Source organism: Hemiscyllium ocellatum, chromosome 6, assembly GCF_020745735.1.
Source record: "Hemiscyllium ocellatum isolate sHemOce1 chromosome 6, sHemOce1.pat.X.cur, whole genome shotgun sequence".
Taxonomy (NCBI): domain Eukaryota; kingdom Metazoa; phylum Chordata; class Chondrichthyes; order Orectolobiformes; family Hemiscylliidae; genus Hemiscyllium; species Hemiscyllium ocellatum.
In genome coordinates, this window is record NC_083406.1 from 32,533,492 (window position 1) to 32,677,670 (window position 144,179).

Consider the following 144,179-nt stretch of genomic DNA (forward strand, 5'->3'; position numbering starts at 1 on the left):
CAATAGGAAGTAGACCAGAATTGCACACAATATTCCAACAGTGGCCTAAGCAATGTCCTGTACAGCTGCAACATGACCTCCCAACTCCTGTACTCAATACTCTGACCAATAAGGGAAAGCATACCAAACGTCTTCTTCACTATCCTATCTACCTGCGACTCCACTTTCAAGGAGCTATGAACCTGCACTCCAAGGTCTCTTTGTTCAGCAACACTCCCTAAGACCTTACCATTAAGTGTAAAGTCCAGCTAAGATTTGCTTTCCCAAAATGCAGCACCTCACATTTATCTGAATTAAACTCCATCTGCCACTTCTCAGCCCATTGGTCCATCTGATCCAGATCCTGTTGTAATCGGAGGTAACCCTCTTTGCTGTCCACTACACCTCCAATTTTGGTGTCATCTGCAAAATTACTAACTGTACCTCTTATGCTCACATCCAAACCATTTATGTAAATGACAAAAAGTAGAGGGTAGAGGATCCAGCATCGATCCTTGTGGCACTCCACTGGTCACAGGCCTCCAGTATGAAAAACAACCTTCTACCACCACCACCCTCTGTCTTCTACCTTTGAGCCAGTTCTGTATCCAAATGGCTAGTTCTCCCTGTATTCCATGAGATCTAACCTTGCTAATCAGTCTCCCATGGGGAACCTTGTCGAACGCCTTACTGAAATCCATAAAGATCACATCTACTGCTCTGCCCCCATCAATCTTCTTTGTTACTTCTTCAAAAAACTCAATCAAGTTTGTGAGACATGATTTCTCACGCACAAAGCCATGTTGACTATCCCTAATCAGTCATTACCTTTCCAAATACATGTGCATCCTGTCCCTCAGGATTCCCTCCAACAACTTGCCCATCACCAACCTTAGGCTCATTGGTCTATAGTTCCCTGGCTTGTCTTTACAGCCCTTCTTAAACAGTGGTACCACATTAGCCAACCTCCAGTCTTCTGGCACCTCACCTGTGACTATCGTTGATACAAATATCTCAGCAAGAGGCCCAGCAATCACTTCTCTAGCTTCCCACAGAGTTCTCGGGTACACCTGATCAGGTCCTGGGGATTTATCGAGTAAAAAATGAGGTCTGCAGATGCTGGAGATCACAGCTGCAAATGTGTTGCCTGGCCTGTTGTGCTTTGACCAGCAACACATTTGCACCTGGGGATTTATCCACCTTTATGCATTTCAAGGCATCCAGCACTTCCTTGATCAAGTAACCCTATTTAAGCTTACTTTGTTTACTCCCCATAAAAACAGCAAACACTCGCAATACTCAGCAGCTCATGGTAGCATCTGTGGAGAGAGAAAAATTGAGTTTGAAGTCACTTTAGAAATGTATAAGCTTTTCAGTAGGTGTAGAGTCAGGGAAAGGAGGTAGGGAAAGAATAAAAGGAAAAGTCTATGATAGTATGTTGGGTAGGTATGATTAAAAGTTAAAGTAGATAATGGTGTGAGAAAAAAAAAGAGGTGATAATGAGATGTGTAGAGAAGCAAAATTATTAAAAGTGGACTTGCGTGGTCAGAGAGAAACATTGAGAAAAACCAGCAGAAAGTAGAATTATGTGGCCAAAGAACCTTGTAGAAAAATGATAGGTGGATCCCAGATGTGTAGACTGTCCTACCACAGCATATTGGTAAAGGATCCCTACCCTTGGTATTTGTCACGTTATATCTCACAGCTAGTCTGCAATATACCTTTCTGAGGCATTTTCATGATAGAATCACAGTACTGCGGCATGTGACTCTGTTGAGTCCTTCAGTACTGCATTATCTATGTCCAGTTCTTCTGTAAAGTGATCTAACATTAGTATGGTCTCATCAGGTACAAATATCCTGCTGAAGTCCACACAAACCTTCTCCACAACAAGATAAAGAAACAGGTTTTAGCAAAATGAACACTTGAAACTCGTTTACAAGTATCATTCTCTTGCAGACTGCAGAATTTAAAAGCGACTTTTAACCACTATGTAATGTGGTAAGAATTATTTATATTGAAGTTTGCAGCTTTTAAGTCCAGTCACTTAAATAACAGATTAACAGCTTTAATTCTCGCCTTTGCAAAGGCTATCTGTTAGCTGCTTATCTATACAGGTCAGTTTAACAGCTCATTATTCACTGCCTACCAAAATTAACTCAGCAGAAAAGGAATACTAAATTCTTTTAATAGTATACTTACATTACAAAACACTCCTGATGTGATCATCTAGTGTCCATTCCTGATCCAAGCACTGTCATTTAAAAAAGTGACATGGTGATAACCTTAATATGTTGCAAGATGTTTGTCAGGCCATCAAGTATGTCTCCTGCATGATCAACTGAAAATTATTGCATTATTATATTATTATACTATTATTATACCCAACATTATTGCATTTCTCCTAAACCAAATTTGCAAAATGCACACTTGTAGAACTCACTCACATGAAAACAACATAAAAACATCAATATTAAGCAATACGTAGCACCTTCCATGACCTCAGGGCATCTGTAAGCACTTTACAGGTAATTTTGTATTTATGGAAGCAGATTGTATCTTGTAACATATGACACACAGCATCCATTTTTTGGAGAGTAAGCTCCTACAAATAACAATTAGATGTCATGTAGTTGATGTGTTGAGAGACAAGCTACAACCCACTGATGTGGCAATACACTGTGTTGTTTGAAGAATAAATGGTGCTGAGTACACTGTGGAGAACTCACCTCCTCTTCTTCAAAGTAATGCTGACAGAGCTGATGGGAACTTGATTGAGCCTTGCATCTGAGAGACACCAGCACTGATAGTGTAGGACACCCTCAGTAAAAACATTGGATTGTCACATAGGCAAGGATTGAACATTTTATCATAATGCTACCACAGCCATTTGAAACAATCTTGAAGTTGTATGCCACCACTCAGTACTGCACCACAACTGAGAGCAATTAAAGAGTAATCACCTGGACACTGCTGTTGTTATCCACAGGGAAATATCATGAGGACATTAAGAATTGGTCTGTCTTCATTTTGGCTTTTTTCTTGAAACATTTGCTGGTTGTAACATTAATGGAGATGGAAACAAAAAAGCGTTTTGACTGGATGCATAATCTCTAGGAAAACATTCAAGTCAGATTGGCAATGTTGGTGGACACTTGCCTTTCAGTTTCCTTTGTAAGATGATTTTTCGGACAGTGATATTTTCTCCTATGGGTGAGCAGAGTGTACTTAGGAGTGTGAACAGAACACAGAATACTGAGAATTGCCAACTCGTAGCAATTACTTGGCAAGTTCAACAAAGGTTTGGTAAATGTTTGAATTTCATAAAAATAAATTTGAACAAAACATTCCACACGTTTCAGCTCCTTACTTGTTCAGGAACATTTAAAATTCTTCAAATTTCTGGACACAGTTAAAAGAGCAATTTTACTTGAGAAAGGATGTACTGGCACTGTACAGGGTGCAGAGGAGTTTTACTAAGTTGATTCTGGAGTTAGGAGGGTTGGCTTATGAGGAGAGATTGAGTACACTCGGACTTTATTCATTGGAATTTAGAAGGATGAGGGGGAATCTTATAGAAACGTATAAAATTATGAAGGGAATAAATAGGATAGAAGCAGGGAGGCTGTTTCCACTGGTAGGTGAAAATAGAATTAGGAGTCATAGCCTCAAAGTAAGGGGGGAGCAAATATAGGACTGAGTTGAGAAAGAACCTCTTCACCCAAAGGGCTGTGAATTAATGGAATTCCTGCCCAGTGAAGCAGTTTAGGCCATTTCATTCAATGTTTTTAAGGCAAAGATAGGTCAATGTTTGAATAGTAATGGAATTAAGATTTATGGTGAGCAGGCTGAGTCCATGAAAAGATCAGCCATGATTTTACTGAATGGCAGAGCAGGCCTGATGGGCCAAGGGCCCTACTCCTGCTCCTATTGCTTATGTTTAATGTGGCTGTACTGTCACTCAGACCCTCAGTAAGTGCAGGCATGCTGCCAACAGTCTCTGAGAGTGGGGCCAACTGCCTGTTTGCCCACTCACTGAATGGCCTGTATGTTTCAGTCCCTAATCTCAGTTTTCATTGACCTGCAATGACCTCTGAGTAGCATTTCATCTTGGAAGACAGAGATTGGAAGGCAGAACGAATCCCAAGGTCACAAATTCACCTCCATTGCCAGGCTGCCAAGAAACAAGATTTTCCAACAGCTGTTACTTTACGTGGCCTGGAGATGAACCTGTCACCTCTGACTGCCAGCCCAAGGAGGGGATGAAAAAGATTGATCCCAGGCAAGGAAGGTTAAAGGCTTACACTTGTTACCAAAAAACATCAGCCCGATTTTTCCAAAATAATCCACGTGCCCCCACCCTTTCACCTTGCACACCATTTAGCCTTATCCCACCTTGCTAACCCTTGCTGCCAAACCTCACTCCACAGAACATTTTAACCCTTACACTTGCTTCCTCACCATCCTTAAACGTGGCCCATACTCCTCTCCAAATGAACAAACTAGTCTCAAAATTATTATCTCATCGATGTCTCAGGTGAAAGTATACATCCTGGAAAAAGGTTCAACATTTTTACATTGTTATCATGCTCAGCTGCCTTTCAATAGTGTGAAATGATGTATGTCTTTTGTTTTCATTGGATAACCTCATTCATAGACTTTTCCGCGTTTGCACTGATGATATTTTATTTGCAAACTTTCTAATTAGAAGAGCTAAGAATCTGGCAACACACTGTTGAATGGATAGTTACATCTTCCAATCGTCACACCATCATGGCTCACTTAAGAAACAAAGACACAATTCACGCAACAGTATTCAATGATGAGCCATTTTATTTGATGTAACAAATCCTTCCTGCCTCCAATCCATGGATTATGTCTATGTGAGCCAAATGTAAAACCTAACAACTGCCAAAACATGACTGCCTTCTTGAAAATGAAAAGGTTGGCTAGAGATGGGCTCTCAATGAATCCATAGCACTGTCACTTGCCTTTATTAATAGTAGCAGACAGGTTCTGGGGAATATTTTCCTTGCCTTTAGGAAAATGGCTAAGGGAAAAACTGAGAAGGATTCTCTCTGGGTGCAGTGCCATTTTGTCTTAAGCCTGACCTCTATTTGGTTCCAACTGTTCCCAGGAAAATTTGGCCCCTGGTCTCTCAGTGCCTCCAATTTACAATTTTCATCCTCATCCTTTTACTCATGGCCTCACCCATCTTGTTCTCTATTATCTTCTCTAGCCTTACAATCTCCACCAAAAATAATCTGCATTCCTCCCACTCTGGTTTCCTCTCTCCTTAGCTCATTGTCACTGGTCATAATTTTCAAGGCTCGTTAAAAAATTCTGCTCCCCTTTCCCCTTTTAAGACCTTTTCCAAAGCTCAAAATTGTGACCAACCTATTAGTCAATGTGCCTTATATTATCAGCTCTAGATCAATATATGTGTTTGTCTGACTGCACTTCAATGATGTATCTGGAGCCAATCTTCTATATTGTAGATGCTACACAAATGCAAGCTGTTTTACTCTATTATTTGACAATTTGAAGTGCCCAAACTTTAATTATATCTTTCATATGGCCCAGTTAACTAGCCCCAAACTGCACAGCTATGTGCAAATTAGCTGTGTTTTTTTTCCCCAATTTTGCATTATTTGTACACTGCAAAGAGTATTTCATTGACTGCAAAATACTCCAAGATGTCCAGTGATTGCTTGCCATATAAGTGCAAGTGATGTATTTTGCTCTCCCACCTTCATGTTAACCCTCTGCATCTGCTATCTCCTCTATAACCGGTTACTAAGAGGGACAGCCTGTTTTGACAGTCTCATGAGGAATATAGTTTTTCAGGCTGTGCAGTGAAGACTGCATAACAACTGCATGGATTGTTTTGTGTACAATTCTTCTTCCTGTTTATCTGTAGCGTATGAAATAACTTTACAAGGCCTGTTAGGACTATGTCTGCTTACATTAGTAAAGTTTCCAATGTAACTCAATCTTGTTTAATAACCCAGCTTGCACCATGAACTTCATGGATATAAATGCTGTGTTCATCTGAATCATTTTTGTTGTAGGCTTTCATGTGAATTGTTTCCTCAATTTAATTTTGACTTGTTAGATTATTTGAAAAGAAAGGTGTTGCTAGATATATACAAGAGTCTTGGGATGTCTGTCAAATTGTCTCCTGGCAAACAATGAGATTGACAAAACATTGGTACACGGCACATCGATCAACATGACTTTTAAAATTTTCCCATATTAATTTCAATTTCTCTGCATTGTTATTATTTGCTAGTATTCATCCCTGCATATTAAATCAACTGAGATCAATGTAGAACTATAAGCTACAATTATAATAAAGATATTTTGCTGATAATCTATACAACAAGGTCCAGTTATTCCCCTGATATAGTGAAATTTTGTCATTGCAAACAAGATTGCTTTAATAAAAGGAGTTCCAGGAAATTATTTATTTATGATATGTGTCTTAGAAGAGTGCAAACAACCAGGAGACCATTAGGAATGGATTATGAGGTTCACATGTTTTTACTCCAGGCCTATTGCTTGCATCCAAACATGAGGGACAGCAATTATGAAAATGAGTGGTATACAAATTTTGAGTTATGATTATTATTAATACACAGGTCCAGGGTTCTTGCATGTTTGCATGATATAAATTAAAACATCTCATGGGATTCTTGCTCTTGTCATGGGTCTCACACTTGAATAATCGTGTGAGGACTGACTGTAGGGAAGTTGTTTAATTAGTGAATAAAAGGAAATGGAAAATGAGAGGAAAGCAAAAGGTGATTGTAGCATCACTGCATGATAATGAGAGGGGGTGATTTAGGAAGCAGATTCTTTTACAATCTTAAAAGACACAAATATACTCTGCACCGAATGCAAAATAAATTTTTGGATGTGTTATGTTTTATTTTCGGAAAATACAAAGATCAGTTAGATGCCAGAAATAATCATGTCCAGAATAAATATTATTCCAGTGCTGGTCTTAGAATGAAAGCGAGTTAGTCCTGTGTAAATTATACTCTCCCTTATATTGAATTCCAACTGGAGATTGATCCAAAATTAGAATAAAACAGCATGTAAGATTTTTGGTTTGTTGCCAAACCAGTATTTGCAATCTTAGGGCAATTTAAATTGACTATGCGACTTTAAAACATTTATGTCAAAAAATTATTTCCAGAGATAGAGAGTTCCTGCGCATCATCTATTTTAAAGTCGAAAGTGGCAGGGTGGAGATGAGGCAGAAAGATTGTTGCAACAGCTATGAACCACAGCAAAGCTGTATCATACTATAAACATTTGAATTGTTTTTCTATCGTGTATTTTCCAACTAAAGTGGGCTATCACTGTACTATGTTCAAAAACCATGTTGCGTTGACAAATGTAAAAAAAGCAGTGTGCACATTGTCCAGAGGATTCTTCCTCATTAAAGTAAGGGTCTGTATTCAACACAAAGGGCCAGATTTGTCTTTCTTGAATCAGTGAAATGTACTGCTCCCTGCAATGCAGGCTGCCACCTCCATGCAGGACCTTGATGATCTTCCCAAACCGGGGTGGGGTTCATGGGTGAGCAAGTAAAGTACTCACCTCATTACATGGACATGTTGAGGACATTTGGGACTCATTAGAAGCTTTGCATCTGACTGCCCAAGATTTTCACCAGGAGAAATTACTCTCAGGAAAGCTCAGAAGCTGACCAGCTACAACCAGAGAGTAGCAGAACACTAGCATCAGTGCACTTCAATTCAAGCAAAATGGTGCAAATTTGGGCTAACAAATGTCCTGTGCAGTATAACATTTTCATAACCACACATTTCCTAATGTCCAATCTTTCCATTTACCCTGCATTTTGAAGATGAGGACCCTCCAGAATCTTAATACCAGGCACAGATTGCAATCATATAAATGGCTGCCAATTCAGATTAGATGTGGACCACTTCACTGGTGTCCCACCTTAATTCCAGCTCCCCACCATCCTAGGGTACTAATTGGGCAACAAACCTTCTCTAAGCTCATTAAAAACCGACATCATTGAAGCAGAAGATTGCCTTGCATGGCAGAGCAGGATTGAGGGGCTGAATGACTTACTCCTATTTCATATACCATAATGGATTGTCAAGTGATCTACAAAGAGTAGAACTTGGATTTTTAAATGGGAGCTTATCAACTTGCCAGGATGTACTAAAGATTATCATTAATTACTCTTGAAAAAATTTTACATTGTTGTGACCAGGCATGAACAGGTGAATCAGCTCACCATTTAACCTTCTCGAATGACTACAGCAAAAAGTATTTAATTCCATTTAGCACACTTCTACACCATGTTCAGTTAAAATGTACTCAAAATAAAGGAGCCAATAGCAAGATTTTTGTGAAGGGCATGTTATTACTTATTAATACTAAGAAAATAAATAAAATGCAATATCAAATGCTGCCAATTTGATACGAAATGGTCACCTGGGTCAGTGCATGATCTGGGAGAATGTGCAGCAATGCCACATGAACCTTAATGGGTTCTGCCTTCCAAAGGGTAAGTGTCATCAGCCTCTTCCTTCCACCTCTCACTCACTAACTCAGATATGGCACCCATCTCTCAGCAAGGTGAAGGTCTACCATTCCCAATATTGTCTACAGCGTCTTCTCTCTGTTGCTCACACTCACCCTATTCCCCCAAGCTACCACCCCTGCCTGTTTCTGTGCTTCCTACTTACTCACTCACAAATCCTCACCATCCTTCTGAGGATGGACCAGCACCCTGATTGCTCATCGTCCCCCTTGACTGGGTTAGCGATTATTCTCTTTAGAATTTCAAATGTGGTCACTTGGTTGAAGCAAAAACAGTGAGTTTGCCACATGATGTAGATGTGACATTGATGTAGCATGGTACTATACAGCAACATGTCCACCTATTTGACTAACCATTGCTGCCAAGCATGACAAGCTGCCTGTGCTCTCTGCCAGTGCCAAAAGGAAGGACAGGGCAGAACTACAATGAGCCTAAGTTCTGAACCAAATGGCACGCACTAAAAGGTAAACATGATGTTAGCATCCACGTAGGTGCAAAGCTAGGAAAACAAGCTAAGATGTACCCTGTTCCGACACATGACAAAGGTTCCTGGTCCTCTATTTAGACAGACTTGACAGTAGCATTGCAATGATAGCTTCAAAGCACAGTACTGAATTTCTAAACTACACAATTCAATCTGATGTGTGCCATTATAACATGGTGAAACTGTTACTTTCATGTCATGCAGGTAACAGCCTGCATGAACAGTTGGTACCAGTGGCTCCCTGTTAATGGAGCATACCACGTAATGTTGAGGAATGCTGGACAAGACACCTCAAGAAGACAACAAACACCAACTACCAGATTACCTTCAAGCCTTTGAAGTTGGGAATTTTCAACCATTTTCTCATCAGTACCTGAGAAATTAGCAACTGCATATAAATAAAGTGAGATTGGGTGATAATGAGATGATAATACTTGCAAATAGACCTTTCAAATCTTATTAGGGAAAGGAATCGGGCACTTTTTTGACAATGGGAATGCCCATTTTTTCGTCTGTGTCATATTATTCTACGTTTCCCATCATTGCACATGTTGTTCGAGGCTGGAAGAATTCTGCTCAGGGAGAAACAGGGAACAAGCCTTCTGAAAGTTGTGCTGTTGTGAATCCATCATTCTTCTCTCTGCTCCACTCCAAAACCTATTCACTGAAACTCCATTCCTTTGTGTAATCCCATGTCTGGCTTAATTATTTTGCCCAAGCTGGATGGTCTATAGGTGGCTTTTATTTCTATATATGATACTTTCAGAAAGTAGAAGTCAAATAGGAGATAAAAATCTGAATGGCTGTGCTTTGGTTATTTTGATGACATGTTAATTTAAATTTAGACTTGTTCTTCTTTATTGACAGTTTCATAAATTTTAGATCAAACTAGTCAGGTGATCATTTTAAATCGGTGTTTTCCCTTTTTAAAGCTATTTGAGTCAATGAAAGATACCAATTCTTTTTTTAAAATGATAGAAATCAAAAATTGATCATCTATTTTACCAACAACATAACAAAATGAGATAAGGAAACAGAAGATGGAATCATTCCTATAATAGGTTCTACAATATTAACAATATTATATTATTCCTGATGAAGGGCTTTTGCCCGAAATGTCGATTTTCCTGCTCCTCGGATGTTGCCTGAACTGCTGTGCTTTTCCAGCACCACTCTAATCTAGAATCTACCATATTAACAATGGTATTGCCAGTATTAATGTCTGCGTCGAAAATTAACAAATGGACAGAAAATAAACTAGAAATGCTTGTCACATGAATGGTGTTCCATTAATTTAAATTAAAAAGAAGAATTAGGATATCCTTTTTGTGGAAGTGAACTCAGAAGTTCCTCTGAAATGCCTCAGAAGTATGGTTGAAATTCCACTCTTAGTTTCAAAGCAGGAATGATTGAGGAGATTCCTGGGTGTTTTTACATTAATTCAGAGAAGTAAGCTTTTATGAAAAGATAAGCATTCATTGTGCATCCAAAAAAAGGTGGTGATGAACAGGCTTCTTAACAATGGGGAAACTTGTGAAATAATTTCAAAGAACACACTAGTGCCAAATGCAAATTGTTGTGGGTCTGGATTCACATGTGGGCCATAATAAGTAAGAATGGCAGATTTTTTTCCCCCCTGAAGTGACATTAGAAGGGCTTTTACAACAATCTGATAGTTCTTTGGTCGATATTATTTACTCAAAACCCAGCCATCTACAGAGTGATAAAATTTGGTCCTGTGCTTTTAATTCAGATTTATTTAATTGACTGAAATTAAATTCATTAAACATGACATGGGTTTTGAACTTATGTCTCTGAATCATTAGACTGTGCCCTTTTGTTTCCTGATCAAGTAGTCACTTTGCTGCCATTCCTTACTTAGTGCATAGAATAGCAAGCGTTCACATACATTCTGAATCACACTCATGGGATAGGTTGCTTCTGGACTTTTAAATAAATAGGTCACTTCACAGCCACTTGCGACATATTCTGTATCTATACTACTTAATCTTTGCAAGGTACTGTAAAGAATGCAATGAAGTACAATGAGATTTTATGCTGTGCAAACATTAAAATGTAGAAAAGTAAAAGAAACACTTGAAGAGTGTGTTTTCCCTTTCGACCTATAGTCCTCTATTGTAAGAAAAGACAAAAAGATTTTTTTTTAAACTGACCCACTTACAATATGCATGGAGTCAAAATATCAATGCATAATTTTTTTACATGAACTTATGTCTGTCTTCCAGCTTGAACATCCAGAACAGAATTTAGGAAGCATACTTGCTTTTGAATATTCAAATCTGGTTTCACTATTTAGAAAATCTGTAACCCTGAAAAATATTTTATCAAAATGCAAAGGTTGAAAAAGTGAGTTCATGTATATTTGAATTATCTATAAACATGGATATAAAATTAACTTTTAAAATGTAAACAAGGAGAATAACAACATTATATACATTTCTCATCGTGAGTGAATAGTACCTTTCATATTGTCAACTACGCATACAACTTATTACTGCTGTAAAGTTGTAAACTCTTTGAATATATTTGGCTTTTAGTTTTAATTTAAACTTAATCTTGTGCTCTATATATTGATTTCCTAATATATCAAAAAATATTTTTTGTTGAATCAAAATAACATGCTGTTTTCATCTTTCTCAAAAGAAAGACCCTATTCTGAATAATTTATTGTATCACGTTTGAAAAAAATGTAATTTCACAGAGAAATTGGCAAAGTGCTGATGAACGAATGTACACCAATAACATACACATCAGGTAAACAGGAAGTTTGAAATGCATAGAGCCGATTTGGCAGCAGATCAATAATACTAGGGTCAATATATTATAATTTTTATTTGGCTGACTTCTAACTGCAAATTTTGAATTCTATCATCTCTCATTTCATCACAGACAGTTTGCACTTCTTCATAGCTGATAAAAATGATTTAATGAAAGCCATAAACCTAAAGATTAGTTATAAAGTCCCTTGTAAAGAAAATTACACTTCTAGGATCTTCTGCACAGATGTGGTACTCATTTACAGAAATGGATATGGGATTTAACAAATTGTACTACAAATACGCAGTCGTCTGAATTATTGTCCATTTTGGTACTCTTAGGCAAATGATGGGACATTAGTGCTTCCAACTGTTCAGATTGCCTTGGCATATTACAGTATGAGACAGCTGGTTCATTGCTCTCTATAAATGCGACACTGAAGTTAACTGCAGCTGCATAGTACAAGATTCCCTGGTGGAATGCTAGCATTGCTGAGTCAGTACAGGATGACCAACATAAAATGCACAGTAAGGATCCACTGGAAGTCTTATGTATATGTGTGTATACACAGACACACACACACACATTAAACTATTCAATACAAATCCAGCTCATATTTTCCAATGATAAAGGGGTTTGGAGTAAGTCAATAAATCAGTTATTATTTCAATACAGAGAATAAAAACAGGTAGTTATGTGAGCTTTTGTAATTTAATCACTTTCTTTTTGTAAAGTTAATAGCATCCTAATTGTGGAAAATCCCACTAGCTTCATTACTGCATAGTAGCTCCATATACTACAAAGTCAACATTATCACTAATGGTGTAAATGTGGCCTTAGCTATTTGCTCACCTTGCAAGTTCAAATGCAGAAATAAAGCACAGCAAAGCTGTCTTGAAGAAGAACGATATCCTGATGAGACAGGATAGATTGCTGCGCATCATGAAAACCTTAGGCCTAAAAAGGCTTCTGCCTTCTTCAAACAATCCCAGAAAGGTGAAATATCTCACAACTTGACCAGGTTAAGCAATTTCACACTGTTACAACACAATGATGGTGTAAGATATTTTCCTTGGAAAGTAGTCATGATTTGGAGATGACGGTGTTGGACTGGGGTTTTCAAAGCTAAAAATCACACAACACCTGATGAAGGAGCGTCGCTCCGAAAGCTAGTGTGCTTCCAATTAAACCTGTTGGACTATAACCTGGTATTGTGTGATTTTTAACTTCCCTGGAAAGGATGTTGTCTTCACTTCAAAAGATTGTTCTGCCTCCATACAAGTGAGCAACGTTATTCATGCATTTCAGGATTGATATGATCCCAGGTGCATCAGCCATTCCTCTCAATGATCTAAGATTGAATCAAGCAGCATGTTCCTCTGGCTGTTGATAATAAACAGAGTGTAGACCATACTCAACTAGTTTGCATTTGCAAAAACCCAAAATAGCTACTGTAAAGTACAATTTTGTACTTGGGTAACACTGGCTGAACAATACTAGGTGCACTAATAGCTATACTAACAATTAATTTAAGATAATATGCAAAGCTCTGAAAACTGTTAACTTACACTTGCTAGAAGCAACTTGCATTCATACATAGGGATCCATTCTCTACAAATAAAATCATGGGGAGTTTATATTGCTTTTTCAATAGAAATGCCTTCAAAGTCAACTTGATAACCAATCTGCAGACCAACTGATAGAGGTATTCACCAACATCTTCAACCTCTCCCTCCTACAAGCCGAACTTCCAAAAGCTTCAAGAAGCCCACTATTATCCCCATATCAAAGAAAACACATGCAATGTGTCTTAATGACTATGACCCAGTGGCTCTGACCTCAATAATCATGAAGCGTTTCAAGAGGCTGGTTATGACCCACATTAACTCCAGTCTCCCAGCCTGCCTAGATCCCCAACAAAATTACCTAGCGACACAACAGGTTCATAGCGGATGCCATATCCCTGGCCCTGCACTCATCCTGGAATATCTGGACAACAAGGACACTTACATTAGACTCCTGCTCATTGACTACAGCTCCACCTTCAACACTATTATCCTCTCCAGACTTATCCCAAAACTCCAAGATGTTGGTCTCGACCCCACACTCTGCAACTATATCCTCAGCTTTCTGACTCACAGATCTCAAACAGTGATGATAGGTAACTGCACCTCCTTCACAATAACACTAAACTCTGGAGCCCCAAGGATGCATCCTCAGCCCCCTACTGTACTCCCTGTACACCTATGACTATGTTGCCAAATTCCAGATAAATGCCATCTGTAAGTTCACTGATGACACTACCATGGTAGGAAGGATATCTAACAACAAGAAGTCAAAATACAGAAGGGAGATAGAGGGCTTGGTGACATGGATCAATTAGAACAACCTCTCTCTCTCTCAATATTGGCAAAACTAAAGAACTGATCATTGACTTCAGAAAGAAAGGAAGAGAATACTTCCCTCTCTACATCAACAGAACTGAGGTTGAGAGGGTGGAGAGCACCATGTTCCTTGGAGTGATGATAACTGACAATCTGTCCTCAACTTCCCGCAGAGATACAACGCCTCTTCTTCAGCTGGCTTAGGAAATTTGGCACGAGAATAAGCACCCTCACCAACTTCAACAGCTGCACCATTGAAAACATACGATCTGGGTGGATAATGGCCTGGTATGCCAACTGCTCTGCCCAGGACTGTAAGAAACTACAGAAGGTGGTGTGCACAGAATCCCAAGAGCCAAACTTCTATCCATGGAGTCTACTTACACAGCTCAATGCCGCGGAAAGACTGCCAATATCAAAGACCCAGTAATGATTGCCTACAACCTTTTCCATTAGGCAGGACATACAGAAACCTGAACACAGGCACCAGCAGGATCAGGAACAGCTTCTTCCTGGCTGTTATTAGACTGATGAGTGGACTCTCTAGCCTTAAATAATGCTGATCTTGGTAACATTAATCTCACCTCGTGCATGCCCTATTCAATGTAACCTGTATCCCTCTATCTAAATCTGTTTGATCTGTACATCCTTGCTTACTATGATCTGCCTGTATTGTTCATAAACTAAGCTTTTCCATGTACGTCAATGCCTGTGAAATAAATAAATATTCTTCCTGCCATATAAATTGGTGCAACTGTTGGAAATTTGGCATTTTTGCAATTATCATGATAAATGGAGCATTAAAGTCTTTGGCTATATGTCTCTCTTTCAGCAGCATTTAAGATCTGAACTCTCAAATGACTATTACTATTTTAATCATGCTACTGTCGTATTTCTGGCCAGCAGATCAGATAAGAGCTCAGCTTGAAATATTGAAAATGCATTGGGAGTCTCCAAAACAGAAAAAAAGTATCCATAGCTGTTCAATTAGTTTTACTGAAGAACAACTTTGCAAAATTGTAGGTGAATTCTAGAGTCCACGATTTGATCTTATATCCCTTAATGATTCATCCTTCATCATTGTAGCAGAATAGATGTGTAATATTGCTGTAGGAGTTTGTTTCCCAGTGAAAACTAGGTTTCGGCAGAAAGTAAACCAGATAGCAAAATTTACAGTCCCTGTTCAACCAAGAATCAGGTCACTTCCACCTTCATTGGAGGTCTTGACGCAAATAGGTCAATTACTAGTGGATACAGGGAGTGGGAAAGGGACTCATTAGTCATGCAAATTATGTTTCAATTGCCCATGCACTTGCATTGAGTAGCCTCTAATGACTCTTGTAAGGTCTAGACATACATGGTTTAGCTTTTAGAACAACATTTGTGGAATCTCAAGGAGGTGCCTGTTAACTCGACTAAACATCGACTCTCATGAGCACCGATCCAATGCAACATCTCCTATTGATCCACAGCTCTACATCTCTCCCAACCTGCCCTTGTCATTAACAAGCGAATAGTTGGATTTTCAGTCCTCTCCAATCAGCAAATTGTTTGAAATATGGAACCAAGTCAATGAGATCCAGCTTGGCATTCATCAGGTCTCAGACTGATTCATTGGAGTTAGTGGCAGGACAGCACCATCTGCCTCCCACCTGATGGAATTGGTCCCAGAAATTCTATCCCAACGTTAAATATACAGAATAGCACTGGTGTGCAACTTAAATTGCTTTGTATATTACAAAATTATGGCATCCGTTAAATACAAGAGATAAAATTTAGCGCTTCTAGTTAGTAAGGAGTCTGGCTCCTAATCACCAATTTAGGCAGAATATGAAAATTTCATGCCCCAGATGGGGACTACACAATGCTTAGCCCTGCTACCAGACAGTGCCAGGAAACAGAGTTCGATTTCAATCTCGAGCCACTATTTGTGCGGAGTTTGTGCTTTCTCCCAGAGTCTGCGTGGGTTTCCTCCAGATGCTTTGGTTTCTTCCCACAGTCCAAAGGTGTGCAGATTAGACGGATTGGCCATGATAAATTTTGCATTGTATCTAGGGATGTGCAGGCTAGGTGGAATAGCCATGGGAAATACAGGGTTACAGTGAAAGGATAAAGGGTTGGGTCTGGGTGTGATGCTCTTCGGAGTGTTGCGTTAGACTTGATATGTCAAATGGGTGCTTCCACACTATGACGATTCTACAATCCTACTGATAATTCTATAGATGTATTCAATCTTATCATGTGAAAAGATATTTAATTTTCAACCATAATTTTGCCACCAAAGAATGAAGACTAAATTCTACAATGGCAACCAGCAAACAAAATAAAATCCAAAGCATGAACTTGGACAAACAGATGACATGTAGACCTTTATTGAGCCAGGCAGCATAGTCATTCAGGTCTCTTGGGACTCTTGTTTTACTCTTTGATCTGGATTTAATGTAACTAGATAATGGTAACCAAGTATCTCCTTTCAATGGCCAGGGCCTAGCTGGTGGTACTCTTGGAGTTAATAATATATTGACTCTATTCTAATGAAGACAGCTTTGGTCACCTGTCTAAATAGCAAACAAAATTTGACAACACTCCGACACACGCCTCGGGATACTTTAAATCTTGTATGGTCATTCATAAAGACAAGCTCTTATTGATGATATTAGGTGTCTTAGAGGTAGCAGCTACTACAAAAATCTGGCTGAGGGCAATTGATCACTTGCAAGATGGAAGGCTTGATTCTGTCAACATGTCCAGTAGCGTGGAACTGGATTAACATTTCAAGTATTTCGCATGTGATGCTTTATACAACCAGTCAAGATTTTGACTAAAATGTCACTATATCACAGTTAAGGTGTCAGTTTTAACTGGGCTTCCATTTTATAATCTATATATGGTCTATTTCGTTTACAGGAAGGAAAAACAATCATTGCACTGAGTCTGCTGGCAAGTAGACAAACAGGAGATGCCTGAGAAGTATGACTTGCTTGGCAAGGTGAGATATCTGACCGTAATGAAGCATGTCATGAGAATATTATGTGCTGTTTCTGTAACTGTTAATCATTTCACTAAGTGACAGGCATTTCTTATCTCCTTGCCTGGTCTTTCACAAGGATTTTGAATAGAAAGCAACAGAATCCTTCAGAGTAGCAGATCTAATTTTAAGCCATGTCTTCAGAATGAAATATATCCTTTAAGCAGGAGATACTGGCCTTGGGAGGGGTATAGTGTAGATTTACTGGAATGATACTAGAACTCCAAGGGTTAAATTACAAAGAGTAATTGCATACCTGTGAGTCCCACCTGCCAGCACCCGGCCCATATCCTCCCAAAACCCTTCCCATTCATATAACCATCCAGATGTCTTTTAAATGTTGCAATTGTACTTGCCTCCACCACTTCCTCTGGCAGCTCATTCCATACACGTACCACCCTCTGTGTGAAAAAGTTGCCCTTTAGGTCTCTTTTATATCTTTCCCCCTCATCCTAAGCCCTCTAGTTCTGGACTCCCCGACCCCAGGAAAGAGACTTTGTCTATTTATTCTATCTACGCCCCTCATGATTTTATAAACCTTTATAAGGTCACCCCTCAGCCTCCAATGCTCCACGGAAAACAGTCCAAGCCTATTCAACCTCTTCCTAGAGTTCAAATCCTCCAACCCTGACAACATCCTTGTAAATCTTTTCTGAACCCTTTCAAGTTTCAGAACGTTCTTCGAATATGATGGAGACCAGAACTGCATGCTATATTCCAAAAGTGGTCAAACCAATGTCTTGTACAGCTGCAACATGACCTCCCAACTCCTGTACTCAATATTCTGACCAATAAAGAAAAGCATACCAAATGCCTTCTTTATCATTCTATATACCTGCGGCTCCACTTTCAGGGAGCTATGAACCTGCACTCCAAGTTCTCTTTATTCAGCAACATTCCCTCAGAGCTTGCCATTAAGTGTATAAGTCCTGCTAAGATTTGCTTTCCCAAAATGCATCACCTCGCATTTATCTAAATTAAACTTCATCTGCCACTTCTCAGCCCATTAGCCCATCTGATCAAGATCCCATTGTAATCAGAGGTAACCTTCTTTGCTGTCCACTACATCTCCAATTTTGATGTCATCTGCAAACTTACTAACTGTACCTCTTATGCTCACATCCAAATCACTTATATAAATGACAAAAAGTGAGACCCAACACCAAACCTTGTGGCACTCCACTGGTCACAGGCCTCCAGTCTGAAAAACAACCCTCCACCACTACCGTCTGTCTTCCAACTTTGAGCCAGTTCTATATCTAAATGACTCATTCTCCCTGTATTCCATGATATCTAACTTTGCTGACCAATCTCCCATGCAGAACCTCGTCGACCATCTTACTGAAATCCATATAGATCACATTCACTGCTCTGCTCACAATCCTCTTTGTTACTTCTTCAAAAAACTTAATTATGTTTGAGAGACATGATTTCCCATGCAAAAAGCCATGTTGACTATCCCTAATTGGTCTTTGCCTTTCCAAATACATGTACATCCTGTCCCTCAGGATTCCCCCCAACAACTTGCCCACCACCGAAGTCAGGCTCACCGGTCTATAGTTCCCTGGCTTGTCCTTACCACCCTTCTTAAACAGTGGCACCACGTTAGCCAACCTCCAGTCTTCCGGCACTCACCTGTGACTATCAATGATACAAATATCTCAGCAAGGTGCCCAGCAATCACTTGCGCAGCTTCCCACAGATTCTCAGGTACACCTGATCAGGTCCTGGGGAATTATCCACCTTTATGCGTTGCAAGGCATCCAACACTTCCTCCTTGGACTTTAGAAAGCTTTGGGGTAATTTGATTGAAGTTTTGCCAAAATATTTAGGGATAATTGTCCTTCATTTGTCTAATGTCATTGCTTGGACACTCTTGAACTGAAAGACGTAAGATAAAACCAGAGCTTTCAAAACTAAAGTTAGAAAACATTTCCATGTGCAAAGTGTGAATGAAGTTTCATACTTTTTTCTTTAACTGACAATTGATGCTAGATCCATTGTAATTTTTACATCCAAAAATTGATGGATTTTTCTGAACAAATTAATTGGATTTGACACAAAGGCAGCTACAGTATATGTAACCCATCTGGATTTCGAAAAGATGCCACACAACAGACTACTAATGTGATCAGATACGATGTATCAGACGGTAAGAAGCAGAACAGTTAGAATGGGAACTATTTAAAATGACAGAGGTTAGACAGTGGAATCCTTACTAGTTTAAAAATTGAGGCCTCTATTCCTTACAGTCACAATTTAGACTTTGGAATCGTAAGCACAGGCCAGGTTTTTAATGGCCCATCGGAGATTGGACAAGCAGGAAAGTAGTGAGGGAAGGCCTTTGGAGGGGAGCCAGATTTGTTTACGTAGCCAGGGGATAACAGGAGCCAAACACAGGAAATAACAACAGGTAATGTGACCATTGGCAGGACCTCATTCCTGATGAAGGGCTTCTGCCCGAAACACCGATTTTTCTGCTCCTCGGATGCTGCCTGACCTGCTATGCTTTTCCAACACTCCTCTAATCTCCTAATCTCCATCATTTGCAGTACCCACTTTTGCCCAGGAGTAGGCAGCCAACTCACAAAACTGAAAAAAAACAATAAAAGGATTATTTTGCAGGGCCACTGGGATTCTGCTCCATGCACAGAAGAGGAAATCCCCAAAGACAATGGCTAACCTCACTCCCCCTGACACTGCCACTGGAGGGGCTTCACCTCCAACTTCTTCTCCTTGGCTGTAAAGGCACTTCAATATGAAGGAGACCTGTCTTTCCTGATGCAGTCTTAAAGGAGACCAACTCAAACTAGTGGCAGTGCTGAAGATTGAGATCTGTCGGGTGTCAAAGGCTGCTGATCCTTTGCTTATGTGGGAGCTAAGGAGGATAGCTTTGTCTGCCTCCCAGTTGCATACCGCTGGAAAGATTCTTACCATAGCCCTGCTGTCCTCACACCAGAACTTGGAAACCACATGAAGCCCCAACATTAGGACACACTGTGTGTTTGTAGATGACACGGAATTTGACAGATACAGTCAATACTGAAGGGTATTGCAATAAGGTAAATAAATCATTAATAAGATTGCAGATTGGGCATATAATTGACAAATGAATACAAATGCAAATGAATGTGGTCTCCATGATTTGGTTAAAAAAATGTATTGAGGCTTCAAAAAAAAACATTTAGATGTGGTGGAGCCACAAATGGATTAGGGAGTACAACTACACAAATCAATGAAAGCCGTGACAGATAATTAGTCAAAAAAAAAGCAAACCAAGGACTCGGATTCATATCTATAAGGCCATCAGAAACAGCAACAGAAGTAGGCCATTCAGCCCCTCAAGCCTACTCTTCAATTCAGTAGCATCATAGCTAACCCAAAACTTCTCACATTCAATTTCTAGTGTTTTCCCTGTAACCCTCGGTTCCCTACTGATCAAGAATCTATCTCTGCCTTAAACATACACAAGAATTCTGCCTCCACAGGTCTCTTAAGCAAAGACTTCCAAAGATTCATAACCACTTGAGAGAAGAAATTTCTCATTTCAGTCTTAAATCATTACCTCTTTATTCTGAGGCTATGCCCTCTGGTCCTGAACTAAACCAGGAGAGGAAATTTCTTCAGTATTTACACTGTCAAGTCCCTTAAGGGTCCTGTATGTTTCAATAAGATCACTTCTCACTCTTGTAAACTCCAAGGAATCCCAACCTGTTTGGCCTTTGCTAATAAGGCAATCCCTGCATATTGGGGCTCATCCTAGTGAACTGGTTCTGAACCACTTCCAATGCCAAAATTGCTCACAGTATTTCAAACATAGTCTTAACAGTACCTGGTACAGCTGCAATAAGAATTCCTTACTCTTATACTCCAACCCCTTGAAATAAGGGCCAACGCTCCTGGGAAAGGTAGAAAAATTATGCTAAACTTGTATTGGAGAAAGTGAGGATTGCAGGTGCTGGAGATTAGAGCTGAAAATGTGTTGCTGAAGAAGGGCTCACGCCCGAAATGTTGATTCTCCTGCTCCTTGGATGCTGCCTGACCTGCTGCACTTTTCCAGCAACACATTTTCAGCTCTAAACTTGTATTGGACCTTGGTTAGGTCACATGTGGATCCTAAGCAGAGTTCTGACCACCAGGCCTGCAGATGCTGGAGATCAGAAGATCTTCCTGATGAAAAGCTTATGCTTGAAACGTCGACTGTCCTGCACTTTGGAGGCTGCCTGACTGATTGTGCTTTTCCAGCATCACACTCTCCAACATTGGAGAGCATGCACAACAGATTAGCAAGGATGATACCATACATTTCAGCTGAAATGCTGGGTCTGTGTCCTTATTAAAACGTAAATCTGAAGGGTGACAGTAGAAATATTTAAAATTACAAATGGTTTTAATGGAAGAGACACAAAGAGAATGTTTTCATTTAGGGAGAAGAACAAAATGAGACGCCACCAACATAAGATAGTCACGAAGAAATAGCAAGTTCAGAAGAAATTTTTGAAAAGTGTTATATTGTGAACTTTGCTCCAATAGATGGATAGTTCGGACACGTTTAGATGGAGACCAGCTAAGTATGTGTCAGAGAAGGGACTAGAGAGTTTTGCTGAGAAACTGGTACAAGGAAGAATGTGAGGAGGCTCAAGTGGAGGATATATTCAATATAGACTGATTGAGCCAAACTGATCTGTTTCTGTTTCATATATTCTTTGTGATTCTATTAAGAAATACTGAACAAAGGTAGATGAGAGATTGGGTCACAGAGCAGCCATAATCACATTGAAATGCATAACAGGAACAATGATTAATTCCTGTTTCTATGTAAACTACGTTTCCTAAATAACATACACTGCAACATTCAGTAACTATGCGAATAAATCACTATATACTTCCATCTAGTTACAGTTGCTGATTTGACACTTGGTGTTCTCCTCATTTGCTCAAGTCTCATAGATTGCAATTGTAATGTTATGGTATAGGAACTGAAATCAACCCACTCAACTACATCAATGAGCACAGTTGAAAATGTGTTGCTGGTTAAAGCACAGCAGGTCAGGCAGCATCCAAGGAATAGGAAATTCGACGTTTCGGGCATAAGCCCTTCATGAGCACATTGACACTTTGCTTTGAAATTTCTTTGTTCACTATTTTGATTTGTTTAACGAATAGAATTAAATTTTCAGATGTGGGAATTTTATAAGAGCACATGAATGTATTTGCTACTAATGAGATACAAAGCCATTGAAGTCCCAATTGTTTTGCCATTCAGTTCCAGAATTTTATCCAACAAAAACTGGGAAGATTGATGCAATAATGTATAAGGATACACATTATCATGTACGTAATGTACATAGGAAGATTCTTATTCCAATATTATGTTTCTATCAGAACACAGCCAGACAGAGGCCGCTTAGTTAGTTTTGAAAGCTAATGATTTGTAAAATGAAAAAGTTGGAATTTGTATTATTCACCAAAAACAACATGAGGCAATAATAATGAGATAGATGTTAAAGGTTATAACTCCATCCCAAATTTGACTTTTGTGGCTTCTAATGTCATTTGAGCAACTTTATTGAGTTATAACCATGCCCCCTGCTTTCTGGCAATCCATTATTCCATATAATTGCAGCACATACAATGTACCAAATGTTGGTTGATTAATTAGTTAGTCAGTGTCTCTCTCGATCATTTTCAATGAAATTAAAAGCATTTAGTGCTACTGCTACTTCATTGTTCCTGCAGACTAAGAATGATGTAATCTATATTTTTATATTATTTTATATATTTTATATTTTATATATAATTCATATAATCTATAATGCTATACAACACCCGAATAATTTTATGCTGTACTGGATATTCAAAAGTTAGTAACATCAATAATATGTTGAAGTGTAACTTTAGGTCAGTTGGTAACATTTTTGTATTTGAGAATGAAGATTGCAGGCTTAATTTCCACATCAAGGCTTTGTGGTTTGGTGTGAAAAAATACAGAACGGAGTACATTATTCCAGGTTAACACCCCAGTAGCAGAATCAGGGGGCTGCTGTAAATGTGTCAGTACTACTAAGGCTCAGCACATGCTTTGAATGCTCATGAGTAGGTTCGGAAGAAGCATAGCAAGTGCTAATGTGTTAATTAGTGTTAAAATAAAGTCATTCGTTGATGCCTCCAGTATATGTTAAATGTTGAGTGGTTGCAGAACAGGTAAACTGCTGATTCAGCAGCCGATCATGAACGCAAAAGAGTTGGAGGTGATTTAATTTGCTTGCCCTTTATGATTAATCCCAATGACACAGTTTGAAAGGTGCTAAACTCTGAATAGTCAAAGTGGATGCCTGGTTTCAGGTGAAGGAAGTAGGGCTCTGAGCATCATTTTAAGTAAAGATGAATTGGTAGCTGAGTAGTGCAATAGAGGGAAAGAAGCAAATCAAAGAGAAATATTGAATTATCTTTGAGCAGCTGAAGAAGCAGAAGTACAATCGCAAGAACTACAAAGAGAATGTAGAGGATAAGCACTATCTTTGCTCCAACACACCTATTGCTCCCACCCTTTGGAGTATATCTCTCTGGCAACAACTCTGATCAGTTTTCCTTTGTCAAACTGAACAAGGGATGTCAAGATATCTATTTATCTCCCTACAGCTCCCCTTGCCAATGTGAATGAGATCAAAGTCTCAGATTCACAGGAGATTTCAGGTGGAGAGAAGTGGTTCTGGTGGGGATGGAGTGGGAGAGGATTGTTGGTTGAATGCACATCTGACCTCAAGTCAAAATATCTCCCCAATCTCAACTGATTGCCTCCAGAATTTACCACAGTGTAGTATTTTTAATGAACCTATAGATGCTTATGTAAAAAACAGTGTGCAGATCTGAGGATGGTCAGGTTTTCAATTTGAGAAAGTCAAAAAAAATTATGTTTAGATTTAATTCCTCATCGATACCCCAAAACTCCGAGGGTGACTCAATCTCCAGCCATAACCTCTGAGGGAGAACAAATTGCCATCAGTTAATTTTTATGATGTTTCTCCAGTGTTGCACTAGTCTTGAGCAAAAGTTATGATGGAAAACATAAGACTAAAGAGCAGGAGTAATTCCTTTGGTCCTTCAGGCCAGCTCCATGAAGCAGGGAGAACCGTAATGGAAACTCAATGTCAATAGATTTTAGGAAATTAATTTTTTTTAAAATGGTCTGTGACCTATTGGGCAGAATGTTTGAACCGTTACAAAGGTGGTTGCCAAAGGCAGATGGGTGAGTTTCCCAGCATCAGCCAGGTAGTGTCTGATTGTCTTGCGTTGACTTTAATGTTAGTCTGTTTACAATTAATGACCTGGTTCAGTTTGGGTCTAGTCTCAAAAAAGTAAACAAGAAGGTAGAAAGAGTTGGGAGCTGCAGCAGAAGCATGGAGTAGACATTTGTAAGAACTATGAATAAATCCTGTTACACACACTGACTAGTGTAATCTCTGCAGAGTTTTGATGTAGAAAATATATGATAAACGGGTTTGTTATACTGCTAGACTGAGCCATTCTGACCTCTCTATTATTCCCAATTATGCCAGTCCAGGAAGTTAATGGCTACTACCCTGCAAAAGACAAAGTTAAGCCCCTCAATTAAGGTGCAGGCAGTGAAAAAGCCAGTGTTTCAACTCAAGTTTTAACCCTCACCTTATTGATGTGAAGGCAAGATGGCCACAGCTGCACCCAGAGGTCCTCTCTCTCTCTCTCTCTGCACCTCTCCTTCCCTCAACGTGTCTCTCCTCTCTATCTCTCTCTCTCTCTCATCCCCATCTCTCCTCTTCATGATGGCATCTTTGCAGGTGTCCCACTTTTTGAACTGCTACAAAGTCCTTGAAAAGATGCCTCCACCTCGAGTGTCCTCTTGCATTCTCTCTTTCTCCTATTGACATGCAGCCCTGACAGTGCGTTGCTGATGTGCTGTTTCTGGAGAGCCTCCCATTGGCCTTGTGTCCAACATTACAGTTTGTTAAATCTTCAACAACTGTGAATTCAGCTGCTTAACCTGTTAGCACATCTTAAAATTAATTCTTATAGGTCATGCAGAATACACAGCAATCAAGCTTTCCTGCCACTTTGTATGCATATCGTGCAAATTTTAGAATGACCAGTCGCCTGCTCTTATTTTGTAAAGAATGGCAATGATGTAGGAGGCCTGCCACCTGTTGGCTGTGAAGCTAATTGCAGCCATATTTTTACAGTGTATTGGAAATGAAGCTGTAGCAAAGAAACATTTCAACAGATAATTAATATGAGAATTTCTTTTGATTTTGCTGACTGGGATGGGATGTCTTTCAGGGAGTCCTGGAAAGAGAATTGAAAAGAAAATCTGCGCTCTACCTGAGAAAGGGGAGTTGGTCTTCAGGCTGAGAAAACCATCCTCACTTTGTCAGACGGGGTAATAGGTCTCTGTGCATTCTGTTTCACAATAAAACAACAATAAAGGTTTGCATTTAAGTAGCTGTTCTCAGATAGTAAACTGTCCCAGAGCTCTTCAAAGAAGTTTTATCAAGTAAAATGCAATATTAAATCATTCAGAGATATTATGACAGATGACCAAGAGATTGGTCACATGTAGAATTTAAAAGGGCACTTCAAAAGTGAAGATAATGATGAGATTTACTGACAGAATTCTAGAGCATAGGATTGCGAATTCACAAAGCTGTTTCCTATATTGCAACGGACACGACTGTACTGATCCCAGATGGTACACGATGTCACATTTATTTAAAAGAAGTTTGTGAAGCTAAGTACACTATCAAAAGCTGTAAAAACCATGGCCCAAAAGTGGCCTTGCAAGCACGTTTCACATGTAAATCAGACACCAAAGCATATGGTAGGTGGGCTGCAGGTATGCAATCTGCCACTTGCCATATTGAGTTGGTCTACTTCACCGATATCTTAAACCAGGCTAATTGTCAATGATGCTTAAAAAGCAAATTGAAGTCCTCTGCTGCTTTAGATTTTTTTTTATCTATTGAACTGCCCAGCAGTAGAATCACTCAGGAACTCAAGATGTGAACAGGTCGGAAGGATCATGCAACAATGACATCTAAAAGGTCTTACCTACCATATATAGGTTAATTGTAAATTTTTAGGTGATTACTTAACCCCTGATTATGTTGAGCCAGTTTTCTTACTTGTAAAAAATCATCATGACTGCTGAGAAGGTTTTGGTGGACGTAGCACAAATGTTGGACAACTTCTGAACAGTTTTACAGCTTCCTTTATGGCTAAGGAATGACTGAAGTAGCAAATAAAACAGGAGAGAGCAGAGGGAGGAAAAGGACATCGCACAAGACATCATTCATAGAACTGGATCTTCAGTGAGTACCTATTCTACCTGAATGGCTTGGAGAAACCATGTTCCAGTTGTTTCCATTTAACAAAAGGCTTTTTCATTTTCTGCAACCATAATCCAAGCCCTCAACAAGGCATAGACAGTATTGTCTATGGTTCTTGTGCATCTGCCAGTTTGTTACATTTTGATAGAGCTGATTTACCAAAGGGCAATGCAGCAATAAATAGCCCTACACCTAATAAGGGTTTATTTACATTGCCTTAAATTATCTCTTCAATTACAAGATGCCTCTTCACATGTGCAAATATCTGACTTCACCCATCTTTCTAGGAGCTTGTTTGGTTTGGCTCTCATGGCTACACATAGGCTTAATCAATCAAGCACAGTGAACATAGATCAGTTAATAGAATAGTATAATCAATTACAGATCAATGAAGCCAATGAACTCTACAGTTGTTTACAACACAGTGCCCCTTAACTTTAATGCAACAGTTTCCTTCCAGGATTCAGCAGGTAATATCACCTGAGACATTCTGAGTTTACAGCCATCATTGCATTAGGGAAATCAGCAGAGTTGTTTACAGAAGCAGGAATACTTCCAAATCTTTCCCAAGATCATCAAACACAAAAGTTTACCAACATTGTCAACTTCTCAGGGTTCAAGCTGCTTTATTCAATGTTTGTAGTACCTGCAGCTCTTATAGTCATAGAGATATACAGCACAGAAACAGACCCTTCGGTCCAAGCCAACCATGCCGACCAGATATCCCAACCCAATCTAGTCCCACCTGCCAGCATCTGGCCCATATCCCTCCAAACCCTTCCTATTCATATATCCATCCATATGCCTTTTAAATGTTGCAATTGTACTAGTCTCCACCACTTCCTCTGACAGCTCATTCCATACACATACATGCATGAAAAAGCTGCCTCTTAGATCTCTTTTATATCTTTCCCCTCTCACCCTAAACCTATGCCTTCTCGTTCTGGACTCCCTCACCCCAGGGAAAAGACCTTGTCTTTTTCCTCACTAGCTTGGCATCTTTTTCAATGTAAACTAACTGCACTCTTTAACATCCAGCTAGTTTATAACTACAGGCAATGCAAAACCTGGATCTGTGCCTACTTTCACGGCACAAGTTCCTGGTTTATTTATTTCATGCCACTTTTATTCCAACCAGGATGTCAAGTTGCAGCTTGGCTACTGAGTGACATAACTCCCGTCTTGGTTCCTCTCAAGAACTAGGATGAAGCTGCCTATAAGGTATCATTGAACAGACAGCATGCTCAAGCAACACATCTCTATCCGAGAATATTCAGAAATGTTGTTACAGTATAGCCCCGCATTGGTATCCAATTTGCAGTCATTTGTTACATAACTTTATCAATAGAAGGGACTGCATGGGCTGTAAGTGTAGGCAGATGAAAAACAAGTCTGACATCAAGCTGCTTTCTCTCAGAGAGCAATTTGATGAAGAACAATTTACCAGGACGATCTCTGGTTTCTCAACACAGCAGAAGCTCTACAACCTAGATTTCCACCATCCTTTCTATCACCACTTTATTGCCTTTCTTAGGTCCAGCTTTTTGGGCCCCCTTCCCTTTCACTATGAGTCTGAGCATTCAGAAAGAAAAAAAAGTGCCAAGTTAAATTAATTGCCTTGGGCACCGTCAGCAGAGGTTTCATTCTGTTGGGTCCCACTGTTGTGTTTGTGGACCTGACCATTGACTTCACAGTTGAAGAAAAACATTTCTCTACTCTGCAGGAAGCCATGCTAAAAGTCAAAGTTTCAGAACCTTACCACCCTCTGTATTGTGGAGATGAGACTAGGGATAATGTGAAAGTGATTGGGTTCAGCAAATGGCCCATTTTACGTGCCCCTGCTGAAAGTGCATCTAGTGAGGATGTAGAATATCTAACCTCTTTCAACTGTTTAGCTTCTATTTCATTAGCCCTAATTGTGGCATGTGATTTTCTTTGTGTTCTAATGAGGGCTACCAGTTAGACTCTCATCCACTACTCTACTGTGTGCTGCGGCAGAACTTGAACTGCCCTTGTCTTCAGTTGAAAGCGCTCATTGACTAGTTTCATGTCAAGGAAAATCCTCAAGGCCAGAGAGAATCGAAGGGTAATTTCCATCCTCAACTTCATCAGCAAAGTCTATAAGATGATCCATAATTTTGTTAATGAGATAACATGACAATTTATTTCCTAGCATTTTCAGCAGCAGTGTCCTCTGTGCAGGTGAGCAATAGTCCAATAAAGTTAAGGATCAGCAAATTTCCAAAAACAACTTGAACTTATGTCCTTACATAGAGAAAGTTTATAAACAGGAATTAAGTATTTTATTCAGAAACCCATCAAGGGGAATACAAGAAGAGTCTTAGCTCTGGATCTGCTTTTTTTTAACACTCAAGCCAGCCTGTATAGAACATAGAACAGTATAGCACAGTAGAAGCCCTTTGGCCCTCAATGTTGTGCCGGTCTTTTATGCTACTCTAAGATCAGACCAACCGACCTACCCTTCATTGTACTATCTTCCATGTGCCTATCCAAGAATCACTTAAATGTCCCTCATGTATCTGCCTCTATTGCCACTGCTGACAGTGCATTCCAAGCACCCACCACTCTCTGTAAAGAACCTACCACTGACATCTTCCCTAAATCTTCCTCCAATTTCCGTGAAATTGCAACCCTAATGATAGACCTTTCCGCCATGGGAAAACATCCTGCCAATCCACTCTATCTATGCCTCTCAATATCTTGTACACCTTTTTCAAGTCACCTCTCATCCTTCTTCACTCCAATGAGAAAAGACCTAACTCCCTCAACCTTTCTTCATAAGACATGCCCTCCAGTCCAGGCAGTATCTTGGTAAATCGCCTCTGCACCACTCTAAAGCTTCCACATCTTTCTCTATAATGAGGTGACCAGAACTGAAAGCAATGTCCCAAGTGTGGTCTAAGCAGGGGTTTATAGAGCTGCAGCACAACCTTGTGGCTCTTAAACAAAATCCCTCTGCTAATGAAAGCCAACACACTGTATGCTTTCTCAACAACCCTATTGTCTTGGATGACAACTTTGAGGGATCCATGGATATGGATGCCAAAATCCTTTTGTTCCTCCACATTGCCAAGAATCCTGTCTTTGACCCTGTACTCCACATTCAAATTCGACTTTCCAAAGTGAATCATTTCATACCTTTCCATCTGCCATTTGCCAGCCCAGTTCTGCATCTTGTCAATGCCCTGTTGCAACCTACAACAGCCCTCCACACCATCCACAACTCCACCAACCTTTGTATCATCGGCAAACTTATGAACCCAACCTTCCACTTCCTCCTCTAAGTCATTTATAAAAATCACAGAGACAGAGGTCCCAGAACCGATCCCTACGGAACACCACTGGTCACCGAGCTCCACGCTGAATACTTTCCATCTACTACCACCCTCTGTCTTCTATGGGCCAGCCAATTCTGTATCCAAGCAGCCAATTCTGTATCCCATATTTCCTTACTTTCCGACCATGAGCCAACTATGGAGAACCTTATCAAACGCCTTGCTAAAATCCATGTCCACCACATCCACTGCTCTACCTTCCTCAACATGATTTGTCACATCTTCAAAGAATTCGCTAAGGTTTGTGAGATACATTGACTATCTGTAATCAAACTGTGGTTTTCCAAGTAATCATAAATCCTGTGTTTCAGAATCCTCTCCAATACTTTACCCACCACTGATGTAAGACTGACTGGTCTATAATTCCCAGGACTATCCCTATTCCCTTCCTTGAACAAGGGAATAACATTTGGCACCCTCCAATCATCTGGCACTTCTCCAGCGGACAGTGAGGATGCAAAGATCATCGCCAAAGGAGCAGCAACTTTTTCCCTTGCTTCCTGTAATAACTTAGGTATATCCCATCTTGCCCAGGGAATTTATCTATCCTTATGCTTTTCAAAATTTTCAGCAAATCCTCTTTTCTGACATCAACCTATTCCAGCATGTCAGTCTGTTTCATGCTATCCTCAGAAACGTCAAAGTCCGTCTCAGTAGTGAATACTGAAGCAAAGAATTCATTATGGACCTCTCCTACCTCCTCCAACTCCAGGCACAAGTTATGTCACTGTCCCTGATCCCTGATCGGTCCTACCCTCACTCTGGCCATCCTCTTGTTCCTCATACAAATCCAGAATGCCGTAGGGTATTTTTTAGTGCTACCTGCTAAAGCGTTTTCATGCCCCTTCTAGCTTTCCTAAGTCCATTCTTCAGTTCCTTCTTGTAACCCTCTAAGGCCCTGTCTGATCCTCGCCTCTTCAACTTTAAATAAGCTTCCTTCTTCCCTTTTACTAGATGTTCCACATCTCTTGTCACCCAAGGTTTTTTCAACCTATCATCCCTTCCTTGCCTCAGTGGGACAAACCTATAAGATCCAGTATCTTTCTGATACAGTTGGTCTAAAGTTTTGCTCAAGTTGTTGGTCTCTTTCCCTATCCATTGGAAATTTATGAACATTTGAATAATGTTTCTGAAGTAAAGTACCTGCTCCAACAAGGGAACAGAGCTAAAAGGCTCTGAGAGCTGACAACCTTCCAGTTCTAAGACAGAAGTCTTGTGCTCCAGATCCTAGCCAAGCTGTTCCAGCACAGCTACAATATTGACATCTACCTGGCAATGTGGAAATTGTCTATGTATATCCTGTACACAAAAAGTATGTGAAATCCAAAACAGCCAATTTCTATCCTATTGGTTGAATCTCAATTATTGCAAAATGAAGGAAGGTTTTGTTGACAGCATTTTGAAACAGCACTTGCTCAGGGGCAACCTGCTCACTTATACTCACTCTGGGTTCTGCCAGCTCAAATAAGCCTTGGGATCTCTTTTAGTCTTGGTCCAGATGTGGACATAGAAGATGTACAGCAGGATAGAGGTGGGATTGACAGCACTTAACATCAAGGTAGCATTTGATTGAGTGTCTCATTAAGGAGTGCTAGTCAAACCAGTGTCAATGGGAATATCTCTGCTGGTTGGAGTCATAGGTGGGAGAAAGGAAGATGATTGTGGTTATTGGAAGTCAAGCCATTATCAATCCCAGATATCTCTGCAGGAGTCCCTGGATATTTATTTTGTAATCAATTTGATCTGAGTATTATTACATTTTCCTGTAGCAAATGGGACTTGAACCTAGGTCTTCTGTCTCAGAGTTAAAGCTCTGAGCTTCTAAGAGCTTCTTTTCTTCCTCAGGATAGTTTCTTTGGCCGAACCATCTTCAGCTGTTTTGTCAATGATGTTTACTTTATTATTAGGTCAGAAGTGAGGATGTCCATTGTTTATTACTCAATATTTGACATTATTTGTACTTCCTCAGATACTAAAGCAGTCTTCGTCCATCTGCAGCAAGACTTGGACAATATACAGGTTAGAGCTGATTATTGGCATGTCATATTCGCACTATACACATACCAGGCAATGAGCATCTCCAACATGAGATATTCTAACCATTTCCCCTTGCTAATCAATAGCATCACAATGACAGAAACTCCCAACAGCAACATCCTGGAGGGGTAGGGGGGTGGTGGTGGTTGTGGGGGGTGGGGGGGGGAGTGGGGGGGAATGGGTGGTGGTGGGATTACTATTGAGTAGAAACTGAACTGGATTAGCCATTAAAGGCTAGCAATGCTGTGACAAGTAAGTCACTCCCTGACTCTCCAAAGACTGTCCATTATCGATAACGCGTAAGTCAGGAATGTGACAAGATACTCTACACTTGTCTGAATGACCGCAATTCCAAAATCACTCAAGAACCTTTACACCATCCAAGACAAAGCAGCCTGCTCAACTGGTACACCATTCACCACTTCAGCATGCAATCCCTCTGTCATAAATGCACAGGAGCAGCAGCTGTGTACCATCTTCGAGGTGCAATGCAGCAACTCTCTGAGGCTTCTTCAACAACACCTTCCAAATCTGTGTCCAGTACCATCTAGAAAGACAGGGTCAGCAAATATATGGAAATACCACAGTTCCACTCCAAGCCACCTACCATCAAGACCTGGAGATATATCAGCATTTCTTCAGCCTCACTGGGTGAAAATCCTGAATCTCTCTTCCATTGGGTGGCACGGTGGCACAGTGGTTAGCACTGCTGCCTCACAGCGCCAGAAACCTGGGTTCAATTCCCGCCTCAGGCGACTGACTGTGTGGAGTTTGCACATTCTCCCCGTGTCTGCGTGGGTTTCCTCCGGGCCCACAGTCCAAAGATGTGCAGGTCAGGTGAATTGGCCATGCTAAATTGCCCGTAGTATTAGGTTAGGGGTATGGGTGGGTTGCGCTTCAGTGTGGACTTGTTGGGCCGAAGGGCCTGTTTCCACACTGTAAGTAATCTAATCTAAAAAGTATTGTTAATGTAGTTTTGCCCCAAGAGCCAACCAATGATTTAAGAAGGCAGCTCATCACCATTTTCTCCAGGGTGGTACACTGGCACAGTGGTTAGCATCACAGCGCCAGGGATCCAGGTTCAATTTCAGCCTTGGATGACTGTCTGTATGGAGTTTTCATGTTTTCCTTATGTCTATGGGTGCTCTGGTTTCCTCTCACACTCCAAAGGTGTGCAGGTTAGATGGATTGACAATGCTAAAATTGTCCCATAGCGTCTAGGAATGTGCAAGATGGGTGGGGGGAACAGGGGATTCTTGGTGTGATACAGATGGAATGGGCTAAATGGCCTCCTTCTGTACTGTAGGGATTCTACAATTATTAGGGATGGGAAATGAATGCTACATAGCCAGCAATGCCCACATCCTCTGACTAAGTCTTAAACAGCCTGGAAGTTATTGGAGCATGTATATCAACTATGTTTTGAAAAGGAACGTGTAAATAAGTTGGTGACTCTGCTAAAATTAGCTAAAAATGCAGTTTTTCCTCAAATTCCCTCCAAACTTCCTGCCTTTCACTTTAAAATGATACTCCTTTGTTATTGACCATTCAGTTAAAGGGAACAACTGCTTTCTATCCAGTCTGACCATGCCCCTGATAATCTTACATATCTCTATCAGATCCCCCATGAACCTCCCCTGCTCCAAAGAAAACAACCTGAGCTTATCCAGCCACTCTCCATAGTGAAATGTTCCATTCCAGGCAACATCCTGGTGAAATTCCTTTGCACCCCTTCCAATGCAATCACATCCTTCCTCTAGTGTGGTCACCAGAAGTATAAACAGAACTCTAGCTGTGGCCTAACAAAAGTTCTGTATAGCTTCAACATAGTCTCCCTGCTCATAAAGTCTATGCCGTGGCTGCTAGAGGCAAACGTCCTATATACCTTTTTAATTATCCTATTAGCCTGTACTGCCGCCTTCAGGGATCTGTGGACAAGCACTCCAAGATCCACCTGTTCCTCTGAGCTTCCTAGTGTCCTGCCTTTCATTGAGTACTCCCTTTTCTTGATACTTTTTCCAAATTGCATCACCTCACATTTATAGTTTCCAGGATTTAGGTCAGAAAGAGGTAACGTCTTTATCCCCTAAGGATTCTTTTAATGACTCCATTCACAAATTTACAAATGATGCTGTCTTAGGAAAATAATTATAGGCCTTTTCAACAAATAAACTGCAGTGATGGAATATTTAATATGCAATAAAACTAAAAATAAATGTGTAATTTCCCTTCCAACCATTCTTATTTCCTGTTCAATAACTTGACTTAATACACAGAAACACCAGCACTACCAAAGTACTTTTAAGTCTATATTTAATAGCAAAATGGATAAGTCTATATTTAATAGCAAAATGAATCTGTGGTTCCTGCAGACTAAATTATGTTTTTGTTGACACAGCAACACCAACCGATCTCAGATTATGAGACAGCTCTGATTTTTTTCTTCCTGAGAGGTATTCTTTTTTCTTTCACATTTCCATTTTATTGTTTTTTTTCTTTGGACTAGATTTTGCTTCTTGCAGTTAATGTGTGGTGAGTTTCATCACATCCGTTCCACTATGGTCCTGTGTGAATTTTCTTGCACAGTCTTCCATTTTCACCTCATTACTTTTGCAGAGAAAACAGTCAGCATGTGTCTCAGTGAATCTAATGGTGAGAGAGATAGAGGTTCTCACTACTACTAGGCCCTTTGAGATTCCAGGCCTCTGGTGCCATAAAGCCCAGTTTTACAGCACATCAGATGCTGGGCAAGCTCTCACACTTTGCTGCTCAATCATAATCACTGAAAAGATGGTCCAGAAGAAAGAAAAACTCATTCTCCATTTCACAGTCAGGATCTGGAAGTGTTGTTGCTTGAGGCAGTGGAAAGGAGATCAGCCTCATTCCCAAAGGACTGACATGGGCAGCCATTGCCAGCAAATATTATCAGTCTGGAATTAAATAGCAGCATGGGTAAGTGCAGGGTCCTGTGTGAAGCAGTGTTCCCCAAAGTGCCACAAGACGTTTGGTGACCTTCTGTGTTTTGCAAGCATAAATAACGCCATTTTCTGTCTGCTGCCTCACATTCAAAAGACTAACAATCACTCTAACTCTGCTAAGCACATGCATCTCACCCAGGCTGATGAACTACAACCCTCAGTATTGCTTTTGCACCCCATGTCCACTTGAGGGCTGCGAACCACCTCATCCTGCCACACAGGGGCCCTTCATGACCCCTGCCATTCCTCCTCACTCACGAGTGGCATCTTTTCACCTCTCCTGCTCGAGCATCACCATTAACTGGACTTGCATCTGCAAACATCAAAATCAATCCTTCCTTTTGTCTCAATGCAGGAAATATTGGTTCAACCCTTAGACTGATGTCTCCACAGCACCCTGACTGACCCACCAATAATCATGGACTGCTTGCACTTGACTGGCAGGACTCATTGGCCACCCCTTTCGGTTGCTCACTATTGGAAGTTTGATGTGAATAGGGTACTAATGATTGGAAAATACATGGAAATTAACTGGCCACCACTCAAGCAAAATTCTGAGGTGGAAAATCATGTGAGACTTTCTCATGGCTAGAACATTCTTTTTGGATTCTCATCCTACTCACCAGTACTTTCATGAACTCAAGGAGGGGGAAATTCTGTACTTTGGTTTTCTGTCTTTCTTTAAGCCTCTTTTTTTTATACTCCTTTCTCCTTCGCCTTTTTCTATCTCTTCATTCTTTCTGCTCTTTCTTTAAATGTTTTCATCCTCTGCCTTATTTGTTCACAAATGTTTCCACCATTTCTCTCATCCACCTGTGTAGCCATTGGTTTCCTGCTGGATTATTAAATTGCATCATCTAAAACATTGCTCAAATGATCATCTTTCATGTCTGGAAAGCAGGCACAGTCAGCATATTGAATCTTAGGCATTAACTTGCCAGCCATCCATGTATGTAAACTAAGGGTTTTGGTTAATGATTTGTCCCTCTGCAGTTCAGGAATGTTGACACCAATTTCCATGTCCCCATTCACGCAGACCAGAGATTGAACCCCAACTTTTGTCCTGCTCTTTATAACCCAGATATATTTTTAAGCAAATTAGCCACTATATTTTTATTTGGACTGCCATGGAAGGGTTTGGAGGAGAAGAAACAAGTGTGTTGAACTGTATTCAGACATAATCAAAGAAACAAACTAGAAATACCCGCATTTATACAGCACTTTTCACTACCACAGATGTATCAAAGAATTTCACAGCCAATGGCACATTTCTGAAGTGTAGTCACTTTTGTACTTTAAGCAATATGGTAATTAATTTGCAAACAGCAATCTCCTGCATATGATAATCTGATAATGATCTCCTTCATCAGATTCCTTTCTCTTGTCAAGGGTTAGTACAATGTTCCACCAGTCACTTCTCCTGTTTGTATCAGCATTTGCATAACATAATTTCATTGCCATCGAAAATGATCGCATAATTTGTCCTGCATCATTGAGGATTAGAGTTTGGTCAACCGTTCCTCTTTAAAGTAATGCAAGGATATCGTTTATACCCACTTGCGCAAGCTGAGTTGAGCACCCTGTCTGAAGTATGGCCCTATCAGTAGTGCAGCACTCTCTCACCAACACATAGGAATTTCTTTTTAACTCAAGTCCTAATGTGGGACCTGAACATGGAGAGATAAAAGTGTTACCAATTGAGCCATTCAAGTAGTGCAATATAAGTTTTTTGTCCCCTGCTAAATGCAACAGACCAAAGACAGTCCAGAAACTGTCCTAGATTTTTCTCTGAGTGCCTTGGAGCTTTAAGGAAAAATGCTCAAACTGTAGTCATTGATCCCCAGATGTTAGAAAATGAATCATTTATAACATACACCTCTACCCCAGGGTAAGAGAACACAGTAGATTGATTTTTATCTCCTGAATGGAAGACATATATTTACGATACTGGCCATTTACAAGAGCAGATGAAAGAATATTTTCCATTTAGATCACAATTTTATATTTAACTGCTGGGCCCGAATCAATAATTCTTTAAAATGAATGTGCAACATTCAGTTCATTGAAAGCTTGGCCCTTGCGATGGATTTTAATTTAAATATCAGAGCATAATTAATTATATAACATTTCTTTGACTACAACCAAAAGGAAGCTTTGTTGCATCATTCAGCATATTGCTTTTATTACAATGGTAATAAAATTATATTTTATGATTCAGATACTGTTCAGTTTTTGAAGTGACGATGGTCAAATTTAAATACAAGCAAAGAGAAACAAGTGTAAGGTCTTGGTTTGCCATTTTTCAGGAGGGGTTGTAACTAATGTTTTCATGCTTTTTTAATCCGGCACAATTAAACAGCATCACAGCTGTCAAAATATCAGCATTCTGAACATCCATCTGGCTTCTTAAATATTATTGTACATCTTTGTTCTCAGGAATCTCTGATGAGGAGATATTTTCACTTAATTGCTGCACGGGATCACACATGATGGTTTATGGGTTTAGGCAAATTACAGGCTGCACTTTGTTAACAAATTGAAGAGCGCAAAGGCGTTTGATAATTATCCTATAGAGCTCAATTGGCCCTTAACAGCACCTGCATGTATAGCATCAGGGAGCCTTGTTTAAACACAAAAGCTCCTGTCTGTTAATTAACCTGAATGCACTTGTTATAAATGAAACCTATTTGTTTCCACTTAATATATTTTCAGCTAGTTTCAATATTCATTTGTTATGCTTGTTAAGTGGGGTGAAAGAGAAGGTTGAGTCACATTTTTCTATTTTGTGTGCATTAAACTACAGGTATTTGTACAGTGCACAGACACTGACTGAATGAACCCCAACTAATATTTCAACCTTTTTGTTCGTAATTCCGTAGACATGGTAAAAATAGAAAAAAAAGTTTGTATTTATGTAGCATCTTACACATCCTGAAAATTTCACAAACAATTTCACTGTTAATGCTTTACTTTTAAAGTACTGCTCTTTGACAACTAATTTACATACATCCAGATGCTACAAGGAACAATGAGGTAAATTTGTTACCTAAATGGTTATTTAATTTCATTCTGTGGCGTTGATTAAGAAGTATATGTTGGTCAAAATGCCAAGTGAGCTTTTGTGATGCTAATCTCGGAGCTGGAAGACTTAGACTGAAGTCCCACCTGCTCCAGAGGTGTATCATTATATCTATAAACAGGCTGATTTGACAATATCTGGTTAGCATTCCAACAGTATCCCACTGTTCTTTTTGCATATTGCTATAAGATCTTTTACATCCATTGGAATAACAACATACTGCTTTGTTTAATGGTCTCATTCAAAAGGCAGCTACTCTAACTATGCACCTCTTCCTGACTATGATGCTGAACTCTCAGTCAAGATGAGGTGCTCAAATCCTGGACAAGATTTTGAACCCACAAACCTTGGGCTCAAAATGCTGTTACAGAGCCAGCCTGGCAAACAACCAAAAAGCGTATAAATTCAACATAGAGATTTACACAAATTTGCAGCTAATCATCTCATTTAAATGTTTAACCTTGTGAAAGTGTTTTGTTTTTGACTCTCTGAAGCAGTATAATAGGAATAACCTGCAATTTTGTTAAAATGCTCGGGAATCTGTAATTGTTTCGAAGAAAGGGTGTTTAGAACTTTTAAGATGTTGCAACAATTGTAAATATATCAATTGTGGTTTTTTTGGAAAAATAAGGAGTATTGGTTCATGTGACCAGACAACCCTTGAGCAGGAAAATGTTCCAACAAGAGGGGAGGAAGTTGAAAGCGTCATTTGACCACATACACAGAGAGATGACAGAAAAAGAACCCGCTACTATATACTTGAAAGCAGCCAAATTGAATGCAATCAAGCTGTTAAAATGATTGCTGCAAATTCTTTGACTTTTTGGGGTTTGAGCGCTAAACAATATTTAATTATATATGGCCATTCACAGCTATATAGGAATTCATGTATCTCTTTGTCTAAGGATGGGCCAACACAAAAGCCTATGGAGTTACTACTTGAACTGTTTTCATGTTTCATTCTGGACAAGAAGGAAGATTAAAAATCCCTTTGTGACAGATGGAAGTGAATGCCTGCTATCAGCTTCCCTTTATAGCAAGATGACTACCCCCATCCAAACTAGACTGAACTGACTGTCGAAGTGTCAAACAACAATGTAGGATGTGGACTCAACATGAAAACACATGGGATTGGTTTCCCATTTTCGGGTCAGTTTTAGCATATTGCACCCATAGGTGTTAGCGAATTTTGAGAAGATTTGTAGCTCAGGTTGAGGTTCTGGGTGTAGGTTTGCTCGCTGAGCTGGAAACAAACCTTCCAGCTCAGTGAACAAACCTACATCCATAAAGACACATCTTATTTGGAAAGACCATGGACTTGTGAAAAGCAATGTTTTCTATTTATAAGATCAGGTACAAATTGTTTATAGGCTCATCCAATAAACTATCCCAACCATCAATTCAGCTGGTCTGTAAACCACATAACCTGTTATAATTCTAAAGATCATCTGAGAACCAACCTCTAAGTATTCAACTGCAAAACAATTACAGACTGCTATGAACCCTTCACCTTACAAAATCCTCAGGTCAACTTTAAAGTTTCAAATCCATTTAAGAAATCATAGGTCTAATACTCTGGAGACTGGAGATTATAAACCAGAGACTAGGTAAACTGTAGTCTGTAAAAGTGTAACTATTCCTTAGGCATGTGAGAATGAGTGTGTGAAATGTTGCAAACATTTTGTTTATATGTGTTTACGGGATTGGACTATTACCAGCTGCCAAACATTTAACCCTCATTATCTTTGAGAAGGTGGTGATGAGCTGCCTTCTCAAACCACTTTAGTCATTAGAGTTACCACCAGTTGAGGAGAGATGATCAGCTCCTCTCTCTTTACTACCCTCACACCCCCACCCCTCAGTCTCAGTCAGTCACAACTGATTTTAACTTTTTTAATACACAGCTATAACGATTCAATTTTTAAAAAAAAATTGGATGAAAATAAAGGAAGTCGATTATTTTGAAATTGTAATTGAAAGGAAGAGGAATCTTATTATCTGCTTTCAAACACCCATACACCACACAATAAGATTTGAACGAATAAAATTTGCATCTTCTATACAGCCAGGAAGGTAAAGACAATTGCAGTTTTAAATTCTGAAGAGTATTTGAGTTGTGAAAATTACCCATGGCAACAGACTTCTTCAGAAATGGCAAAATCTGCAGATATCTGAGATTTTCGTGAATGGTTGTTGCTTCAAATTGTTTCTTTCACTAGGTATTGATTTTTTTTAGAAGTACAGAGAGAGAATATCTTCAATACTTGCTTAAAAATCCATTTTTTCCTTGTCTCTTCCCTGTTGCTCAGAAACAACTGCTGCGATATAGTTCACTGCATATTCCAGAGTTTAATTCCATTTTTTTTAAATTGGATGATTTTCTAGATTTGTGCTTCTAGATGGTCACATGTTTGGAAGTTGCTGTTGAAGGAGCATTGGTGAGTTATTGTCATGTATCTTGCATATTGCTTCTGCTGGGTTTTAATGGTGAAGGGAGTAAATGTTAAAAATGATGGATGGGGTGTATATCAAATGGGTTGCTTTTTCTTGGATTGTGTTCAGTGTCTTGAGTGTTGTTGGATCTGCACTTATCCAGGCAAGAGGAAATTGCTCCATTACATTCCTAACATGTGTCCTGTGCTAGTCAGGAGAAAGTTACTCATCACAGAATTTCCAGCCTCTGACCTGCTTTTGTAAGCATCATATATGGCTGACTCATTTCAGCTTGTGGTCACTGGCAATCCCCAGGAAGTTGATATTGGGCTATTCAGTGATGGTAGTACCATTGAACATCAAGGGGCAATGGCTAGCTTCTCTTTGTTGGCAATGGTCTTTGCCTGCATTTGTGTGACATAAAATGTTATTTGTCACTTTTCAACCCAACTGGGATATTGTCCAGATCAAGATTAGATTGGTGCTGGAAAAACACAGCAGGTCAGGCAGCATCCGAGGAGCAGGAAAATCGATGTTTCGGGCTTTATCCTGAAACATTGATTTTCCTGCTCCTTGGATGCTGCCTGACCTACTGTGCTGTTCCAGTACCACTCTAAGCTTTATTCTGATCTCCAGTATCTGCAGTCCTCACTTTCGCCTATTGTCCAGATCAATTCATTTGAAGAAAGCATCAAATTCACAAGCTTAACATCAACATTTATGGAATCATAAAAAGCAAGAAAAAATGAACCTTTGGAACTTAATGCTCCTATTAAAATCAAATTGTAAGCAACAAAATGTCATTTTAGAATTGATAAGTTATTTTATGCATGTAATGTTATACCTCAGAAACTTGAACTTGGTTGAAAACTTCTTGGCCGTATGAATGTGCTGTTAACACCCGGCCTCTTGCTACGGGTTCAGCAAAATTACACTTGCTGATACAATTGTGAGAACTCCAGCATCATAGATGCTCTTTATGATGTCTTCTTTGCTATTTCTCCCCAATATCTTATTCTCATCTGTGTTGTATACCGAATACTACTATGTAGTCCAGAAGCATGAGCAAATTTGTACATCAGCTTCTATTTAATGCTTAATATTCAAAAAAAAGATAAAGGTGGGCCTGTGATCTAGTGTGTATAAGATTGTTCAGTGTTTGTAGGAGATTTAAGGTATCACCAAATTTTAATTCAATGTCCTATACTTAGTTTGTGACTTTGTTTAACTTTGTCACTGTGAGGGAATTGCTGCATTCTCGAGTAATGGCATTGTTCACATTTATATAAAATGTAAATTCATTACAAGTAGAAAATTAGTTTAAATAAATGGGGAAATCAAAGTCAATTTTAATATATGAGTCATAGAAAAATGTTTTATATTTTAGCTGGACTTTTAGCTAAACCACACACTGGTCGTTATATCAGGAATAGTTTAATATTGACAGATTTTAAGCACTACATATATCAAATGAAAGAAAAAACTATTCTATTTTGTAGGCTTATATTAGTCTTTTGTAAATACCCATTGTACATGAGTTATATGGCAGTTCTATCACAAAAGGATCATGTTTTAACTGGTCAATGGTAGATGGAGAAGTTCCATTAATGAGACAAGGCCACTAAATTGGAGAGATGAAATGCAGACTGGGTGACAGCTTTGCAGAGCAACTATGTTCTGTTCCTAAAATGATCCGAGCTTCCAGTTTCCTGCGTGTTCCCATGCCAATATTTCTGTTGTAGGCTTGCTACAGTGTTCCAGTAAGCCTCAGTACAAGTTCAAAGAACATCTAATTTTCCAGTTAGGGACTGTACAGCCTCAAGGACGTAACAGCGAGTTCAATAATTTTAAAGCCTAATTCTATCCTTCCATGTTTTTTTACCTACCCCACGCCCATTATCATATTATATGGGTTGCTTTCAGTAGGGCTTACCCATTCACTCCTTAGCTCTTCTTATCACTTATTCAGCTTTTCTTCTGCCCTGGCCTGCTATCCTTAACTTCCTTGTTACTACTCTTCATATCTCTGTCTGGTCTTCATCTCCACTTGTCTGCTCACCTCTCTCCCTTCCCCTTCCCATCTTCAGCATAAATACTAACTTTTCCAACTACTAACAGCTTTCAAGAAGAGCCACCAGGTTAGAAACGTAAACTCTAGTTTCTTCCCACAGATGTTCCCAGAACTGTTGAATTTCACCACCAATTTCTGTTTCCAGTGACCTAAATATGTTTTGTTTTTCACCATTCAATTTACAATTTTCAAGATTTGACCTCTGTGAATGAATTTCCTAAAGTTAAATATAAATATAAATTCTGCATGAGCATGAATCTTTTAAAATATGCACTGTGTCTTTTATTGAAATTCACAGTCCCGTTGCAAAGTCTGTCATGATGTTCCTTTAAAAATAAATCTTAAATTACATCAGATAATGAAATCTATCATTTTCTTAAATGATCAAAATTTTAATCTAGAATTTTGTTCCACTCAGCTGTATTTCACATTTGATTATATCAGACATGCATTGTTTGAAGATCAATTTCATTATTAACAAAGATGTTACCCATATATTTAAATCTTCTATTAGTTTTTATTCTTATTGAGTCAAAATAACTTTAATTAGACATTAACCACAATGAAGAACCTTCAGCCATCATTTACTTTGGTTCTTCTCATTGATTGCTTTGAAGAATATGTTGTTTCACCAATTTTTGAGACATAAGATTAAAGCAATTGATTGAAGCAACATTCGGCATCAATAATTGCTGATTAAACCTGGGAAGGAGAAGAAAACAGTACAAAAAGTCCTTTACATGTTATAGGAAGATAGGAGCAAAGGTAGATCATTCAGCCCCTAAAGCCTGCTCTGTGATTTTGGGTCATAGCTGATCATCTAACTTAATGCCAAGTTTGCACACTGTCCTTATATCCCTTGGAAATTATTTATTAATTTTTGGATGTTGCGTTACTGTCAGAGCTCACATTTATCGTTCATTCCTAATTGCCCTTGAGAAGGAGGTGTTTAGTTACCTTCTTGAACTGCTGCATTCCATTTGGTCTGGATGTATCCATAATTCTGCTGGGGAGGGAGCTCTAAGATTTTGACCCAGTGACGCTGAAGGAATATCAATATATTTTCAAGTTAAATTGTTGAGTTGTTTGGACAGAAACTTCCAGATGATGGTGAATCCATGTATCTGCTGTCCTTGCCCTTCTAGATGGTAGTGACCATGGGTTTAGAACATGCTGTCTAAGGAGTCTTTGTGAATTTCTGTAATGCATTTGTAGATAGTAGATACTGCTGCTACTGAGGGAATGAAGCACATTAGCTACGAAAAAATGAAAAATTCTATCAATATTCACTTAGTGGAGAACAGATACATAGGAACACCTCCACATGCAAATTCCCTCCAAGTCACTCATCATCCTGACTCGGATATATATTCAGTGTCATTGGATCAATACCTTGGATTTCTCTCCCTAATGATATTGTAATGTACCAACACCAAATGACTGCAGCAATCCAAGAATACAGTTCACCACAACTTTCTCAGAGGCAGTTAGGCATGGGCAATAAGTACTGGTTCAACCAGCAATGCTTACATCCCATCAATCAATAGAAAAAAATTCTAGAAATCCACGAAACCCTACCTTAAACATATACTTTGTACCAACAACCCCTCTGGGCACCATATTATTTTATCTTCATCCTTAGACACCATCCCTTCTGGAACCTTTCCAGCTGCCATGCTCTTAGGCCTCCCTTAGCACACTTTCCACTCTTGGCATCCTGCTGTGGGGCTCAACACCTCCCTCATGCTGACTCTCCTCAGGCCTTACTCATCCTCCTGTGGGGCACCACCCTCCTCAGTGCAGACTAAGTCAATTGATTGTCTACTAAATACAGCACATCTTCCTTCTCCCACTTAGTCCCTTTCATATTGCAACTTACAGCTGGGATTGATTATGGGATTTGCCCCAACCTAAAGACACAGTGCACAAATAAAAATAATAGGAAAACTGGCAATGGAAAATGTAGAAAGGAGCTGTGTCATTAGTATAAGGTCAATCTAAAAGGTATACTTACATTATTAACTGCTATTAAATCACTACTCACTGTGGTTGTAGAACAATGTATTGATTTGGGAACAAGTAGAAATGCTTCTGTGTTAGTCATTTAAACTGCTTACAAAGAATCATGTTGGGACAGTTTACAAGGATCAACTTCATGACTTGCACAGATTTAAGCAAATTAAAACAAGACATACAATCTAAATGCTTTTCAAATTCATTCCTTTAGTGTACATTCTGAGCTCTTTTATCATGTCAGCATTATCCACTGGAGAGTTACTGCTAAGGTTAATGCAGTCCAAAAACTCAATCAAAGCTGTAAAAAAAGACATGTAGCTCATCTAAAAAGAAGTCTGATAACTCAGCCAAGGTTACAAAAGGTTTGAGGAACACCAAATGCAAGAGGATACTGATGACACTCAAATCTCTTTCATAAGCAAATAGCTTTGCATAAGACTAATTACTGGAGACAAATAACCAATTTTACTTTCACAGCTTGCTTTGTCTTGTTATTATTTTGGTGGAAGGATTAATCAAAAAGCTTTCAGTTATGTTTAAATTCATTCAAAAATTAATAATAGATTAGTAGTTCCTGAAAACTTTTGTCATATAACCATTTGAGCTATTAAAAATGCCAGAAATTATATAAATTATGTAACTTGAAATTGTGCTCTGGTTGGAGACAGTATTACAATTTTTAAAACTAAGATTAAGTTAGAAGTCTGTCATTGATTGTAGTGTGAAATTGGCTCGGTTCTTCCAATGATTTCTTGCTTTCAATATGTTACGCAGGCTGGCTGAGGGAACTGAACATAACTTTGTGACTTAACATGAATAATCTATAGATGGAGAATTTGATAAGAAGTGAAAATAATCTCGAAATCAACGATCTATGTATCATTCATTTGTAATGAAATCCTTTTATATTTTCCTTCTAAGATTGTCAATATTGCTCTGCCAGTGTTTTTTTAAATGATAGTTTTACTAAATTCTCTCCTGTCACCGGCATGCATTAACATATGATGAAAAGTAGGTCTACAATTTCTTGATATGTGCTGGCAGTGGGTGTGTTATAATAAGTCATAAACATGTCATCGGTTATGTCTTGTGACTTGCATACGTTTGTTATAATTACATTCTTAGACACTGGAGCTTTCAAGGAGTGCATTTTTGCAAGATCTCCCTAAGTACTGGAGAATTATACATTACTGCTTGATTACACTGACTGTAGTTCCGCTTTGAGTGATGTGGCATTTTAGATATGCATGTTATATGTACATATGGCAATAAAGTACATTTAGGAATAAAATAATACAAAAGTATTTCACCTTATAGCTAGAATAAAGGCTTACAACCATAAGGGCTGCACCTAGAATTCACCAGCTTTCAAATCTCCCCATCCCCCACCTTATCCCAGGACCAGCCCTCCCTCTCCACCTCACCTCCTTAACCTGACCCTATCTGTCCATCTTCCTTCCCAACTATCCACTCCACCCTCCCAACAGACCAATTATAACCACCTCCTGAATCCACCCAATGCCATCCCACCCACCTTTTCCCCTGCCCCACCCCCTCATTTATGTTGCAGCCCCCATCCCCTCACCTATCTTGATGATAAGTTCCAACTTGAAACGTCGACTCCCCTCTTCCTCTGATGCTGCTTTTTCAGTCTCCACTCTTTATCCACTCCATGTGGAGTACTGCATTCACTTATCATCACCACACCTCAAGAACGATAAAAGCTTTGGAGAGGATAGTATACAGAAAACAGTCACCCCAGAGTGAAACTTAATAGCTCAGAAAGAGGCCATTCTAACCATTACATCTATGCTGGCTGAATAATTTAGTTGTCCACACCAGTTCTGTTTACCCACACATAGTCTTGACGGTTATAGTGTTTCAGCTGTTGATCCAGGTTCTTTCCAAATTAATTGAGGATTTCTGCCTCAACTATTGAATTGGGCAGGAATTCTTAACACCTATCAAGTTTTGGGTATCATTTGCAAATTTCCGAACCAGGTGTCCTACATTTAAGTCTAAAGCATTAATCAATAGCACAGGAGCAAGGAATCTAAGACTGAGCCAGTTTAACAGCCCTGGAAATGACTTTATATTTGCAAGAACACCCAGCAATCATTTCACATTGGTTCCTATCTTTAGATTCAACTTGCCACATTCTCCTGTGTCCCATTCCCTTTAGTTTTACTGACCAGTCTATGTGGTACCTTGTTAAATGTTTTATTATATATCTATTTCCTCCTATTTCAAGGACCACAATTTCCTCTCCCAAGTGATCAACAACACCCTCCATCACAGCTCCTCCACTTCCTGAACCTCTGCCCTTGAACCCCACGCCTTCAATCACAACAAAGGTAGAACCCTGTCCACACTTTACACCCCACGAGTCTCCAGATATAGCACATTATCCTCTGTCATTTTCACCATCTACAGTCAGATCCCACCACCAAAGATATATTTCCCTCCCAACCCCTATTTGCATTCCGTAGAGACAATTCCCTCCACAACTCCCTTGTTAGGTCCACTCCCCTGACCAACCCACCCCCACACTTGTCACCTTCCCCTGGCACCACATGAGATGCAAAAACTGCACCCACACCTCCCCCACTCACCTCTGTGCAAGGCCCTAAAGGATCATTTCAAATCTGACAGAGTTTTCCGGCATGTCCACCCACATCGTCTAATGCATCCGTTGCTCTTGATGTGGTCGCTTCTACATCCGGGAAACAGAATGCCAACTTGCGGAACAATTCAGAGAAATCTCTGGTTAGCACACACCAAACAACCCCACTGTCCTGTGGCCAATCACTTCAACTCCCCCTCACACTCACCCAAGGACACGCAAATCCTGGGCCTCTTCCACTGCCAAATCAAAGTCACCTGCCAACTGGAGAAAAAAATGCCTCATCTTTTGCCTCAGGACCAGACAACAATACGGCATCAATGTTGACTTTACCAGTTTTCAAATCTCCCCTCATCCTTCCTCAGCCCAGATCCAATCCTTCAACCTGTCCATCTTCCTTCCTACCTATCTGGTCCCCATTCCTCACTGACCCATCACAATTACCTCCCACTTACAGCCATCTATTGCCATCCCACCTACTTACTCCACAGCTCCAACCGCACTCCCCCACCCCCTCATTTATTTTTCACCCCAATTCTTCCTCCACATTCCTTATGGAGGGCCTATAACCGAAACATTGACTCTCCTGCTTCTCTGATGCTGTCTGACCTGTTGTGCCTTTCCAGCATCACACTAGTGTACATCTGTCCTATTCACTGTGCTACACTCAATTCTCCATTTTACTGTTGTAAAAAAAGTTAAATTTAAGTAAGACATAGTTTTCCTTTAACAAAACCACAGTGACTATCCATAATTATTCAATGCCTTTCTATGTAATAGTTACTCCTATCTCATAATGTTGACTCTAGTAATTTATGCACCACTGAGGTCAGAGATTGACCTATAATTATTGGCCTAACCCTTGCACACTTTTTGAATAATGGTACAATATTCAGAGACCTCCAATCTTCTCTTGTTCCTAACAAGGATTGAAAAGTGATTCTCAGAACATCCTCCCTGCCTTCCTTTAACAGCCTAGGATACAACTTATCCTGTCTTGGTGATTCATCCACCTTCATGGAGATCAGTCTCACCAGTACTTCCTTTCTCATTATATTCATTTGATCTAATATTACACACTTCTCCTCTATATCACCTTTCTCCTTTGTGGAAGCAGAGATAAAGTACTCATTAAGAACACTGCTGATGTCCTAAAGTATTAGAGATGGTTGCATAAACTTCATCTGTACTGCTTGAAGTTTACCAAGATGGATGATTATCCAATTGAAATGTTTGGAGTGATGAAGATATTCAATTGGGCAGATACAGAGAGATTATTTCTCCTACACTTCTGTGTGGCTGTCCAGAACATGGGAGCAGGATCTTGAAGTTAGAGGGAGGAGAGTTCAGAATAAAATCATTAAGCGTTTTCATGCAAAATGTAGCATATGATTCTTAAGATTATGAACCATAGATTTTGTTAGGTGAGTACATCAAGGTTTATGATGAACAAGGGCAAGTCACATTATACAGCAAAGTGACTTGATGGATCACATATTTTGTTTTGATTACTGTGGTGATCAGTTTTAAACATATTCACATGAGGCTGCAAATGCACATTTGATTTAAAAAGTCAATATATTGTGGCATGAAAGAAAATAAATACAAGGCAATTTTGAAAGATGAAAAGGCTCAACCCTTTACCCAAGTAATATCCTTTACAAGCCACTGAGGTATCACCCCTATCTTCACTTCAACTGATGACAACACAAGCATTTTCTTCCAGTAACATTTGATGTATATAATTCTTTCCATCTCTCCCCATAGAGATAGGCTAATTCATTGAGATTTCACTGCCCATGACTACTTTGAGGCTGCTAAAACAGCTTAAGATTTTTCTTTTGCTCTTAGATCTGATGACTTCTGCAAACTAAAAACTTCCCTTTTACTGGAATGGATACTTTCCTCTGAAATCAACTTACCACCTGTCTCTCTTTTTTTAAGTGATAAGAAAACCTACTGAGTAATTTTGCTTTAGTCACGTGATTTCTAGAAAACGTTATCCTTCGCACACTGTTCCAAATTAATTTCTGACTCTTTATTTAAAATAAACAGACTTTTGTAGGATGAAAACCCATACTTCATGTACTATTACTTTAGAAACAAATTCCGAAAATAAGACAAAACTTAAACTTTCATCATTCTGCACAATTTTACGTAAGACTGGAATATTATTCTATAAAGACAAGTAAACAAACAGATGCTCATACAACTCACTAAACAAATCATCATGGAAATAATGAACTGTCTCACAAATCACATTGGCTGAAAGTCATGAGGTTTCACCCATTGTCATGCAGGAAATGTTACTATTGATAAATTAACTTGTAATCATTATTAACATTTAGTTCAGTGAACATCAGTCAAAGAAAGGGAAGTATATCTTCTTCTAACTCTTAACAGAGTAGTAAGTGTCTTAAATTAGCAATTGTCACTGATTAATTGGTATATTTTACTAATATAAATCAATCTGAAATATTTCTACACAACATGTTTTCTTGGGAAATTGTTTATATAATCACAGGTCACAGACATCAAAGCACTTGCAGTCATCAGAGCTGACAACCTTTGATTCTGTGAAGAATGAGTGTTTTATACTCATAACAATAGCATTGTGCAAGTCTAACCTGGCCTTAATGGTGATTATTTGTAAAAATAGTTTATTGCTGTACAATTTAATGCATATAAAAAGTACAGTAGGAATATCTTGTAACTTGTCTTTGTTATTTGCCAACTCATTTCATTCCAGAAATGACTCTGCTATAATTCAAAATTGTAAATCATCTCTTTATAAAACTTGATGAGTATAATTGTTTTGCTACTGAGGTAAAATGATGAACTCATTATCTAAATTTGATTTTAATTTATATTTGCAATTGGGATGATTACTAAATAGATTTTAACTCAAAGATTACATTGCTTATTACTTGAGTGTTGTGTGCACTGTCAAAGTTAAATGTGTTTTTCTCATCACCACTGCTGCACAGTTTCTCGCTCAGAGATTTATTTTTTCAAGAAAGAGTTTTCTAGAAAGACAAACAGTTGAAATTGGGAAAATTCCTGACTGAACATTGTGGCATTAGGGGAAAACCCAACTTTCACTCCAGGGAACTGGGGGGAGAAGCCAGTTGGCCGAGGTAACCCTGGAAGCAGATCCTAGGTGGTCTTATGAAAGGGCCAGCGCTGAGGTGGGCTGGTTAGAAAACTCAGTTGTCTATGACTTTGCCCCAGTTATTTTACAAACTCTCAGTTCATTTAACCCTCTCCTGTCACAAACTTTACCCCAGACTGATTACCCTTATCCCTTCATGCTAAAATGTCAAAGAAAAGTACATTATTCTCGCAGTCTTGCAAAACAAGAACATAAAAACTCGGCGCAGGAGTAGACAGTTCAGTCTCTCAAGCTGCTCTGCCATTTAATATGATCATGGCTGATATCATCCTGGCCTCAACTCCACTTTCCTGACCACTCTCCATGACCCTTCAACCAATTACTAATTAAAAATTTATCTCCTCCTTAAATTTACTCAATGTGCAGGCATACACGAGGGTTACTGAACTCCACAGATTCACGACGCTTTGAGAGAAGTAATTTTTCCTCAACTCTGTTTTAAATCTGCAAACCTTTATCCTAAAACTACGACCTCTCATTTGCGATTGTATGACATGAAGAAATATCCTCCATAATTCTACTTTGTCAGTCCTCCTTAGCATCTTGTATACCTCAATTAGATCTCTACTCATTCTTCTAATTTCCACATTTTATAGACTTAAACTGCTCAATCTCTCCTCATAAGATACACGCCTCATATCTGGAATCAATCTAGTGAACCTGATTTGAAATGTCTCCAATGTAATTACATCACTCCTCAAGTAAGAGGTCCAAATGTTTACACAATATTCCAGGTGTGGTCTTGTTAGTGCTTTGTACAGTTGTAGCCACATTTCCTGACTTTTACACTCTATTCCTTTTGCAATAAATGACAAAATTCCATTTTCCTTCCTTATTATTTTATCGTTTTACTATGAATAGCAAATGACACCTTGGGCTTCAGAAACGGTCCTACTGCTGCCTTGTGTTGTCATTGATCGTGGCAAAGTTGATTAAACTGCCAACTCTAAACAAATACACCTGGGACTTGAACTTATGTTTCTTTGCATCAGTGTTTTACCTTATGATACATATACTTTATACCCAGTCACAACTGCATTCATAGCATGGCTGGGTCTGTTGGGTTTTGACACAGAAAGCATTGTTCTTAAAAGCTAATCAATGTTTGCTGGCAACTTAGCACTCTTGTGATTGTGTTCCTATGTCTAAACCGGAAGCCTGGGGTAAAGTCCCACTGGCTCCAGAGTCATGTAATAATAACTGAATGGGTTGATTTGAAAATATCAACATTGTTTGCAAGATAGACTTAGGGTGTAGTTTTGCGCGCAAGATAGACTGTTGGAGGACTGTATCATAACCTTTCTCTCACAGATTCCGGATAACATCAATGATGATGCACTCTAACAATTACTGCAATAGCTATTAGCCCTTCATACTAAAACAATCTGAAATGACCTTATTGTTTTATATTCAATTCATATTTATAGCAGTCACATATAGAACATTATATTCAAAGTAGGCTCCAACATATGGCAATACTCTGTGCTAGATACTCTTATATAAATAAAAATCCATAGAAATTGCAGCTCAGTTGTGCAAATAGTAGTCCTGTTGCCCAGTGTGAATCATCAACGTTAGATGCCTCTGGTACTGATGTTATTATTGTGCCCTGTCTAGAGTACATAGGAAGCAGAGGGGAATTTTAGCTTCGCAAAACAAAACAAAAAGTAAATGGTTAAATGCTTGCTTCTCTGAGAATGTAAGCCACATTAAAAACTATTGATGAAATTCAACAATACGCCTAACAGGTCTTTTAGATCCATTTCCTTATTTTCTTTAATAGCTAGATTTTCCTGATGATTATTTCATGTGAGTCTAGAGAATCGCACAGCTCAGACTGACACCTTGACACATCAAACTTGTGTCAGCTTTCTGAAAGAACTAACCAATTATGTCTGATCCCCCTCTCTTTCCCAATTTCTCTGTAAATTCTGCCCCTTTGTGTATTTATCAGGTTTCCTTTTAAAAAGTTAATGTTGAATTTGTGTTTGGTCAAACAATGCATGTCAAATAACAAAAACAATTCACTGCTTATTTTCCATATGACTGTTGCACACTTCTTTTCAATGTACCAATTTTCTGTTCATTCATCTGCATACTACCTGGTTAATCTCCATCTGTCTATTTGCTAAATAATCTCACTGTCACTACACCCTGGTTACTCTCCATGGGGACTGTTACTTCTTTATGGGAATGTTTTCCTGGTTCTCTCCATGTGATTGTTTCCTACCAGTACATTAAACATGCGCACCATCCAGTTGACTATGTCAACCGTGATTATTGAGAAGAAATATGGTTTCACGTTGTCATTTGAATGAAGGGGTAATTCAGCCATCTTCTACAAATGGTGTGACCTCAAATAGATCCAGTGTAACAGATTCCCACTCAGTTTTCTATCCAGAAATTGATTCAAAATTCAGATGGTAGGCAGTGGAAGATCCAAGCTGTTATGTCTAATAGTGTTGCATAGTCCCACACACTAGTTTAGAAAACTGTTTGGCTATTTATTAAATGAAATACAATGGAGAAGCATTATTCCTCACAATCATTTGTCTTCAAGGAATTTTTTTGCAATATCTGACAATTCAAGCATAAAGCTGCAGTGAGGGACCATCAGAAGTCAGTTGTGCTAAGGAGAAATATATGTCTTAAAGAGGCCTAACAGGGCAAGAGTGTTTGTATATCTTTTGAACCCTATTCTAAACTGATGTTAATGGTTTTACTAGATGTAGTGATCTTAGTACAGTCTGCATTGGAATCCTAATAAAATGGATAAATACTTCCCAACTATTCTCATTTTACTAAGGTTTGCTATGAAGTTGGCTACTTGAATCATAGTTATGTGTAGCCACTTCATTTACATATGTCTGAGCAGGAGGGACCGTTTCAAAAAAGAAATTGAACATTTTTTTGGTCCAATTGGCACAGAATAGCGTCCTCCTGCAATGAAGAGGAGTTTAGTGGATCACAGAGGTTTAAAATGGTCTGATTTACAGCTTACACATAGGATTACAAAATGTAGGGTTACCTTCCTTATAATTATTACATACTGATGTATGGGTCTCTGGTGATTTTTCTTCAGCTGAAGCAGTGACAAAAATAAAGCTATTGTAATTGAAGAAATAAAGTTTACTGGGAGGAGAAGCTGCCTGATTGCTTTACATGACAAAGTTAGGTAATTAGAGGTCCCTTTTAATGGTGAATCAGGTACAAATATTCAAACTATGACAAACGACTTTAATAATGCAGCTCATGATGCTTAACAGAGATAAATTTTCTTTCCTTAAACTTCTCTTTTTCTGCCTGTGAGATGGAATGGCTTAAGTGGCCCTTTTGCTCCATTTCTTGTTTCATAACATCAGCGATTACAGTGCTTTTTTTCAAAGGGCTCAATAGCTCGTAAATGAAAAAAAAATATGTGCAGCCATTATGATTTATTCTGGGCCTAATGCATGACAACTTTCCTGTAAAAATAACTAAGGCCAAGATGAATATTCTACTAGACTGTGTGCCAGGTTACTGTTTTAACAGTACTGAACCATTGAGGATATGTGGCTTTCACTCACAAATTTGAAGCTAATTTCAATGTTTGTTATGGGTTGGCTAAGACCTCATACTTGCTTTCTGTTTGAAAAATTTCATTATTTCTGCATACAGGGTCTTTCTAATTGGACAGTAAGGATGTTCTAAGACTAATTTAGGGAATTGTCCAATATTTTATGTGGAATTATGCAGGTTTATGGGTCCTCCAGGGACTGAGCTGGACACTTCATGAGAAACCATGTTTATCAGAAAACGATATTAGCAGCTTTCACCTAGCTTTTGTCTTCATTAAATTGCAGCGCTCTCGTATCCAGGGTCATATCAGCAGCTTGCGTTGATGATTTGTCATGATTGTGCTGTTTATTGAAGCATATGGTTGATACACTAGAGCTCTGTGAGACAATGCAAAAGCAGTTTGAGACAAAGAATCACAAACTATGCAGCAGGAGAAGATTGGAAATGTGGAAGTGACAACACTTTGGGGGCAAATTTTCATCCACTCATCATGGATGATAATCTGGGGTGTGGATTTTCGATACATTTGAGAACATATTCATTTTCAGTCCAGTGAATTCAGGCAGATTGTCCAAACCATTGGAATTCTCTCTCCCAGATTACTGCCATGGGGTGAAGATATAAATTTAACCCCTTATGTTGTGTCATATTATAGATATTTTGGTGTATTTGGTTGCTTTGTATGGGCCTTAAGATAACTTTAAAAGAACTTGACACTTGCCCAAAGCATTATCATTTTTTCATTGTATAACTGCTATGGACATGGAATAATAGCGTCAATTTTCCTGGGACCTTGTGGCAAAGGATTGCCAAAATTGTGCAAATTTCTGAGACTGATTTGTGAAAGTGATTTACACCATTAAGTTTGCAATTTGATAATTTTCCAAGACATTTTTGTCACTCCATCACTAACTACACCTAAAAGTGTTTGGAGATAATTTGAACTTGGAGGTTCCTCTTTTGAAATCAATAGTGATCCTCATTTGCCTCAATATTATAGTGGTGCTAGAATAGCACAGTACGTCAGGCAGCATCTGAGGAACAGGAAAATCAGGATGATGGGGTCCTGCCCAAAACGTCGATTTTCCTGCTCCTCGGATGCTGCCAGACCTGCTGTGCTTTTCCAGCACCACTGTAATCTTGACTCTAATCTCCAGCATTTGCAGTCCTCAGTTACTTGTATTAAAGCATGTTTTGAAAATGTTTGATTTGAAAATGGTCATCTAATTGGCCTAGAAACATCATGAAGATTGACTGCACTCATTCACTGAATCAGACTTATATATTTAAATAAGGCTGGAAATAAACTTCAAATCCCAAGGACTTTGTTCCCTTTGGTAAATAAACATAAATGATCTGAATCAAAGCCTGAGCAAAAATAGAGGCTTCAGCTGAAGCTTAAACAAAGAGATTGTGTTGCTTTGGGTAAAAATAAACATCAATAAAATACCAGTGAATCTATTTCACCAACTGTTTGGGCATTTATCAGCTCCTTAAGAGCTCAAACTAAACAAGCTTCAGCAAACCTCATTTCATTGCCTGATTAAACTCAGTGTTTTAACCATACATCTTGTAGCTTAAGAGGAAAGATTTAAAAGGGACCTAAGGGACAACTTTTTCATGCAGAGGGTGATGCGTATATGGAATGAGCTGCCAGAGGAAGTGGTGGAGGCTGGTACAATTACAACATTTAAAAGGCACCTGGATGGGTATATGAACAGGAAGGGCTAAGAGAGATATGTCTATGACTCTATGAATCTATAAATGAAATGTGCAATACCTCTCAATGATAATTGAATAAAATGAAGAAACTAACAGGTTTCAACATTCCAAATATGACAATGTAAAAATTGAAGCAACATAATGAAAATTAAAATCCAAAATAGCTTCTTTAAATAAGTAAATCTGACAACCAATTCACTCACCTGTCATTGTCAACCATAGATTCTAGTTCTGGAACAAAGGGTTGAGGTGTTTAGCTGTTGAATCCACAGAGTACAGTCCTGGCATCACCCACATGTCGGTGACTATCTTTTCCTGATGCTCAGTGTGGGTGACCATGTCCCTGTTCACTTTCTCCTGGAAAACATTCAACACAGATTTACCTAATGTCTACTGCACAAAAAATCCCGTAAAGACAACATCCTCAATGTTAGCAAAATTAAGGAGCTGGTCATCAACTTCAGGAAGGGACCAGTTCCACTACAGAACACACCAGAAGGCCTCCTTCTTTAAAGTCCATAATTTCCCTTCCCATGTGGTTGAAGATGTCCTCTAACGTATCTCATCCACATCCTGCAACTCCACCCTCAGACCCCACCCCTCCAACAGCAACAAGGACAGAAACCCCCTGGTCCTCACCTTCCACCCTACCAACCTCCGCATGAACCGCATCATCTGCTAACATTTCCGTCACCTACAAACTCACCCCACCACCAGGGATATATTTCCCTCCCCACCCCTATCCGCTTTCCACAAAGATTGTTCCCTCCGTGACTACCTGGTCAGGTCCACGCCCTCCGCCCCCCCCCCCCCAACAACCCACCCTCCCCTCCTGGCACCTTCCCTTGCCACCGCAGGAATTGCAAAACCTGAGCCCACACCTCCTCCCTCACTTCGATCCAAGGCCCTAAAGGAGCCTTCCACATCCATCAAAGTTTCACCTGCACATCCACCAATGTCATTTATTTTATCTGTTGCTTCCGATGCAGTCTCCTCGACACTGGAGAGACTGGATGCCTTCTTGCAGAGTGCTTTAGGGAACTTCTCTGGGACACCCGCACCAATCAATCACACCACCCCGTGGCCAAACATTTCAACATTTCCCCCCCACCACTCTGCCGAGGACATGCAGATCCTGGGCCTCCTCCACCACCACTCCTTCACCACCCGACACCTAGAGGAAGAATGCCTCATCTTCCACCTTGGAACACTTCAACCTCAGGGCATCAATGTGTACTTCACTAGCTTCCTCATTTCCCCTCCCCCCCCACCTTATTCCAGTTCCAACCTGCCAGCTCAGCATCATCCTCATGACCTGTCCTACCTGCCAATCTTCCTTCCCACCTATTCAGTCCACCCTCCTCTCTGACCTATCACCTTCATCCGCATCTCCATCCACCTATTGTACTCTTAGCTACCTTTTCCCCACCTCCACCCCTCTCCCATTTATCTCTCCACCCCAGAGGCTCCCTGCCTCATTCCTGATGAAGGGCTTTTGCCCGAATCGTCGATTGTCCTGCTCCTTGGATGCTGCCTCACCTGCTGTTCTAATATCAACTTCAGGAAGCAGAGTGGAAAAATGTTCCTGTCTGTAACAGTGGTGCTGAGGTGGAGATGGTTGAGATCCTCCTAGGAGTAAATAGCACTGATTATCTGTCCTGGTTCATCCATGTTGACACTACAGCCAAGGAAGCACACCAATGCCTCTGCTTTATCAGAAGGCTAAGGAAATTTGGCATGTCCAGAATGACTCTTACCAATTTCTACAGATGCACCATTGAAAGCATCTTATCTGGATGCATCACAACTTAATATGGCAACTGGTCTGCCCAAGACCATAAGAAATTACAGAGTGTTGTGAACACAGCCCAGTCCATCATGGAAACCAACCTTCCTTCTACTGACTTTGATAACATTTCCCTCTGGCTCAGGAAAACAGCCAATAAAATAAAAGACACCTCCTGCCTTGGTCATATTCTCTTCCACCCTCCTCCATTGGGCAGAAGATACACAAGTTTGAAAACATATACCAACAGATTCAAGAGCAGCTTCTTCCTTGCTGTTGTCAAACTTATGAACTCATAACTTCTAGTTGATCTTTCTCCGCACCTTCCCTCTAGCTGTAATATTATATTCTGCAGGCTGTTCTATTACCCTGATGCACTTACATAAGGTATGATTTATCTGGCTAGCACACAAAACAACACTTTTCAGTGACATGTGACAATGATAAATCAAATCAAATTAAATGAGGAAAGAGGTCATTTGACACATCATGTCTGCATCAGTTGTTCCCCATACCCTGCAGATTCTTCCTTTTCAAGCAACTGTCCAAATCCCTTTGAAAACCTTGATCGAACCTGCTTCCATCACACATTCAGGCAGTTCATTCCAGGCCTCAGCTACTTGTTGCATGAAAAGTATTTCCCTTCTGTCTCTTTTGTTTCTCCCACAAATGTCTTTAAATTTGTGCCTTCTTGTTCTTGAAGGTCTCACGAGTGACAACAATCTCTCTCTATATCCTCTGTCAAGACTCCTCATGTTTTTGAATATCCCTATCAAATCTTCTTTCAGCCATTTTCTTTCTCTGAGGAAATTCTCCAATTTATCTTCACACCTGAAAATCCTAATCCCTGGAAGTTTTCTCATGAATCTTTTCCACATTCTCTCTTTTACCTTCACATCCTTTCTACAATGCAGTACCCAGAGCTAGTTCTACTTTATTACAATTCAGCTTTTTTTTATTTTAAAGAGAAATCAGATTTATTTGAAGGAAAGCCAAGATACCCTTTGTCCATTCTTTCATATACTACCAAATTTCTTTATTGATCATTGGCTGCAAAGCTTCTGATTAAATGTTACACTCATTGTGATATATTCAAATTAGTTTACTGACTATTTCTTGTGGTCAGCGAGAATCAGAAGCTCAACAACCTTAATTATGGCATCAAATTCACCAATACAGATTAATCTTTGGAGCGATGAACCAGCTCAAGGATGCTACTAAGTGATAATACAAGCAACAAGGAAGAAGGTATTTTAAATATTATTCTTGGATATCTTATAAAATGAAGTTATTTTCTTACCTATCAAATCCTACTAAAAGATTGAAAGCTAAAAATTGACTTAGCTTGTACTTCAGGGAGGGAGATGTAAATCATAATCTGCCAGCATCACTCTTATTGAAGCAAGGGAACATTTAAATTTGCTGCTTCCATCTCATTACCATGATTGTTGTATAGTGCCAAACATCTGCCTCATTGTTGACCACTTCTCCATGGTGGGAGCTGGTCTGTGCTACCAAATATCATTGTGCTAATATTAGGTAGTTCATCCGGCCTGTCCTTCTTGAAGGGAATCTTCACTGAATAGCACTGCTGCAGTTTAAAATGCAGCAACAGAGGAATTTGGGCAGAGTGAGGGTTTTGGGATTTTCAGATCCAAGGATACAAGAACTATTAGGGGTAGTGGGCAGAAAGAAGGCTGAGATATTTCTGCAGGGTGTGGGACACCAGAAGATCACGAAGGCTACCTTCAGAACATTCTGGAAGCAGCTGGCCAGGAAGAGAAATTCCTGATAACTGGAGGCAATGCTACAAGCATGAAAATTGTGAATCTACAGTTTCTTTGTGTGTTCATGGAAGGTATACAGTCCCTAGGATTTACTGATACTGTGAGCTGCCTGATTCCCCAAGCTATATTCATTCATGAGTTGCATGCATTATTGGCAAACATACATATGAAGAGCAAGAGGAGGCCACACAGGCACTTGGGACTCTCCTCCATTTGATAAGATTGTGGCTCGTAACCTCAAATCCACATGCTTGCCTATGTTTCAGAACCTTTTACCTTCTTGCTTAACAAGAACATATCTACTTTCACTTTAACAATATTCACTTTCTCTGCTTTCACCATTTTTTCATAGAGTGTTCCTTATGATCCTCAGAGAACCATAAGGTTAAGGATAAATTATACAAGAGGGACAGGTTGCACCTTAATAGATGGGGGACCAGCATTCTGGCAAGCAGGTTTCCCGTTGCAACACAGGTGTGTTTAAACTAAGTAGTGACAGGGAGGGGTCAAACTGGAAATTCAAGAAGGAAGTTATAGGGAAAGTGAGAATAAGAGAAGTTAAGAAATACAACCGAATCAACAGAGCATAAAACTCAAGAAAGGATCATATAGTATAGTCAAGTGAAATAGGGATTGATAGGAAGGGTAAGGGGAGTAACAAATTTAAAAAATTATATATGAATGCATGAAGCATAAGAAATAAGGTGGATGATCTTGAGGGTCAGTTGGAAATTGGCAGGTATGATGTTGTGGGGGTAACTGAGACTGGCTTAAGTGGTAGGGCCAGGGAAATGAATATTCAAGGCTATACGTGCAATCGACAGGACAGACTGATGGGCAGAGGAGGTGGGGTGGCCCTGTTGGTGAGGAATAATATTCAGTCCCTTGCGAGGCGGGGACATAGAATCAGGAGATATAGAGTCAGTATGGATAGAGCTGAGAAATTCTAAGGATAAAAATACCCTAATGGGAGTTGTCTACAGGTCCCCCAAACAGTAGTCTGGATGTATGGTGTAAGTTGATTAAGGAGTTGAAATTGGCCTGTCACAAAGGTATTACTACAGTTTTTATTGGGGATTTCAACATGGGGTAGACTGGGAGAATCAGGATGGTACTGGACCACAAGAAAGGAAGTTTGTGGAGTGCCATTGAGATGGATTCTTAGAACAGCTTGTACTAGAGCGTACCAGGGAGAAGGCAATTCTGGATCTGGTATTGTGCAACGAACCAGATTTGATCAGGAACCTCGAAGTAAAGGAGCCTTTAGGAGATAGTGACCATAATATAATAAGGTTTAATCTGCAATTTGAGAGGGAGATGAGAGAATCTGAAGTGTTAGTATTGTAGTTGAACAAAGGGAACTATGGAGCTATGAGGCAGGAGCTGGCCAAAGTTCAGTAGTTCAATACCCTCGCAGGGATGGCAATATAACAATGGCAGGTATTTCTGGATATTATACAGAAAGTGCAGGATCAGTTCATTCCAAAGAGGAAGAAAGATCCTAAGGGAAGGCAGGGGCGGCCATGGCTGACGAGGGAAGTTAAGGACTATATAAAGAGAAAAGAGAAGAAGTACAACATATCAAAGATAAGTGGGAAGCTGGAGGACTGGGAAACATTTACCGAGCAACATAGGATAACTGAAAAGGCAATACATGGAGAAAAAAATGCAGTATGAAGGCAAACTGGCCCAAAATATAAAGGAGGATAGTGAAAGCTTTTTTAGGTATATGAAAAGAAAAATAGCGGTTAAGACTAAAATTGGGCCCTTGAAGACAGAAAAGGGAGAATTTATTATGGGGAACAAGGAAATGGCAGAATAGATACTTTGGATCTATCTTCACTGAGGAAGATATAAGCAATCTCCCAGATGTAATAGTGGCTGAAGGACTTAGGGTAATGGATGAACTGAAGGGAATTTATGTTAGGTAGGAAATGGTGTTGGATAGGCTGTTAGGTCTGAAGGTTGATAAGTCCCCGGGACCTGATGGTCTACATCCCAGGGTACTTAAGGAGGTGGCTCTAGAAATCGTGGACGCATTGGTAATCATTTTCCAATGTTCTATAGATTAAAGATCAGTTCCTGCAGATTGGAGGGTGGCTAATGTTGTCCCACTTCTCAAGAAAGGTGGAAGAGAGAAAACAGGGAATTATAGACCAGTTATCCTGATGTCATTGGTGGGAAAGGTGCTAGAGTCAACTATAAAAGATGAAATTACAACTCATTTGGATAGCAGTAACAGGATAGGTCAGAGTCAGCATGGATTTATGAAGGGAAAATTGTGCTTGAGTAATCTTCTGGAATTTTTTGAGGATGTAACTATGAAGATGGACAAGGGAGACCCAGTAGATATAGTGTACTTGGACTTTCAGAAAGCCTTTGATAAAGTCCCACATAGGAGATTAGTGACCAAAATTAGGGAACATTGTATTGGGGACAAAATACTGACTTGGATTGAAAATTGGCTAGCTGTCAGGAAGCAAAGAGTGTGATAAACCGGTCCCTTTTGGAATGGCAGGCCGTGACCAGTGGGATACCACAAGGTTCGGTGCTGGGACCGCAGCTGTTTACAGTATACATTATTGATATAGATTAAGGTATTAAAGTTATATTAGCAAATTTGCTAATGACACAAAGCTGGGTGGCAGGGTGAAATGTGAGGAAGATGTTATGAGAATACAGGGTGACTTGGACGGGCTAGATGAGTGGATGGATGCATGGCAGATGCAATTTAATATGGATAAATATGTGGTTATCCACTTTAGTGGCAAGAACAGGAAGGCAGATTACTATCAAAATGGAGTCAAGTTAGGTAAAGGGGAAGTACAATGAGATCTAGGTATTCTTGTACATCAGTCAATGAAAGCAAGCATGCAGGTACAGCAGGCAGTGAAGAAAGCTATTGGCATGCTGGCATTCATAACAGGAGGAAGTGAGTATAGGAGCAAAGAGGAATTCTGCAGCTGTACAGGACCCTGGTGAGACCACGCCTCGAATATTGTGTGCAGTTTTAGTCTCCAAATTTGAGGAAGGACATTCTGGCTATTGGGAGAGTGTAGCGTAGGTTCATGAGGTCAATTCTCAGAATGGCAGGACTATCATATGTTGAAAGATTGGAGCAACTGGCTTATATACACTTGAATTTAGAAGGATGAGAGGGGATCTAATTGAGACATATAAGATTATTACAGGATTGGACACTCTGGAGGCAGGAAGCATGTTTCTGCTGATGGGTGAGTCCAGAACCAGAGGACACAGTTTAAAAATAAGTGGTAGGCCATATAGAACAGAGTTGAGGAGAAGCTCCTTCACCCAGAGAGTGATGGATATATGGAATGGTCTGCCCCAGAAGGCAGTGGAGGCCGTGTCTCTGGATACTTTCAAGAAAGAGATGGATAGAGCTCTTAAAGATAGTGGAATCAAGGGTTATGGGGATAAGGTAGGAACAGGATACTGATTGTGGATGATCAGCCATGATCATAATGAATGGTGGTGCTGGCTTGCAGGGCTGAATGGCCTATTCCTGCACCTATTGTCTATTGTCTTTAAGAAAAAAATTGCCTACTTTCTGTTTTAAATTGACTAACCCTGCCTTTGAAACAGTGACCCCTGGTTCTAGATTCTTCCATTAGACATAACATCCTCTCCACATCGGTCCTCAGGATCTTATTTAAATCATCTTTTTCTCTTCTAAACACTAGAAGATTCAGACCAGCATGTAAAACCTTTCCTCAAAATATATCTCTTTCCAGCTATTAGCCTGGTAAATCTTTTTTGTACTGCTTCCAATGCATCTCCATCCTCACCAGTGCCTTGTATAACTGAAGCAAAATGTTTATACTTTTGTATTCAATTCTCCTCATAAGAAGTAATAATATTCTATTAGTTTTCCTATGTACTTGCTGTTCTTCATGCTAATAATTTGCAATTCATTCATGAGGACATCCATTACCCTCTGTTCTGCAATCACTGACCAGTTAGACAATATGCGTTTTTATTCTTCTTATCAAAAAGGGCAATTTCACATTTTCCCATGTTATACTCCATTTGCCATCTTTCCCACTTATTTAACTAATGTATGTCTATATGTACCCTCCTTATGTCCTTTTCACAATGTACTTTTCTACTTACCTTGTATTCTTAGCAAATTTGTCAACCATATCTTAATCAAGGTCAATTACATAAGTTATAGATATTGAGGTCCCAGCACCAATCCATGTGACACGACATTGATTACATCCCGCCAATTCAGAAAAGAACAATTTATGCCTAATCTTTGCTTCCTGTTATCCCGCTACCTTTGTATACAAGTTACTGTGCTGCCCTACACCATGAGCTTGTATTTTCCATAGTACTCTTTAATATGGCACCTTATCTTGTGCTTTCTGGAATTCTGCATACTGGCTCCCGTTTCTCAACAGCATGTATAACCCACCCAAAAAATTCCAGTAGATTAGTCAAACATGACTCCCCATTCACAAAGGGGTAAAAACAATGACTCCAGATGCTGGAAACCAGATTCTGGATTAGTGGTGCTGGAAAAGCACAGCAGCTGCTCCTTGGATGCTGCCTGAACTGCTGTGCTCTTCCAGCACCACTAATCCAGAATCCCCATTCACAAAGCCACTTTCATTTTGCATGATTATTTGAACTTTTCGAACTATCTACTAGAACATCTTTAAATAAACTTTGCGTATTTTCCCTATGACAGATGATAAGCTAACTGGTCTGCAGATGCTCATTTTTGACTCCCTCCCATTTGAATAAAGGAGTTATGTTTGCTATTTTCCTATCTAATGGGATCAGTTCCAATCAAGGAAGTTTTGGAAAATTAAAACTAATGCATCAACTATTTCATGGCTAATCTGTTTAAGGCTTAGAATGAAGTCCATCAGGACTTGGCTTCTTATCTGCTTGGAGCTGCAACCATTTTCTCAGTACCACTCCTGATTTTCCTGATTTATTGCTGCTACTGCAATGTTTCTTGCATCCTCAATTGGGATGGTTAATGCAAAATACTTATTCAATTTTTCTGCCATTTCCTTACTTTATTATTTTCATTAATAATTCTTCAGTCTTAACTTGCAAGCAGACCAATGCATATTTTATTAACTCTTTGCTTTTGAAAATATTTACAGAAAATCTTAATGTTTTCATATTTCTGGTTAATTTTCCTTTATACTAATTTTTCTTTCCTTATTAATTGTTAGTCACATCACTTTTTTTCTATTCTGTCCAACCATCTGACATTGCCTACATGCAACTCCAGACCCATAACAATGTGGTTGACTCTTAACTATGCTCTGAGTAACTACTGGCCTAGCCAGGAATGCACTCATTCTGTGAATTAATTTTTAAAAATTAGTAATAAATATTGTCTTTCCTGTGTTACCCACAAACGAAGAGCTAATAATCTAAAAACAGCTTAGCTGTACAAAAGGGCGATTGTTCTGTTTCAGTCAAGTGGAAGTGGGGATACTGTTACATGTTTCATACGACACAGTGGCTCAGTGATTAACACTGCTGTCTCGCAGCACCAGTGACCTGGGTTCAAGCCTCGAGTGATTGTCTGTGTGGAGTTTGTACATTCTGCCCATGCCTACATAGGTTTCATCTGGGTGTTCCAGTTTCCTCTCACAGACCAAAGGTGTTCAGGTTAGGTGAATTGATTATGCTAAATTGGTCAAAGTGTTCAGGGATGTGTAGGTTAGTTGTATTAATTAGGGGAAATATAGAGTAAAAAGTTTGAGAAATGGGTCTGAGTGGGTTACTCTTAAGAGGGTTAGTGTGGACTTGTTGGACCAAATGGCCTGTTTCCACACTGTAGGGATTCTATGAATCTATGATAATTTGGGCCACACTTGATCATATGATGGACTAAGGGGAGCCTTGTGATGCAGTGCTAGTGTTCCTTACTCCTGCCTTTCTAGAGATGTGTCATGACAAGCCTTATGTAATAAGAGGTATCTAAAAGATTCTGGTCCCACCCATCGCTCTATTTTTATATATATACAAGTATACTGTCTATTTTGCCAAAGAAAATTATAAACTTCTATAACCATTTAAACAATGATTCTGATGAAAGGTTATAAACTTAAGCATTAAATATTTCTCTCTCCACCATGATCCACCAGCTGAGTATTTCCAGCATGCTCTGTTTCTATTTAGAGAAAAGTTTATGGTTTACCTCAGCTGTTATCATAAAAATCCTTGTTTCATGCTCATTGTGAAATAAAGCTGATTTCAGTTTAGAACCACCTAGATTTTATTGAAGGTTAGCTCTGGCAAATTTAAGAAACTTCTATAAAGAAGTATAATTATCCAGTCGGGGCCACAAGAGAGTTTTGTTGGATTCCCTTGGGTGACTGCTATGTAAGTAAATCTAGTCCAGATGAGATAGTTTCTGTAAGATATATAGATTGCTTGTCAAGAGTGACTGATGTTACTGAATCTGAGAAGGAAGTCTTTAAAAAGACTAAATTTATCATGGATAGTATGCGGCTGTGCTGTCTCACCTGTTTCTATCTACCTCGATCCTAAATTTGTGTAAGTCAATTCTCTTTCTTCAGCCTAGCTCATAGCTCTGGGGAAGTGCCATAAACATCATAAGATCTGCACCTCCCTGCCATAAGCAACTGCCTCATTTGGTATTTTTTACTGGTCAGAGTGTCTCAGAAAGAATTGCTCCAACATTTCAAACCAAAGTCAATGTTACATTCCAGATGAAATTTGATGGTAGAAATGAAAAATAATTGAGAGAACATATATTTCTTCAAATGGTTTACATTGTCCAAAACTAATGGTGCTTTCATTTCAAGCCTCAAATAAATCATATCAGCTTTTGCTGTACATCACTATTTATCCCTATTGCTGTCCATATCAATAGTTTACCTCTGTAGTTGCACAAGATCTTAATCACAGCAAGTAAATTTAGTTGCATGACAGAGAGGCCCTTCAGCCCATCATGTCTGTATCAGTTCTCTGGCTAAGCAGTTACCTTAGTGCCATATTTACCAAGCTTTCTCACCAAAACGCTGTACATTGCCCTTTTTCAGATAACAGTCCAATTTTTTGACTGATTCAATTAAACCTGCTCCCCAAATCTTCTTCATTGGGTGCATAACAAAGCTTTGAGCATCCCACGGTCATTACATCACAGAGGAAGCCTTTTATTTTTATCTGATGAGTCTGTGCTACCTTTCTGTATAGCAATAAAATCAGTCCTATTCCCAAACTCTATAAAATTTGCCTTCGAGTGATGATCCAATTTCTTTTTTTAGTTAATTCATTGTCTCCACTTCTAGCTATTGCTTCCCTTTTCTTTGCCAGTTAACTGAAATCTAACACCACGTATCATTTGGGTTCTTGTGGTGCATAGATAACATCTCCACCTCTGGACCAGACGTTTAAGTCCCACATACTCTAGATATGTGTAATAACAACACTGAATAGGTTAAGTTAAAGAAATCGAGGGCGCTATCATTACTTGTAAGACAATGTTAAATTTGTGTCATATATTCCACTTTTCCTTGAGCTAATTTTATGTGGTACGCTTATATGGATCCTTGAACCTTAATTTCTGTGAAGTTGGAAAAACTCAAGTCACACCCATTTGTTGGCTACATTCAGCAAAATGAAAGTCTGCGTGCCTTGGACACTTTACTGCATTAAAGATAATACATATAGCTAAGTAGTTTATGTTCTTAGTTGAAGCACCCCTGAGAACACATGTTGAGTGCACTTCAATAGGTGAACCCTCAAACGAAAATGGCAATCATCAGACTGAGGACATGGAGTGGATTTTCCTTCTTACTGAATCCTATGTAATAACAATCAAAAATCTACCTATCGCTGTCTTAAACACACTCAATGACTTGGCTTCCACAGCTCTCCATGGCATTGGATTCCAAAGATTAACCACTGTTTGACTGAAGAAACTCCTCCTCATCCTATTTCTAAAGGGTCAAGCCTTCACTTTGAGGTTCTCCTATGAGTGAAAATACCTTCTCCATATCCACTGTATCCAGGCCTCTCAGCATTCTGGGAGTTTCAATGAGTTTCTTCAATTCCCGCCTCAGGCGACTCTCTGTGTGGAGTTTGCACATTCTCCCGTGTTTGTGTGGGTTTCCTCTGGGTGGTCCGGTTTCCTCTCACAATCCAAAGATGTGCAGTTTAGGTGAAATGACCATGAAATTGCCCATAGTGTTAGGTGCAGGGATAAAATGTAAGGGAATGGGTCTGGGTGGGTTACTCTTCGGAGGGTCAGTGTGGACCTGTTGGGCTGAAGAGCCTGTTTCCACACTGTAAGGAATCTAAGATTCCCCTCTATTGAGTACATACTCTTAGTTCTCAACCACTCTCCCTGTGAGAAGCCTTTCATCACTGGGATCATTCTTGTAAATCTCCTCTGGACCCCCACCAATGCCATCTTATCCTTTCTTAGATAAGGGACCCAAAACTGCTCACAATATTCCAAAAGTGATCTGACCAGATCCTTATACAGTACATCTCTGCTCTTGCATTCTAGCCCTCTTGGAATGCATCTGCTTTCCTAACTGCCAAGTGCTTTATTAATGGGAGCATATCAGTATGAGAGCAAGGGGATGATACTGAACTTTTGTAAGGCACTAGTTATACCTCAGGAAGAGTATTGTGTGCAGTTCTGGGTATCAGACTTCAGGAAGGATGTGAATGTATTTGAGTACAATAATAGGAGAATGACGCAGATGAACGTGTGCCAGGAAAGATGATGCAGGAAAGAGAGTTTTAATTTCTGGGACGGGTTCCGGGAGAGATAGTCTTGTCCAAGCCAAATGGATTATACCTGATTGATTTCAGAATCAGAGTTGGGACTGAGTTCTTTGAGGGACACATTGTTAGTGCAATTTGGGGGGGGTTAAATTAAATTGGCAAGGTCATAGTAACCAGGAGAGAATATCACAGACAAATACCAATCTGCTCAAAATACTGGGAGAGACAGATAATAATATACTAGGTAATAGTAACTTAATAGATGCAGTCAGATTAAGGGAGAAAATGAAACTTTTCAAGTTAATGTTGCAGTGCTATTTGGATGAAAAAGAAAAAGTAACTATGGTAAAGAAAGGAAATTGAATGTAGATTGCCCAGGAGTCAGCTGAAAAAGCAAAGATATTTTGAAAGTGGATTGGTAAACAGAAAGTAAAAAGTAATTCCATCCTCAGGTGACTGTGTGGAGTTTGTACATTGTCGCCGTGTCTTCATGGGTTTCGTCCGGGTGATCCAGTTTCTTCCAGCAATCCAAAGAGGTGCAGGTTAGGTGAATTGGCCATGATAATTGCCCATAGAGTCCAGGGATGTACAGGCTAGGTAGGTTAGCCATGGGAAATAAAGGTTTACAGGAATGGGGTAGGGGGGTAGGTCTGGGTAGGATGCTCTTTGGAGGATCGGTGTGGACTCGATGGGCTGAATGGTCGGCTTCCGTACTGTAGGGATTCTATGATTCTCTGATCTTCTATAAGCATGTTAAAAGTAAAAGTGTGGTAAAAGGAGGAGGAGAGTTGTTTGGGAATCTAAATGGATATACACAAGGAAGCATGGAGCATGGCTGAGGTATAAATTAATTTAAGGGAAGCAAATGCTGCCCAGACATGATTACCAAGAAAAAAATTCAGTCAGTCGACACATTCAGAATTAATCTGATTGGAGTATTTTTCTGTACTTAAAATTGTCGAGGCATTGGTACCAGATGCAATGCATCTAAGGATACTGTAGGAGATAAGAATGAAAATTGTAGGGCAGCATTGGCCATAATTTCTCAGTCTTCCCCAGGTTCAGGGGTGGTGCAAGAGGACTGGAGAATTGAAAGTATTGTGCTGTTGTTTAAGAAAAGGTTGTAAAGTTAAGCCCAGTAATTACAGACATGTCAGCTTAATTTTGGTAGTGGAGGAATAATTATTCAGGATAGAAATAATAGTCACATGGGAAACTTTCAAAGTTTGCAGATGACACAAAATTAGAAACTATGTAAAATGTAAGGAGGACAACATAGACCATCAGAAGATCATTGTCAGTTTGGTAGAGTGACAGACAAAGTTCAATGTGAACATGTGTGAGGTGATACATTTTAGTTTAAAAAGCATGGAGAGACAATGCAAATTAAAGGCTACTATTCAAAATAGTTTGCAGGGGAAGAGAGATTTGGTTGTACATGTACATAAGTCATTGAAGATGGATAATAAAGCATACAGTATTCTTAGACCATACAACTGTAAGAATTAAGCCACTTGGCCCACTGAATCTGCTCTACCAAGTGGTCATGGCTGATGTATTTCTCAAGCCTATTCTCCTGCCTTCTCCCCATAACCCTTAATCCCTTTAATCAATCAAGAACCTATTTATCTCTGTTTAAATCTTGTTAATGATTGGCCTCCACAGCCTTCTGTGGCATTGAGTTCAACAGATTAACCACCTTCTGGCTGAAGAAATTCATCCTCATCTCAGTTTTAAAGGGTCATGCCCTCACCTTGAGGCTCCCCTACCAATGGAAACATCTTCTTCATGTCCACTCTATCAAGGTCTCTCAGTATTCTGGAAGTTTCAATGAGATTTCCCCCCCATTCTTCCATATTCTATTGAGTACATACCCAGAGTCCTCAATCACTACTCCTGTGACAAGCATTTCAGCACTGGGATCATTGTTATAAATCTCCTCTGGACCCCCTCCAACACCAGTACATCCTTCCTTAGATATGGGGTCAAAAGCTGTTCACAAAATTCCAAATGCAGCCTGACCAAAGCCTAATCCAGACTACATTTCTACTCTTGTATTTTAGCCCTCTCAAAATGAATGCTGACATGGCATTTGCTTTCCTAAGTGCCAAATATGTTATTAATATGAGCATACAAGTACAAGAGCAAGGAGGTAATACTGAACTTCTAGCAGGCACTGGTAAGACCTCAGGGAGAATATTGTGTGCAGTTCTGGGTGTCACGGTTCAAGAAGGATATGAATGCATTTGAAATGGTGCTGTGGAAATTTACAAGAATAGACTTGTGGATGAGACTCTCTAATTTGGAAGTTACATTGGAGGAGTTGGGATTGTTTTCCTTCAAGAGGAGAAGGTGAAGGGAATATTTGTAAGAAGTGTTCAAAAACAAGTGAAAAGAGAGGGTCTAGAATGTACTGCCTGGAAGTGTGGTGGAGATGGGATCAATTGAGGCAAGAAGGAGGGTATTAAATGATTACTTAAATCAACATGCAAAGGAAGGACAAAGGAAAGTATTAAGTCGAAATACTCATTTGAAGATCCAAGGCAGGCACCATGGGATGAATGGCCTCCTTCTGAATCATAACAACTCAGAGATTCTATGAATATGTAACTCACAAATAAGGCATTCAGTAAAGCTGATCCATGTTCCACACTAACCTTTTCCCACTTTAATTTATTCCTAAGCTCAGAGCAAATAGTTGTTTTTTTACTGTAATTGAGACAAATGAATTGTGAATTTCTGGCATCTGTAGTCCCCTTAGTCTATTGGATCTTCTGGAGAAGGTAACTCCAGGTTGTTGCTGAGGTCTTTGCAACAGCAGATTGTAGTAACATACTCATTGTTTTTCTTAACAGTAGACTGTCAACTATATCAAAAAATGATTACCCTTTAAGTCTTCAAAGCATTCAAGTCATTTCCATGAATTTGAGGAGGGCCTATTTTTACCAACAAAATGAAGTACTGCCAAAAATATAGAGTCCCTTTAATGTACATGGTTGTAGAACACCCACCGGGGAGACCCCTGTGCATCAGCCCAACCTCTGTCTTTAAAGGGCATGTGGGACTTAATCATGGCCCTTTCTGCACACTCTCACCTAAACCAAAACTTTCTGATGAAAGATTACAGCCACAACAGAAACTTGCCAATTCACTTTATAGATTCTCAACATGTTATGCATTTTGTAGCTTTATTTTGAAAGGAGTCTCATTTAGCCCACATCAAAACCAAAATGTTCCTTTGAAATGAATGATTCTATCTCATGGAATTAAAACTGTGTAAGACAGATTTTCAATAAATATTTAAATATTTAAAATTATATTACTAGTTCTATGAGAAAAGAACCTATGACACAATTCATTTGAAGGAATAATTCTGTAGAAATGAAACCAGTGTCAGGCATGAATCCTGGGACTATCTTGCAAGAGAGAGGTCTTGTGGCATTATTGACAAATTATTGAAGCATTTCTAAAGAGAGACAACTGTCATTATCTAGGTAACCTGAGTATACATTGAAGGGTAACATTTGGCATGAATTCAGGACCTTCTGATTTCTGATTGGTAAGCCTTGGTTATCTGGGCTGGAGCCTTGTAAGTTGATTCAGGATTTGATGCATCAGACTGGAGAAATATTGAGCATTAATGTGAGCTCTACAGTGTCCGATGAAAGAAGTCCAGAGCACTGATCAAGGTCATGTAAAGAAGTCTGTAGCTGGAAAGGGGCATCAGCACATATTTTTCTTCTGTTATTGTTTTGAAGAGTTTTTGTCCATTTATCTTAAACAGGTAATTTATCTCTTTCAATATCCCCTATCACAAAGGTAAGTTGAGATTGACTGGCCATGACTGATTGTAACATCAAGAGCCTTAGCAAAAGAGGACCCAATGGGAATTGGACAGAAATTTCTTACTATTAACACCCTGGATGTTACCACTGGCCAGGAATTAATGTAAATCAACAGTATAAAAGCTGCGGTTATAAGAACAAGTCAGAGATTGGTTATTATGGGGCAAGTGACTGACCTCCTGACTCCACAAAATCAGTCCACAATCTACAAGGCACAAATCAAGAGTGTAATGGAGTAGTCCCCACTTGCCTGGGTGAATGCAGCTCCAACAACAACACAAGAAGCTTGACATCATACAAGCTTAAGCGAACTTGTTAACTAGCTCCCACTCACCAACTGCAATATTCACTCTTTGCACCATCAAAACAAGGTGACAACATCTACTTTGGGAAGTTCAGAGTCTTTGCATTGTGAACTCAGACTGCTTTGATTGCCTACAAAAGTGAAGACTTCGTGCGATAGCCCCATGAATAAAATCTTGGCTTTCCTTTGACCTTTTAATCACCCCAGATGTGTTGTCATTTTGCTCTAAACTAGTCATAGATTCATAACAAAACAATGTACAAATTGTAGTAGTTCTGTTCGCCGAGCTAGGAGTTTTTCTTGCAAACGTTTCTTCCCCTTTCTAGGTGACATCTTCAGTGCTTGGGAGCCTCCTGTGAAGTGCTTCTGTGCTGATTCCTCCGGCATTTATACTGGTTTGAATCTGCCACTTCCGGTTGTCAGTAGCTGTTCGCTGCAGTGGCCGGTATATAGGGTCTAGGTCAATGTGTCTGTTGATCGAATTCGTGGATGAGTGCCATGCTTCTAGGAATTCCCTGGCTGTTCTCTGTGTGGCCTGTCCTATAATGGTGGTGTTGTCCCAATCAAATTCATGTTGTTTGTCATCTGAGTGTATGGCTACTAGGGATAGCTGGTCGTGTCGTTTCGTGGCCAGTTGGTGTTCATGGATGCGGGTTGTTAGCTGTCTTCCTGTTTGTCCTATGTAGTGTTTTGTGCAGTCCTTGCATGGGATTTTGTAAACCACGTTGGTTTTGCTCATGCTGGGTATCGGGTCCTTTGTCCTGGTGAGTTGTTGTCTGAGAGTGGCTGTAGGTTTGTGTGCTGTTATGAGTCCTAGTGGTTGCAGCAGTCTGGCTGTCAGTTCAGAAATGCTCCTGATGTATGGGAGTGTGGCTAGTCCTTTGGGTTGTGGCATGTCCTCATTTTGTTGTCTTTCCCTGAGGGAAATGTACAAATTTCATAACTGTAACAATATCCATGAAATCTGTGAAGAACGTTTTTTTTTCTGAAAACTAGGAAAGTTATCATAAATGCAATAAAAAGATGACCTCTAATTGGTATTGCTAACAAAATTGTTATCTTCATAGATCACTTCCCCATTCTAACACTCCCCCAGCTTTCCATATCTTCCTGTTCTCCATCTGTTGCTCTTCCTTCATCTTTTTCCAGAGAGTGTTGAGTGTGTGGAATGAGCTGCCAGAGGAAGTGGTGGAGGCTGGTATAATTACAACATTTAAAAGGCATCTGGATGTGTATATAAACAGAAAGGGTTTAGGGGAATGTGGACCATGTGCTGGCAAATGGGGCTTGATTGGGTTAGGATCTCTTGTCAGCATGGACAAGTTGGACTGAAGGGTCTGTTTTCGTGTTGTACGTCTCTATGACTCTATGATTCTATCATCACGATTTCCTTCTTTCCACCAATTGTCCACTCATCCCTCCTATACTCCTCTACTCACCCCACTCCCTTAGTTCTTCTTCATTTCCCTTTCTCCACCTTTTAATTCCTCCTTATCCCTTTCACCTTCATGTCCTCTCTGTCTCCTCTCCTGATCTGCTTCTATGCAATATCACCAAAGATAAACTGGTATATTATAGGCAGCCAGGTGCATGTTTAAATGGCTGCACACTTTGTTTGTGAGTCCTTGACGTACTTGAACAAATTGTTGTACTTGTTCTTAAATTTCAGTTTTTAACAATCATCAGAAAGGAAAATGCAATTACGTTATGCTTTGAGCACTGGAACGGTTGACATGGCATTTAAGAAGAAGTAAAATATTCGTGACTTGAACAGATTTAGGCAGATTTGATTAGATTTGGGAATACAAGAAAAGCCCAGTAGTTTTAAACACTTGCAGGTTAGCATTCTAGATCTTTAAATAAAACATAAGTGAGACAATTCGTTTAATTTCTGTGACTTGGTTAAATTAAAAGTGAGAGAAATGGCTTGTAAAATTGCTCAAGAGGCTCTGGGGTTTGAAGATGATTCTCAAATTTGCTAAGAAAGTTTAGAAGGAAAGAAAAAGGCCATACCTTTAGAATTAGCAAAGAATTTAGATTTGGGTTTAACCAATGACAAAAGTAAAGCTGAAATTGTAAGGGAATTACTCAAACACTTAGGTGTGTCAGAGAAACAGACAAGAAACAGACAGCAGACAAACAGACAATAGTTAGAAAAACTTCAATTACAATTGAGGAAAATGGACTTAGAAGATAAACAAAGAGAAAGAGAAGAAAGAGAGAGAGTGAGAGCACGGAAAGAGCGCAAGAGAGGAAAAAGAAAGTGAGAGAAAGTTTTTAGCTGAGCAAAGAGAGAAAGAAGAAAGGGAGAGAGAAAGAGAGAGAGGAAAAAGGAAGAGAGAGGAGGTTCTTAGCTGAGCAAAAAGAGAAAGAATTTGAACTTGAGAAGTTGCAACTTAGTCAGCAAAATAACAGGATGGAGATTAAAAGAGAAGGTTGTGATATATAGAAATATTTCAAAACTCTGTCATATTTTGATGACAAAGATGTTGAAGCCTTCTTTATTTCACTTGAAAAATTGGCTAGGCAGATGGAGTGGTCTGAGGATTTAAGGATAATGTTAGTTCAGATTTAACTGATAGGCAGAGCTAGTGAGGTGTTTGCTGCGCTGTCAGATGAGGAGGTCAAGAGATTATGAAAAGGTCAAACAGGCTACTTAAGAGCTTATGAATTAGTATCAGAAGTGTACAGACAGCATTCAGAAACACAAAGAAGGAACCAGGTCAGAGGAATATTGACTTTGAAAGCATTAAACATAGTCATTTTGATAGATGGGGTGTGAGCTTTAAAGATAGATAAGACCTATGAGGCTCTAAGAGAGATTATTCTCCTGGAGGAGTTTAAAAAATCATTTCCAGAGATGGTAAGAATTCACATGAATGAACAAAAGGTTCAGCAAGTGAGAAGGGCAGCAGAATTAGCAAATGAATACATGTTGGCGTATAAGACAAGACTCCGGCCAGAATTTCGTCCTGTGAGGGATAGAGGTTGGGAGAGGGGAGATCCTACACTATGAAACAAAGAGTGGAGAACATTGGTAAGTGTTTACCACAGGTTAAAAATGAAGCCAAAGAGGGTGGAAAGGGGGTGAAAGGCCTCAGGTGTTTCTACTCTGGTAAAGTGAGAAACATAAAGTCATAGTGCTGGTCAATAAAGAAAAGCACTGTGGGAAAAGATATGGTAAAAGATGCTAAGCCAGTGTCATTAATGAAAGTAGTAAAGTCATTGGCCATTGGATAGACATATGGACGGAAATGGAATAGTGTAGGTTAGATGGGCTTCAGATTGATTTCACAGGTTGACGCAACATCGCGGGCCAAAGGACCTGCACTGCATTGTAATGTTCTGTGTTCTATGTTCTAATTTGAATGAATTATGTTATTGTCACTAGTATTTTATAGTGAGAAGAACAATAAAATACAGTGAAAAACTTTTCTACTATCAGCATAATCTGGTGCTATTTTGAATAGTTTTAAGAATAAGAGAAAGAAAATAGAAAGACATAGCTCAAAGAGAGTCCATCAGTCCTGAGCCAGCTCATCTTCAAAGATACCTGTGCTGCCATCTGTTATACATTGTCTTGCCACTGTGTACACCGGACCCAATCTATGTGTTGAAGTTGCCATTCTTCATGCATCATCTTCTACCACTGGGCTGATGCTTCTCTATCACCACCTCGGCACCAGCTGTGCCAGACCCATCAATGTCAAAATCTCATTTCTCACTGCTGGGCCCATGTCAATGTCACTGTGTTTCTCTTCCACCAACACTTTGCCACTATGAGCACCAGACGCAGCCAACCACAAAGTCGCCGTTCCTCAGGCGCAACCCTATACCGCTGGGCCTACCTCACTGATGTCACCTCCATTGCTGTAGCAGCCACTGATTCCAATGCCAGATCCTGTACTTACCTGGAAAAGTAAGTAAGGGCTCACAAGGTCCATGTTGGGCCCACACACCGCCATCACAAACTCTGTGCCGGACCCACTCGAGGCTGTGCTAGGGTTCCTCACTGCCACCAATGCTCCAAGCTCTGAACAAGAGGTAAGTGGAAAGGTAAATAAACAAAAGATAAGCAGTCGGAGCAGATGAGCCCGGCTAAGGAACCTACTCCACTGTCATCTTGATGTGATGTTTTTTGCATTTAAACAGCTCCACACAAACTTGCTTTACATCAATCTCTTGAAAATAATGGATATTTCAGATGAAGTGAAAACTAGTGAGCGTCAATCAATCAAATTTTGGTTGGTAATGCGGACACTTTGACTCGTCAGCACTTTTAACGCATTTATTTGACTTTGATTGGAAATAGAATAAACAGATGTTTGAAAAGGGGTTCGACTGTGCAAAAGCTGTAACAAACCATTGAAATCTTGCCAAGTGTCAAAAACACTCCACAAGCACAGTGTGTTTATTTGTATCTGCCATTCTCAGAAAATCAGTGGGGAATGCCTCAATGTATTCTGTTCTGTCTGATTAGTTACCACAACTGACACAGTTTTGAATTGCTTGAGCTTTTGTGATGCTACTCACAGGCTTTGTTTACGTCCTAAATAATTCACAGGGTCCTGCAGCAGTTCTACACATGCTGCTCTGGAACAAGTTTGAATGCGTTTTTACGATGAAAGGGAATGCGTAGTTATTTGAATGGCTCAATTGCATTTTTGTAACAATTGGGAGACACTATGTGGATACATGCTCCTGCCTGGCAAAACAAGATGACCTTGTATTATGTTCTTTACATGGTTGTTTGTGGGCCAAAAAATACCTGACACAAAACAAGATGGAAATCTATTCAAGATGGCAATAGAAATGGATTATTCAAATTTGAAGGAAAGCTACCAAAGTTTATGAAACAGAAGAAACTTTGATTTACTTCTGGCACTTCAGGTGTTATTCAGTATCTGCCTGCATAGCCAGTTCTTTTTTAAAATAATTTTATTGAAATAGATTTCTTTACAAAATTAGAAAGCTACAGAAAATATAGCATCATAACATCAAAAACAACAATAAACAATTAACCAACTACTATAATACTCTACAAAAGAAATCAAAACTACACTTATTACATATCAATAAATAAATAAATAATGCTGCTCAGTACACCAAGACATAGATCTCAACTGTTGAGAGCATCAATTATTATACAAACATTTGTTTGAATTTTTTCCTCTCATGGGTTTAGATTTATCAGACCAAGCCATCATGGCTAGACAAAATGGCAGAGAGGTCTGCTTCCAAGTAATTCAAAAAGGGCTGCCAGGTCTTGTAAAAGTTGTTTGCTTTCTGGTGCACCGTATTTGTAAGAAAGTCTTAAGGAATGTGTTCCATAATTAACTTACACCATCCCAACAGACCCAGAGGGTCTCAGACACCCGGCACATCAGAATGTTCTTCCTCACACAAAAAGTGAGAATGCTGAAAAGCTTTTTCCCATGTACATCTAAGTGAGCTAAATTCAGCAGATCCAGGAGCAAAGAGACTGGGTCCACCTTGACTTTGGTCCCCAAGACCCTCTCTATTACTCTTGCCACAGCATTCCAATACACACGGAGCCTGTGGCAGGACCACAAACAATGAGTGAGGGTACCTGTATTTATTTAACATTTGGGACACATTGAAGATGCACCCTGCTTAAATTTTGCAAGATGATCTGGGGCCAGATGAAGAATCTTTAACTGCATAGCATGGGTCCTTATACATATCAAAGTCCTCTTTGCATTCTCATAAATGTCCTCCCATGTTTCCGAAGTGATCTCAACTCCTAACTCCCTCTCTCAGCCCTCACATGGGTGCTCGATATTACCCGAAGAACCTCCCCCATTAATTGATAGACAGTACTTACTGAAAGTGTACTCTTAGCCTGATCTATAACACTCAGGCAAAAACATGATCTCCTTTCAGATAAAAGTTTTAATCTGATAGAAATGGAAGAGGTCTCCACTTGATGATCCATATTTCCGAGTTATTTGATCAAACGACATCAATGTTTCACCCTCAAACAGATCACCCAAACAAGAGACTCCCCTATCGGCCCAAAGTTTAAACCCAGAAACCCGGCATGCCAACTATGGGAGTAAGAAAAGATGTTTAGACATTTACCTTCCATCTGCCTCATTGTCCACCATGCTTTGACAGTGTTGGAAGCTATTGGATTATGGCAATGTTCCACAACTGTCTTCATTTTGTCTAAAAGCAACAGGTTGATAGGAGGACATTTCATCGGGAAGGCCTCAATGTCCAACCAACTCAATGCCGAGTTCCCACAGGCCCAGTCACTTACAAAAGATAGTAGGGAGCTTAGTTGATATTGTCTATTGGCGGGAGGTCCACTCTCCCCAATCCCTGGGGCAATTGCAGTTTGGCAAGCTTAAGGGGCCGCTTATAGCACCAAAAAAAAGAACTAAACCAGCCATTCAATTTCCAAAATGTTTGCCTAGGAAAGAGCAAAGGGAGCATCCACAAAGGGTACAATAAGCCAGCAAGAATATTCATTTGATAAGGGCGATTCAACCTAATCATGATATTAGAAAGGCCCAACATCTTTGAAGGTCTTGTTTAATCTTGTCAAGCAAATGAACAAACTTAGCCTTGAATAACTGCACAAAGCTAGGGGTAACAGAAATGCCCAAGTAAAGAAAACCTCCTTGTGTCCACTTAAAAGGGAACCCACCTTCCACATCAGGTATTCTCCTCAGATTCCCCCAATGCATCGCCTCCAACTTTGAAAAATTGATCTTATAACCTGGGAAAGAACATAATAAATTAATGCACTGTATCAAACAGGGCACCGAGACTGCCAGGTTCGAGAGAAAAATAAGAACATCTTTCACATATCATGTAATCTTATGTATCTTTGACCCCACCTTTGGGGCAGTGATGTTAGGGTCCCCAAAAATGGCCTCCACCTTTGGCTCAATCACCAATGTGAAAAGCAAAGGTGAAAAGTCTTGCTGACTGCCCCTACCAATGTTAAAACGATCAGATCTTATACCATTGGTGATAACCGCCGCCAGAGGTTCACTGTAAAGAACCCTTACCCATCTAGTAAACTCTTCATCCAGGCCAAACCGCTCCAGGGTATGCGGCCATTCCACCTAATCAAATGCTTTCTCCACATCAAAAGAGACCACCAACCCTTGAACCAATTGCTGCTGGCACACTTGAATCATGTTAAGCAACCTCCTAACATTGTTGGAGGAATTTTGACCCTTTATAAAGCCTGTCTGATCTTCTTTAACAGTAGAGGGCAACACCCCTCCCAACCTCAATGCCAAATTCTTAGATAAGATTTTAAAATCAGAATTTAAGAGCGAGATGGGTTTATAAGAAGCACAGTCCTCTGGATTCTTCCCTTTCTTGAGGATAAGAAATATATTAGCCTCTCTCAAAATGGCAGGAGGCAGTCTTGACTATATGAATAGTTATACATGTCTAGCATCGGTTCTGACAGTGTGTTTACAAATTTTTTATAAGACTCATTGGGAAGGCCATCAGGGCTGAGTGCCTTCCCACTTTGAAGTTGCCTCACCATCTCCTGTATCTCTTGTGCTGTTAATGGAGCGCTAAGGAGAGACGCCCACTCAGCAAACATTCCCGGAAGATCCAAGTTCCTAAAAAAAGACTCTATTTTATCTCATCTATCTTCACAACATTTAGACTGATACAGTTCAGAAAAGAACCTCCAAAATGCCACATTGATCTATTTAGCATTATGAGTAAGTGTCCCATTCCGTTCCCTAATAAAAGCAATAGATTGGAAGACATGCTTCTTCCTAATCAGATATGCCAAATATGTACCATGTTCAAACACTTTTGGCTTCGCAAAGGAAGGTTCCTTGCTGGCTGTATGTGTAATCATGGAGTTTAAGGCAGATCAAAGGGCTACGATCCGCTGGAGCTTAGCCACTGACTGTCTACTGTAATATGCCATCTCAGCTGCCTTCAGTCATGCCTCAAGCAGATGCAGCTGCTCTCCCTTCCATCTCTTCTGACTGGCTCAGTATGAGATAATTATCCCTCTAGCATAGCCCTTAGCAGTCTCCCAAAGAATGGATGGATTACTAGCTGTGCCCAAGTAGGTGGCCAAAAATGCTTCTAATTCCCTAAAAAGGTACTCAACCAACTTGTTGTCCTTGAGGATGAAGGGATCCATTCACCAGTATTTTGAGCTCATTGCATTACACTTAATCTCAATCACCAAGTATACTGCTGCGCGACCAGAGATGGCAATATTCCCAATTGAACAAGGTACCACTGAATCTAGAAGAGCTGTGGGAGTTAGGAAAAAACTCAATACTTGTATGGCACTTATGAGGATTGGAAAAGAATGCAGAGTTAGGTGGAGACGTCTCCTGTTAGGTGGAGACGTCTCCAGATGTCGACCAGCGCCATTTCCACACATGGATCACCCAACTGTTTAGGTTGTGGAGAAAGCTTTGGGGTGTGCCTTTGGGCATTCTATCCAGCACAGGATCTATAAGGCAATAAAAGATCCACCCCACCCCATCCCCAATAATACTATGCAGCAATGCAAAAGCCATCAGCTTATAGTGCATCAGTCAAAAATGTAAGAGGTTGGGCTAGAGGAAAATAGACATTCAAAATACTATATTTCTCACCATGTGCTAGGACCCTAAGGGTAACAAACCGGCCTTATTCATCTTTAACACAATCTATTAAATTAAATGGAAAATTCTTCCTGATGAGTATGGCCACCCCCAGTTCTTAGTTTTAAAGGACAAGAAAAACACCCGATCAAACCTGCCCTGCTGTAACTTCAAGTGTTCCTGTCATTAAGGTGACTCTCCTGCAACAGGGTAACACCCACCCTCTCCTTTTTGAGGCTCGACAACATCTTTTTCCTTTTAAAGGCGAATATTCCTCGGGGCATCATTCACAAACACTGCTAGCCATGATCCTTTACAACCATCTTTGATCTGCTGAGAGGATAAATTTGACTTACAGTACGCTGAGCATATACAAAAGAAGACTTGTGGAGTCTGTTTATGAAAACCAAAAAAACTAAACTAGCTACCAAATAAATCTGTTGGACTATAACCTGGTGTTAGTGATTTTTAACTTTGTACACCCCCCTCCAACACCGGCTCCTCCAAATCATACAAAACACAAAAGGCACTTAATGGAAGACTCAAACCCCTGCTCGTAGAGGGCGCTTACACCTCCCACACACATTTACATTACCCCCTCCCCCCCATCCAGCTTGAACCGCCTGTCTAGACTCCAGCTATAGAAGGAAACAGACCAAATAGTGACCAGTCCATCCACCCCCAAATATATATCAATGCCATTGCTAATCGGAGAAACAAAAACGCACCAACAGCAGCTTCCTTAATAAGAGGGTAACATTACAAGAAACATAACAAGAGAGAACAAGCCTAAACATTATTGCCCATGTCTATAAATCCATCCGAATTATTTTAAGGTGTCCGAGAAATTTTTCACTTGTTCCGAGAAGTCAAATGATCGCACCGTCTCCTCGTCAGCAATACGAAGCACCGCTGGGAATCTCATCAAATATTGAATACCAAGGTCCCTTAATTTTCTCTTGACCTCATCAAATGATTTCTTTTTATGGGTCACTGCCACAGAAAAGTCTTGGAAAAACACTATCTTAGTTCCCTGATAAGTCAGGGCCTCTGGATCTTTCTCCATCCTTCTAGAAGATTCCAAGACAATGTCCCTGTGGCATTGAAATCATACCAGGACAGGGCGGGGGCACTGATCCAGACGTTCACCCGGCCTGCCTTGGCATACCAGCCAAGAAACTGTAGCAACCAATCTTCAAAAAAAACCCTGCTAGCTGCCCACCTCCCACTCCCTCCGGCAGCCCAACATCCCGGATATTTTTCCTCGTACCTGGATTTTTCAGAACATCGACTTGTTCAGTCAAGGCCTGGACTGTTTTTTGAGGGAATGGATCTGCCCCACCAAGGACTCGACCTCAGTGTCCGATGCCGCGTTCCACCTCTCGACCTCTTCAACTCGCTTCCAAGCCCTTCCAACCCCTTCTCAAGCTTTTGTAGCAAGACCAAAATTGGCTCCAGACGAGTACGATTGTCTTCCATCAACTCTTTGATCTTCCCTTGGATCGCCACAAGTTCTTCAGTGACGTTCTGCTGCGCAGGTGCCTTTTTCTCGGCTGCTGAGAGAGATACAGCTGCATCCACGTCGCAGTCGCAAGCACGCCCAATGCCTTCAGCGAGTGTCCCGTGTGTCAGGGCTTGGCTGTATGCTTTCCTTTCATCATCCTCGCTCGCTCAAAAAGACTGTCCAAACCTCAAATATCCGAATTCCAGACCATCCAAACAAGATCTCAAGGCCCTGCAAACATGGCGGCACCAGCCAACCCAGCATTCAGTTATCAGTTAAATGGCCTCCAATCCTAGATAACGAAATGATGTTCAATAACCGGCAGCTCTTGGCGAACCAGCATTAAGGAGTGCATTGCTGGATGATCGAGAAATGCTTGAATAATGGGCAGTCATAGATTACCACTTGTTTCCGGCCAACTGAATGACCAATTGTCCGAACAAGATACTCCCCGCCCATCTCATTCGGACAATGGAGGCTCCTCCGCAAGTGAATTTAAACGGTTTCCCAACCATTGAACATCAATTTTCTCCAAAAAAAGGTAAGGTGGGGTGGGGTGGGGGTAGGGGAGGTAAAAATATCACTACTGCTGGGCTGAGGTGCAGAGCTCAGCAAGGCCGATCTGCTCAAATCACCGCCATTTTGGATCCCCCTGTATAGCTAATTCTTGAAATGGAAACAATACTGCAAATTTTTCTTTCAATAATTCATTCTTCAGATGTGGGAATTGCTGGCTAGGCTAGAATTTATTACCTGTCCTCTACTGACCTAGAGAAAATGTTGGAAAACTACCCTCTTGAACTGCTGCAGTCCTTGAGGTATCAGGATACCAATACTCTAGTAGGAAGGTTGTTTCAGGTTTGACTCAGCAACAGTGAAATAACAGCAGTACAGTTTCAAGTCAGGGTGTTGTGGGCTTGGATAGGAATGTGTAGATGGTGATAATCCCATGTATCCATACTTTTCTAGAAAGAAGTCTTGGGGTTGGAAAGTTATGTTGAAGGATCTTTGAACTTATGCAGTGCATCTTGTAGATGGTACACACTGCTACCATTGTATATCAGTCAGGAAGAGAGTGACCATTCGTGATGGATGTGGTGTCACACAATGATCTGCTTTATCCAGGATGGTGTTGAGTTATTTCATTATTATTGAGTTGAACCCTTTCAGACAAGCGAAGCATATTCCATCATGCACCCAACTTCAACCTTGTGGATGGTAGATAAGCTTTGAGGAGACAAAAGCTAAATTACTCACCACTGGATTTCTAAACTGAAACTTGTTCTTGTATTTGTATAACTGGTCCACATCTGTTTCTGGTCAATGGAAGCACACAAGATATTGATAATGGGGAGTTCAGTGATGATAGTGCCGTTGAATGCTAAAGAATGATGGCTAGGTTCTCTTCTGTTTGAGATAGTCTGTTCATTACCTGGCACTTGTGTGGTACACATGTTACTTCTCACCTATCAACCCACCACTGGAAGTTGTGCAGATTTAGCTGCATATAGATATGAAATGCTTTCAGTCTCTGGAAAGTCATAGATAGCATTGAACATAGTAAAATCATAGGCGAACATCCCCACTTCAGACCCTACGCTGGTTGGTCATTTAATGATGAAGCAGCTAAAGGTGGTAGGTCCAAGACCACTACCTTGAAGAACTCCTGCAGTGATGTCCTTGGACTGAGCTGATTGATCTCCAACAATGTCAACCATCTAACCTATGTGCTAGGTATAACTGGGGCAGCATGGTGGCTCAGTGGTTAGCACTGCTGTCTCACAGTACTAGGGACACAGGTTCGATTCCAGCCTTGGGCCACTGTCTGTGTGGACTTTGTATGTCCTCCTCGTGTCTGTGCGAATTTCTTCCGGGTGGTCTAGTTTCCTCTCACAATCCAAAGATGCACAGGCTAGGTGAATTGACTGTGCTGAATTACCCATAGTATTCAGAGATGTATAGGTTAGGTGCATGAGTTGGGGGAAATGGCTGTGGGTAGGATACTCTTCAGAGGGTCAGTGTGGACTTGTTGGGCTGAAGGGTCTGTATCCACTCAATAGGGATTCTAATTCTAATAACTCTGACCAGTGAAGAGTTATCCCTGATTCAATTTTGCTAGCTTCACTTATTTACACTTGGATCAATTATGACCTTGTTGTCCAGAACAATCACTTTCACCTCACCCTACACGCACAGTTGAAATATATATGAAACCATTCATCGACAGAAAATGTCCTCCCATTGCTTTAATAAACAACAGAATCAAGTTACAAGTTTTTCAATTGAAGTGTGACTTTCTCAAGACAAAATTGGTTCGTTAATAACGCTCTGATTTACATTCAAACCAATTTATGGAAGTTAAATAGATATAGTTGCGTGAAAATATATATATGTTGGTTCCTATTTTATTATTGCTATATGCTTGCATTTCAGGGGATGTTCATTCATTATTTTTAAGTGTCTCACCAATCTAATATTTTAAATTCTTATCACTTGTTGAAATTGTCAAAAGCATTTCATTTTAGTTAAACTTCTTTTGCATTATTTACTGCAATCTGTATTGAAATGATCTTGCCAGCCAGTTAATATTGTGTCCTCCGTCTTCTGTCACACAGTCAATTGTCTCATATGCAGCATGAGCATTCCTGGAAAAAAATGTTTTCCAAGGAATTTATTCAGCACTTCCAACATTTGCTCAAGCAATTTGTTTTTTTTAACAAATTTAGTCTCTAGTCTCAAGACTAGAAGTCCATTGATGCCCAATAATTTTGCACAGTCAAGTAACTTAAAGGTTAGCACAGATTGAGGAATTTCTGTAATCTTGTATATTGTGTTGAATTCCATTATCTCTTCTTCAATGGGACTATCTTCACTGTTTCTGAATTTGTCAAAATCTGACCACATTTCATAAGCAATTAGTAATTTTTTTTAATCCAGGAAAATAATTATATTATCCAAATCTTCATTTATGTTCAAATCACCAAACTCCAATTCAGAAAAAAAAACTTAGCTTGCTATTATATGGTAGCAAAAGTCTGAAGGCCTTTCCTTCTTCTGTAAAGCAGTAACTGATCTAAATAATTCATCCCCAGGTCATAAGGTTTATTGTCAGAAAATGGCAGTGGGTAATTATACTCAAATACTTTCCATCCACATTAAACCATCTTTTGGAGGTTTCTACCAAATTACTCTTTGGTTAGAATAATGTTTAGTTCTCAAACCTTGGCCTACAAATCACCAACCATCCTGTGCTATCAGTGTTAAACATCAGATGGTAAAATGCTGGTTACAGCTTCTAGTCAAAATTTTACACCTGGTTCTAAAACCATAAACTCCAATGACACTGATTACTTGTTTCCGTATGTAAACACCCAGTTTTAATGCAATTAATCCTAATTAATATATAACAATCACCTCTTCCCCTGCTACATTTGGTCTCCGTTTTGCCTACCAGACTCTACTAGATGATAACAAGGGGAGCAGGGGTTATGAACAGCAAGGCTGGCATGCTCTGTGAAAGTAGGCAAAAGTGAGGACTGCAGATGCTGGAAACCAGAGTTTAGATCAGATTGGTGCTGGAAAAGCACAGCAGGTCAGGCAGCATCCGAGGAACAGGGAAATCAACGTTTCGAGCAAATTCTGATACCTGATGAAGGGCTTTTGCCCAAAATGTCGATTTTCCTGCTCCTCGAATACTGCCTGACCTGCTGTCCGTTTCCAGCACCACTCTGATCTATGCTTTGTGAAAGTACCTGTCTTGCCATTGTATTTTTTAAATAGAGATTTGTAAGCACAGATGCAAGTTACAGAAATGAACCAATTGCTTTGGTTGTTCCTCTGCTCCCAAGTTATTTGTAACCACTTTCAGATTGTCCGTTCTTGATTAAAAGATTCTTGAAGTTAATAATTCATCTTCAATTTGGCAGTGTGATATGTTTCACAACTATTTCTGAGTGAAAAAGGGTCTCACATTTAAAATATTAGCTTGTCTTTACTTTTTGCAGTCTGACATTCTGTGTATTTCCAACATCTTAATTGTGTTTTCCCAATGTTATATGAATAAACAATTAGGTTCAATGTGACACGGTTTGCCTGATTAAAACTGTCTGAAATTGATGCCCGCCCAATGCTAGATGCAAAGCTTTCACATGATAAGTAAGGAGTCTTTTCATTTCATTCTTTTTCAACAAGGTGGATGTTAGTATGGCACAATGAGCATTTCTTTGAGTTTCCAACCAAATTAAAAAAAAATGTCCAGTCACATCAAGATACCTAAAGCTGCTTGAGCCTGCAAGAGCTGATCACTGCAAGAATTTCTGTTTGAATGAGGTAATTTATTTTAGAAAAAGATGCAGTAATATGAGAAATCTGATTTTGCAAAGGAAATTAACAAGCAACAACAATCTGCCTTTACACCCTGCCTTAAGTTCAGTTAAATGTGCCCTGGGTGCTTCATGGGAATACACTAAATCATGATTTGTAAACAATTTCCAAAGTGGTTGCCAGCTAAGAGATAACTGTTCCCAAATTCTGAGCAGCAACCCAGAATGCAGCTCCAGGCTCAAATTCCCCAATGAGAGTCCATTCCTTGCTCCAAGATCTGACCACGAAGGGCTTACAAGAGTTGCAGTCAACATGTTAAGCATGGTAACTAGATCAGTGACCAGTGAAAAAGCTGATGTGGTCATCCCTTCCTGCATTTCAATCTAACCATCTGAAATAATTGCTGTTCTTGGCAGTTCTGATGGGAGTTCTGACTGAATTGTTAAATTTGCTTGCAGATCTGTACACTACAGTCTCTCCCAGTATTTCTACTGCAAGTCAGATTGACCAACTTTTTAAGTCAAAACTGGACAGCACATGAAGCCACCAAGCCTAATCTAGCTTTAAAAGAATACAAGACATAACTTTTATTTATTCACTCATGGGACGTGGGCATCACTGGCTGGGCCAGCATTTACTGTTCGTCCCTAGCTGTCTTTGAGAAGGTGGCGGTGAGTTGTCTTCTTGATTCACTGCAATCCACATGCTGCAGGCTGACACACAATGCCCTGAGGGAGGGAATTCCATGATTTTGACCCAGCAACAGTGAAGGAATGGCAATATATTTCCAAATCAGGATGGTGTGTGGCTTGCAGTGGAACCTGCAGGTAATGGTGCTTACTTGATGAAGACTAACTTCAATGACCTGAGAAGGAAATTACCTTATGTCCACACCAACAAGGACAAGACACTGGTCCATGGACATCAGCCAGACAGAGTCTACAGCTCCGAACATATTCAGAACCCAATACAAACACCACAGTGGCTACATCATTATTCTGGATGCAACCAAGATAATTTCTCTCAAGGTCAGAGTTTGGAATCATCCAACCAGTCTAGAAAGAATTCCAAACTGGTTCAAGAAGGAGCAAAGTGATGTTACATTTTCTGTGAGAGAAAATAAAGCGTACTAATAAATATTATTTTCATAGGGCAGGGACTATATTTGCAAAACACCTGCAGCTCACAACTCCTCCGAGAATAGCAAAGTGAGCACCAGGAGGAAAGACAAAAGGACCCCAGCACTGTGACTGGAACCTCAAGGAGCAAGAGAGAGAGGACACAGTGACCAGCCCCTATATCAGCAGAAGAGAGCAGACATCAGATTTTTAAAAAGTGCAGGAAAGAGGAAACACCCAGGGAGTGACATTACAGGAAAATCACAAGTTGGTTGATTGTGAGCTGCTGCTGTTAAGGAATGTGTTGCAATTTGAGTATGTTGAACAATGGAAATTTCTAAATCCACACAAGGAAATAATTAATTTAGCTGCAGGAGAGGGAGCAGATTTGTGAGTTAAGGCAAGGAAATTCTACTTTCTATTTTTACTTAATAGCACAAGAGTAAGGTTAAAGTCAATCAAAATAACTAATGTTCCATCAAGTATTGTCAAAGTATACAATATGATCTGGTGGCGCAGTTCGGCCATGCAGAATACCATCCTGTGGCGTGTGGGAGTGGTTTACACTTGACTAGACCTAGAGGAGCTTTTGCGCAGGAAGTGTCACTGGCTCCACAATTTTGGGTTCTGGGCTTCAGAGATCGAGCAGCAGCTCGAGTCACTGATGTGCATCTGTAAGGCAGAGAACTATGTGGACGACATATTCATGAGTGGTCACGTTGCAATTTAGGAGCACACAAGCAGATGGGGAATGTGTGAGTGCCAAGCAGTTCAACCAAAACAGGCTGGTGGTGCAGAAGTGATAGAGGTCTCACTCACAAGTTGGTTATCAGTTCCAGATATTGGTGAAGTCAAAGGATTGCAACAAGCGCCAAGCCCATGGCACCACAGGTGGCCCAGCTTTACTGGAGAGGAGGAAGAAATGTGGAAAGGCAATGCAGATGGGGGGGGTTCTTTAGTTCGGAGAATAGACAGGCATTTCTACATGAGCCCAGGATGGTGTGTTGTCTACCTGGTGCTAGGTTCAAGGATAACACAGTACAACTGTGAGTCATTCTTCTTTTGGGGCAGTCTGAACAGCCAGATGTCATGATCCATCTTAGTTAAAATATCATAGATAGGAAGGGGAATGCGGTCCTGCAAGCAACATTAAGGGAGCTAGGTAGGACCTCTGAAGTAGTTATCTCCAGATTACATTAGAACACAAGGAGAAGAGCAGGAGTAGGAAATTCAGTCCTGCTGAGCCTGTTCCACCATCTGATGGACGTGAATGGGTATGTGTATACATCACTCAAGGTGACAAGACAGATTGAGACAGTTATGAAGAAAGCATGTAGTATTCTAGATCTCATTAATAGCAGCAAAGAGTGTAAGAGCAAGAAGGTTATACTGAACCACAGCTGGAGTAACTGTGTACAGTTCTGGGCTCCACACTTTAGGAAGGATGAGAATGCATCAGACAAATTGCAGAAGAGGTTTATGAGAATATTAACAGGGATGAGAAAAATCTTTTATGAGGATAGATTGGAGAAGTTGTCACTGTTGTCCTTGGAGAGATGAAGGCTGCGGGGACATTTGATCAACATTTGTTCAAGCGCGGTCTGTACAGAGTGGATAGGGAAAACACTGTCCCTGCTCACAAAACGTTTGAGAACCAAAGGACACAACTGTTTTGTGAAAGTGTTTTTGCAAAATACAAGATGAAAGAAAACATTTTTCACAGTAATTGGTTCAAGTCTGAAATGCCTGGAGGTGAGGTGGGAGCAAGTTCAATTGAAGCATTCAATATGCTTTTGGATGGTTATTTAAAAAGAAACAATGTGCAGAATAGCAGAGAAAAGGCAAGAGATTGGCACTAAATTAAAATGCTTGAAGAGACAGTGTAGATACAATTGACCAATTGACCTCCTTCTGCATTATAACAATATTGTGACTGTGAGATTCTGAAGTGCTCATTTTGAATAATAAGCAGATTCCCTTATAATTGGAGGATTTGAGGAAGGGTTTGAAACTGCAGAGAAAGAGATTGGTGAGTAGGAAAATTTAGAAAGAGAGTCCCAGAAGAGGACTGAGGGAGTAGTTGAATACAGATATTAGTTCATGATGCCAACACAAATACAACAGATGCAGAAGCTGAATGCTCATTTAGCTACCAATACTGAATCAAAGGAAAGGAGGCAGAATGACGTCCTCTACATTATATTTGTTCTAACATTTCTATTTGGGGCCTGCTGCAAGGAGCACAATCCAAATTTGAAGAACTATGCCTCATTTTCTGCTGAAACAATTTACAACCCTTAGGACTTAATATTGAGTCCCACAACTTCAGAACCTGACCATATGATGTCTATTCTTCAGTTTTCTTACATTCTTCACTATCACCCAATAGCTTTGTCTTGTTTGTGACTTGTTTGATTTGCTCTTCATAGATAAGACCAACTCTCTCCTTTTCACATTATTTTTCTCTTTTAGCATCAGTAATAGCCCTTTTCAGTTCTGAAGAAGAGTCATACAGGACTTGAAACATTAATTCCATTTCTATCTCCACAGACACAGCCAGACCTCCTGAGTTTCTCCAGCATTTCCTGTGCTTGTTCCAGATTTTCCTTTTAATTGGATTGTAGATTGATTAATCTCCTTAACCAGATAAGCTCCATCTCAAGGTGTTGAAAGACATTGCATAAAGTAATGGACATACTTGTGGCTGCCTTCAACATTTTTCTATTGATTTGGGAATGGTTTCTGTGAACTGCAAAGTAGCAAATTTAATGTTTCAGTTTATGAAAGGACAAAGAGGAAGAATTGAGATTTGTTAATTTCATATAGGTAGCAGAAAAATGTTAGAATCTATTGTAAAGGATGTGATAACAGGACATTGTGGTAAGAATGGTAAAATTGGACAGAGACTATAGGGAATTATGAAAAGGAAGCCATGTTTGAAAAATTTGTTGGAGATTTTCAGGATATTGCTTGTAACATTAATGAAGGAGAACAATAATTGTGAAGCATATGGCTTTTCAGAATCTTTTTGGAAAGGTCCTACACTGAAGATTTGTAAATACTGTTAGAGTGCTCAAAAGTGGGGAAGATTTACCGGGATGGCTTGAGAATTGGTGAACAGAAAGAAAGCAAAGCACAGAAATGAAGAAATAAACAGATCATTCTCAAAGTGGTAGGCTGTTCCTGGTATGTTATCATGAGGATCACTAGCTAAACACACAGTTGTTCACAATCTATTTCTAAATTTAGTGATAATGCTAAACTCGATGAGAATATTAAGTTGTAAGGAGGATGCAAGGAGGCTTGAAGAGGAATTGAACAGGCTAACTGAATGAGCTAGAACATGGCCGATAGAATATAATATGAATAAGCGACGTTATTCACTTTGGTGTAAAAGAAAGGCAGTGTATTTCTTAAAGGTGAGAAATGTAGGCATTCAAAGGGACCTGAGTGTCCTTGAGTCATTTAAATATAGCTTGCAGGTGCAGTAAGTACTTCGAAAGGCATGTGGTATTCGAAAGGTATCTTTCATTGCAAGGGGATTGGAGTACCAGAGTGACGATATCTTCCTGCAGTTAGAGCCATGGTGAGACCAAAGTAAAGTTTGGTTCTTTTATTGAAGGAGAACTACATTTACCAAAGGCAAATAACCCATGGATGTTGAGATTGTTTTATGAGGGAAGATTTAGGAGACCCAATCTATACTTCCCAGAAGTTCAAAGTTTAAGGAATGATCTCATTGAAATTTGCTAAATGTTTTCAGGACATGACAGTGGAAGGAGATAAGATGTTTCACCCTTGCTGGTGAATCTGACAACAGAAGACTAAATCTCAGGATAAAGGGTCAGCCATTCAAGAATGGGATTTGATGGAATTTTCTCACTCAGAAAGTGGTAATTTTGGAACCTAGTCAAGGGGACTGTGGAAGCTTAAACATTGAGAGCATTAAAACAGAAATTGATAGACTTTTGGTACTCATGGCATCAAGATTTATAAGGTTAGTGCAATAAAGTGCCATTGAAATAGATTAACAACAATGTTCTGATTGAATAGCAGAGCTGGTTCAATAGGATGAATGGCCTACTCCTATTCATATAGCCTTAAATTTATGAAAACTCAGTACCAAAAGTGTCAATTTTGGGGAGTTTTGTTGTGGATTGGCCTACATGAGCGCCACTGAGTTAGCTCACGCAATTCTCCATCCTCCAGCTCATTATGTATACACCACACTCTTATGCTGCTGCACTCACGCTGCCAGGATTTTCTAGGATACATACCAACAGTGCCATATCTAAGTCCCATTTAGGCACCAGGTCAAATGCTGCAAGCTAAGAACTGCTATTCTCAGAAAGTTGCTGCATAATTCTAAATGACATCGCTTTAAAGGGAAGTTGGCACCCTGCTCCATTGACAAGGACCAGGAGGTCCTGGTGAATGGGCTGATGGAGAGGAGGGCCTCTTCCTTCAGGACCACCAAAGGAAACCAAGGCACCAGACCTTGCCTCCCTAGTCTGAAGTTACCAAATGGCTAATGCGAAGTCCATGGTCCAAAGGAATGTCCAGCAGTGTAATAATAACCTTTTATGCTCCCATGATAATTTGTCTGCTACCTCACTCTCACTCCATTTCTGTTGTTTCTCCACCTCTCACCAAGGCTCACAGTCTACTACTCTCATTATTGCATGCAGCATCATCCCCTAGTCACGGTCATCCAACCCATCCCTAACCCTCAGACAATTAAACCCAAATGCCCTCCGCACATCTGACTCACTCATTCGACTGCCTCACGATACCTCACCATCTTCGGCCATCTGCACCAGTGCTAATAGCTGTGCCACCCACTTTCACTTCACTCAAACTTTCCTTTTGTCTCATTGCAAGTGAAAACAGCCCTCAAAAGGGCACAGAGATCCCCAACATATGATGGGATGCCCAACACCTGGCTCCATATGTCCTAAAAGGAAAGAATCCCTATTAGTAGGACAGAACCCAAACCACTTGTGGTAATGTAGGGAACTCCACGTCCCAACAACATTGTAAGATTAACAATCTTGTACCCACTCATTACTACCATGGTGAATGCATTGCTAGCATGACCAAGCTTTTACCCTCATTTTGCAAGTGGTTCTCTCTTATCTGCTGCTAGCATCAGTAGGATTCGCTCAATCTCTTCCCTGAAGAAAGCAGCCCCTCCAGCCAACATCTCCTCCTCCATCTCTGAGGAAGAAGACACAGATCCCTCAAAGGAAGCACTGCAAACCTGTTTCCTGAACCCTCCATCAGGTCCCTAGTATTTTAGCCAGATTAGAATTGAGAGCCCAAGATGGTGAGCAAATCACTGTCATATTTTTACAACTGACTGAGGAAGAAATGTCCCAGTTTGCTGCCATTCAGAGGACCGCTGGAGACTAGGTAACATCTTGTCTCCAGGAAATAGGGGATCTCATAGTATCAGCCATTAAAGTATCATTAAAATACACAGGTAGGCACAGAAGCAGCAGACAGGTTTATCGACAAAGACACTCAGGGAGCTGAATTGAATGTGAAAGGGCCCCACTTACCCTATCAGTGCTGTGTTGCCTCTAACCCGCTTGTGCCTGGCTGTCTCTGTAGACAGTTTAGTTGGTTTCCTTGGAGATTCAGGCCCAGCAAATTCAGTATCTGCACAAACCTGTCACTCATCACTGTAGTCATTGGTGATCAGCACCAATGTCAAGATCATAGAGGGACTAAGGGACCTTGACCTCATTCTGGGTGCCCCTTCCTCACATGAAAACAAGATGGTGTCATAGGGACACAGGAAGAGGAGAACCATATAAAGGCATCGGAAGTCTCTACTCAGGATACTGCACATGTATCCTAACACTTCATTTTCAACCTCCCGCAATCTTCTATCCTGTAGGAGTTCAAGCTGAGGAAGGTGAATCCAGACAGCTGGTTAGGACACCCTCAATATTTCTATGCCTTCAAGACACAAAACATCCTCAGAGTCATCCACCCAAAGATTGATAGCTAACAGGGTCCACTATAAGGCAGGCTCCCTCCAGTCCAATTGAACACCTGAGCTCCAGGTATACACCTTACTTTTCTCAAACATTGTTTTGCATGGTCCCCCATCAATGCCAGGTCAGCAGTGACCTTCGATGACACCTCCTCCTGCAGTATATCTTGCCCTCCTATGCTTCACCATTTCCCATTCTTATTCTTTGAGTTACCCTTCTTCACAATTATTGTCCTCTCTGCATCCCAGTATGCTGCTTCTGATCCCCACAATTTACTTCCCCAATTGTTATACCACAATCGTGACCCCTGATAACCTCCTTCTGATTTTCAGTGAACAGATCCCCTGGACTGACCATGGCCCACTTCCTGACCAACCTGGAAAGATAGCCTTGACTGATGAGTGACCAGACCCTTGATTGATGTCTATGCAGCTCCTGGTCAACTTGCCACTGTTACCAGACTGGTTGCATTGGAACTGATGGTGGCCCACTCCCCAGACTGTAATGATACAGACCAATTGACCCTAAATATCCCAAGCGCCCAGTGGACAATATCCAAAGCCACAGGCTGATAACAGGTGATGCCCTTGATTTACTGTAGCAAGGGTTCTCACTGACAAGAATTCCCCTGGACTCTACTGAAGGCTACTCCCCTCAGAGTCTCAGACATGGCCATTTGGCTGAAGCACATTCAGTGTGTTTGCTGCATAAGCTGCTGGCACATGGTGTAGGTGTGACATTGACATAGCATAGTGCTATACAGCAACATGTCCACTCCTTGAGTGATCACTGCTGACATCCATGACAGGCTGCCTGGCTTTATTCCTGTGCTAAAAGGAAAGGCCAGCCAGAATAGTATGAGGTTGTAGGTTGTGAATGAGGAGACAATGCACAAAAAAGCAAGGCAAGGCTGAGATGCTGAGAGAATCCAAATTGGCACAAGGTGAGAGAACATTAAGAAAGTAAGCTCAGAGCCCTGAGAATTACCCTATTGAGATGCATGAGATAGTTGCTGTCCCTGAGCGCAAAGTGACCTGGTAGTAACTTTGCAGTGAAAGAAGTTGGTGTGCTTTAAAGTGTGGTTTTGAAGTGGTGAGTGGTAATGTAAGTGAGTTGAAGGTATGCCATGATGATGTGGTGAGGCTGATGCATGTGCAAGGCCAACCTCATGGATAACAGATACAGTTGACTCACAGAGTGTACCCTGAATGGTTGGGGAATGCTGGTCAAATGGAGGAGCGAGTGACAAGCTGGAGCTGCCAGATATCCTCTCAGACTTTCATGTCAGGAATTGTCATCATGTAGCTTCTCTCCACTGCCTGGGAAAGTAGTAATCTGTATATAAAAGAGAGGAGATTAAGTAATAATGAGATGTTAATACATGCAAACAGGACTCTTGCCATTTACTAGTGAGATTGTTGGTTCACCCCTAAAATCTCTGGTGGAAAATTGGACTTTTTTATTTGACGCAAGAATCTAATCTAAATATTCCCAGTTGATTTGCTATTACTGCCTACATTCCTGCTTTTTGAACTAGTGAAATTATGAAAATGCCACGTGATGTCATGAAACATAGGACCATACAGAAAACAAATACTCAAAGATAAAAGAAATTATGAGCATGCTTACTCATTTATCCCAGTAGTCCACTGTCATAGTCTTTGAAAGGTTAAGAAAAATGTGAAAATTTCCTCAGGGCACGACATGGTTGGGTAGAGCTCAATATGGAGAGAATTGTACAAGAGCTGCGTACAAAATCAATTTGGTGGGCTGAAATAACTTTTGTCATTTTTTAATTAAGAACGAAATGTGATTTTTGAAGAAAATGGTTTTGGTTTTGCAGAATTTTCACTAAATTACTAATGTAGGAAATACATAATAATTAGGACATTTCTGTGTGTTTTTTTGAATGTGCTACATGGCAAGGTTCCTTCTGTTTGACTGTGTAATAGAATTGCATTTTCTTGTCACATCGTATAATGAAAGTAGATTATTTACATCAACAGATAAGTTAACGAGTAAGGCAATTGGTATAACATGGATGCACAAAAGTTGCCAAAGCCATTGAAATGAGCAATGGCAAAAGGAGGTCACTACTAGTAAGACATTTGTCAAATTTCATTGCTTCCACTATATTGCTTTATTATGCATGAACATGTTGAAAAGGTTCCTGCAATGATTGTCTTAACTCTCAACATGTTTATAGACAGCGGTGAACTTGTACACACATTCGGTCGAACAATGGACTTGATTGTACAGTCACATGCAGAATAGGTGTACACAGGAAAGAAAAACTAAGTTGCAGAGGATGGTTAAATATATGTTCCACAGGCCAATGAGAAAATCTTAGCAAATATCCTGTGCACCATTAAAAAGAATTCTGGTATATTTGAATAATTTCCTTGCCAACAGTGTTATTTTTCCAGGGTAATTATACCCAGTAAAATATTCATCACCAAAGGTGCATAATTATTTCTAGAATGTCAATTTGGTTATGAATAATGGTACTTATAAGTTTTTTAAGCTCAAACTTTATAATAAAGTGTAGATAAGGGTTTTTTCCCCTCATTTGTCGTGTAATAAAAGCAAAGTACCACAATGCTGATTGGGGGAGGCTGCCAGTGCTTCTTTTGAGGTTGTTGTAGTTGACATGTTGTTTAGAACAGAAACCTGAGGCCCAAAGATCAAATCAAATTCATGCACGAGTGAAAGGCAATATCTAAAAGATGTAAAAGCTCAAATTACGCACTAGAAGTAAGTTTATGTAACAAGTAATGCAGATAATTGGACAGGACACTGAATCCACAATGTAATCAGGAAGAATAGCAATCTTACTGCGCAGTGGACTGGAGAACTTTAATGAGACCTGACAATATATTTAGAGTTGTTGGTATCTGATTCCTAGAATGAAGGTTTGTGCTCTTTGCTTTTATCATGACCATAGCTCCATTGGCTGTTAGGGCTTGCCTGTTTGACACGCGCCACAGATTTCCTAGTTATAACTGCCCTACTTGGGAGGCTTTTGCTCACAAACCCAATTAGTAGTTAAGGCAAATGATGGCTCAGGGATCATTAAATCTCATATGAAATGGTGATGCCATTGTATCTATGGGTGCAATTATAAGGACACCTGCATCAGCGCAAAATAGTTTTAGGTGCAAAATGGCAGGATCAAGCCTAGTCTTATTAGGTTTCCGATGACTCAGGAATGAACTACAGGCATTTTGATTTGACTCTGTTGGACGTCCCAAGCTCTTTAAAAGCTTACTGCCACATTTTTTAATATTAAATGAAAAAATAAAGATTTTTGTCAGGGCATCAGAAATCTGAGAGTGTCTGTGGAGAGTCCTTTCTTGGAACGTAGTATATGATTTGCAGCTTGTAGTAAATATAATTGTATCCTTAAGTACAATTTGCAGCCTGCAGTAAACATAATTGCACCCTTAAATACAATGGTATCATAAGGAAAACAGTCAGTAAATGACTCACAGACTCTATGAGACCTAATGAGCCCAACACCGTAATTTACTTACCAAGGCAGGAACAGAGTTACTTTGCTGTAATGCTGAAGGAATAAAATTGAGTTTTGCGATAATTTGCTTCTAATAAAATAAAAGTTAAGTAAAGATCGGATGTTGAAGTAGCCAACATGATATTTTCCCTTGAGATCTTTAAAGAGTTCCAGCACTCTCTGTTTATTTAGCCTTTGCCCCTTGATAAGTTGCACTTGTCTGGTCCTATGATAAAAATTATTCATATTTTATTCCTGTCTTTATGTCCCGATCAGTGTTGCTGTCAGGATAGGGTATGGTGTTGATTTATTGTTTGCATGTAATTAAGAACAGCAGAAATATCTTTGTGCTTCTATTTCCTGCTATAGTGGCAAACCCTAGGAAACCAGTTGTTGTTACACCTAAATAAATTTCCAAATTAATTCCACACGTATTACATTTCTACAAAACTCTTTTTATATAACTGATTCCATCAGCAGTGGTTAAAAAGTGGATTCTGATTTTTTTTATTCACAGCAAGATATCTTTACAACCTCTTTTGTCTTTTTTTAACTGTTATTTTAATTCCTGACTGACTCTGAAAGTTTCAGATGTATTTTAGTGCTAATTTTCATTTCATTTTAAATGTATAGACCATATCTTTACATTTTCCTGTATTTTTGAATTTGGATTGAAATGGGAAAAGGACTGTTTTAAAAACTAAGGGTTGTGGAAAGGATTACAGCACATTTGAAAAGCTAGTTATCTGACACTCATTATGAGTGCTGTTTCTTTAAGCAGTGAGGGAAGTCTAGTGCAGATGAGTTGGAGCCAAGGAGTGTACACGAAAGGAGATTCAATCAACAACAAATAGCTGATTGGTTTGTCAAATGGCAAACAATTGTCAATGACAAAGCTTTTCTCCCTGACAACAGCTATGTTGTTCCCAGTGTCTGAACAGCTTGTGGATGTGGTTGTTTGATGAGAAGTCATTGAACATATGGAAAGGAAGGAGCTGTCCTTCTCTCTGCCTTAAAAAAAATCTCAAGTCTGAAGAGGGCCAATTACTTTTTCATCATCTGTTGCTTTAAGCTGTGGCCCTTAATAAGTCAAAAATGTTACAAGTGTGAACCAATCACCTTGTGCCTCTTGCAAGTAAATTAAAATATCTAAAGAAGGAAGGTCAAAAAGCTGCAAGATTTGACACGGCAAAGGAATCCACTCAGAAAGTACTGTGGATGGAGGCCATTTAATTGCCTTCCAACCTGTCTTTCTGTGATAACACCTATTTTTGGCATGTTTGTATGTTTATCTGTGTGTATGGCTGTTTTAAGGGATGAGAGTTTTAACTCATGGAGGTAAATGCCAATGGTTTATAATGGTTTACATGTAATAGAATCTATTTATTTCTAATAACTATTTTAATTACTAAATACAATTTTCACAATGTCTCTTGTAGATTGAAAATTTCTAATTTGATGATATTTTGTGACATCCTGCTGAGGAGATTATGTTTTATACTATGCATATCAGAAGGTCCTGTTATATTTTTGCTGAGTAATCATTAGATATAGTCCATTTTCCTATGAAATAAAATTCAAAACCACTGAAACTTCACTTGATTCCATTAGATGATAACAAATAGCAACAGGAGGTGGCCATTTGGCCCCTTGAGCCTGCTCCACCCTTCAATAGGATCATGGCTGATCCAACACTCCTCACTTCCAGAAGCCACACAATGCCAAATTATAGTCCAACAGGTTTAATTGAAATCACAAGCTTTTGGAGTGCTGCTCCTTCGTTAGGTGAAAAGACTCCTGGAAGTTTCCTATGGGGGGTTGAAAAGTTCCTGTCTGCCCTCACCATAAGATTTGCTGGTATTTGCAATGAGCCAAGAATTCTCTGTGATCACCCAATAAAAGTCAGACGATCTGCAAGTGGATGTAATTCCCAATTCTACTGCAGATGCTAGGCATGGACTCTTTAATGGTAGATTCCACCCTGGGAACTAAAGTTTCAAAATAAGACATCTCTTAGTTAAGATAGTAACAAAAGAAGAATTCTTCTCTCAGAGGGTCATTAAGCTTTAATATTCTTTACCCCAATGAGCAGTGGAAGCTGGGTGATTGAAAACACTCAAGGACAGACTTTTAATCGCAAGTGAATCAAAGATTACTGGGGAGAGGCAGTTAAGTGGGGTTAAGACCACAACTTTCTAAGCCTTGGTATTTTTGAATGGGAGAGCAGCTTCTAGACCTTACTTAAGCTCCTATTTCTTATATTCTTATGTTCTTTTCTGCCACAATTCACTTATAAAAGTGATAATTGTAGAAGTGAAATTAAGTAGTTCAAAACATAAATTAACAGTAACAATATGAATAGACCAGGATTTTCTTTGTGTCATTAGCAATGACAAAGGATATGTTATGTTCCTTGGATTAAACATGTGCAAATTTAGAACTGACCAATTAGTATAAAGACAAAATGAGTTCCAGAATGAAAGTTTGTATTTTTCAAATATTAAAACTACAAACTGTATATTAACTTCCAATTTCCAAATGCATTATAATTTAAAAATTGCTATTCAGTCTCAGTAGGTTTAGAATGGGGTAAGCAAAAGAGAGAAGAAAGCTTCCTCACACCTGCACTACCCCAAGCTCTGAATTGTTTTTGCTAATGCAGTGAGTCCAATGGATTCCAGAAATATACTGCATTCAGTGCAGTAGCCAAAATTGTTTTCAGACTGCTTTAGACGTTGATCCTACTGGACAACCGATTTGGTTCACAGCATTTCAGCCACGAGTAATACCTTTCTATGTGTGAGTGACAGTATGAAAGTTTTTAAAATGCACGAGTTTCTATGAAGGTAAGGCCTGTAAGAGTTAAGCAAGGTCCATCTGGAGCCGATATGTCAAAGTGGTATTCATTCAATCCATAGGTGAAAAGGTTGGCTTGTGTAACACAATCCATACTGTGGAGACAGTTCCATCATTGATCCATCAGCAGGAACCTGGGTGGTGATGTCACACTCTCGATAATGCCGCAGACAGAAAGAAAGTCTGTCAAAGTGTTGGATGGGTGCCAGCGTTAGCAGTAGATTTATTCTGTTAATTTTGTCCCTTGGCTGTCTTCAGATGAACACTACCATTCCAAATACAGCAAGAAAATTGCTACATTATGGCAGTGGTAATGGTAATCAGTATACTAATGAGTGCCTGAAGGTCATTATAGAAAACAGTGGTTTACAGATACATAACCTGAAGACAAAGAGTACTAATTACTTTGGGTGAAAGAGCATTTTATTTATGGGTCATAGATTATTTGTTCTGTTTTCTGTGTTGACAAAAAAAATGACAAAGCAAATCATTGGATCTCATATTCAGTACTTTTGAGTACACATTCATCTTGTTCCAATGTTTAGTTGTTGTCTGTTTTGTTCTTATTCAAAGTCGATTTAGTTTCTTCATTCACGTTCATGCTGCAGGGGGATATCAGAGTGTCTGCTGCAGTCTTGTGGTTTTACAAATGCGACTACAAAAGTGGATGACCAAATGTCATTCTCCTCGCTGTAACCCATATTCAGAAATGTCTCATATCTCACTTGTGTGTTTAGCCCCCATATCATACAACTGCAAACTGATATAGTATTCTAAACTCTTTCCAGACACCTGATGGGAATATAGTGGACAAGTCACGTCTCTATGTGAAGCTGTATTTATGAGGTGACAGATGTACCATTCTGGAGGGTTGGCAGGTTAATTTGTTTCTCTAATAGTCGAGAGAAGCAGCTGACCACAGAACGAGCCTTGATCATATTATAGGTTCTGAGGTTTCACACTTTTCATGAGAGTTGTTGCCAGGGCCAGCATTTGTTGCCCATCATCAGTTGCCCTACACTAAATGGTGTTGAACTGCTGCAGTATATCTCATGTCGCTGGAACCATGGTGCTGATAGGAAAGGAATTCCAAATTATTGACCTCTGAAAGGAAAGGAATGGTATTTCCAATTCAGAACAGTGTGAGGTTTGGAACAGAATGTATTTTATTAATGCATTCATTCCCAGGACATGGGTGTTTCTGGCTAGACTAGCATAGATTGCCCATCACTATTTACCACTTTCTTGAATTACTTTAGGCCACATGACATAGATACACACCTAATGCTTGTCAGGACGGAATTCCTGAATTATAAACCAGAGACAGTGAAGGATCTCATTCCAAATCAAATGGCATGTAACTTGAAAGGAAAATCGTAGGTGTGTGTTATCATCATCCGTGATTGTTATTCAGTTATATCTAAGACTGAGTCTGATTGAGACAACAGGAGACTATAATTTATTAAAGTATACCTTCTGACAATTTGGAGGAAGTAGCTTTACATAGGAGCCTTCTTTAATGATTCAATAAGGAAAAATCCCCAGCAAATCTATTTGTCTTGAGATCATACTTCACTGATGGTATATATTATATATATTTATACATTTATATATTTAACACTATGGAGTAAATTAACACTTTACTCTACAGAGGTTTTAGTGTGCATTTAATGCTCTTGTCTTTTGGGTGGTAGAGGTCACTGGTTGGGAAGGGCTGTTTGAGCTGTCTTGCTGAGTTGCTCAAGTGTAACTTGTAGATGATATTCATTGCTACCACGGTGTATCAATGATGGAAGGAATTAATTTTAATGTGGTAGATGAAATGCCAAAAAAGTGGGCTTCCTTTGTCTTGGATAGTATCAAGCATCTTGAGTGTTCTTGGAGTTGCATCCATTCAGATAAGTGGCGATCATCCTATCACACTCCTATATTGTGCTTTGTAGATGGTGGACTAGCATCAGGGAGTACAGAGATAGGGTACCTTTCACAGAATTCCCAGTCTCTGATCTGCTTTTATCTTTATTTATCAATTTATACATATATTTATTTGTCTGCATTATTAAGGTTGGTCCAGTTCAGCTTCTGATCAATGCTCACTCCAGGATTTTGATTTTCAGGGATACAGAAATGTTTAGATTTTCTTTTGTTAGAGATTATCATTACCTGGCACTTTTATGATCTGTATTTTATTTGCCACCTATCATCATGATCCTGGATGTTGTCAAGGGCTTACTCCATATGAACAAGAAATTCTTCAGCATTAGAGGAGTTACAAATGGTGCTGAACATTATGCAAGCATCAGCAAACATCCTCACTTCTGAATTTGTAATGAAGAGACGGTCAATGAAGTATCATCTGAAGATTGATAAGCCTATTGGCCTCCAACAGCCACAACAGTTTTCCTTTATTTATTCTTTCACAGGATGTGGTATCACTTGCATTTCTTGCTTATTCCAAATTGCCCAGAGGGTAGGTAAGGGTCAAACATTGCTGTGGGTCTGGAACCACATGTAGGCCAGACCTGGTGAGGATTAGATATAAAAAAATCTGCAGATGCTGGAAACCAAGGTGGACAAGCAGGAGCTGAAAGAATCTCCAGGGAGCATCAGGAGATGGAGAAGTCAATATATTGGGTGTAGAAGGGTTACACCTGGTAAAGATGGCAGAGTACCCTAAAGAGCAATGGTGAACCAGGTAGGTTTTTTCCTAACTATCAGAAATAGTTTCATGGTCATTGCTAGACTCTTAAATTCTAGATTTTTATTGAATTCAAATTACACCCTCTGCCATTGCAAGGTTGAATACCAGTTCCCCAGAACATTACTCAGATCTCTAGATTAAAACTCTAGCGATATTACCCTTAAGCCATCACTCTGCTTTGTGCTAGGTCTGACTCCTCACTGACTTCAAGTCTTGCTCTTGCTCCTTGATATGAAGTGCTATCATGATGGCAAGAACAGTTACTCTTACCTCATCTCATCGAGTTCATCTCTGTTGTCAATTTTATTTATTGTCAATGTTTGAACTAAAGTTGTAATAAAGTCAGGAACGAAGCAGAAACTATGTGTCAGGAAGCAGCTTTTTGCTGATGAAATGCCGCTTGATAGCACTGGTGATGGCCCTTTCCATCCCTTTGCTGATGAATGAAATTTTACAGATAGGGCAGTAAGCAGGGTAACCAACTCTGGTACAAAGAATAAGAGACAACACCATCATGGATGCTGACAAGACCGTGTGAGAAGGAGAAATTGGGTTACTTGCAAAACCAAAATACAACCTTGGATAGCCTGAGTGCTGTTGCATGCAATTCTGCTGCTGATATCTCACAGCACATCATGAATGAGTATTTTGGGTTTCTTTATCTGTTTTAGATTAGATTACTTACAGTGTGGAAACAGGCCCTTCGGCCCAACAAGTCCACACCGACCCGCCGAAGCGCAACCCACCCATACCCCTTACCTAACACTACGGGCAATTTAGCATGGCCAATTCACCTGACCCACACATCTTTGGACTGTGGGAGGAAACCGAAGCACCCGGAGGAAACCCACGCAGACACGGGGAGAACGTGCAAACTCCACACAGTCAGTCGCCTGAGGCGGGAATCGAACCCAGGTCCCTGCAGCTGTGAGGCAGCAGTGCTAACCACTGTGCCACCGTGTTCTGAATCTATTCCATTTAGCACAGTGAAACAATATGATGGAGGGCACCATCAGTATAAAGAACAATATATGTTGTGTTTTACATTATGATGGGATTGAAGCCATGAGTAATGACCATTTAATACCACTAGTAGGACATAAATATGAACAAACAAATATCTCGACCTACTCAGCTGATTATAGAGATGAGTTGATCATTTTGGTGGTGGCTTCTAGTATCAACCCACAGTGGATAATGTTTCTGTAGTGAAATATTTAATGAAGCCGATTGTAGAACAAATGTAGTGAATGAAACAACTGACAATGACCTTTAGTTGTAGGAAAAAAAGACCTTTAAATTGCATAAAGGATACCTTTGAGGTTCATTGGGCAAATGTGCTACGTCTTGCCACAAATTTGCTCAAAGAAGAATCTTTAATTGGAAGCTGAAATGCTTTATGGATTTTAGTTCAGAACTGGCTGGTAATACAGTTAATTCATATTATCAAATAAAGTTTAGATAAGATTATGAACTGACAGTCCAAGTTCACAGTATGGTCAGCCAAGAAAGAGGTAGAAATTTATTCCCAACACCTATTCATAAGTAACCAAATGAAAGATAATTGAATAGGCAACGTAACATGAAAATAACTAAATTGCAACACTGAGGTTGAGCAGGACTGATATAAAAAAGCAAGGTTCATGAAGAGAGCATTATGCAACCATAAAAGAATTAAGGGGCAAAAGCAAGCTGCTTTATAAAACAGAATCTAATGGGACTGCCATAGTGTTAAGGATTTAGATGGAGAGGAATTTGTTAAGTGTGTACAAGATGATTTTCTGATTCAATAAGTGGATGTACCTACTAGACAAGGTGCAAAACTTGACCTACTCTTGGGAAATAAGGCAGGGTAGGTGACTGAGGTGACAGTGGGGGAGCACTTTGGGGCCAGCGACCATAATTCTATTAGATTTAAAATAATGATGGAAAAGGATAGACCGGATCTAAAAGTTGAAGTTCTAAATTGGAGAAAAGCCAATTCTGACGGTATTGGGCAAGAACGTTTGAAAGCTGACTGGGGGCAGATGTTCGCAGGTGAAGGGACGGCTGGAAAATGGGAAGCCTTTAGAAATGAGATAACGAGAATCCAGAGAAAGTATATTTCTGTTAGGGTGAAAGGAAAGGCTAGTAGGTATAGGGAATGCTGGATGACTAAAGAAATTGAGGGGTTGGTTAAGAAAAAGAAGGAAGCATGTGTAAGGTACAGACAGGAGAGATTGAGTGAATCCTTAGCAGAAGACCAAGATAATGATGGTGACGGCAATTTCTTGCAAGAGGAGAGGTTACCTTCCTCCTCATTTCAGCAGAGAAGTAGTCAACCTCACAGATACGAAAACAACATTTATCAATCTTGAAAGATTGTGTGTCAAGTCTTGTACAGTCTATTACTCCGTCTGCTCAATGTAAGAGATCACGGATAGTTCTGAACAAAGAAGTTAGAATTTCCAATGAGGAAGACGATCTGCAGGGTACAGAACTACTCTTAACTTTGAAATAACTAAAATATCAATTTAAGACGTCCCAGGATTCACCCAGATTGATTAACTAGTTCATGAGATTTGACATCATTTCAGCAGATAGTTCAATTCATCCCAAGGAGGGAACTATCCCTGTTTGTCAGCTACCAGAGCAACACTGGAGAAACTCAGCAAATCTGGCAGCATTTAGTGAAGACAGAAACGAAGAAATGTCATATCAGACTTGAAACATTAACTTTGTTTCTCTCCCTACAGATATTACCAGATCTGCTGAACTTCTCCAACACTGTCTGGATTTACTAAAAATGCTGCTTTGGTCTCTCAAAAAAGGCAACAGGACTTATTGCTGCCATGTGTCACGCTGATTGATAAATATAACACATTGATCTCAGAAAGACACAATTCAGAATGTTTGACAACTGTTAACCATCATCTGTAGTGATTGTGAGCAATGAGACAACAAAAGAAAATTTCATTCATGTATCTTTCAACTGGCCTGACGTTATCAAACATGTCATAACCTGAGCAAGAAGCTGATATGGAAATATCATAAATTCTGTGATATAGATTGTGTCATCTTGACTATGTATGACATTGAACACTTGGAAGAGAAGACTCAAGAGTCCATTACATCAGATTACATTCTATACATCTTCCAAGAAAAGAGTCTTCCCAATGGAAGGATGAAATAAGACTTGTCCGAGTTTGCAATCTGCCACTTAAGATTCAAGGTAAAATTAGTCTCCAGAATTCACAAACCTATTCAACACACCTTGCTTGGTGTGCTTAATTATTCAAGAGTATAATCCAACTTACAGTGCTTCTATTTGCCCAATGTTAAGGTCAAACAGCAAATGAAAAATTGCAGTAGACCATGGGCAATTAAATCAACAGCCCCTTTGTGATGCTCACCTGTGGTGAGTTCAATTATTGCCAAATCAGATGGGTGAGAGTGCAGTGGTTCACTACCTGGCATGTCAATAGTGGGTTTGGGAATGTGCATGTGGCCCCACCACCCATCTAACATCAGCAGCAGTTTGTCTTTTCAGTTAATACCTGTTTATCTCTCCATAATCAGTGTCTATCTGGAGTTCAATATCTTGCTCAGCTGAGCTGTTTTAGAACTCAAATGTCATCTTATCCAAAAATTACTGGAAACACTCAATAAGTCTCATGTCATCTGTGTAGAGAAAGCAGAGGTAACTCTTCAGGTCCAGTGACCCATCCTGAGAACATAACTGGACCAGCTAAGTATTTTCAGCAATCTCTGTTTTTTTTATTATCTTATCCATGTAGATGACATTCTGATGAGGCTACGTTAAAAGTGGAGTTCCCTGCTACCTAGATAGTTTATGAACGTCCTAGATTTGTGCAACTGCTCCCAGTAGTAGGATTCAGAATGGGTAGAGGAAGCATGTTAAGTACAAAATGACAGTATTTTTAAAAATATCCTACATTTGTATTACACACTGTGTCTCATTTGCACTTCTAAACCTGAAAACCCATCTTCAATCCAAGACTTAGACTTGTAAACTGGTTAAATTAAAAAAAAGATTTTAATTTGTAATTTCATATTGCTTTCCAGAATTACCATTCATTTGTTACCAGAGTAATAAAAATATTCTAAGATATTTTATGTTCTTTTGCATTATTACTTCTTAAACGATTAGTAATTCAAAAAAATAGTATTTTTTATAGGAGGTAATGAAAGAATGATTGGAGCAATTTCCGGCCTTCAATTTTCTTTTCATTCACTCGTGGGATGTGGGCATCACTGGATGGATAGCGTTTATTGGTCTCTCATAGTTGCTGTTGAGAATGTGGTGTTAAGCTGCCTTCTTAAACCACTGTAGGCAGTGTGCAGTGGGTAGGCCCACAATGCCATTAGGGAGGGAGTTCCAGGAATTTAACCCAGTGACACCGAAGGAATAGTAATATATTTCCAACTCAGAATGGTGAGTGGATTGGAGGGGAATTTACAAGTGGTGGTGTTCCCATGTATCTGTTGCCTTTGTCCTTCTAGCTGGTAGTAGGTTTGGAAAGGGTTGTCTGAAGATCTCTGAAAAATTTCTTCAGTGCATCTTGTAGATGGCGCATACAGCTGCTACTAAACATTAGTGGTGGAGTGATTGAATCTTTGTGGAAGTAATGCCAATCAAGTGGGCTGCTTTGACCTGGTGCTAAGCTTCTTGAATGTTGTTAGAGCTGCACTCATCAGGGAAAGTGGAATGTGTTTCATCCTAATCCTGCTTTATGCTTTGTAGATGTTTGACAGGCCTTTGGGAGTCAGGAGATCAGTTACTCACTTCAGTATTCCTAGCCTCTAACCTGCTTTTGTAGCCATTGTATTTATATCGCTGTTCCAGTTGAGTTTCTGATCAATGGTAACCTCTCGGATTTTGGTAGCATGGGATTTAGTATTGGCAACACCATTGAATGTCAAAACCTAGTGGTTGGAGATGGTCATTTCCTGGTGCAAATGTTACTTGCCACTTTTCAGCCCAAGTCTGGCTATTGTCCAGGTCTTGCTGCATTTGGACATAGAGTGCTACAGTATCTGAGGAGTTTCAAATGGTGCTGAACATTGTGCAATGATCAGCAAGCATCCTCACTTCTGATATTATCATGGAGGGAAGATCATTGAATAAGTAGCCCAATCAGACGATGGTTTAAACAAAGTGACTGAGACAAAGCTCTGTGCAGTTCCTATGTCTGATTGTTGCAGTTCAATGAAGTTCTGAATTGATGATGCCTTTGGGTCCTCTCCTGCCAGTGGATGAGCGACTGCCTGCTGTCTGGAACTCCTCAGAGTGCCAGTAATCTGGTGGTTACTTCTTTGACCAGCTGCAGACACGTAGCAATGATATGTTCACCAGCATTTGCTCCTGCCTATACTCTAACTATTATATCCACGGAGGTGTCAGCATCTGAGCTGGTGGAGGGTACAACAAAGCTGTCTTAAGACCCATGCAATTGATTTGGCTTGAGATGGATTGCTGAAGTGATCAGAGATTGTACATGTCAGAGAAGAATGCATCCCTTTTTCACTTAAAGACAAGTTGATACTTGGCTGCCTACCAGACTGTACTGCCCTGATGGCTTTTTTTTTTGTAGGGCTCTCACTATATAGTAAATTCCATTCAAAAAGCCTAGAAATTATCTTGAATTTCTGCCATTTGTTTTACCAGAGAGCAAAGGTGCCTGTGATATCATGTGACTCATCATAATATGTTGAGTCAAATAAGGTATTGTGGTAATTCAGATAGCAAACTGGATTAGCCCACACCTTTCAGTGAGCCGAGATTCTACTGTTTGAAACCCATATCCATATTCTTTCAATAATATGTCAAGGGAGCCTGATCTATATATTGGCCTATTCTACAGGGAGTCATTATCAAAGTATACCTGCCCACTCAAGAGATTAGACAGTTCAGTCCACAAAAATATCTGGTAATCTTTGGAAGCCATGTTAATTTTCAAACGTTTATATTTATAGTTTTTAAAATATAGTTCTTAGTCAATAACATCACCATGCTGGTATTGGTATAATACACAGATCTGAGATTATGCATCTGAAATGTCTGAGGGAAGTTTGTGAGGAATCAGAAGAACATTGTGACAGAGTATGATGGCTGGCAATTGTCACACCTTTCTACACAAGGATACAGATGTAAAGAAGAACGTAAAGACCAGTTATTCCTGTCTCCAATATCCATGAATTATGGGTAATATTTTATTCTGATTTTGTCACCTTTACAGCGATTGGAGACAGCAGATCAACCCCTCCAGATTGCCTGCACAAATGTTATTCCAACTAAAGTTTTATATGGAAAAACGCTTGGAGAAATGTTACAGAATTGCCATAGTACATGTTCGCAAAATGTTATCAGTTGTCAGAAAGGAAAGCACTAATGTTGATTAGATCATAATGCCTAATAAAAAAAACACCACTAACTACCAGTGCTGGAAGGCAAGATATAGCTCTTTAAGGAGTACTTTATCTAAAGGTATAAGTGTGACGTCTTTGTTAGCAAACATATGAGAGACTAAAGAGTAAATAAAGTTCTTGACAGATCAAATGTGCTAGAGTCTCATTGATTTTGAGGTGATCAGATGTACCAAGAGTTGGCTGACACCATAAGTACTGAACTTTTTCAATATGCATCAGTCAGATTGGTTAATGGAATTGAGGAGATTTCTTTGGAAATTAAAGATATATTTGGTTGTACTTTTCACCTTAAAGTCTCAGTCTTCCGTCAGTCCTTAGTTTTGTTCTAATACTTTTGCTAGCTCCTGTAGTAGTCATTGCGGAGTGTTTTTTGAAGGGTGATTGTGTAAACCCAAGTGAGAGAAGTTGATTATATTTATGGACATAGGTTAGTTTCATTGATAAGTTTGAGGTCAAGGCTGACGTCAATTACGGCACTTGAGATGATAAATTAACAGGTTGAAGGGGAGTTGACACAGATGGTGACCTGATGGGAGTTCATGAAAATTATGAATTATGGTTATAAGATAAATAAAAAAGATTGTTTTTATGTTAGAATTAGTTGCTAGTAAAGGGAAATGGTTACTGGGTTGGAAACAAGCAGGAGGGTGGATTTTAGTAAGTCATAAAATCCCTACAGTGTGGAAGCAGGCCATTCGGCCAAAGAGTCCACACCAACCCTCTGAAGAATGGCCCACCCTCCTACCCTTGTAACCCATAATTTCCTATGGCCTACCCATATATCCCTCCACACTATGGACAATTTAGCATAGCCAACCCACCGAGCTTACACCCGTTTGGACTGTGGGACGAAACTGGAGCAAACCCATGCAGAAGAGTGTGCAAATGCCACACAGACGGTGACCCAAGGGTGGGATCGAGTCCTGTTCCCTGGTGCTGTGAGGCAGCAGTGCTAACCACTGAGCCATCATGCCACCCTGCAAGATGACTCATGCAGAGAGAAACATTCAGCAGAAGGTTCCCATTTTCAGCAAAATGTTTTGTTGAGTTAGATGCCCGGTGCCTGACCCACCATGGCCCAGAGCAATTTTTCTCATGCAACCTTCCACTTATTAATTATGACAGTTGGGTATCTTTCTCTGAAATTGCCTGGCAGGAAAGGCAAGAGGTGCTCTCCACTGCTTGGACCTTCCAACCTCGCACCCAAAAGGGTCATATTTTAAAGTCCAAGTGTACATTAATTCAAGTCAGGGGGGTCCATCACCCCATTATCACAGAGTACGTGGCCCAGAGGGATGAAAGCTTACTCCCCACTTCATGGACAGGAAAAAGAAGATGTTGGTAGACAAGGTCGTGGAGAAGAGGACACTCCTTTCTCCTGCAGACACCACAGGAAAACAGACCATCAGACCAAGCCAGTGTTGACCCAGTTGGAAGCCCAGATGATGGGCTGTGTCCCGGGTGAAGTTGGATGCCCAGCAATGGAGGAATGAGATTGATTATTTTCTGTGCTCTGCCAATATAAGTACTACCACCTTCTCTACTGCCTCACACTTACTCAGTCATGACTCATTCTGTATCTACACCCACCTTTCACAAAGGCTTTCGTGCATCATGTCTATTCACCAGCTCACTCACCTCACCTAAACCAGCAACCCTTCATGCTCTTTATCTTTCCTATTGACTCACTGGGAGCATCTCACCACCCTCCCTCTTCTCCTTTACTACTAACTGGACTTCTACATAATTTTATCCTACTCAATCTCTCCCTTCATCATATCACAGGAAAGATTAACCTACTTGCCGAGACTGATGTTTCCAACGCAGCCTGACTGACCTACCTGTAACAGCTGGACACATTGCATATAAACTGCAGGACTGACCACAGCCAAACTCTGCACAATCAGAGCACAGACTCTTAAGCTCCTGTAGGACCAAGAAGGTGACTGACCAATAGCTAACCCTGGCCTGAAATCAGACAAGCCCCAAGATTGGGTACAAAGTTAACTCCTGATTGATCAAAGCCCCCCCCCCTCCATCTACTAAACAATGGTCTCCTTTTATTTTCACATATGCTAATTGCTTGAAGTGCATTCAGCGTGTTTATTGTGCTAGGTTCCAGCATAAGCTGTAAGTCTGATTTTGACGTGGCATGGTGAGGGACAGTGACATATCAGCTCATGGTAAACTGGTTAACAAGGTTAGTTCACTTGGAATACTGGGAGAACTAGCCATTTGGATACAGAATTTGGCAAAGTAGGAGACAGAGGGTGGTGGTGAGGATTGCCTTTCAGACTGGAGGCCTGTGACCATGGACTGCCGCAAGGATCGGTGCTGGGTCCATTCTTTTCATCATTTATATAAATGATTTGGATATGAACATAGGAGGTACAGTTTGTAAATTTGCAGATGACACCAAAGTTGGATATGAGGTGGACAGCGAAAAAGGTTACCTCAGATTACAATGGGACCTTGATCAGATGGGCCAATGGACCAAGGATTGGCAGATGGTATTTAATTTAGATAAAATGTGACATGCTGCATTTTGGAAAGGCAAATCAGCAGGACTTAGACACTTAATGATAAGGTCTTGGGGAGTGTTGCTGAACAAAGAGACCAAAGAGTTCCTTGTAAGTCAAACCCCAAGTAGTTGGACAGTGAAGAAGGTGTCTGCTTGCCTTTCTTGTTCAGTGTTTTGAGTATAGGAGTTGGAATGTCATGTTGTGATTGTACAGGACTTTGGTAAGGCCAATTTTGGAATAGAGCATGCAGTTCTGGTCTCTCTGCTATGGGAAAGATGCTGTGAAACTTAAAGGGTTCAGAAAAGATTTACAAGGATGTTGCCAGGGTTGGAGAGTTTGAGATATAGGGAGACACTGAATAGGCTGGGGCCAATGTCCCTGGAGCATCAGAGTTTGAGGGCTGACCTTAGAGCGGTTTATAAGTTTATGGGGGGCATGGATAGGAGAAATAGACAAGCTATTTTTCCCCAGGGTGAGAGAGTTCAAAACTAGAAGATATTCATTTAAACTGAAAGGGGAAAGAATTTAAAAGGGACCTAGGGATAATGTCTTCACGTAGAGGATGGTGAAAAGATGAGCTGCCAGAGGAAATGGTGGAGGCTGGTAAAATTACAACATTTAAAAGATATCTGGATGCGTAAATGAATAGGAAGGGTTTTGAAGGATATGGATCAAATGGTGGCAAATGGAACTAGATTAATATAGTATATCTGGTCAGCATGGATGAGTTGGACTGAAGGGTCTGTTTCCATGCTGTACAGCTGTGTGACCCTATGACTCTTACTCTATTGACCATTCAATACACCCCATCAGGACAGCTACCTGCCCCTCCCTTGCACTAAAAAGTGATGCAAGACCCAGAGGTTGTCAGCCTGTACCTCAGCTTTCAAGACACAGTGCACTAAGAAAGCGATGAGATCGCACAGAAACTGGCTGTCTCTCAGTCAGCCTTGGCGACATTGAGCATGCGCAAAGAAATCAATGTGAATTGTACAGAGGTTGGTAAGCTCTCAGAAAATACAAAGTGATAGAGCATTACAAAAAGAGCCCACGGACAACAGCTAACATGAGATCCATGTGTGTAGCCATGTGCAAAGTAACCCAGGAGAAGCATGCAATCTGTAAGTGTCACTGTGCTCCAAAGTGTTTTCTGAGTTCGATGAAAAGTAGGCATGAATGATGTGTTTGGGATGGACGTTTGTCGATGCCAAAATGCATGGATGAAGCATCAAGGGGTTGGCGGCATGAATCATCCATTATTGTGAAGGAACAGTGTGGATTGTGCCCGGGCCAAGTATTCTGTGTGCTGTTGGAGCATGTAGCTCACTCAGATTATATGTGGAGAATTTGAGCTGTCTAGTTTCTCAGGGACGGAGAGGAGAACTGGAAGTAGCACATAAATAAAATAAATTGGGGTCTTAATGAGATGCAAATGCATGGGCATAAGGTAGTCATCACTCAATGGTGAGACTCATAATTTTCACCAGTTAAGCCTTGAGGGGAAAATCACAAAAGATTTTCTCAATATTGAAATTCTGAAAGTTTTAAGTCATTCTGTACTTTCTCAACTTTCTCTCCATTAATCACACCACACCAGGGAGGGGAAAATTACACCCATCGATTCAGACTTGGTGAATCAATATAGCCTTATTCTGTGTTGTACTATTCAATGATTGTACTTCATTGCAATGTATATCTCTTACCCTGTGAACTTCAAGTTTCTAATTATTTCTATTTTCTGACCCCTTTCTTCCCAGCCCCCAAGAATGATCAGAATTTCCTGATCTGCTTTCATTACTGCATTGTAGTGCCTTCTATACTTCGTGTATAATATTTTGGCTCATTCAGGTACTTAATTCTGGTGTCAACTATGGCTAACTGAGAACTACTAACATTTTTGAATCAGTCTTAACATGCCATTATCAGCAAATATCTTCTCTTCAAACCTTGCAATTTAGGGAAGGTCATTGATGAAGCAGCTGAAGATTGTTGGGCACTTTACTAAGGAACTCCCGCAGAAAGTATACAGAGAATGGTGAACACTACAGGGGTTGGAGTGCATTATTTCCCCTCCAACACCATTTTAACTTAACCCCTCCTGTTTGGTTAAAAAAAAAGAAGGAAGCGTATGCCAGGTGTAGACAAGATTGATGGAACGAATCCTTAAAGTATAAAGGCAGGAGGAATACATTTAAGAGGGAAATCAGGAAGGGAAAAATGGAGCATGAGGTAGCTTTGACAAATGGAGTTTAAGAGAATCCAAAGGGTTTTTACAAATATATTAAGGATAAAAGAGTAACTAGGGAGAGAATAGGGTCCCTTAAAGATCAGCAACTTATAGAGGTTTATAAAATCGAGAGGGGCATGGATAGGATAAATAGACAAAATCTCTTCCGTGGGGTGGGGGAGTCCAGAACTAGAGGGCATAGGTTTAGGGTGAGAGGGGAAAGTTATAAAAGGGACCTAAGGGGCACCTTTTTCATGCAGAGGGTGGTACGTGTATGGAATGAGCTAGTGAAATTGCAAAATTTCAAAGGCATCTGGATAGATATATGAATGAGAAGGGTTTGGAGGGACATGGGCTGGGTGCTGGCAAGAGGGACTAGATTGGGTTGGGATATCTGGTCGGCATGGATGAGTTGGATCGAAAGGTCTGTTTCCGTGCTGCACATCTCTATGCCTCTGCTCTTCATTCTGGAGAAAGCCCCACCTGAAGGAGCAGCCAGTCAGGAAAAGAATGGGAAGGGGCAAGAGTAAGAAGCACCCAATAGTGGGAGGGCTGAGAGGGGACAAAACTTGGGGTTTGCCTACCATTTACCAATTAAGACCAGAGCAGGGTAACCTGCTGGGTTTCTCCAGTGTCCTTAACTTGGTCCTGCCAACCTGAGAATTATGGTTATACAGGGAGCAGTCCATATGTGTCCATTAATTGACCACATAAAGGAAGTCAATTGGCATTACTTGGCTCCCCAATAAAATCTCTGATGTTTAGGATGGCCAAGTAAGCAGCATGAAGGACACCTGTGGAATTTTGTGGTTTCCCGTCCTGCAAATGCTGCAAACCTCATAACGTTTTATGCATTATCAGAACTTGAATTGAGTTAATAAAGTCCTTACTAGGCACAGAATTCACACAGAATGTCTCATTAGATTAGAACATTACACTACTGTCTGAAGGAGGAGGCTCCACAAAGATCCCAAGATGCTTTTTTAATATTGGTTGGTTTGTTATTTGTTCTTGATATCAAAAAATAGTCAAAGGTGTAATTTTGAAGGCTATGGGGCCAGACAATATTCCAGTAATAATACTGAAGATGTGGTCCAGAACTTGCAATACCCCTAGCTAAGCTGTATACCTATAACACTAGCATTTACCCAGTAACATAGAAAATTGCTCCATTATGTCCTGTACAGAAAAAAACAGGACAAATCCAATCCAGCCAATTACCAGCCCATCAGTCACCACTCAATCATCAGTAAAGTGATGGACAGTGTCAGCAGCAAGCAAGTAGTATTTGCTTAGCAATAACCTGCTCACTGATGCTCAGTTTGGGTTCCACCAGCGCCATTCATTTTCTGACCTCCTTTCCAGGCCCTATCTCAAAAATATTTTAAAAGTCAGGTGCATTATTTTCAAAGCTGAATACTTTTTAAAATAAATTAAATTTCCAGAAACCAACTTATAGTAATTGCACAATTTCAATTTTCATATCTTGTATCATAAAAAAACAAACAAAAAGCATCATTGACTTAATAATGTTGTAAGTTATTGTAAACTGCAGTAAGTTTCCCTTCTTAACGCATTCATGCAACAAAAAAGATTTCCTCCTTGATTATAGTTTACTCTACTTTTTAGGTAGGCACCCAACATCCTAGAACCAGCCAGTAGCGACTTCCAGCTCCCAACGGCTTCTTTTCCTGTTATTGCCAAATCCTTTAATGTTTAGGATTACCCTGAAGTTTCCTCCCTCAAGTCAAATCTAGTTAAATCTTCCAGTCTTGCTTAAGTCCTCACAAATTATGTCTCTTCAATTTTATCACGAGTTTCCACTTGCATCCCTAACAATGAATTTGCTGTCTCTATCTTTCATCTCTCTAAACTTTGCAGGCTGACATCATCAGTGTATTTCAGTAATATCAAAAGAAAACAACGTGCAGGTTGATCTGCTAATAGTTTCTGATGGATTCTTTGAAAATCAAACTCCATCCTAAAATGAATCTCAGAGCTTTGTACGCAGGTAGAAATTAAACAATTTAAAGTATCACTATTTTCAACACCTGGCATTCCTAAAATCTTTCTAGAATTTTGGAGATTCACAGCTCATTTAACGTCAAGACAGATGCATTGGTCATTGTATACGGACACCTTATATCCTTTCCCCAATTTAAAAAAAACTGTCTCTCTGTAACCTTTAACAACCAACCCACATAGGCTTGCTGTCAGTAGAATTCAGAGCAGATACATGACCCTTTCCATTCCTGTATTTTACCCTGAATTAAAGACATAGTCACAGCCCCAGGACATGGCAGTCTTATAAAATATCGCATTCATTGAGTCATAGAATCTGTCACAAAGCTAGTCCCTTTTTTTCCTATGAGCTGTTCCTTGGTTCAAGGAGAATCTGTCCTTGATTTTTTTCAGAGGGGTAATAAACCGGGCCAGACTCCAATCAGTCTGGTTTGGTACAGAGATGAAAAGGATCTTGAGATGCCTTTTGTTTATTTATAAACAGATGAGACTTCAGGCCAAAGTGGTCATGTTTTAGAAATGACCTGTATAATAAAAGGGGAGTGGTCAGCTCTCTAGCTGAGCTGAGCAGTTTAGTTTAGTCTTGAGCTGGTGAGAAGTTCAACACGGAGCTATGTGGAAACTCTCTTCCTCTTTTCTGCACTTCAACTTCAACCTTTAAGCATTTGTTCCATTTATACTGGTTTTTAAAGGTAGTTTGCTTATTGAAACTGTTGTGTATATTTGTAATAATATAATTAAGGCTCATTGGATAGGTTGAGTTCTGTAGGGGTTCTTTATTCTGTTCTTTGTGTTTCATTGTGTTAATTTGTAGATAAATTTTTGTCTGTTTTAAAATCTAATAGTCGACCTAGCTAACTTAATCTAGGTAATTTTCACAGTACACTTACCGAAACAAATTGCAAAGTTACTGCCTGAGCTGCCTGCTTAAGAATGTTTTGAGTGGTCTGGCCTACTCCATAACAAGTCATACAGCACAGAAACAGACCGTTCTGTCCAACTCGTACATGCCTGCCAAGTTTCCCAAACTCAGCTCGTCCTACTGGCCTGTTTTTGGCCCACATCCCTCTAAATCTTTCTTATTCATGGACCTGTTCAAACATCTTACAAATATTGTAACTGTACCTGTATCTGCCACTTCCTCTGGCACTTTATTCCACATACAAACCACTTGTAGCACATTTCTCCCAAGTTTTCTGCACCTGGTTCAAATGGAAGCAAGTAAACACTTCTCAATCTGTGTCAGTACAACTTGATAAAAAAAACAGCTTTTTGCTATTGGCTGCTTCCTCGTGACTTCAATAAGAACAAAATACTTTGGGGTAACTTTGACTATGGACCACTGTGAAAAATAAGTGTTAACAAGTCAGCAGCCTATTTGCCATCTCTCACGGTGAAGTCAAAAGAATTAAAAGTCAACAACCATGTTAAATTCAAGGACAAAGACAGGTAAACGATGATATTGGATGGGTAATCCTTAACTTACTGTTTACTTCTATAGTCACAGGTGCAGCAACATTTATTGCTAACAAAAATCACACAATACCAGGTTATAGTCCACAAGTCTATATGGAAGCACTATCTTTCGGAGCGTTGCTCTTTCATCAGGTTGTTGTGGAGAATAAGATCATAAGACATAGACTTTATAGCAAAGGATTGCAGTGTCATACATTGATATATTAAACAAACCTGGATTGTTAACTCTTTTAGAACGCAGGTTTCAGTTCACTAATATGTAGATCCCAGAACATCCTTTAAATCACCTTCTTGAGAAAACTTACGTTTTTATAACAAATGGTGACATCATAGCTCAGACAATGCATTAAAGGTGTGAGGTCAGAGTCTGTCTGTATCCCAATCTTGTGTCAGACTGGTTCTATTTCCAAAGTGAAATTTACAAAATATCACATGGATCGACTGTCTGCATTGACTGCCTGCAGATTGTGCATTGTTTTAGCAAACTAGAATGTACCTACAAATATAACACACATACAGATCTATGGGTTGAATTTGTATTTATAGATACATTCTACTTTGTTGAAAAAAATGCACAATCTGCAGACAGTCAATAGCCTTGCCTACTTTATAATATATATTGGCAGTAGTCTGCTAACTAACTTATTTTCTGTACATTTGTCACTGCAAGGTGAAAAGCAAAAATGATCGACATAAAAGGAATACTCAGGCAATTTTGAAGCTGAAACCTAGTGCCTTTAGAATGCTAGGGGCATGAGTATCTCCTTCCAGCAATGGCATCTGATAATACTTCTTAAAATGCACTGGAGCAGAAAAATGGGCGTTCTAGTATCTGATCTTAATCCTACAGCTATTTGTTCTGCCTGCAGATTTAAGACTATCTAATTGCTTTCAAATATTGTCAGTAAATAGTGGGAGACAATTTTAAATCATATGGTAAATACCATCAGTTTTGATATTGCATTTAAGTTGGATAAAAGTGCAAAAAAATTTGGCATGAGTCAAAAAAAAACGAAGGGGTCATAAACAATCACCACAGAGCTATTATTTATCAGAACTAGTCACAGGGGCATCATATTGTATTACGTTTGTGGCATACCACATAATGTTGAAATGGTCTTGCCAGCTCACTGTGTTGTATGAACTGCTGCTCATGTTGAAGGTTGCTACCATCCATCCTCTTTAACTGTCGGAAAAGACAAGACCTGCTTGATCTAGTGTAACAGAAGGAAACCATGTCCTGGTCTAACTAGAAGAGTTTATTGCACTTAACCAGATGTTGTTGGTTACCTGTTAGCAACTAGTTGCAGGTCACATTGAAGTTAAATATCGTGCCACAGAAACTTTAAGAGGAGCTAGATGCTAAGCCGTAATTCTTTGAAATCCTAAGCTGTTCTGCACATAATTTCATAAGATATCTGCATCATGGATGGTGTAATGGCATTCTTCAGCATTAAGCCGTTCAGATCCATGTATATACTATCGGACAAATTAACACAACAGAAGTAGTGATGGCAATGGTGACACAATAGTTTCTTTCAGTACCAAGAATCACTCCCTACTATTTAAAATATCATTTTATCAAGGTTATTTGAACTGTTTAAATTACACTGTAAAAATTCATTCATGGCAAGTAAGTATCTCTGGGTAGGTTAGTGTTCATTGCCTATCCCAATTACCATTGCAAAAGTGGTTGTGAGCTGCCTTCTTGAAGTGCTGCAGTCCCAAGTGATGCAGAAACATTCACATTGCTGTTAGGAAGTGGGTCCAGGATTTTGACCCAGTGATACTGAAGAAATGGTAGTATATTTCCAAACCAGGATGGTATGTATCTTGGAGGGGAACTGTGGTGTTCGCGTTCATCTGCTGCCCTTGTCTTTTGAGTTGAAGAACTCTTGAAGCATGCCAAGTTGTAATTATAAATCAAGCACAGTGATATCAAAAGTGCTTTTTTCAAAGTTTGATAGGTCTTTCATATTTTATATATTCAGCATTTTATTTAAAATGAGATCTAACAGAACAGTTACTAGCAGCACATTTTTTAAGATCAACCTTCGTGGCAATCTTACTGACCAAAATATTAACACACCACAATTTTAACTATTCTATAGCTTCTGTATTTATAAATATTGCAATAATAAAATTCTCTCAATTATGATTATTTTGGAAACTCCAGCAATCAGTGTTTACCATCATTTTCACACATATTTCAACAGGATCAAGTACTCAAATATTCTGTGAATAGTCCAGTGTTTGATTGTGAACCTCCTAAGATTTTTGTGAATACTAAACAATAGAAATGACTGGAACAATCTGCAGCTTCCTAAGCCTAGTGTATGTCAATTCCACAGGGAATGTTCATTAGCAGGGCTGATTTGTTTGGTTGAAAGCAACTTAGAGGAAGATTATTAACTTCAGTCTCTCATGATGCTTGTCTCTCTTTAACAGCAGAAAAGAAAAAAGATCAATTTAGTCTAAGATTAGGTACTGTTGTGAAACGGACTGTGTCTAATGAAATATTACACTTTTCATAATTTTTATACTAAAATTTCTTGCTGAGAGGGATTATATAAATTACTTCTCTCCAGGCAGAATATTTTAGAAAAAAAATCAGTTTCATGGTGATTTACAACAAAATTATGTGAAGGACCTGAAGGGTGGCAGAGTTTGATTGCGGTTAGGAAAGACATTACTCGAGGAAAAATGTAATTTCCAGAAAGTATGAATCATGTCATTCACAAAATTTAGGGGATATTGTTTAAATTCCCTAGATATTTAGTACTATTTACATGCATTTCAGTGTTAAATATTGTATAGCCATTTGAGCCATCATGCCTCTAAACCTTATCATAATTTGTGTATGGTATTTAACAACAAGGGTTATGATTTACATCAATAGAGATTATTATAGTATGAAGGTGATTTACATGAATGTGATGAGTGCAACCATAATGATTTTGTAATCAATTACAGCTAAACATCATAGATCTTTTCATTAATATTTTAACCCTTGTCTTTTTTCTCAAAAACTATCCTTCCAGGTGTCTTTTGACATTCTCTTCAATCTCTGCGTTCCATTTTTTTTTGGAGAGATTTGTGAAACATTAATGGTATCCTGTTGAACCCTGTAAGTATCACTGCCAATTCTGAAGCATGCTAAATTATAATACATATTAAGCTACAGTAGAAAAAAACCCTGAGTTCAATAGGCTCTCAGTGTTTTGTGTATATTCAGTCATTTACTTAAAATCAGATTCAACAAATTATTTAGTATTCAACATTTCTGGCAATTTTACTGTACTAATATTTAAACATTTAAACACTTGGTATATATTTTAGATTAGTCGTCTTCCCCTTGTTCTGCACTTACTGTTGCAAACAATGTGTTTATGCATTGTGCACTCCTTTTTTGCCTTCACATCTTCACCATGATACTGTTTTGAAGCTACTCTTAAATTTCACAAGTATTCCCTCAAAGAGTTTCAGGATGCAACAAAACAACTAATATAATTTATGTAAAAGTATTGGAACATGCACTACACACAGGGTCGCTGAATAAAACTGGTCAATTGTCATTTGAAGTAGACTTTGAATACAATCTTGAGATGGTTAAAGGCAAACTGAAGTCAAAGAAAATATGCAACACTGTTTCATACTGCAGGGACCAATCAAAATAATTCAATAGTATATTTTTTTCAGGGGATAGGTGGCTCAATTTGAAAACTTTTCGCATCTTAAAGGCCTCCACTTCCAGTGAACAGTTATCACATTTAACCAAACGCCCACAGAAAGAATTTGGAAAAGAGGTTCAGCTAAAGCTTGGGCTAGGAAAGCAAAATGTATGCACACGAGCAAAGAAAGCCATAGATGTGAGGGTGATTAAAATGTTAATGAACTAGGTGTTGAAGTTATTTCCCCATAGACCAAAAACAATAAGCTATTTCTTAGCCTGTTTCAGGAATCAATGAAAACCTCACACCCATAGCACGAGAAATGTTTTGTCCTCGAAACAAGTTATCTGATATAGGCTTTCTTTTCTGGTTGTGAATTTAAGGCAATGAAATAAGGACAAAATAACATAATGTCAACAAAATATTTGTGCAGACAGCTGCACTTTTAAGCTGGTTTTAGGAACGAATTTGCAGAAGGGAAGTTTTTTTTTAAAGTCAAACAGGGCAATACTTCCATGATGAGGCAGAGTACATTCATTATTTTGCATTATTCTGTGAAGATACATTGCACTGATTGAATTTATTGAGTCTATGATTGTAACTGCTGCTCAATAAGTTCATTTCCTCTCTGAGGAAAAAGGTATAATTTGTATTGGATAAACTAGCTGTCTGCTGAGAGTTGGAGGAGCACATTTGAAGACACATGCAAAAGATGTGATCAGGAATAACTATCTACAATTCAAGGGTGCTGCATTGTTACATCCCTTGGGTTCCACTTTCCATGCTGCCACTGAATAATGTCAATCAGTTCTGGGATCAAGGAAGCAGCATTTACTTATCGGAAGATCTTATGCTACTGAATTCAATAAGATATCCCTGACAAATCTAAATAAAGTGACAGGATTGTACATCCACTCTACAGAATCTTACTCACTTTTTTTTATATTTGCAGCATTTTCCAAGCTCTTATTTTGAAAAACTGGAGCTTGTTGCAACATTTCTGCCTAATGATTTGACTGTTAGAGTTACATAGAGTTGTTTTGGTCAATGACATTGCAGATATTTTTAAACAAGCTGCTCAGTTGCTCACGACACAAAATTAAGGTCTCTATGCCAGAAGAGTAAATGGGTGCCATCTCAGTAAGAAATGCATGTTTAAGCATTTGGTTTTATATCTCAGTTTTGTGGCCAACTGATGATTATCATGATCTAACATACCTGGATGTGCTAAGTAGATGCCTGTAGGTTTAGCATGCAAGAGTTGATTAGAAGCACCTTTTTTCGATGTTATCCTAAACCAACCATCTTCAGTTACTTCCCTCCATCACAAAGGTCAGAAATGGGATATTTGTTGATGATTGCACAATGTTCAACACTGTTCATGACTCTTCAAATAGAAGCATACTGTGTCTATTTCCAGAAAAATGCGAATGATATCTACCTGGGCTGGTAAGTGACAAGCAGCATCATGCCACACAAGTACCAGGCAGCAACCATGTCCAATAAAAAAGATTCTAGCCATCATCCCTTGATGTTTAATCACATTAGCATCACTATCAACATCATGGGGATTACCGGTAAGCAGAAACTGAATTGGATTAGCCATATAAATACTGGGTTTACAAGACCAGGGGAGAGGCAAGGATTCTACAGCAAATACTTCATGTCCTGACTTTTCAAAGTCCCTATCATATGCAAGGTGCAAGTCAGGAATGTGATAGACTTCTCCCCACTTGCCTGGATAAGTGCAGCTCCAACAGCACTCAAAAAGTTTGATACCACCCCTCAGTGGGCAGCACGGTGGCACAGTGGTTAGCACTGCTGACTCACAGCACCAGCGACCCGGGTTCAATTCCTGCCTCAGGCGACTGACTGTGTGGAGTTTGCACATTCTCCCCGTGTCTGCGTGGGTTTCCTCCGGGTGCTCCAGTTTCCTCCCACAGTCCAAAAATGTGCAGGTTATGTGAATTGGCCATGTTAAATTGCCCGTAGTGTTAGGGACAGGGGTAAATGTGGGGGAATGGGTCAGGGTGGGTTGCGCTTCGGTGGGTTGGTGTGGACTTGTTGGGCTGAAGGGCCTGTTTCCACACTGTAAGTAATCTAATCTAATCTAGGGCAATGCAAAAGACCCATAATCACTCCCTTCACACTGATGCACGATGTGTTATCTTCAAGATGCATTGTAATTCACCAAGATTGGTTTGACACCAGAACCTGCAAATTTCCCTCCAAGTCACACACCATCCTGACTTGGAATTAGATCATTGTTTCTTCATTGTCACTTGGTCAAAATTCTGGAACTCTCCATAAAACATGGCCTACAGCAGTTCATTAAGACAGAGCATTCCTTTGTCTTCCTGCAAAATTAGCATTGGGCAATAAGTGCTAGCCTAGCCAGCAACGCTCACACCCCAAGAATGATTGCTTTAAAAATGGCTTGATAGGCCATCTTTACAGATAGTTAGGAGTCAACTGCCTTGTTCTGGAACTAGAGTCAAATCCAAGCCAGTCTAGTAAAGATGGTAAATTTTCTTCCCTATTAGACAATAGTTTCATGGTCATCATCACTGAGAATAATGTCTTGGTCAGGTAACCACCAGATCAGTAATTTTATTTTCCACCCAGAATGTAAAGCTAGCAGCCATTGCTACATTTTGACATTCATACCTACAAATAATTTAACTGGTCCCTTTATAGTGTTTTGATTAAATTTTGAACTTGGATACAATGATTCTAGGAGTCCATAGATTTTGAGTTTTGGTAAATCCGTAAACAGCAGGAAGTGTGAATTCCACAAATGGTTTCATTTTGGTTTGCACACAGCAGAGAGGCACCCTAACCAGGGTTGTTCATTTAGAAACATTTTTCTAAAGCTTATGCATTAATTGCAAAAGTAATCTGATCGTTGGTGGCCACATTAGTAGCCTTTTAATGTACATTTAGTTCTGGAAAATTTGATTTTGACTACTGTTCATATTTGAAGTTATAAGTTTACTGGGCTTCACGGTGACCAGAATAGTTGAATATGGTCCAGATTTGGACACCACAATTCAGAAATATCAAGACCATGATTTTTCAAGGTATATTTACAGTATGTTAGGTATTCCACATATGAAAGCCTTCAAATCCAACATGATAAAATATAAAGAGGTCATGCTAATATTTAGCAATGAACATGTCATTAAATATTTGATCTTGCGATCAGTTCTGATAACCATATTGCAAGAAAGATGTGCATAGTGTGGAGAAATGGGAGTAATAGTGCAGCAAGAACAATTCTAAATAAATATGCAAACCAAAAACAATGATAGAACAATCTTAAGGAAAGGCTAAGAGACGACTTCACTGAGACATTTAGATGGCAAATAGGAAAAAATAAGCCAAGTCAGGAATTTATTGCAAAGTATAAATGGCTAGGATCAGAGAGCATAAATTTATAATAGCGAAAAATCACTTTAAAAACAAAGTAGATTGGGAAGAAGCTCATTATTAACAAATGTTATATATTCCAGGTGAAGCTGCAGCTGCTAAAAGTATACTGGAAGTATTCAAATGCAGTTGAATTTTAAATTTGGTTTGCTGCAGTTACATTTAGTTAAAATTACATTAAGCTTCCTTGGGTCAATTTATTTTCTTCCTTGATTTTTTTAATGCCTTTTTTTAAATCTCTTCGGTTAATTTAATTAATTCTGCAATGACTGCTCCTGGCAACACAATTTCAAAATCTTCAAGAACACACTATCACATAATTCTAACAGAACCACCCAGGAACATGTAGATGTACTGTGGATGTGTGCTACTAATATACAAGATTCCTTTCCAGGATCATAAACTGAGAATATTGTTTCTGTAATGTAGATATGCAAATATGTATGAAATACTGACAATATTTACAAACATGTGCATATATAGATAGATAGATAGATAGATAGATATAGTGCAATGATTGTAATAAGGTAGCCAGCTGGACCTCATAGATAGGTGTTTCTTGACTGTGCCTGTCAATCTGGTCCAATCAGCGAGCCTTGGCTGACATAAAAAGTAGGGTGAGTGTCAGGGATACTGACTCACTGGTGCCTGACTTTGTATGAGGGAGTTGTATAAATAAGGACTGTTCATGTGTAAATAAATGAGAACTTGGTGACAGGTTCCCAGTCTCTATAGAAATATTTCAGTTAGAAATTACTAATGTGATATTGATGGATAAACATTTCAAAAGTTAAATCACAGTGCACTGTATAAATACGGCAATTTCCTATAAACTAAGAGTCACCAGAATTTCATGTAAACATTTTAACTGTTGAAAAATGTTATTGTTGCATTCGTCAAGACAGGTGAAAGGATGTCTACATTCGAAATTAGCATTCATGTGATTGTCCTGATGGGTGCAAGATGAGAAGCTTGTCTAGTATGAGCAGAATTTCCCCCTATATGGTGGGATGATGAATAAGGTAATTAAATATGGCAGGAATTAAAATCAAAAATCACATGACATAGGGTTATAGTCCAGCTGGGTTATTTTCAGATTTAAATAAACTTTTTGGACTATAACCTGGTAGTTTGTGATTTTTGACTTTGTCCACCCCTGTCCAATACAGGCACCTCCACGTCAGGAATTAAAATTTTAGACTCTTGGCATCAAGTAACATTTGTAGGCTATTCCTCCAAATGGCAAACTTCAGAATATATGAGCAGCGTTGGAGACAAGTTTGGGTTTCTGTCAGCTTCTGTAACAACAAGATGGTCCAAGCGCTAACTGATAGCTGGAGGCAAGTTTGGGTTTCTGGCAGCATCTGTGTCCAATGTAAATTAATAGAGGAGATGGAGGAGGCAAGTTTCAGCCCAGTATGAGACCCAGCAGCATCAGCGGCGGCTGCGTTGATGAAGTGCACCCAAAGTGGACCCATGGTGATGCGAGAGTTGAGTTGGGCCAGTGGTAGCATTGGTGGTGTCTACATTGGCGAGCTCCTTCAAGGACTTATAGTGGCAAGTGGCAAGTGTGTCGGTGGAGGCAAGATGGCACCAAAGAATGGTCAACCTTTATTCCAGTGGTGGCAGCGTAGCAAAGCAGACTCATGCCTGGCTACCACGCCCATGGCGAAGCACTTAACAAGAAGAATTGTAAAGTTGGACACATTTTCTTTATTTCTTCATTTTTATGCCTTTATATTCTATGTTTAGGTCTATTTTTCTGTATTTTGAGATGGTCCAGAGAGTAGCAATACTAGACAAAGCATTTCACTGTATTTTATACCAAAATACACGTGACAATAAGCAAATCAAATCACGTCACTTTATCTGAGGGATAGCTTATTATTCTTTCAAAGAACAAAAACACCTTGTTTTCCAAATCAATATGCTAATGATAGAGTATAAATCATGCCATATACATTGTTGACACCATTTCAGTGATTCTTGTGATCCACCCTTGTTGTTTCTATGTGCTAGAAATTTGGAGAGTTAGTTATTGCTGTAATAGCTGTTAAACAAAATTTCATGTTACATAGTAAATACTAGGAAAATTCAGTTTAAAGAGAAACAGAGGAAGAAGCAACTGGTCAAAATCCACCAAAGAGATATGGGTGAAAGATAAGACTCTGTATTTGAAGGCTTCACAAGGCATAAGTGTGTGCATCTCATCTATAAATCCGAAAAAAGCAGCAATTTAGAATGTCCCATCCAATTATCTCCAAACTATGTCATATGTGAGAGGTACCTATGTTCACAAGGTGTAGATAGCGATCCCATCCTCATATAGGTTATCAGTGTCCTGAACTTTATGTTAGCAGCTTGAGCTGGTCACTGGGGACCTGTGCTAAATATCATAACACTTGACCTATATGTGCATATGGGATGTTACTAATGCTATTTTAGTCAGGCCCCACTTTCTCATATCCCTAGCCTTGAAAATGGAAGTCAAACAACTGTGATTCTTCACCATTGCTGGCCTCTCCTAGCTGCAGGGTGCTATCAGCTACTGTCAATTTGCTTTGAGGCTATCCTTCACCAAACTGAAATGTTTGTGAACAGTAGAGACTTCCACTCCGCTAATGTTGATATTACATTGAGTTCTGTGCCAGATATCCTGGATACTGCCTTTACTGTTACATACCAGAGAGCCTTATTACTTCCTACCCCCTCCCAAAGTCCTCTGTCTGCTGGGAGACAACAGTTACCCCTTCCAAACATAGCTTATGACACCTTTATAAAACTTTCATACTGATGCAGACCAATAATAAAATGTTATTTGTATTTTCACCAGGGCCATAGTGGAACTGATGTTGATGTCCTGGAGGTCATGTAGGACAGGTTATGTGTAGGTACGTCAAAGTGGGGTCACCCGAAGATATCACGTGCACAGTGGCGTGGATAACTAGACATTTATTCAGCAGCACAAAGACTGCAAGATCAAAGATTACAAAGGTATTGTGGTCCATATGTCCTTTGTACTAAACAGGGGCTGCTTGCAAAGATTAGCAAACAATTAAATATAGTCCAAGCCCAAATCCTTCTCGACAGCTCCAATGGGGCTTTGTAGTATAGGCCACAAAGGATACCTTGAACCATTGTGGCCATTCACATCTGGAGCTGGCAGAGGGGGATGTCCTGGATGTAGACAAAATGGAAGATCAACTGTTTTCTTCACAAAATAAAGATGAGGTTGACAGTAAAGATATTAACTAAGCAGGCTTTCCAAGAACCATGAGCAATGCATCCCTGACATTGAGAGAAACAGCACAATAGACACCAGCATCCAAGATGATTTTGGCTTGACCATTGTTTGTTAATCTTTGCAAACAGCCCCTGCTTAGTGGTTAAGGTCATATGGACCATATCATTTTTACAAGTTTGACCTTGCAATCTTTGTTTTGCTGAATAAATATCCAGTTGTCTATGTGACTGTGTACTTGATATCTTTGGTAGACCCCAGTTTGAAGTATCTACACATAACTTGTCCTACATGACCATCAGGGAAAAAAGCAACAATGAGACAGTACACTAACATTGCATGGTGCTAATGTTTGTGCGTTCTTATCCACTAAGAAGTGACATACAAGTGATGTGTGGTGAAGTCCCTCATGATATCCACCATGTTGGTAGATATCTTGAAAGATGTTCCTTTATCCCTTCTCTAATCAGTTATTTATTTGGAGCTTCAGCGTGCATCTACGTTGCTAGATTGCCTTGAAAAGATTGAGTATCCTCTATAATACAATTACATTATGAGAGGCAGTACCTCATGAAGCTTTTCTTGGCAGATTGTTGCACTATAAGACAAGTGGACATGTGAGCCACCCATTGCATATCTCCTAGCCTTGAATGTAGTATGCTATCTTGAAAAGCTGATACATAGAATGATCCTTTCCCTACAGGAATATGTGGCATCATCACTCATTTTATAGTGTCACTCATAAGTTGGTTATCAATGTGCAATGATGTCTGTACTGCCGACATTAGCACATTTCCTACAAAGTGATGATATGAATGAGATATGAGTTTTCTTATCCTGAGTAGGTGTATCTCAGTTAAATAATTCTAACTGTATGGTTTTGTATGTTTGTTCAGAAAGACAGTTGCTTAGTCTCGCATATTTTTCCTAAATTTAACACAACATCTCACACACTCATTTTTACTCACCCTCACATTGACCATGATTAAAGACAGCATATGTTATGGATTCTTGTTAACCCCATCTTTGATTTATGATCTTCAGTCTTTTATTTGGAAGGCCTATAGTTTCTTGAAAGGTTTGGATGCTTTGTATTGAGTTGAGGGTCTGATAAAGTGAAAGATTCACAGTTTTGTCACAGTGAGATTTCCAGGAGTTTAATTCCCATGTGATTTTGAATTTAGAAAAGTTGCAGGGGTGATGGGGGAGTGGGGGGATGTTGGGGGGCAAGGAATCCATCTCATGTTTGGATCTCAAGCTTTCGAGTTTTGCTCTTAATTGCACAGCAACAGAAATGAAGGTATTGACTGTATTAACAGCCTTGTTAGATTCAAACAATATCATTCTCAAATAGATATCAGTATCAACTTTGCCAGGAAAAGTGTTTAGCAATAAAAAAAATTTCAATTGATGACAATTTGCTCATGTGGCGTTCAACAGGAGGACTTGAAAGACAATGATGTTGAATCTGTTCTTGCGGACCTAAAATTATTCAAGTAACAGCAAACCCAATATGAACTGATGTCAAACTTAATGCTATAGCTAGATCACTGTGAACAAACTTGGCAAGCAATTGGTCAGCTTTTTAATAATTAATTTACAACTGGCAACTAAGCCTTTTGTAAAGTAAATTGAGGAATGAATTTCAAAATCTCACTGTGACAAAGCTGTGAATCTTTCACTTTATCAGACCCTCAACGCAATACAAAGCATCCAAACCTTTCAAGAAACTATAGGCCTTCCAAATGAAAGATTGAAGAGGTTTAAGATCGCCTCTGATGCGATTTAACTCAAGCTCAAATTTGTTGGGATTTTTTTCAATCAACATCATCAGCATAAAAAGAGATATCACATGACCTACTGCAGAATCCCTAACCTCTGACCTGGTTTGTGATATTTAAGAAAAATCGCAATGATCAATTCCAATAATAAAGAGACTAACCATCACCATTACATTGAATATCTTGACGTCCAATACCATCACCATCATTAAATATTCCTCCATTATCGACATTCCTAGGCTACCATTGACCAGAAACTAAACTGAACCAGCCATATAAATGCCATGGTTACAAGAACAGGTCAGAGGTTAGGGATTCTGCAATAGGTAACACCCCTCCTATCTCCCCAAAGCCTGTTCAACATGTACAATGCACAAGTCAGGAGTGTGATGGAACACACTCCACTTGTCTGGAGCCACAACAACATTCAAAAGGCTTGACACTAAGACAAATAGCACTACATTCACCATCTTCACATTCACATCCATCACTAGTTACACACATTGGCAGCAAGTTGTAACGTCCACAAGACGCAGTGTGAATATTCACCAAGACCAAGGTGACCTTTTAGACTGCATCTACAAAACCCTACCTCCATCATCCCAAGTGCAGCAGATGCTTTGGAACACCAGCATCTGTAAGTTCTCTTCAAGCCGTCTTGACTTGGAACTACCTTAATATTCCCTCACTGTCACTGAGTCCAAAGCCTGGAACTTCCTCCTGACAGCAGAATGGATATATCTACATCCCAAGGCTTGCAGGGTTCAGAAAGCTGCTTGCAACTACCTTCTCCAGGCAATTAGGGACTGACTGAGACAGTGACACCCACTTCCCTGAAACAAGTTAAAAAACAACTTACTGCACAAATGTTTAAAATCAGAGTATTTCTTGAATGTCATAAAACATCAAGATCTATGAAATATTCTTTTTACACTATGGTTAACTGCATAAATTCTTGAAGTTTATACCACAAACAATGGGAAGGGAAGTCTTGTACTATATTTAAGACATGGTACCATGGAAAACTGGTGCATGTCATATTTGAACTCATGTATTGGTAATTGGGAGTGAAGCCTCATCATTCTTGTTTTATTTTTCTAAATATATTCAAATTTGATTCAAAGAGACTGAAGGCAGGGACCCAATGCAAGTAGACTCTGAAAATTAGGCTATTCACATTAAAAATTGTTTTGCAAAAGTGACTTAGCTCAGTCACTAGGTTGGATCAAGGTGTCATATGACCCTGGTCTCCTGGGAGTCATTTTATTAAGATTGTGCAAAATGGATGCTATCAACTAACTACCTTATTATGCACCTTGTCCAAATCTTCTTTTCCAATAATTCAACAAATGGGAATATCAGCCAAGACATATAGCAAATTATTATTTTGATATTACTTATTTTATATTGTTACTCAAGATTAAATTTACTCCCGACAGTTTAACTTTATTGAATGTAAAATAATGCAGGTGTCAGAGATCTGACAGAAAATAAGACAGAATGTGTTTGAAAAATCATAGAATCCCTACAACATGGAAACAGGCCATTTGGCCCATCAAGTCCACACCAACCCTCCAAATAGCATCCCAGTAATTCTGCATTTTCCATGGCTAATTCATCTAGCCTGCACACTGTGGGCAATGTAGCACCATCTAAACTGCACATCTTTGGACGGTGGAAGGAAGCCAAAGCACCTGGTGAAAACCCACACTGTCATAGGGAGAACGTGTATAGTCCACACAGACAGTCCTCCGAGAGTGGAAAAAATACCCTAGCGTTGTGAAGCAGCAGTGCTAATCACTGAGCCACTCTGCTGGCTATACATTTGGCACCATATATCTGTTAACATTACCCGTCCAATGACTCTTCTTCAAATCTATTGGCTCAGTCTGATCTACCATTGAGGTTGTTTTTCTTTTACTGGATTTGGCTTCACAGGAAAGTGTTTCTTTCATTTTAAACTAAGAATTCCAATATTTAAACAAAGTCTTCTGAAAGTGTGGCTGATGTTATACAGGACCACAGTCTAATACATAATTTGCCATTCATAATAGACAAAGTTCAAGAAATCTGGTTCCAGTTTCTTGTCTCATTGATTTTCCTGTGAATATCTGGATTTCTGTATTAAATTCAAAATATTCCACCTTAAAGAAATCACTGATAGGAAGCTGTATGTGAAATAGTGCCCATGCACATCTAATTACTTCAAAGAAGCAGAATTATTGGAAAAGTAATTTCTACAGATGTTGCAAAGCACAAGCTGTGAAAATACTTTCAAAACTGCGCAGAACTTCCAGTATTTACATGGTAAAACTCACTGAGACACCACCTATGACTTATAGAGAAGAAAAGTTTAAATTTAAAGTAAAAATATTTAAGTTTAAATTAGATTACTTACAGTGTGGAAACAGGCCCTTCGGCCCAACAAGTCCACACCAACCCGCAACCCACCCATACTCCTACATTTACCCCTTACCTAATACTACAGGCAATTTAGCATGGCCAATTCACTTAACCCACACATGTTTGGACTATGGGAGGAAACCCATGCAGACATGGAGAGAACGTGCAAACTCCACACAATCAGTTGCCTGAGTCGGGAATTGAACCCAGGTCTCAGGTGCTGTGAGACAGCAGTGCTAACCACTGTGCCACCATGCTTATTGAAGAGAATATACCAATTTATTGGAAAAGAATTGCAAAACAGGAAAAAGGTAACAAATCAGTCTCTTGGAAAAATATATATATGTAGTCAGCTAAATTCCACAGCTGATCGCTAATTCTCAATCTCAGTGAACTGGTCTCCACTTCTATACATTTTTTGCGAACTGCTTCCACAATGAGCAGTTCTTTTACCTGGTTGCCGTAGACTGTGTCTTGTGTGATACTGTAAAATAAATAAGACCATAAGACATAGGAGTGGAAGTAAGGCCATTCGGCCCATCGAGTCCACTCCGCCATTCAATCATGGCTGATGGGTATTTCAACTCCACTTACCTGCATTCTCCCTGTAGCCCTTAATTCCTTATTACATCAAGAGTTTATCAATCTCTGCCTTGAAGACATTTAGTGTCCCGGCTTCCACTGCACTCCACGGCAATGAATTCCACAGGCCCACCACTCCCTGGCTGAAGAAATGTCTCTGCATTTCTGTTCTGAATTTACCCCCTCTAATTATAAGGCTGTGTCCATGGGTCCTAGTCTCCTCGCCTAACGGAAACAATTTCCTGGCGCCCGCCCTTTCCAAGCCATGTATTATCTGTAGGTTTCTATTAGATCTCCCCTTAATCTTCTAAACTCCAATGAATACAACAGGATCTTCAGCCGTTCCTCGTATGTTAGACCAACCATTCCAGGGATCATCTGTGTGAATCTCCTCTGGACACGCTCCAGTGCTAGTATGTCCTTCCTGAGGTGTGGGGACCAAAACTGGACACAGTACTCCAAATGGGGCCTAACCAGAGCTTTATAAATTCTCAGTAGCACAATGGTGCTTTTATATTCCAACCCTCTTGAGATAAATGACAACATTGCATTTGCTTTCTTAATCACGGACTCAACCTACATGTTTACCTTTAGAGAATCCTCGACTAGCACTCCCAGATCCCTTTGTACTTTGGCTTTATGAATTTTCTCACTGTTTAGAAAGTAGTCCATGCTTGTATTCTTTTTTCCAAAGTGCAAGACCTCGCATTTGCTCACATTGAATTCCATCTGCCATTTCCTGGACCACTCTCCCAAACTGGCTAGATCCTTCTGCAGCTTCCCCACTTCCTCAGTACTACCTGCCTGTCCACCTAACTTCGTATCATCGGCAAACTTCACTAGAATACCCCCAGTCCCTTCATTCAGATCATTAATATATAACGTGAACAGCTGTGGCCCCAACACTGAACCCTGTGGGACACTGCTTGTCACCGGCTGCCATTCCGAAAAAACCTTTTATCCCAACTCGCTGCCTTCTGTCAGACAGCGATCTTTAATCCATACCAGTAGCTCACCTTGAACACCATGGGCCCTCACCTTACTTAGCAGCGTCCCGTGTGGCACCTTATCAAAGGCCTTTTGGAAGTCTAGATAGACTACATCCACTGGATTTCCCTGGTCTAATAACCTGATAACCTGTGATTAGCCTATTGTACACTTTTGCTGTGTTTGCTTTCTGTTGAAATTGGGAGAGATGAGCATCAAGTTGCTGACTCTTACTTCATTTACACTATCAAAATAAACACCTACCCCATCGTGTTTAAGCAGGCTGAGTCATCAGAGTAAAATCAATCTATTTCTATCTTCACTGACAGGCTTGTTTAGAAGTGACCAGGACACAAATTGACTTTTATTCAAGTGATTCTTTCTTCCTTTAAATTGACCCATTTAGACATGCTGTGACATACCTCTGGATCAGATGGGACCCAAACCCAGGCATTCCGGCTTAGAGGCAGGGACACAATCACTGACGGTACCCCAATAACTTGACTTTCTCTAGTGAAGTTCATGTTAATGTAGAAGTTAAAAATCACACAACACCAGGTTATAGTCCAACAGACTTATTTGAAAGCACTAGCTAGTACTTTCAAATAAACCTGTTGGACTATAATTGGGTGTTGTGTGATTTTTAACTTTGTCCAACCCAGTCCAACACTGGCTCCTGCACATCCTGGTGTTAAGGTAGTATCCCTGCAGTATCCTGGCTGGGACCAATGAACTCTACACAGACCAGAAACTTGATCTGGAATTTTCCTGGTCTGCATACTTAATATTAAAAAGCATTTATTCTTCCTCCAAACAAACGCAGCCAATAGAAGCTAATAACTGACTAAGAATCTCAAACTTCACCTCACCTGTCTGTCACTCCTCATTAAAATCTTATTGTACTATTCTGATAATCATGGCTCAGATTTTGACCTATTCAACTGAACATTTGCTTAATAAATGTTCACAAGACCAACAGTGCGGAGTGAAAAATCCTGAATGGCAGTAAATTATTAACTTTGTCGCAGAGGGAGTGCCATTTATGACTTTTCAGAATGAATTATTATGTGAATCATCATATAATTATGAATGTTTCTAGCCATGATAGAGGAAAATTGAATATTTAATATTTCATAGACATATTCAGCACTGAGGACATCTTTAAAAATTTTATGATAATTTTGCAGCACAGAGAGGACAGAACAAAAGTTGTAAAGCCATCACAAGGTAGAACATTTAATCTTTATTGACCACTAATATTATTACTATGGACCTCATTCTACATGCGCACCAGATTAAAATTTGGTGCATATTCAATCCAACCTAATGTCATTGGTGTTAATTTTATGCTTTTTTTGTGTAGTGACATGCATTCTGCCAAAATTTGAATCAAGTGAGAAAGTGGCAATCATGGCCGACTCAACGTAAAATTTCACATTTACTCGTTTCACTGTCATATTGGTGACTGTGCCTTTAGCTGTCTAAGCCCTTGCTGGAGTTCTCTCCTGAAATCTCTTCTCCTCTTAATTTCCCTCATCACCTGAAGGGCCACTCTTTTCAAACCTACCTCTTTAATAAGTCTTTTGGTCAGCTGGCCCAATGTCTCACTATTCGGCATGCTATCAGGCCAGCCTCAGTCTGACTACGTACCTTTGAGGCACTTTAGGACATTTTACTATATTAATGGACCTATATTAATCAATGCAAGATATTATTGTTGCCATACTATCTGCTTGTATGATGCTTGTGCCATCAAAAGTAACAACATTAGGGGCTGGCTTTTGAGACGCCAACAGGTCAGGCACAGAGGCAGTTAGATATTAAAATAACACTGTGAGGCAATATGGAGAATTCCCAACTTCATGGCAATTTTCTGAAATAGGATGGGAGTGGGATGAGGTAAGATAGACAGTTGAGCTGATTCCTAGTTATTGAAGCCTGTATTCTTAGGCTGACTAGAGTTTTCCAGTTGACCTCTATGGTCCTCACAGAATGCAGGGGACAGTTTACCTGCCTGGAGGCAAGCTCCCAACAGCACAGCAGGTCTAAGAGAACAGTGCTTCAAGCAGATGTGGAGGTCCCTATACCCCAATGACTGTAACAGTTCAATAACGGATTTTTCAACATCTCATGAATGTAAAACATCAGAAACTTAGAGGTTAATGTTCCACTATGATTGCCCCAAATGCCTTTGACCTCAAACGTCACATGTCTCTTGATTTTTAATCCATTGACTTCACTTTGTGAGATGGTAAAAGGGCTATCACCCAACTTCAGAATTAGCCCAGAACCTGTTGTTCTTATTGAAACCATCAGGAGGCAGTACTCAGCAAAAAAGTATTTTTTTCTCTCTTGCGTGGCATTGACAGAGATTGAGGAGATGATTACTTGCTTTCTTTTTAACAAGCTGCAGAAAATCTGTGAGAAGGCTATGATGAATGGGATATTTTTGTTAAGATTGCCATGTCCCAGGACTGTGATTGTGTCTTTAATTCAGGGTTAAATAGATGTTTCAATGGAGTGATGTGACCTGTTCTGAATTCTACTGACAGCAAGACTATGAAGGTTGCAAGTTAAAGGTTACGAAGAGATGCAGGTTGTTTATAGAGAAAGAGGTGCTTAACCTGTTTGCAATGACCAATACATGTATGTTGACATTAAATAGACTGTTCATCTCTAAGGTCTCAGGTAATTTTAGGAGTGTTATGTGTTGTAAATAATTATATTTTAAAGTAATTGTGAGACCAATGGAGATGGGAATTTAAAGGATAACTGATTAGTATTTCCACCTACCTACAAAGCTTGTACAATTCACATTAGAATGGAGATTGGTTTTAAGAGAGAAGCTATTATAAGATCGTCCTATAAGTTGTTTTCTTTAGATACTGCTGATATATACATATAGGGCCAGCATACACGGATCTGAGATACACTGAGATCTGAGAGATAAGACAGTAGGTTCACTATATGGGATGCTAGCGTAAACCCATGCTGTCATTAAAGAAACATAATTTGTGAGGATTTAAACAAGACTGGAAGATTTTCCTAGTTTAACTGGAGGGAGGAAACTCTGGAGTAATCAGAAACATTAAAGCTAGTCAAGGGTTACAGGTTATCTGGTTATAAAAGGGAAAGAAAGGAAGCAAGGTCTTGCTAGCTGAAAGTCACTATTGACTGGCTCCAGGATGATAGAATCTCTACTTAAGCAGAAGAAAATATAACTAAGGATGGAGATTTTTTTGTTGTTGTATTAAAGCATTAAGAAAGGAAATATTCTGTAGCTTAGAATATAAGGGATGCAAGATATTAAGTCAATGATGCTTTTGGTTTGTTTCATACAATACTTTTGGAATGTTGTGTGCAGTTCTAGTCTCCCTCCTATCGGAAGGATGTTTTGAAACTTGAAAGGGTTCAGAAAAGATTTATAAATATGTTGCCAGGGTTGGAGGGTTTGAGCTATAGGGAGAGGCTTCATAGACTGGGGCTGTTTTCCCTGGAGCATCAGAGACTGAGGGGTGACCTTATATAGGTTTAGAAAATCATGAGGGGCTTAGATAAGATAAATAAGCAAGGTCTTTTCCCTGGGGTGAGGGAGTTCAGAACTAGAGGGCATAGGTTGAGGGCAAAGGGGAAAGATTTAAAAGGGACCTAAGGGGCAATGTTTTCGTGCAAAGAGTGGTGCATGTATGGAATGATCTGCCAGGGAAAGTGGTGGAAGCTGGCACAATTTCAACATTTAAAAGGCATCTGGATGGGTACTTGAATAAGAAGGGTTTTAATGGATATGGGGCCAAGTGCTAGTAAATGGGACTAGATTAGGTTAGGATATCTGGTTAGCATGGATGAGTTGGACCAAAGGGTCTGTTTCCATGCTGGACATCTCTACGAGCCTATGATTCTAATACTAGATATGAAAAGTGGTACATTGTTGTCAATATCTCTAAGCTGCTTTCTGGGAATTTGAATTTTTTTTATTAAAAGTTTTACGCTTTGAAGACAATGCACTTGAATTTTAGAATATTTCTGAGATTGGCCCTGCATCCAATGATTCATTCTGTGTAAGTGTTATTGTGCCCAGTAAGGACTTTAACCTCTAAATTTAAGTTCTGATCCTGGAAAAAACTTTATGAGTCTCACTGGTAGTTTTACTAGTGGGAGAACCATAAAATTCCACAGAAATCCTTCTTTCTACTTATCTATGCATCCTCAACATCAGAATGAGATGAATCTCCAGATCAGATTCCATCTTTAAGATCGAATGAGTTAAGAGTATTGAGCATGCATCTTAAGATATGAAAAGATTCTGGTTCCAGGGATTTCTCTGAGATATCTGGAATAATGGATTGTTCCAAAACGTGGAGAATGAAACTTTTGCAATCCATATGGAACACATTGGAGCTGGTGATGGTGAGGGGGGGAAGGAATGTAACTGCAAAAGGAGTTTGTTGCAGTCACGTGATCAAAGTTGAGAAGGGAAACAGAATGCAATGAAGCCAAGTCAATTTAAAAGTGAAAACTAGAATTCTTATAGGGCGGCACGGTGGCACAGCAGTTAGCACTGCTGCCTCACAGCGCCAGGGACCTGGGTTCAATTCCCGCCTCAGGCCACTGACTGTGTGGAGTTTGCACGTTCTCCCCGTGTCTGCATGGGTTTCCTCCGGGTGCTCCGGTTTCCTCCCACAGTCCAAAGATGTGCGGGTCAGGTCAATTGGCCATGCTAAATTGCCCCTAGTGTTAGGTAAGGGGTATATGTAGGGGTATGGGTGGGTTGCGCTTCGGCGGGTCGGTGTGGACTTGTTGGGCCGAAGGGCCTGTTTCCACACTGTAAGTAATCTAATCTAATATAATCTAAAAAAGACCAGAAATTCTTCACACTGGGCTTTGCTGTGAGAGAAGTAGCAGTGAATTAGTAGTTCTGGATATTGTAAAGTTTATCGAACCTGATGACATTCTGGCAATAATACTGAATACTTGAGCTCCAGAACTTGCTGCATCCTTACCTGTCACACTGGAATTTGCTCCAACACTGGAGTCTATCTGATAATGTAAAAAATTGCCCAGGACAATGCAACCGGCAATGAATGCCATATTTGTCTACTTGCAATCATAAGTGAAGGAAGGCATCATCAACAATGCTATCGAGCAGCATTTGTTTAGCCATAACTTGCTCATTGAAATTTAGTTTGGGTTTCACCAGGGCCACTCAGCTCTTGACTTAATTACAATTCTTGTTCAAACATGAACAAAAGAGCAGAATTCCAGAAGTGAAATGAGGGAGACTTGTCAACTCAAACCGTTTGACTGAGTGAGGCATTGAGGACCCCAAGGAAAACTGCAGTCTGTCAGAGTTTGGGTAAAACCTTTGCTGGCTAAAGTCATGTATGCACAAGCAAGATGGTTTTGTTTATTGAAAGTTAGCTATCTCAGCTCCAGGACATTTAAGCAGGAGTTCCTTAGGGTAGTATCTTATGCCTAACTATCTTTAGCTGCTTCATCAATGACTTTCCCTCCATCATATGGCCTGAAGTTGTGATGTTTGCCAATTAGATTAGATTACTTACAGTGTGGAAACAGACCCTTTGGCCCAACAAGTCCACACCGACCCGCCGAAGCACAACCCACCCAGACCCATTCCCCTACATTTACCCCTGCCCCTAACACTACGTGCAATTTAGCATGGCAAATGTACCTAACTTGCACATTTTTGGACTGTGGGAGGAAACCGGAGCACCTGGGTACCCACGCAGACACGGCGAGAATGTGCAAAGTCCACACAGTCAGTCACCAGAGGCGGGAATTGAACCCAGGTCTCTGGCGCTGTGAGGCAGCAGTGCTCGCCACTGTGCCACCGTGCTGCCCACCATGATTGCACAATGTTCAGCACCATTTGTGATTCCTCAGATACTGAAGCAGTTCATGTCCAAATGCAACAAGATTTAGAAAATATCCAAACTTGGGCTGAAAAATGACAAAGAACATTTGTGTTACGCAAGTGTCAGGTTAAGATCATCCACAATAAGAGACAATCTAACCACCATTCATTAGTGTTCAATGGTGTTACCTTCACTGAATCCCCCACTATCAACATCCTGGACGTTCCCAGTGATCAGGTGCCAAGCAAGGAATGTGTCCAACAAGAGAGAAAATCATCACTTGACATTCAATGGCATCACCATCACATTGTCAACATTCTGGGGGTTATAATTGACCAGAAACGGAACTGGACCAGTCACATAAATATTATGGTTACAAGTCAGGCCTGAATTTATGAATTCTGCAAAGAATACTTCACGTTCCATCTCCCTAAAGCCTGTTCACCAACAACTCTGCACACATCAGGAGTATGAAGGAATATTTCCCAATCAACTGGATGAGTGCAGCTACAACTGTACTCAAGATGCTTGACACCACCCGGATAAAGCAAGCCATTTGACAGACACAAACACTCAGTCCCTACAACACCGATAGTCTGTAGCAGTAGTGCATACTAACTACAATGTGAATGGAGAAATTCACCAAGGCTCTTTGCAGCACTTTCTAAACACACAACCACTAATATCTAGAGTGACAAGGGCAGCAGGTACATAGAAACACCACCACCTGCAAGTTCTCCTTTAAACATTTCACCATCATGAACTGATATATCATCATTCCTTCACTGTCATTGGATCAAAATCCTAGAACGTCCCCCTATTGGCATTGTGAGTCTATCTACACCAAATGGACTGCAATGATTCAAAACAAATCTCACCACCAAGAGTAAGTAGGGATGGAGCATTCTCTAAATGAATTGAAAAATAATTCCTCAACCTTGGAATCTGATCATTTTTTTCTGTATTTTCTCTAATGCCTTCAAATCTATCCTTAAGACTACGCCCGCAGCTGAATGCAGTGTGCCATTTAAGGCAAACCAGTTTTTTAAATCCAGCATTAATTTATCTGTGGCCCTAGTAATAAATTTCAAGAAGACCTAGCCCTACTTTTAGACAAGCTAGGTGTTTTCAAAATCAATCCTGGAGTGGTGGCTCTTTGTGGTCTTATTTTATCAGTTCTATCACTGCATTATAGGAAGGATGTGGAAGCTTTGCCAAGCGTTCAGAGGAGATTTACTAGGAGATAAACTATGGTTATCTACTTTGGTGGCAAGAACAGGAAGGCAGATTACTACCTAAGTGGAATCAATTTAGGTAAAGAGGCAGTACAAAGAGATCTGGGTGTTCTTGTACACCAGTCAATGAAGGTAAGGCATGCAGGTACAGCAGGAAGTGAAGAAGGCTAATAGCATGCTGGCCTTCATAACAAGAGGGATTGAGTATAGAAGCAAAGAGGGTCTTCTGCAGCTGTACAGGGCCCTGGTGAGACCACACCTGGAGTATTGTGTGCAGTTCTGGTCTTCAAATTTGAGGAAAGACATTCTAGCTATTGAGGGAGTGCGGCGTAGGTTCATGAGGTCAATTCCTGGAATGGCAGGACTACCTTACACTGAAAGACTGGAGCGACTGGGCTTGTATACCCTTGAGTTTAGAAGACTGAGAGAGGATCTGATTGAGACATATAAGATTATTAAAGGATTGGACACTCTGGAGGCAGGAAACATGTTTCCACTGATGGGTGAGTGGCAAACCAGAGGATACAGCTTAAAAATATGGGGTAGACCATATAGGACAGAGATGAGGAGAAACTTCTTCACCCAGAGAGTGGTGGCTGTGTGGAATACTCTGCCCCAGAGGGCAGTGGAGGCTCAGTCTCTGGATTCATTTAAGAAAGAGTTGGATAGAGCTCTCAAGGATAGTGGAATCAAGGGTTATAGAGATAAGGCATGAACAGGATACTGATTAAGGATGATCAGCCATGATCATATTGAATGGTGGTGCAGGCTCGAAGGGCAGAATGGCCTACTCCTGCACCTATTGTCTATTGTCTATTGATGTTACCTACTGCGGAAGGAAGGTCTTATGAGGAAAGGCTGAGGGACTTGAGACTGTTTTCATTAGTGAGAAGAAAGTTGAGAGATGACTTAATTGAGATATATAAGATAATCAGAGGGTTAGATAGGGTGGACATTGAGAGTTTTTTCCTCAGATGGTGATGGCGAGCATGAGAGGACATAGCTTTAAATTGAGGGATGATAGATATAGGACAGATGTCAGAGGTAGTTTCTTTACTCAGAGAGTAGTAGGGGCATGGAACACACTGCCTGCAACAATAGTGGACTTGCCAACTTTAAGAGCATTTAAATGGTCATTGGATAGGCAAATAGACGAGAATAGAATAGTATAGGTTAAATGGACTTCAAATTGGTTTCACAGGTCGATGCAACATCAAGGGCTGAAGGGCCTGTACTGTGCTGCAATATTCTATGTTCTATGTCAATTTAAACTCTTCACTACCCAGCACTGATATTGAGACCACGAGCAAGCTACCAGCTCCATGTGCAAGAGTCTTATTCTTTCTATAATCTGTTTATCTGAGAATTTCTGGGATTCTGAAAGCAAAATATCTAAAATGGAGTATTTTAATGTTTTTACCCTCAACATGAGAACATCAAATGTTTTCTTGGCTATGTTTTACAGTGCACAAGGTTAAGGCAATAACTTCTAACATGCTGTTGGTTTGAACTTTGAACCCTCTTTATGAAATCTGCCATCCTACAGAAAGAACACCTTTGCTCTGATTCTGGCATTCCATTTGGTATTAGAACAAGACAGAATGACCCTCTCTAGAATCCATGTCCTGATTAGAACACTGAGATTATAAAACTATATATATCTGCCTCTCTTAATTTAAGCTTTATACCACTACCAAGGTTGCCCATGATGAACATGATTCCTCTATTTCTTCTGAATATCCATTGTGAGAATAAATAATGTAAGATTGTTTCTACTGGCTGGGTAACCAAACGTTGACTGCTAAGGATTATCACTCGAAGAGAACAGGAGGAAGAATTCTTTAGAATTTCTAGAATATATTCAAACAGTTGTTGAAACTGTGACATCGTCTTAAAGGGGTTTGGAGTAGGTAACTGCAATGGGAAAGGATGTGAACTCCAATTCATTCCTAGCCCTGGCATAGATATAACAGCACGAGTGGGCTTTTTATTTGTACTGTTATTTCAATGATTCAGGCCAACTGAGAAAACAAAAGCTGAGATTGCTGCGGGGGGTAGGGGCTATTCAGCGAGTCTGGTGACAACTGGGGAGAGAGATCAGAATTAATATTTCCAAATCCAGAACTTCTGAAAAAGGGTCACTACACACTCAATGTTTATTGTGATTTATCTCCACAGATGCTGCCAGACCTACAGAGTTTTCCAGCAATTTCTGTTGAAAGGAAAAAATGGGCGGCACAGTGGCTCGTTGGTTGACAGTGCTGCCTCACAGCATCAGGGACCTGGGTTCGCTTCCTGCCTCAGATGACTGTCTGTGTGGAGTTTGCATGTTCTCCCCGTGTCTGCATGTATTTCCATCAGCTGCTCTGATTTTCTTCCACATTCCAAAGGTGTGCAGGTTAGGTGCATTAGCCATGCTAAATTAACCAGTGTCCAGGGATGTATATGTTAGGTGCATTGGCCATGTTAAATGCAGGGTTACAGGGATAGAACAGTTCTGGATGGGATGCTGTTTGGAGGGTTGGTGTGGACTTGATGGGCTGAATGGCCTCTTTCCATGCTGTGAGGATTCTACAAAAAAAAAGCCATTTGATTTCATAAGCCATAAGCCATATTAATCACATTCTTGACTTGTCCTGCCACCCACAATGAATTATACACATGAGCACCTGGGTCCCTCTGCTCCTAACTACCTTTAAAACTGTACACTTCAATATACATTAACCCTGATCTTCTGAAAAGCATGAATCATTGTTGGATTTCTGTTCTGCTTGAACAATGACTCAACTCAATGTTGCTCTGCCTCTTTTGCCAGGTCTTCTGGTTGCAGCTATCCCAGAAATGAGGAACATAATGTCCATTATGAAATCACAGGACATTGGTTAGGCCAGTTTTGGAATACTGTGTGCAATTCTGGTCTCCCTGCTATAGGAAGGATGCCATAAAACTTGAAAAGTTCAGAAAAGATGTACAAGGATATTGCCAAGGTAAGGGGGTTTGAGCTATGGGGAAAGGCTGAATAGGCTGGTCTGTTTTTCCTGGAGCGTCAAAGGCTGAAAGATGACCTCATAGAGGTTTATAAAACCATGAGGGGAAGGGATAGGGATAGGGAGAATGGCCATGGTCTTTTCTCTGGGGGAGTCCAAAACTAGAAGGCATAAGATTAAGGTGAAGAGGGAAAGATTAAGGGGCTTAAGCAGCAACTTTTTCTCCCAGAGGTTGGTGCGTGCATGGAATGAGGAAGTGCCAGAGGAAGTGGGGGAGACAGGTACAATGACAACAATTAAAAGGCACCTGGGTGGGCATATGAATAAGAAGGGCTTAGAGGGATATGGGCCAAATGCTGCCAAATGGGACTAGACTAATGTAGGATATCAGGTCAGCATCGATGAGTTGAACCGAAGGGCTGTTTCCATGCTGTACATCACTATGACTTAGTGGAACTGATAAAGAAGTATAAAATAGAGTGAACGAATTCAGTGTCAATGCAAGGTAAAGTGAGGAAAGTAAAGATTGGATGAAAGACAGACTAAGGAGAGAGAATGGAAAACTAAAAACGC